Source organism: Chionomys nivalis, chromosome 14 (genome assembly GCF_950005125.1).
Source record: "Chionomys nivalis chromosome 14, mChiNiv1.1, whole genome shotgun sequence".
Lineage (NCBI taxonomy): Eukaryota > Metazoa > Chordata > Mammalia > Rodentia > Cricetidae > Chionomys > Chionomys nivalis.
The window spans coordinates 69,402,209-69,546,387 of NC_080099.1; the positions used below are offsets into that span (position 1 = coordinate 69,402,209).

Here is a 144,179-nt window from a genome sequence, read left to right on the forward strand (position 1 = left end):
GATGGAGTCAGGGAGAAGCCATGGAGCTGCCAGAGACATGCTGAAACTTTGCTGGTAAGCCACAGCCATGTGGCAATACACAGATTAATGGAGATGGGTTAGTTTAGGATATAAGAGTTAGCCAGAAATATGCTTAAGCTATTGGCCAAACAGTATTGCAAATAATATAGTTTCTGAGTGGCTATTTCAGAGCTGAGCAGCCAGGAACAAATAAGTGGGCTCCTACTACAAATTGGTGCTCCAACATGTGCCAGTAAATCCACATAAAATCTGAGGGGGGCTTGGAAAGGAATTCTAGACACAGAAAAACAAAGTTTAGCCACATTATTTTTTTCAGATGGCAGCAATGAGGCAGCTCCCTTAAGAGAGGCCTTCCTGATTTGGTGGTAGGAAAAAAAAAGTGCTGTTTCAAAACGGCAGCTTCCTGGTTTGTGCTGCCAGCAATAATTCTGGCTCTTTCCAGAGGCTGAGCACTTAAATGGGGTTTGTGAGCAGCATGCTGCAAGTTACTTGGTGGCAGTGGCAGTATGGGCTGATACCAGAGTTGAGTTGACAAGCGTGGCTCCCACCCAGCAGTCTCAGAGGCAGTGAACAGACTTCTGCCATGTTGGGCTGGGTGGAGCAAGTATGCAGGGCCGTATTTGTCCCAGCAATGCTATCGCTTAGGTTTTTAAGAAGCACTTAGCATTTTAAGAAGCTATCCTGGTCAGAAAAGGATTACAGATACATAATAAGGACAGATTCAGACATAAAAAACCTCTAAATGAGACACAGTGTGTTTAAAAAATGTACACAGGCTTGGGAGAGTGAAAAAAAAGAAAAAAGAGACATCAAATGTAATCTAAGAGTACAGTCATAAATTAAAGGAGTAAAGGTAATAAATATTAAACTTGTAAAAAAGTAATAGAGTAAGAAAAGTAAGCCATGTAAGATGGAATACATAAAGAATCTGGATTATGTATATTATTATTTTTTGAAATGGAAAATAATACAATTTTATTGTTAAGAGCCCTCTTCTCCCTCCCCTGCAATTTAATTAGTGCTCATTAAGGAGAGGGAGCTGTCAGATTAGAATTCAACTTTTGAGTTTTCTATTGTCTTCTGATAGAGTGGCAATCCAAATCTTTTTATTTAGGTATGTTATTTTTTCTTTTTTTTTTTAAATTTATTAACGATTTCTGCCTCCCCCACCCCGCCACCACCTCCCATTTCCCTCTCCCTCCCCCAATCAAGTCCCCCTCCCTCGTCAGCCCTAAGAGCAATCAGGGTTCCCTGCCCTGTGGGAAGTCCAAGGACCACCCTCCTCCATCCATGTCTAGTAAGGTGAGCATCCAAACTGCCTAGGCTCCCACAAAGCCAGTACATAGCAGCATTGTTTGTAATAGCCAGAACCTGGAAACAACCTAGATGCCCTTCAATGGAAGAATGGATGAAGAAAGTATGGAATATATACATATTAGAGTACTACTCAGCAGTAAAAAAACAATGGATTATGTATATTGTGTTTTCTTTAAATTATTTGACTGTGAAGAAGCTAAGTAGAGAAAAACATTTCATTGTATAGCCTGCTAACCTAAACCAGCATAGATTTTCTTTTAAAGGTATCTTGACTTCAGAATGTGGGTCTAAGGATTTGCTATGGAAAGAGCTTCTTCTTTTGTTTAGAAGATGAGAACCTATGGATTTCCTCCAGACTAATGTGGTTTGATAGAACAAGACCTCCCAAAAGGTCACCATGAACACCCCAAAAAATTACTTTGCCCAACAAAAAGCAGGAAGCAGTTGGAGAGAAATACACCCAAATTCCCAAATACTGTTTATAAATATTTGTTTACATTTAAAGGGGAATATGCTATAGATACAAATACTTTGCTTGGTCTATTGATACAAATTTAAGGTCAATTTTGTTATACTGTGTATATCTATTTCTACTTTAATGTATTGTGTTTGTACAGCTCATTTAAAAAGTAATGTGTAATTAAGAAATATAGGTTAATAGATAATTATCTATAATAGTCAAGTTTGTAGTCATGTTAGGATTTCTAGATATATTTCAGTTAGATAGGTATTTCAAAGACCTTCAGAATGTCATTTAAAATGTTTTACAAGCTTAAGACTTCTCATGACAATGAGACACATCTGCTCCTGGCAGCACCAATTACTTTAAGAGATGATGGACATTGAAGAGGCTCCTTATGGAGTTTGTCAGCCATTTAGGCAAGAAACTACTTTTGTCCAGACTGCTTGATGCTATGCTGTATGAACTGGACGTGCAGCGTGCAGAATCCATGGAGAGATGACTGCTGAAGCTGCCTAAAGAAGGTGAGATGGTCCTTTGGGGTTACTGCTTCATGAAAGAGTCTGCTGGACATTCTGCAGGACATAGAAAAAAGTGACTGACAAACTGTCAATATAGGCAGAACTGTCTTTGAAATTTCCTGCTTCGGGGAAAAATTTGCTGGATACTATGGACTGAAGATGGGCTATTCCAACAATACAGAACTTTGGGTGACTGTCCAGGCAATGAGATGTTTCTGTCAATTCTAGAGTTTTGGAAGTAGCTTACACTGCACTTCCTGTTTACTTAGGTAATATTATATCCTTCTGAAGTCTTTGGTGGAGTTGAAGAATAAAAATAGTTTCCTTACAATAAAATATATATAAATATGTAGCTATAATTCTTGCTTGATACCTGTCCCATTATATGTAATTTTACTATGTTAAAGTTAAAACCTTCCTTTTCATTTAAAGAGAAGAGAGGAAGTGATGTGGGATCCCCTCTGTATGGTATTCACTTAACAGTAATGTTAATCTCTGACAAGTAGATCCCCCAGACCACAGTCTAATAAACAAATGACTGGTTTTCCCCTCACCTTAAATGGTTAATAAAGAAACTTCTTTGAGCCTATAGCAAAGCAGGACAGAACAGAGCTAGGCCTGCTGCCAGAGATAGATACACTAAACTCTACCGGTAAGCCACAGTCAGACACAGATTAATGGAGATGGGATAGTTTAGGATATAAGAGTTAGCCAGAAATATGCTTAAACTATTGGTCAAACAGTATTGCAAACAATATAGTTTCTGAGTGGTTATTTAGGGGCTGAGCAGCCGGGAAGAAACAAGCGGTCTCCTATGACAAAGTACTCTTGTGGTAATCTCCATGGGTTCTCAGTTTGTCCATTAACCTTCTACATAGGTCACATCAGTTTTGACATTCAGTGTTTTTGAAAGGAATGAAAGTTCTTTCAGTAGTCCTTCTCACTGTCCAACATCTTCTCTTCTGTTGAAGTGAGGGGACACTCTCTAGTAAATTTCAATATTACCACAAATATCAATAGACGAAGTTAAGCATATTCTCCAACCTAATCGTAATATTCCAATTCATTTCACCAATTTTTTTCTAGTAGTTTTCAAGCTGTTTGGTTTTTTTTTTGTTTGTTTTGTTTTTTTTTTTGGTTTTTGGTTTTTCGAGACAGGGTTTCTCTGTGGTTTTGGAGCCTGTCCTGGAACTAGCTCTTGTAGACCGGGCTGGTCTCGAACTCACAGAGATCCGCCTGCCTCTGCCTTCCGAGTGCTGGGATTAAAGGCGTGCGCCACCACCGCCCGGCTCAAGCTGAGTTTGTTGTATGCATCTTTGCCTGTGTATTCAAATCATTGTCTGATTGTGCTGGACTGACTCGCCTTCATGAGGATCCAGGGTCCAGATCTACTCTATCACTGATACACTGTTTGGCTCTCAAGCTTTTACGTCACTATGGTAGCTTCTGTTCATCACTTTCTTTCTTCATTAGTTAGCTTGTGTCTGGTGGGTTTTGTTTTTTTGCTAACCATCTTTTTGGTTGCACATAGGATTTTCTCTTTTAATTCTTGAATAACCTGTTCACTTAATAGTGATGTTAATCTGTGACAAGTAGCTCCCCCAGACAACCATTTAATAAACAAATGACTGGTTTTCCCTTCACCTTAGAAAAAAAAGTCACCAGTCAGAGACTGCTTATAGTTCTGTAAACCCCCCACCACACCCCAGTGACCCAGATCTCCTGACTTTCTGCTCTTCCAAACTCTGTGTTACATTTATCTTTGTGGCTGTAAGAAAGCTATGCAGTATCTAGAATCATTTTTATGTTCTATGAGAAAAGAAAAAAGAACAGGCTGTTTTATCCCCTTTAAGATGGTTTACAGAGCTGGGTGTGGTTATCCACACCTTTAATCCCAGAAGGGAGCTAGAAGCAGGAGGAGGCAGGCCAGCCTGATCTACAACACAGTGAGTTCCAGAACAGCCAGGACTACACAGGGAGACCCTGTCCCAAAGAACCGCAAATAAATCAAAAATGTTTTACAGAAATAGTCACATGTACGTGAGGGCCCATGGCTGCTTCCTTCCAGAAGCAGAGCTCATATCCACAACCTAGGAGTCAGATCTCTGCGCATGAGTGTGGTGTCCACCTCCAGTTGAGTTTGCCTTTTATAAAGCAGCCTAAGCATAGGAAGGTTGCCTGTGTAGTGAGAGTGTGACAGTCGTCTAATTAGTAATTAAGTTATTTAAATTTTATCTTGTCACCCTGTGTAAGACTGAACTGTTGTATGAGGCTGCTTGTTTGTTCCTGGCTGCTCAGCCCCAAAATAACCACTCATAAACCATATTATTTGCAATACTGTTTGGCCAATGATGTGGGAGTCTTCTGTTTTGTGTTGATTTCATTGGTTAAATAAAGAAACTGCCTTGGCCCTTTAATAGGACAGAAAATTAGGTAGGCGGAGTAGACAGAACAGAATGCTGGGAGGAAGAAGCCGAGTCAGTCAGTCGCCATGATTCTCCCACTCCAGACAGACGGAGGTTAAGATCTTTCCTGGTAAGCCACACCTTGTGGGGCTACACACATTATTAAAAATGGGTTAATTGATATGTAAGAGCTAGCCAATAAGAGGTTATAACTAATGGGCCAGGCAGTGTTTAAAAGAATACAGTTTCTGTGTAATTATTTCGGGTAAAGCTAGCCGTGCGGGAGCCGGGCGGCCTGCCGCTTCGTATTACAACAGGCCAATAGTGTAAGCGTATTTCTGGCTCTTATATGTTAAATTAACCCATCTCCATTAATCTGTGTATGGCCATGTGGCTGTGGCTTACCAGCAAAGTTTCAGCATGTCTGTCTCTGGCAGCTCCACGGCTTCTCCCTGACTCCACTTTTTTTCTCCCAGCATTCAGTTCCGTTTTCCCCACCTAGCTCTGTTCTGCCCTGCTCTGCTCTAGGCTCACAGCAGTTTATCAATCAAGGTATGCACAGCATACAGAGGGGAATCCCACATCAGTACTTCTACATGTACACACCAGAGGAAACGGCATAAGAAGACCTGTAAGGAGAAAATTATAGGCTACAACAATCATATTTCAATAGCTATAATTACCAAATAAAGTTATGGTGGTTTGAAAGAAAATGGCCACCATTAGGGTGTTGCACCATTAGGACATGTGACCTTGTTGGAAAAAGTGTGTCACTGGGGGGCAGCCTTTGAGGTCTCAAATGCTCAAGCCAAGTCTAGTGTGGCATTCTTTTCCTGCTGCCTGCTGATCAGGATACAGAATTCTCATCTTCTCCAGCATCATGTCGGCTTACACACCACGCATCCCACCATGATAATGGACTAGACCTCTGAACTAAGCAGCTCCAGTGAAATGTTTTCCTTTATAAGAGTTGCCATGACCATGCTGTCTCTTCACAGTAATAGAAACCCTAAAACAAAAGTTAGACTGAAAAATGAAATGCCTTATTGTTTAAAGGCACAAAAGACAAAAAACAACAACAACAAAAAACAGCAACAAATAAACACACCCACATTTTTAAATAGCTATTTGTATAGTAGGTAAATGTTGCTTAAACATTTTTAATAGAAGACTCATTTATAAATCAATTTATAGAAGATCAAAAAATCAAAGATCAATGTTTATTACAACTTTAACTATAAATAACTAAAAAAAAAACCAAAAAACCAAAAAACCAAAGGTCATCTGCTCTGCTTTGACTCAAACATCTAGGTCCTCTGTTCCTTGCCCTTTGGAGAAAACACTGCGTTGTAAGGCTGCCGTCTTTTGGGACGAGGGCAAAGATCAAGATCTTCCTTGATGTAACCTGAAAAACAAATGATGAATTTAGAACAGTGCATTATTAACATGCATTTCTTTTAGCACAGATGAGCATGGTGGCTGTTTGTAATCCCAGCACTGAGTTCAAAGCCAGTCTGGGCTTCATGGGACCCTATCTTAAAACACAAAACTAATCCAAACAACGAAAATAATAGCATTCTTCAATATATATTCACTATACATCATTAATGCCTGAGTACTTCTGAGTTTTAGCTTTGTGATGGTGGTGAATGATTTTATCAAGTCTACTCATTCATCCAAACGTTTATAAAATGCTTCCTGTTTACCACCTCAGAGTTCTCATGTTCCTTAAAGTACTTCTACTACACTGACTTTCCAGGTGAAGGTGGAGACCTGCGGAAAACACATCACTTACTAAAGTTGACAAAACCAGAAGAGTATGAGAACCACGCCCTCGTTCTGCCCAGCTATCTGCGTTCTCGGGAGTTTCTCTAAATTGCCCCTATAGGTTTGTATATGGGGCCACAATGCTAAACCCAAACTCTGCTATTATTACAAATTCCAGGTGATTCTCCTCAAAGTTTTTTGTGGTAGTTATTCCATTCAGTGAGACACCTCTATGTTCTCCATACCATTCAGATTCTCCCCAGGAATTGCCAATCATGTAATTTTCAATGGAGGACGGTGCTCTGGGCCAGGCTAACAGGGCAAACAACCAATGTAGCCACCTTATCTGATTCTATGCAATGACCAGGAGAAACAATGTCAATGACCTTGTGTATTTCTTTCTTACAGTTAAATATACAAAGTTTCTCTGAAATTACATCCTTTTTCATGAAAACTCAGTATACCCAAATTTTCTTAGCACCGTGCTATCAGTGACAGTAAGGAACAAAAATTACTATTTAAAAATTTAAAATCTAGCTTTGATGATGCATATTAAATATAACTGTCAAATTTGAAGGAACTGGGGGCATGCCAACATTCTAACCTTTGTAAGATTTATTTACTTAAAATTCATCTCGACAGGATGAATCTGAATGACAAAGCTCATAATACACAGTCCCATTAAGGACATTATAAGCAATGTCTAATCCCAAATAAATTAACACAGCAGTGGAAAATCTTTCCAACTCAGAAATTCACTTGCATGTTGCAGGATCAGCACCTAATGTGCAGCACAAGACAGAGTTAGAGAGAAAAGGGTTAATATTCAGACTTAAAAAAAATCTAAAATACTAAAATCTATAACCCTACCCCTTTCCAGACATGTCTGAGTAGAAGGAAAACCAACTTCCCAGAAATTCTCTGGTGTGCTGGGTGGAATGTAGCGAAATCGGTGTCGGGAGCAGGAAGCCAACTTCTTTTCTCTTTCTTCCGCTGGCATATCTGCATAGTACTAACAACAACAGGGAATAATAAACAGTGCTATGTTTACTGATCACAAACTAGAAACTAAAAAGCTATTTGTTTTAAACATTCTAAGGAAATAATACTGATATTGTAATAATGATATTAAGATAGTGCTTGATTCACAAACGAGGAAAGGAGCTTGTATCACAGCGTCAATCAACACAGCCTTCCTTTATCAGTAAATGTTTGTGCTAACAGTCGCCAACCCTGGCACACTGACACTGAGCTACCCCTGGACCTGCAGTAAGCTGAGAAGATGCTGAAAGGTACTGGCATGATTTAACTTCTATTCTAAAAGATCATTAGGAAAAAAATCACAAAAGACTAGTATGGGAAGTCCTATGTGTTGTTTTTATTGGTTAATAAAGAAGCTGCTTTTGGCCCAATGGCTTAACAGAATATAGCCAGGCTGGAAATATGTATGTATGTATGTATGTATGTATGTATGTATGTATGTATGTATCTATCTATCTATCTATCTATCTATCTATCTATCTATCTATCTATCTATCTATAGAGAGAGATATAGAAAGTAGGTGGAATGGGTGAGAAGCCATGTAGTCCTGCCAGAGACAGGCAGGATAGAATTTTACCCAGTAAGCCACAACCATGTGGCAATACACAGATTAATAGAAATGGGTTAATGCAAGACATGACAGCTAGCTAGCAATACAGTTAAGTAGACTGGCCAAATAGTATTGCAAATAATATAGTTTCTGTGTGATTATTTCAAGTCTGGGCAGCGGGGAACAAATGAATGGCCTCCAACTACAAAAGACCATCGTGTTTAATAAGAGGTAAGAACATAAAGGAAGACTACAGAGGTGAGCAGTATGAGGACTGTCTTTTTGCTTATGTTCGAAAAGGTGAAGTGTATTAAGAAAGGCAGAGTACTTAACAGTCCAGGGTAAGACAGTGCCTCGGTATGTTCCAGGTGTTGGTAGTAGAGAGAGTAAGTAAAGGGGAATTTTATGAAGGTAGAATCTGTGGGACTTAACGAAAGATAAGTTATTCATATATGCAAGAAGTATAGTAACTAGAATCTTCTCCTCGAAACCAAAATTAGAAAACAAAATCAAACCAGACATATAAGAGACTGAGTCCTAAAGTATAGGAATCAAATGTAGAAAACACATTTGTTTTTACAAGGTGAGATTTGTGGTTACTACCATACTCTTTTACCATACATTTGGAATAGACATTGGGATAGACTTCCAAATAGTAAGCTACAACTTACATTTAAGTACATGGGAGTTGTACCTTTATTTATTCTTCCTATTTAAAAAACTCTCAGTAAACAGCTAGCAGGAATATATAAAATTTCTGATAATTAGCAGCAAAGGAACTGAATACTGAGGAGGAAAACAGATCAACACTGTGCTATGAAAACTAGCAAATGGTTTTATTTGTACTGATGTGCTGCTTAATTTTATCAACTTGACACAGGTAGTTGATAAGCGTTCTCCTGGGAAGAGGAACCTCAACTGTGGAAATGTCTCCATCAGACACCTGTAGGCAAATCTGTGGAGCATTTTCATGATTAATTGCTGATGTGTGAGGGCACAGCACATTGTGTCTCTCTTCGAAAAGACTGGGACTTTTAAAGTTATTTATATTTTATTATGTTATTATGTTTAATGTGCCATCTTGGCTATGGTTGTGGCTTAGCAGTCATGTGTTTGTGTGTCAAACTGACATAGTATGGTCAGTTATACTGTTGGTTTGTGTGTCAACCAGAAACAAGCTGGAGTAATCAGAGAGGAACAAGTCTCAGTTGAGGAAGTGCCCCATGAGATCCAGCTTGCACTTATGACCTATAAAATCAAATTCAAAAGAAGTGTTTACATCAGTACTTACAATTTCACACTCTTTACATGTGTGCCCAAGCAATTTCCTTCTCTCTTCTTTTTTCCGAACTACCTCAATATGAGGGAAATTCTGTATGTTACTTTCTCTGGAGGGAAAAGGAATTTAAAGTTAACCTATTTGTTACTAGAAGATTTCTGGTTTAAAATCTGAATTAAAAAAAAAAAAGAAGAACTCAGAAGAGAAAAACCCCCAAACACTCATTCTATTTTAAATGTTCTGTGTATTATGAAAACAAAAGATTCTTTTCAAGTATTTATTAAAGGCCTACTATTGGTAAGTATTTTAGACTAATCTTAAGTCAGCACACAAAGTATGTTTCACTGTGTCATTTCATGCATGATTTCTTACTTGTTCCCGTCCTCTACTGCTCTCGTCCATCCCTTCTTTTCTCTATGCTCACTGGCCCGTTCTCTGTCAAGTGCCCCCTTCTGCTATCCTGCCACAGGTGGTCCACCCTCTCTTTCCCCTACCCCTTAAGACTCTCCTCTTAATGGTTCCCTTCTGAGTTTAATGACTTGCATAAAGACATACAAATTTATATCTTTATGAAGCCAACTACTGAAAGAGTTATCAAATTATATATATAATTATAAATATCAAATTACATGCATATATATATAAAATTATATATATATATATATGTTGTTTCTAATAGAAACACTCTCAGTGAATTTAAATACTCTGAAACATAAAAGGTGATTTTTAAAATGATTTCTTGGGGACACACCTACTCTTCTTGATTGGAATCTCATGTCCCTTTAACTGGAAAGAATTTTTCTTCAAAACAAATTTTAGCTATTCTGTTTCCAACTACACTGAGTAAGAGGTCCCTTCTGTACTCTAACTTTAAACCCTCAACTCTGTAGTAATCCATGAATTAAAAGAGGGAGAGCAAGAAGGGTAGATAAAATTTTGCTACACAATATTTTTGTCAAAGAATTTATGAAATCTAGGCATATGTAGAATCTATTTTTGCCATATCCTGCCCTCTGAGCATAATACATGTAGCAGGTACTCACTAGATGACTGGCCAAGGCAGATTCAAGGAGAGCATCACTTAAAAGGCTGTAAGCTTTGTGTCCCTGACCAGACCTGATGTATAATACTGCCAACTTGACAGAATCTAGAGTCACTTAGGAGACAGTCTCTAGGCACACCTATGAAGGACTATCTACATTAGGTTGCCTCTGGGCATGCCCAGGAGTGCTGATTAGCTGAGATAAAGACCCATCTTAGCTGTGGGGGATACCATTCCATGGACTGGAGGAAGAGAGCTGAGCACCAGCATTCATGGCTCTCTGCTTCCCAACTGGGGATACAGGAAGACAAGCTGCCTCAAGTCCTGCTGCTGTGACCTCCCAACCGTGACGCAAGAGATCTTACAACTGTGAGCCAAAAGAAACTCTTCCTTCCTCATGTTGCTTTTGCTAGGTATTTATCAGAGCAATGAGACAAGTACACCAGGGTCTTCTAGACTTCTCAGCAGGAGAAGCACAAGACCCCGATACCTTTACCATCCCTCCACCTTTATCCACTTCCTGTTTCCTTAGCTACCCAACAGCTTCAGAAATAAAGCTACTCTTACTTCAGGAAACACTGAGACCACACCCTGTAATATCGTATTAATCTAGGACTGTCTCGAAGACACAGAACAAATCTCTTCATTCACTGCATGAATGAAGGTGCACTAGCCTCGCAGTGAATGAAACAAGGGTTTACTGCTAGAGCACAAGCCACGACAGTCACATGACAGCTAAAAAAAGACAGTCATTATTACAATTTTCAGGATATACAACTAAAGGAAAACTAATAAAGCAGAAAAACGCTATATTAACATCACTTGCTTACGTGTACCCAAATACACATGACACGTGTGCAAGCATTCACGCTTCCCATAGGGCTGGGTCTCCTGGAGCTGAAGCTGCAGGCAATTGTGAGCCACCTGACATGGCTGCTGGGAACCAAACTGACCTTGTGGAAGAGTGGTCAAGTGCTCTAAACTGCCCCAGCTAAGAACATCTTCCACCAGACATTTTACAGCTTCTATCATGGAAGCTATAAAAGGGGGTCTAGGCAACTGTTTGACCCAGGAGGCTTCTAACAGGTGAAAATGGGACAGTCTGTCTGTAGTAGTTCCTCATTTGCCTTCGCCTCCATGTGTGAAGTTCTCTGTATGAAGTACAATGGAATCCTGCACCACCATGCTCCATCTTGCCCTCGGGTGAACGGCCCCTTAATACAGTGTATCTGATCTGTGTATACCACCCACCACAGTCGTTTCCGGTATCAGACTGGCCACAGCGCTACTGTTTATTTGATAATGCCTCTCAAGCACAAAGACAGTGATGCTGACAATTTGGATATGTGAGGAAAATGCTTCTTTTTAATGGGGTGAAAGCGTTCACAGGCACAGGATACAATCTTGTGCATACAGGAGTCAGCACCGTCTTTTAGGACTGGAGGTCGTAAATGCAGTGTGTGATAAGAGGGACTGTTACTACAAACATGTCAAATACAATGGGTGCAAACACATCAGATGCTTAAATTTATGAACCTATGGTTACTGCCTTCTTACATTTTTTTTTGGGAATTCTAGGGTTCCATTTCTTTGGGGAAGTGGCACATAAAGGAAAATAATTAAACATTTAATGACAAAATGTCAAGTTAGTGCTTTTGGACTCATAGGAATCAATAAAAACTCATTTTAGGCCGGGTGTGGTGGTTGGGCCTTTGATCCCAACACTAGAGACAAAGGCGGACAGATCTCTGTGAGTGTAAGAATAGTCTAGTCTACCAAAGTGAGTTTCAGGTGTTGGGGCTGTGAACCCCCGGGCCCTGAATTTCCTGTAGACAACTTGTTATGCTTGTAGCTGCTCTGAGCAAAACAACTTGTTTTCCTGTGTTTGCAGCTGCTCTGAGCAGAGACCCTCAGGAATCTATATAAGCTGTCCCTGAACACAATAAAGGGGGTATTCTTGTTTCAAGGATGACCCGTGTCCCCATGTCTCTGTCTCTCTGTGTGTGTGTGTGTATGTTTAAAATCTCCAGCCCTTTTCCCAGCTAGCGTCCAGTCCTGTCCAGTAGTGCAGGTGGTAGGCTACAGGCGTAGTACCATAGTACACGTAGTACAGGCACTACAGGACCGTAGTACCATAGTACACGTAGTACAGGCACTACAGGACCGTAGTACATGTAGTACAGGCACTACAGGCATAGTACCATAGTACATTTAGTACAGGCACTACAGGACCATAGTACACGTAGTACAGGCACTACAGGACCGTAGTACCATAGTACACGTAGTACAGGCACTACAGGACCGTAGTACATGTAGTAGCACGAATGCTACATCAGGCCAGCCAGTATTATACACTTAAATCATACCATGAAATCCTGCCCTTAAAAAACAATTAATTAAAAATTTTGGCTTTTAGATTACTAAAGTACTCAACAGAAATGAAAGTTGAAGAGTGACTTTATTTTGGGCTGAAGAGAAGGCCTAACAGGTGAGGGCACTTGCTACCAAACCTGACCTGAGTCTGATCTCTGTGACCTGTATGGCAGGAGGGGAACCCCTCCTCCTCCAAGATGTCCTCTCATTCCCATACATCAGCTGTGGCATGTTCATGCCCTGCCCTAGCAATACATAAATAAGTGTAATTAAAAAGAATAACTTTCGAAGTGTTTGAGAATTACATAAAAAAAGCATAGTTTTTTACAATAAGTATTAAGTCCTAAATTTACTTAATAATTTATTTTTATTTTATGTGCATTGATGTTTTGCCCACATGTATATCAGATCCCCTGGAGCTGGAGTTACTGACAGTTGTGAGCTGCCATGTAGGTGCTGGGAATTGAACCCGGGTCCTCTTGAAGAGCAGTCAGTGTTCTTAACTGCCGAGCTTTCTCTCCTGCCCTCCTAAATTTACTTAAAAAAAAAAAAAGCCAAATAGACCATTAACTGAAAGTCACAGAATTTACAATCTTTGTGAAAAAGGCAGAAAGTAGCAAAGTTCAAAATTAAGAAGCTGAAATTTTTGTTCCAAAGGTTCAAAAATCCTCAAAAATGAAGCATGGCAGCCACAGCTCGTGACCTAAAGTCTTAAACATGTGAAAGAGAACATAGTTCAACAGTTTCCAAAGTTCAAAATGAAATAGACTAAAAATAAGGTATTTGTTACAATAAAAGAAACTATTTCTACTGTTGAAAATGAGTGGTAGTGGTAAAAATTTCCTTCTGTGTACAATTTGTATTTTTATCTTCCAGTCTCTTTGTTTACAAGTATAAAGTAAATGGCACTGTGTGTGTTGTGTAGGTGTGGGTATATGCATGTTGCCCATGAGGGCACATGTAGAAATCAAAGGCGGACATCAGGATGCCTTCAATCGCTCCCCCCATTTTTTATTACTTCTCTGAGAATTTCATTCAATATATTTTGATCAAATCTGAGTGGCCCTCTTACCCCCTCAGCCTCCCTCATTTTTTGAGACAGGGTCTCCAACTGAACCTTAGCTATTTTTGTTAGACAGGCTAGCCAAAAGCCCCTGGACCCACCTGTCTCTACTGGCCAGTGCTGGGGTAAATGATGGGCATGAGGTACCCGGCTTTTATCATCTTAGGTCCTTGTGCCTGTCAGGCAGAGACTGTACCACTGGGCCATATTCCCACACTCCCTGACCCGTAGTGATTTATTTATTTATTTATTTGTTTGTTTGTTTGTTTGTTTATTTTTGAGACAATGTCTCACTGTGTAGGCCATATTGGTTGCAAATGTGAATTGTTCTGCCTGTCTCCCAGTGCTGGTTTTAGAGATGTGAGCCTGGTTCTAAATGATTCTTTTATCTTCTTCTTCTTTTTAAACTATGTAGCTTTGAATGGCCTCAGTATCCTTGTAAATTATTTTATTTTAATCAAAGTAATCATTAAATATCTTACAGACTTGTAAAGTCAGCTCTACTGCACCTCTAAACACATGGGTGACACTGAGACCAACTTACCTCTCTTTATCTTTAAAATATGGTTCCACAAATGCTTTCTGCTTGACTCCATCTTGTTTATCACCATGTACTGTAAACAAAACAAGAATGTCACCAGATGTAGAACTTGATGAGAAATAATCAGCTTGCCTAGGGAAAGAAAACAACTATAGCATGCACCAAACTTCCCTTTATATTGATTTTCACATTTGAGTCCTGGGAGGCAATTCACTAATTTTTTTTTTTTAATCTACATTAAAGGTGATGATTATCTTGTCTCAGAGACACTAAACTAAAAATTGCAATTCAGGAAGTATTTAATTGATTGATTAATTTGGGTCCAGGCAGCCTCAAACTCAAGATATCCACCTATGTCTGCTTCCCAGTGCTGGGATTAAAGGTGCACACCACCACTTCTGGCACATGAAGTATTTAACTATCTAGATGTCTGCTGTTATTTGGCAGGAGATAGAAATAATATTTTAGTGTATCTCACTTACTTGACCTATTAATTTGTATAATGCATCTTTAAGACAGGTTATGATTCAAAAAGATAGAGATTAAAGATTTCATCAGAAAATTGATGATAAAACTGAAAAATATCCATCACTTGCAACTTTGCTGTTATTACTTTGTTTCTCATGTGCAGGGATGTTCTCATTTCTCTTCAACTCCCTCTCCCAACACCAATTTGAGGTTTTTCACCAAATAGCTTGTTTTAGAACTACATACTAAAAAATTTTACAATTTACTTTATCACTTTTATTTTTCCAGCTTAGCAAACTGGAGGTTTATCTATGTTGTTTTGATGTATTTACTTATTGGTGGACATGTAGACTGTCTTCATTTTTAAGTGATTGCAGATGGCACTATTCTAAGTATACTTTTCGGTGCTACAATCATAACCCTATAAAAAATAAGCACAACTCTTTTGCATTTTTACTTTTCTTAGGGCATACATTCATAACTGAGTCAAACGGTGTGATAGGTATATATTTAATTCTGTACAAAACTGATGATGAAATTTATGAAAATGGTCTCTTTTCCTTACTTGTGTTAACTCCTGTCACCAACACACATGACTCCCGGCACTCCGCCCCCTTTCTAATATTTGGTTGTCAGTGTTTTTAATCACCCCAGGGAATGTGAATTCAACATTGATGCCCAAGAACACTGGATACTTGTTTCACGTGCTTACTAGTTATTCAATTAACTTTTCATTCAAGAACTTCTAGCTGAAAACATAATGTAATCAATCTAATTTGTTTTTAAAATAAGGCCATCCTGGTGTTCTATAGAAAATACAGGAGGCATACACTCAACAGGTGAAACAGCAATGCTTTAGAGCAGGACAGAGAGAAACAGTAAAGTATGCCCTGGACAGTACCTCCAAGGCTTCAGACGAGGCACAAAAGTGAGGTGAGAAATAAAGTCAAATATGACCCCCACTGCCCACTCCAACCTCTTGTTCCTAGGTTAAATCTCATCCTAGAACCAGCTTTGTGTGTCGTTCTAGATAAGGGAGACTCTACAGACAGCATCCACATGGTAGGCAAGCCATTATCACTACAGCAAATAATTCTTATCTACTTTTCATTAAGATTTTAATTTTTATTCTTCTATAATTTATTCTGACATTGTTAGAAGTTGACTCTCATAGAGTTTTGTTGGCATGACCTGTGTCTGTCACAAAACAATAATGCTTACAAATTATGTGACGTTTAATTTTGATGGTAATAAAAACAAAGTATGTGGGGCTGGAGAGATGACTCAGAGGTTAAGAGCACTGATTGCTCTTCTAAACGTCCTGAGTTCAATTCCCAGCAACCACATGGTGGCTCACAACATATATCTGGTGCCTTCTTCTAGCATGCAGGCATGCATACAGAACACTGTATACATATTAAATAAATCTTTAAAAAAGTGAACTATGTAAAAACTGATTTCCCACATTTCTACTTTTAGCTACTGGGTAGATGGATACTGAAATAATAATTATAAATTATTATAATTATAATAAAATAATGAAGCCTGGAGTGGCAGGGGAACACAAAAACTGGGGTAGAAAAAAGTTTTTTACTGGGCAGTTGGTATGTGCACCTTTAATCCTAGAACTTGGGAGGCAGAGGCAGGTGGATGTCTGAGTTTGAAGCTACACTGGTCTACAGAGCAAGTTCCAGGACAGCTAGGGCTACACAGAGGAACTGTCATGAGAAACCAAAAAACAAAACAAAAGAAAAACAAAACTTTCTGAGTTGACTGTACCTGGGTCTCAATACTTATAAAGATGCCATAGAGGACTCTAGGGAAAGGAGTACAGGAGTACACAAAACATTCTCCCTTTTCAGAGCAGAAGAAGCTCCTTCCCTCTCTCTCATGTCCAGAGCACCATGTCAGTCTCCTTTGCTACTTCTGTTCATCTGTGCTTGGTCTCCTTCTCCCCATCCTGGATTTTTTAAATTGTACTTACTCATTTAATGTGCATAAATGTTTGTGGTGCCATAATGTCTATGGAGGTTACAGAACAAATCCTGGGACTTGGTTCTCTCTTCTACCATGTAGATCCCAAGGATGCAACTCAGTAGTCAGGGGTGACAAATAGGTGCCTTTACTCACTGAGCCATTTAACGTGGTCCCCTTTGCTCTCTAAGTTGCTCTATCCCTTGGGCTGGAGGGATGACACAGCCTAAGGGATATAGCAACTTAGAGAGCAGGACCACAACCAAAACCGTTAGCTGTTATATACCAGAGGTTAGAAACCCGAAATGCTTTTCTGCTTTACTTATTTTCAACACCTCGGTGATCTTACTCAGTGTTACACTTTATGGAGTACCTACTTTCTGTTAATTTCCTGTCCTCAAATTATCTTTGTACTCTGGATTTCTTGCTTAAAGTCTACACACACTAACTGACTACTAACAGACCCATTAGAATGTCTAGTAAATATAAATCTGTCAGAATGAACTTTTGATATTGTTCCTCAAACTCAGTTTTACCTATGAAGAAAATCAGCTAGAACTTTGGTATGGGAGTTGTGAAAATGAAAAGCTAAACTCTAAAAGTTATGCCTGCGGTTGAAAAAATAAGAATTTAGTTGACAGGAAAGACATGGAACTTGGGTTAGACATGATGGTTTAAATTGCTGATATACAAATGTATATAACAACTATTCACAAATGCAGGACTGGGAATCATTAGAAGTCAAACCTAGAAATACAGCTTGGGACTAGTTTTAAGTAATGACTAAAAAAGCTGTAGGCAAAAATGCTATCTATGTGAGGGGGAAAGTCTTAGGGAAACTCTGGGAATGGAAGCTCTAGAAACCAAACAATCCAAAGAGTAAAGAGAAGAAATTGTGAGATGGCCAGTGTTTAAATGTCAACTTAGCAATAATTTTAAGTTGAAATTGCCATTATCTTCTTAAGAATTTCAAGAAGATGGAGTATTCTTTACTATCACACTATCTAAAGAACACAAAGAATATTAAGTATTTTCTCTGAATAGAGAGTGCTCACAGCAGAAAACAGGTCTAAATTCTCTGTGAATCTTTTTCCTACTGCATTACAATTATTTATAAAATCAACAATTATAAAATTAAATTCTCACATTTTAATATATGTAAACTTTTTAATATATTTATAAATATGTATAAAATATTAAAAAATATATAAATATACACCAGGCAGTGGTGGCACAGGCCTTCAATTTCAGCACTTGGGAGTCAGAGACAGGTGGATCTCTGTGAGGTCAAGGCTAGCCTGGTCTACAAAGCGAGTTCCAGGACAAGCTCCAAAGCTACAGAGAAATCCTGTCTCAAAAAACCAATATACATACATACATACATACATACGTTTATGGATGCAAAAAACTTTATACTACTGAACCGAGACTAACCAGCAGTGGCCTCCAGAAATTATCTGACCACCAGAGCCTCAGTCTCAGCCCCACCAACACCAGGAGGAACGACTATATAAGCCTTGGGTCTGTAGGCACCTGGAGGAATGATCACCTAAGGCTCTCGTCTGCCTACACAAGAAGGAGCATTCAACGGAGCCACAGTCCCCAACTTGTGGAGGAAAAGGGACCCCACCTGAAACACAGGCTCCACCTGTCCGACTGGAGGAAGAGATGGGTAGACAAAAGGGTAAGAATACAGTCAACAACATAAAGAGCAAAACAGTACCGCCAGAAACTAGTGGTTCCACAACAGTAAGACCTGAACATCCCAACACAGATGAATCAGAAGAAAATGACCTTAAAAATAACTTTATGAAGATGACTAAGGCCCTTAAAAAGTAAATAAAAAATTCCCTTAAAGACAACCAAAAAATTTGAAAAAAAAAATCAACAAATTCCTTAAAGAAAACCAAGAAAAAGCAATCAAACAGATGAAAGATATGCTTCAAAACTGAAAAGTGAAATAGAGGCAATTAAAAAAAAAAATAACAACCCACAAACTGAGGGAAATCTGGAAATGGAAAATCTTGGTAAACAATCAGGAACTACAGATGCAAGCATAATCAACAGAATCCATGAGATGGAAGAGAGAATCTAAGGCATTGAAGATATGATAGAGGAAATAGATTCATTGGTCAAAGAAAATGTTAAATATAACAAATTCTTAACACAAAATATCCAGGAAATCTGGGACACTCGAAAAGGCCGAACCTAAGACTAATAGAAATTGAAGAAGTCCAGCTCAAAGGCACAGAAAATATACTCAAGAAAATCATAGAAGAAAACTTTCCCGACCTGAAAAAGGACATGCCTATGAAAATACATGAAGCTTACAAGAACACCAAACAGAGTGTATCAAAAAAGAAAGTCCCTTCACCACATAATAATCAAAACATTAAACATACAGAATAAAGAAAGAATATTATGAGCTAGAAAGGAAAAGGGCCAGGAAACATATAATGGCTACCTATCAGAATTATACTCAACTTCTCAATAGAAACAAGGAAAGCCAGAAGATCCTGGTTAAGTGTTATGCAAACATTAAGAGATCACGGATGCCAGCCTAGACTACTATATTCAGCAAAGCTTTCAATCAACATAGATAGAGAAAACAAAATATTCCATGACAAAACCAGATTTAATCAATACCTATCCACAAATCTAGCCCTATAAAATGTACTAGAAGGAAAACTTCAACCCAAGAAAGTTAGCTATACCACAAAAACACAGGCAATAGATAATCTCACACCAGCAAATCCCAAAGAAGAGAAACACACATCACCATCACCACCACCAAAAGAAAAAAAAAAAGGAAATAACAATCACTGGTCATGAATATCCTTTAATATCAATGGACTCAATTCATCTATAAAGAGACACAGGCTAACAGACTGGATACAAAAACAAAATCCATCCTTCTGCTGCATATAAGAAACACACCTCAACTACAAAGACAGACATCACCTCAAGAGTAAAAGGCTGGGAAAGATTACACAATCAAATGGACCTAAGAAACAAGCTAGTGTAGGTATTCCACTACCTAACAAAATAGAGTTCAAACTAAAATTAGTCAAAAGAGATTACAGGAAAAATCCATTAAGATGAAGTCTAAATTCTGAAGTCTCAAATACAAGGACACCCACATTTGGAGGAGGAACATTACTAAAGCTTAAATCACACATCAACATCCACATACTAATAGTGGGAGACTTCAACACCCCACTTGCACCATTGGACAGGTCTGCCAGACAGACTTAACAGAGAAATAGAGAATCTAATAGATGTTATGACTCAAACGGGCTTAACAGACATCTACAGAACATTTCACCCAAACACAGAAGAATATACCTTCTTAGCACATTATAGATCCTTCTCCAAAACTGATCATATACTCGGTAACAAAGTCTATCTCAATAAGTACAAAATAAATTGGAATAAATCCCTGTGTCATATTGGACCATCACGGCTTAAAGTCAGAATTCAACAACAATACTAACTACAGAAAGTCTACAAACTCATGGAAACTGAACAATGCTTAGCTGAATCACCCCTGGGTCAAGGAAGAAATAAATTAAAGACTTCCTAGAATTCAATGAAAATGAAGGCACAACATATCTAAACCTATGGGACCCTATGAAAGTAGTGCTAAGAGGAAAGTTCATACCACTAAGTGTCTACATAAAGAAGCTGGAAAAGTCTCACACTAGTAACTTATCAGCACATCTGAAAGCTCTAGATCAAAAAGAAGCAAACTCACCCAGGAGGACTAGATGGCAGGAAATAATTCAATTGAGGATTGTAATCAATAAAATAGAAACAAAGAAAATAATACAAAGAATCAAAGAAACAAAGAGTTGGTTCTTCCAGAAAATCAACAAGATAGACAAACCCTATCCAAACTAAGCAAAAGGCAGAGAGAGAATATCCAAAATCAGAAATGAAAACGGGGACATAACTACAGACACTGAGGAAACCCAAAGAATCATTAGGTCATACTTTGAAAACCTGTATTCCACAAAATTGGAAAATCTAAAAGAAATGGACAATTTTCTGGATAGGTTCCATATATCAAAACTAAATCAGGACCAGAAAAACAATTTAAATAGACCTAAGGAAACAGAAGCAGTCATAAAAAGTCTCCCAACCAAAAAAGCCCGGGGCTTTCAGCTCAGACTTCTACCAGAACTTCAAAGAAAAGCTAATACCTATATCCTTCAAACTGTTCCACACAACAGAAACAGAAGGAACACTACCACTTTTTACAAGGTTACAGTTACCCTGATACTCAAACCATACAAAGACACAACTAAGAAAGAGAATTACAGAGCAATGTCCCTCATGAACATTGATGCAAAAATATTAAATAAAATACTTGCGAACCAAATCCAGGAACACATCAACCATAACCAAGTAGGCTTCATCCCAGAGATGCAGGGATGGTTCAACATACGAAAATCTTTCAATGAAATCCACCATATAAACAAACTGAAAGAAAAAAACCCAACATGATCATCTGAAAAAGTCTTCAACAAAATTCATGCTAAAGGTCTTGGAAAGAGCAGGGATACAAGGAACATACCTAAACATAATAAAGGCAATATACAGCAAACCAACAGCCAGCATCAAACTAAATGGAGAGAAACTCAATCCTACTGAAATCAAGAACAAGACAATGCTTCTACTCTCTCCATCTCTATTCAATATAATAGTTTAAGTTCTAGCGAGCTAGAGCAATAAGACAACAAAAGGAGATCAAGAGGCTACAAATCGGAAAGATTCACTTTCACTATTTGCTCATAATATGATAGTATACATAAGTGACTCCAAAAATTCCACCAGGAAACTCCTACAACTGTAAACACCTTCAGTAATGTAGCAAGATACAAGATTAACTTAAAAACAAAGAGTAGCTCTCCTATATACAGATGATAAACGGGCTGAAAAAGAAATCAGAGAAACATCACCCTTTAAAATAGCCACAAATAACATAAAATATCACGGGGTAACTTTAACCAAACAAACAAGTGAAATATCTGTATAACAAGAACGTTAAATCTTTGAAAAAAGAAATCGAAGAAGACACCAGACAATGGAAAGATCTCCCATGCTCTTGACTAGGTAGAATTAACATAGCAAAAATGGCTATCTTTAAAAAAAAAAATCTACAGATTTAATGTAATGCCCATCAAAAATACCAGAAAAATTCTTCACAGACTCCAAAAGAATACTCAACATCATATGGAACAACAACAACAACAAAACAGGATAGCCAAAACAATCCTGTACAATAAAGGAACTTCTGGAGATATCATTTTACACCTGTAAGAATGGCCAAGATCAAAAACACTGATGACAGCTTATGCTGCAGAGGATGTGGAATAAGGGGAACACTCCTCCATTGCTTGTGGGAGTGCAAACTTATGCAGGCACTTTGGAAATCAGTATGGTGGTTTCTCAGAAAATTAGGAGAATCAATCTACCACAAGACCCAGCAATACTGCTCAATCATACCACAAGCACAAGCACTCAATGTTCACAGCAGCATTACTCATAATAACCAGAACTAGAAACAACCTAGATGCCCCTCAACTGAAGATCGAATAAGGAAAATGTGGTACATTTACACAATGGAGTACTACACAGAGGTAAAAAAGAATGACATCTTGAAATTTGCAGGAAAATGGATGGAACTACAAAAAACCATACTGAGTGAGGCAACCCAGACCCAGAAAGACAAATATACTATGTACTCACTCCTAAGTGGCTTTTAGACATAAAGCAAAGAATAAACCAGTCGACAACCCCAGAAATCCTAGACAACAAAGAAGACCTTAAGAGAGACATACATGGATCTGCCTAGGAAGGAGAAAAAGACAAGATCTTCTGAGTAAACTGGAAGCATGGGAGGCAGAGGGAGGGTGGAAGGGGAGAGGGGAGGAAGGAAAGGGAGTGGGAAAAATGTAAAGCTCAATTAAAAACAAATTTAAAAAAGGTGCTCAGCAGAAGGTATAGTTAAACATTCTCAACTTCTTTTTTGGAATATTTCCTTAGTTTGAAATTATTTCAAGCAAAAAAGTAACTGGGAGAGACAGCTCAAGTCTTTAAGAACACTGGCTACTCTTCCAGAGGACCCAGTTTTGAGTCCTAGCACCAACTTGGTGGTCCACAACCTTTTGTAATTCTAGTTCCAAGAGATCCACTACTATAACCTGACATCAGAGGGCACAAAATGCATACGTGGTACACAAACACACACACAGACAAAGCACCCATACACATAAAATTTTAAAAAATATCTGAAAAAAATTTATGTAAGAAACATGAAACTTTTGTTAATATTTCTAATCAATCCTCTATTAGCTTGATGAGTTAAGTGAACTCAGTATAATGGTAAAGATATAATTAAAGAGAAAGCATATTTACTATTTGGTTTCTTTGTGGCAGCAGACAATTCTTCCTCATCTGGTACCTGGGGAAAGTTATCTGTCAAACAGGATTCATATTCTTCATGTGCTGTCTGATCAAACATTTCTTCCATGCTATCATTCATTTTTATGTCTCCATCTATAAAAAAGGTATTGACTTAGCAGCTTTGGCCTTCTGTGAAGCCCAATGTGAATAGTAACAAAGATAAAGTAATGTAATACGGTCTATTCTGAACCAAGACGATTCTTACATGTGGACTGGAGGTTTCATCTTCAAGTGTTCTTGTAATAAATGAGCACAGTGAAGTGCTTATAGACATGTGTGTAAAATGTGACTCTAAGACTGTTAGCTTATGACACCTTGTCAATAGAGAATGTCAATACATGTAGTGGGAAGTTTAGAGATACTTAAAAAAATACACAGCTATAATACAGACTTCAGATCCAGTTGTAAAGAGTGTTTTACTGAATACAGAGTGAGGTGGAGGCATCTATGGACATGCTAAAAAGATGATAGAATATTAGTTGTAAACTCTAATGTTAAAAGAGCAGAATTTTGTTATTCAAAGTGAGTAACATACTACAATATATGTAATTAAGAATTTAGAGATCTTTAAGTCGAGATTCTTTCCATGTAGCTTAATTCTTACAAGGGGCACAAGTGGTAATAAACTAAGTGTTTATTTATAGAGGCCTTTGCGGTGACTTCAAGTGTTATCCTATGGCGATGAAGCCAGCTTCTGTTACTGTCACAAAACTGGATCGCTTACACATGATGGAAGACTTTCCCCTTCTATCAACTCACACATAAGTCACAAAAATCAAAAGAATTCTTATCAAGGAAACTTTGAGAACTAGAAAATATACCATAATATATAATAAAAATGCTAAATATAAAGAAATGTATAAACAGCAGATATTAAGCTCTGTATAAAATTTTACTTGATTTTTTATTTTTCTAACAAAGTAGCAAAAAGTTATTCTTTTTTAAAAATCACTATTAGCACTTGGTAATTTAAAATGAACTCACAGCCCATCTACTACATCACAGTGCTGAATTCATCTTCACAAATTCCCTAAATGATTGTTTATAAATGTTTGTTATATTTAAAGGGGAATATGCTATAGATATAAATACTTTGCTTGGTATGGATCTTGGTCTATTGATAAAAATTTAAGGTCAATTTTGTTATACTGTGTATATGTATTTCTGCTCTTGATTAAGGTATTGTGTTTGTACAGCTCATTTAAAAATGTAATGTATAATTAAGAAATATAGGTTAATAGATAATCACCTATAATAGTCAAGCTTATAGTAATGTTAGTTAGGTTTCTAGATATATAGAGATATAATATACCTATCTATCAGTTTTCTCTAATGGAACCTCATTGGTTATATTACCCACATTCTGGGGCAGCCCCCATGCCTGGCTATAGTCAGCCAACATAAATGAACATAATGGTATTTTTAAGACTTTCTGTCTCACACAACTTTGGGAAATTTTTGTCTTATTGGTCTTTTGCTTGTATATTTTATGTTTTGTGTTTTTTTTTTCCTTTTGATTTTTCTAGAGAAAGAAAGAAGGTATGGAGTTGAGTGGGTAGAGAAGATCTGAAATGAGTTGGGGGAGGAGGAAATGTGACTAGAATATATTGTATGAAAATTTGTTTTCAATAAGAAAAAGTCCCAAAATACAGATCACAAACTTACTGCACTTATCAGTACGATACAACTATACATTTCATTTCACATCTGATTAAAGTAAACGAAATCAAAGTAAGTCTTACTTGGACTTTTTTCTTTTGGCTCTTGTTTCTTCATTTTTAAAAGCACGGTTTCACTGACCAATGTACAGTCCATGTCCACTGTTTCTCCTAATCGTGAATGACTGCTATCCTAAATAAATATATTAAAAACACAAAAATTTAACAATTATTCCTTCATAGTCTTATATCTACGCTTCTGACCACAAAAAAGGTTAAAAACTCTCAACAAACTTTACAATTTTAAAGCATTAAGTTATTTACTTTTGTATATCAGGAATAGATACAGATTTTCTTGCTTCTAGAATACTTTAGCTTCAATATATAAGCTCTTCATGCCAATCTGAGGAAAAGGAAAACTGACCACGGAAAGACAGATTTATTTACCACTGATCCTTTGTGCTTTACTTACCATCTCCAATCTGCCTTGCAGTAATAAACTTCAGTGAACATGAAAAGCAACTAATAGTCAAATTTGATTTCTTCATAGCTACATGTTACTTTAATAAACTACCTAATTTCTTAATGTGCCACCAAGTAGGAGAATTTCACTAACTATATGGAACTTGAACACGAAGCAAAATCCTATTTACAGTACGAATTAAACAAAATAAAACAAAACACCATAGCGGGGTATAGTGACACGTGCCTTTAATCCTAGCACTCAGGAGGCAGAGGGAAGTGGATCTCTGAGTGTTCAAGGTCAGCCTGGTCTACATAGTTCCAGGACAGTCAGAGCTACATAGTGAGATCCTCTCTCGAACATTCATATGTAAACACAAAAATGTTACTTTTAAAAAGAGTAAACTGGGGAAAAAAAATGTCTTGACAGCATTCCTTCTTTTTTTAAAGCTAATTAAGGTGGCCAGAGAGATGATGGCCTGGTGGTTAACTCGCTGTTTTTGTAGAGAACCCAGATTCAGTTTCTAGCACTCATATGGCGACTCCCAACCAACTGTAACTCCAATTCCAGGGGATCTGACACCATCTTCTGACCTCTGAAGGTAATTTCAGGCAGATGGGGCACACAAACATACATGTAGGCAAAACTCATATGCATAATAAACATAAAAAATAAAAACATTAAAGCTAATCAAGACACATGATGGAATTATTAGCAGGGTGATACACATCTATGATCCGAGCATGTGTAGGACTGAGGCAAGAGAGTAAATTTGAGACCAACCTGGGTAGTATAAGATCCTATCTAAACAACTAAGAACATATGATAAAGGTAAAATCACTTGAAATATGTAACTATAATTCTTTGCTAATTAATAAATACAGCTACTGTCTCAGGAGATAAACATACAAGTCTGATAACCTGGGTTTGATCCCCAGGACTCACATGGTAGATGAAGAGGACCAAATCCTGAGGGCTGTCCTCTGACCTCTACATATATGATGTAAAATTCACATGGTGTGCAGTACTGTACATATGCACACATACACAATAAAGGAAATGTGTAAAACAGTATTCCAAGGAGAGGAGACTGCTAACTCACTAGAGTAAGACACAAATGGGCTTTAGTTCATTTTCTAACGTACCTTTGTATCTATTACAGTAACATCCATTTTATACTGAGAAAGGTCTGCTCCGGGATCAACACTCCACTGGATATTTTCAAAGGACATATCTTAGAAAAAGAAGACAGGCACAAATTAAAAACCCAATTTGAAAATTTGTTTCATTTTAAAATGTTAGGAATGCACAGAACAGAAATATTAAGGTTCCTGCAGCACTTACTCAGAAACGAATGTCCCAGGGAGCTGAAGAAATAAATACTTCAGTAGGTGAAAGCACTAACTGCTATAGCAGAGGACTTGGGTTTGGTTCTTGGCATCTACATGGCGGCTCATAACTGTCCATAACTCCAGTTCTAGGGACCTGATACCCCTTCTGACCTTGGCAGGCATGAGGCACATACATGGTACAAATATACACACCGGAAAAACATTCATATACATAAAAATTTTAAAATCTTGGGGGGCTGGAGAGATGGTTCAGAGGTTAAGAGCACTGATTGCTCTTACAGAGGTCATGAGTTCAATTCCCAGGAACCACATGGTGACTCACAACCATCTGTAATGAGATCTGGTGCCCTCTTCTGGCCTGCAGCATACATGCAAGCAAAACACTATATACATAATAAATTATCTTTTAAAAAATTTAAATCTTAAAAAAAAAATCCCAATTCAAAGTGGCCAAAGAATTTCACAAGACAGTTCAAATGGCCAATAAACATTATGAAAAAGTTATCAATATAATGAACAATCAGAAAAATGAAAAGACAAAAATGAGATCATTCACAGACTAAGATGGCTAGACTCAAACTGTGTGCATGTGTATATATACTTTTGGAAAACCTAAAACTGTTACACAATCACAGTGTTAATGGGAAATGGCATAGCTGCTTTGGGAAACAGAAAGTCCCTTAAAAGGCTAATAGCTGATACGAGGTCCAGCAATTTTAGTTCCAGGTAAATTGAGAAAAAGAAACACCCGTTTACAGAAAAATCTGTACACAAATGTTCATAAAGGTAACAATGACAGCAAATTTGTATTGACTGATAAAAACATGACTGTATATAATGAAATCTGACTCAGCAGTAGATAGTGATGGAATGCTGACACATACACAAAGCTGGAACTGAAAACACCAAGTCAGTGTAGGGAGATGGCTCAGCAGGTAAAGGTGCTTGCCATGCAAGCATGATGACCTGAGTTTGAACTTTGGAACCCATGTGAAAGTTCAAAGAGAGAACCGACTGCACGAAGTTGTCCTCTGACCTACACATGTTGTGACACGTTCACATTCACATTCAGAAACACATCACACATGCAACAATAATAGTAAAATAAAGTCAAAAGAAAACATTATGCCAAGGGAAAGAAGTTACAAGATTTCATACTAAATAGGTCTCTATTCACATAAAACATCTACAATATTTCAACCTACAGAGATAAAAACTAAAGAGCATTGATAACTAGAATTGGGAAGGATGGAAAGGCTTAGGAGATGATACATTTAGATTGTACAGACAGCTGTACAACTCTTTAAGTATACCAAAACCACTGGACTGGATACAATGGACATGATAAGTGATTTGTATTTCACTAAAGTAATTGTTTAAAAGGTAGAATTGTAAAATTGTTTGAATTTTGAGTGTATTATATGTAGATATAACATATGACAACTACAAACTGTAGTTTAAGAACATGAAACAACAGTTGGGTGGTGGTGTATGTCTTTAATCTCAGCACTAGGGAGGCAGAGGCAGGTGGATCAGTGAGTTCAAGGTCAGCCTGGTCTACAAAATGAGTTCCAGGACAGCCAGGGCTACACAGAGAAATCCTGTCTCGACATCCCCCCCCCCAAAAATAAACATGGAGCAAAATACTAACTGCAAACAGACTGTGGAAAGTTAATAGGTATAGTGTGATTCCTAGAGGAATAATGAAACAAAAAATAAACATAAAAAGCTAAAAATCAGAAATGACAGAAAAAACAAAAAACTAAAACCAAACTTTTTTCCACTTAGGGACTGAAACCTGTGTAAGAAGAACAACTAAATCATGTGTTTCAGGGGAAAATGGAAATAGGTCAATTATAAAAGAATAAAAACGACTGATGAAAACAAGAAAAACTGCATATGCAGCACAGCAGCGATGAGGGGCTGAAAACAAAAGGACACTTAGACAGATGAGGGCACTGGGCTTGGGAGACATTTCAGAAGTGAAAGTGCTAGCTGAGCAAGGACAAGCCTTTAAATGTACGTAAAAAGATGGGTACGGTGAAGACAAAGGGCTGATAAATCCCTGGGGCTTGCTGGCAGGCCCAGGCATTGTTCCAGGCCAACGAGAGGCCACCTAAAAATAAGGTGGACAGCATCTAAGTAGCAATATACCAGGCATATATCCACCTACATGTGTACCTATACAGATGTGCACATGCATGTATATACACACACAAGCAAGTACAAGATTTAAACAAGAAGCTAAAAATCTATTAAATTTGCATATGTATGAGCTTACAAACATTTCAATGCAAAACAAAAAAAGACAGTAGCTAAGTATCGAAGGGGTGAAAAACAAGTTTTGAATGATTAAGTATTTATTCATACCATTAATATTACTACTTCTATTACTACTACTATTACTGCTGCTACTGATGTTGCTGCTGCTGTTTTTTAAGACAGGATTTCGTTGTGCAACAGCTCTGGCTATCCTGGAACTCACAGAGATCTACCTGCTTCTGCCTTCTGAGTGTGTGCACCATCACAGCCCAGTGATGAATTATTTTTAAATATTCTGGACAGTTTAGGACTATGGATGGAGCTTAGTAGTAGGTTGCTTATCTAACATGTTTAAGGCCCTGTGTTCAATCTCTAGTATTGTGTTCCTCTAAAACACTAAAAACCAAAACCAACTAATAAAACAACCAAACAAACAAATAAAAAAAACCCCAATGGAATAGTTAAAACACTTTTTAAAACCTTTTGAAAAGGAAGTAAGAAATAACTGCATTAAGTAAATCCACAAAGCCATCTAAAAATACTTATAAAGTATTTAAAATAAATTTTAAAAAGTATAACAGCAGAAAATCAAAGGCAAAATGAAAGCAGTGAGAATGATGCTATATGCAGAAAAAAATAAGATCTCTTTTTCCCCAAATTTGTATCTAAAGAATGTAAATGTCACGCAGTTAGAAAGAGGAAGAGCCTGTTTATAATGCACATACCTTGGTTGTTTGGCAGAGACTTTGTTTTACCAACTCTACAGGGATTTAACTGAAGAACTGATGCAAGTTCACATCCTCCATGGACCGATCTGCTTTTTACTTTTGTTGGCACAAGAGAACCAGTACCCTAAACAAAAATGATTATTAGCACCTAAATGAAATCACAAACAATTTTAATCAAAATGGATAAACATAGAACACAAACCTTCACATCACTAAAAAGATTCTCTGTCTCCAAACTTTCTTGTGAACACAGAGGGGTTTTGAAGACAGGCTTTTCCTCTTTTATCTGCAGGGGTGTTTTATGGTCCGGAGAGCCTTTACTAGAGGCCTGGAGGATACACCGCTGCTGTAAACAGGATGCCTCTGAGGACTCTTTGGCTAATATGCAGGCCCCACTCAAGGCTTTACGACCTGAAGAAGAACCCTTTGGAATGGGCTTCAAAGCCTCATAAATAGTCACTTGTTTAAACTTGTTTTTACAAGTCTCATTTCCATGGCTCTTCTCTTGACGTTGGGTAGCTGCAAACCGATCTGACAAGTCCAGGGGTTTATCCATCACATGTTCTCCATTCATGAAGAACTGATTCTCCATTGGAAAAGGAAGAGTATTTTCCTTATCAAAACAGTTCGGGGGACAGTTTACTACATGTTCACTCTCTTCTTCAGTCTTCTTCCTTTTGGATGCTTTGCCGCCCAGTGATTTCAAAGGCACCAAATATTTATCAGTAATAACATCTTTAATATGATCTGTACTGCTCTGCTCATCTACAGATTCACTTACATTTTTATTCATAAGTATCTGCTTATTATTAGGAAATGATTGGCTAATGACCTTATTCACTTCAGACCCAAGACTATGATGTGTGAGAAGAGCACTGTCCTCAGATTTTGATCTAGCTTTCTCTGATTTAGAGGCAGAAATGTTACTAAAGGGAGCCGTCTTCAGAAGGTTTCTTTTCCCAATGTCTAAAAGTGAAGGGGAAAAACTTGTATTCAAACCCAAATGAGTTTTCACAGTAGAGGTAGCTCCAAATACAGGAGATGAGACCCGAGTAGTAAATTCTTGGGGAGGTGTCTTTGAAGTAGAGTCTGAAAATCTAAATAAAGAATGATATAAGATTTTTTTAAAAACTGAAAAGCAGGATAAAAATTAAAAGACCACTATACTAAGAAAACATTTCCTAAAACAGAACAGTAAAGCACTCGCTACCTACTAGAGGGAGATGATTAAAACAAAGTTAAGATACAATGTTGGTTTCACCTCATTTGACAGAATGAAATCCTCTGAGGACTCAAAAGTCTTTTGCTATTATTAAATCGTATGAGTAATTCCAGGGAGAGAAAAATTCTTAAACTACAGAACTGAATACAGAGCTTGGTAAGTGTTCTCATCAGCTATATGATCTTAAATAAGATAGTTAACCTTATAGAACCATATTTTTGTTATCTGTTTAAAGAAAATAGAAATGGGTAATAAAACTACTTGAGAAGTTATTATCATGATAAACTCAAAGTAACTGAGGTAGCTTTAAAAAAAAAAAAATCAAGCAAAGGCCAGATGGTGGTGGCACATGCCAGTAATCCCAGCACTCAGAGGCAGGCGGACCTGTTATTTGTTAGTTCAAGGTCAGCCTTCTCTACAGATCAAATTCCAGAAAAGCCAGGGCTGCATAGAAATCCTGTCTTGAAAAACCAACCAAACAAACAAAACAAAAAAATCAAAACCAAAACACTCTAAAAAAACAAGCAAAATGCTTTATCAGCATAGGTATTGTTATTTAAATATTACAAAATTAGAGACAAACAAAAACAAAAAAATGGGCTAGAAATATGGCTCAGTGGGTTAAAAGCACCAAAAACTCTTGCAGAGGGTTCAGGTTGAGTTCACAACCACCTATAACTCCAGTTCTAGGGGATCCGACACTCTCTTCTGATCACTGTTACCTCCAGGGAATATGTGGCACACACACATACAAAAACGTTTACACAAACATAAAATGCATCTTTCATACCATCTAGTGTTTGGAGACACAAAGTAATTTCTATGACTTTAATAGGATAAAGCAAGATTGGGAGCTCTTAATGCTGCTTGGTGATTCAGGAAAAGGATCTAAAAATAATATCTGAAGCCACTTTGGGGGGGCGGGTGCATGGAGTATTGCTGAAATTCAGCCTTAAAGGGTTTATGAAGCTACATTAAAAACAAAACAAAACAAACACTATATGCTCCAAATTACCTTAAACTATCTTCACTACTTCCTGCAGATTCTCCTGAAGGCTGTTTTTTGTGATCTTCTTCAAGACAGTGGTAGAGCTCACCCCCAAGAGGGCTTGCAGGACCTTGGTGTTCCTTCAATAGAAAATATGCTTAAAGTTGATAAATGCTTCAATGGAATAAATCTCAAAAGTACACGAAGTAAAAGAAACCGGAATAAAGAGGTAATTAAACAGAGAAGGGAGTTGTATTGTAAATGTATAAAAATATCCTTATACTGCAGACTTTATTTTTAATAAATCTTTTTTTTTTCAAGAGTCATTCATTTACTACATATACAGTGTTCTGCCTGCATGTATCCCTGCAGGACAGAAGGGCACCAGACCTCATTGTGAGTCACCATGTAGTTGCTGGAAACTGAGCTCAGGTCCTCTGGAAGAGCCTGTGCTCTTGACCGCTGAGCCATCATCTCTCTCCAGTCCTATACTGTAGGCTTCAACTAATTTCATTATCTAAATTTTTATAACAATAAAAAAAATAAAGATACTACCATTATTTTAATACTTTACATTAGTATAATTTACAACTGCACAGAAATATTTCAATATCAAAATACATTAAGATGAAGGGTAGAAAACACAGGTAAATTTAAAAGAATCCTTTAAAGGGAATTCTTAAGATTTATGTGCATACAAGTCAATCAGGAATTATTAAAACACAAGGTCAGTAGATCTGAGATTCTGTGACACATTCAAGAATAATAAAGATGTTGCTGACTTGTGAATCAGACTATATGAAAAGTCCTTGGATATCTTCTACTTTAATATATAGTTGATACTTGAACTTGGTAGATTTATGGAGGATAGTAAGAACTAGAAACTATTAAATACATTTAAATGTTCAGAGGCGAAGTTACCACTGTCACTTTAGGATAAATTGGAAAAGGTTAAAACAAATGTAAAGAAAAAAATCAACTAGAGTTTTGGAAATTCAAGAGTGAGACAATTTTCTAAGAGCACTCACACTCACTGGCAAGAGCAAAGGAGGCTGCTCTAAACTGTCATTGGCTTGTTTGTGTAGGACTAGCAATCAGACTTGGGGCCCTGACAAGTGCTCTGCCACTGAGCTAAATTAAATCCTCAGTCCTTAAAATTGTATCAAAATGGAACTTAACCTAGTATTTGTGAAGCCCTGGGTTCTAATACCCAGTACTACAAACAAAGAAACTAAAACTCTACAGTTTTGGGCTAGAGAAACGGCTTAGTGGTTAAGAACATTCTCTTAGAGGACTAGAATTTGATTCTCAGCACTCATAACAGGCAGCTCACAACAGAAGAGGAGTGGATGGGGAGGTGGGGGTGGGGGTGAGGTGGGTAGGGAACAGGAAGAGATAATGGAGGGGAAACTGTAGTCTTTATGTAAAAAAATGAAAAAAAGTTAATTAAATAAAATTAAAAATGTTTTGTACTCCTGCTCATTCTCATCGTCCCTCTGTTTCTGCCTCTTCAGCATATTCTACTAGCCTGTTTAATTCTTAAAGATAGATCCAAGTAGACATATCAGTTATTAATAATTTATATAATCAAACTAAGTGATTACTTACAGACTCTTCTTGAGCATTAAGTCCAAGTGTTTCAGCGACAACAGTGTCTAGATTGAAAGCTGACTTATCAGTGAGATAACTGCTCCTTCCACACATTCCTAAAATAAGAACAAAGAATGCTCACTACACAATTTTAGAGATGAGATATACTGGAAAAAAAAAAGCCAGAAAGATTAGAAGAATCAAGGTATTAACAACAACAACAACAACAAAAGATTAGCAAAAAGCAAACAAGCAATCAAACAAAGAAACCAAGGTACCATTTTTAAGATGGCAGTGAACAAATTTTAAACTCTGTTCAAAAGGTCCAAAATATTTTCTATAAATAGCAATGGGTTACAGGTATTTTAGCATCCAACTTGTTAAACTTTTTTTAGCCATCTACTTTTTCCATAAACCGAGTATAACAAGCATGTTATATGTTTTCTTCTCAAGGAGCTTAGTGATTACACTTGAAAGGTGAAAACAGAATTTCTGTTTTCTAAGAGGAAAAAAAAGAATTTGCAAAAGAATGTAAAAAAATATAACAAAGTTTTAAACGCAGGCCCCTAAATCTCCCTTGGGAAGTTAAGACAAACTATACAAACTGATGCCTAAAGTGGCCCCTAAGGTAAAAGAGAAGTTTGGCCACTTAACAAGATTGGGAAAACAGAAATAAAGTTTTAGGTATCTTTAAGGATACAGATATATGAAAAAGAAAAAACAAAAACAAAACAAAAAAAACCCTGCTGTTCAGAGGACTACATGTGATTTAATAGCCAGGAACTGAACTGTAGCCAGGAAGATGAAAGTAGGACATGAGCCCAAACCTGTGAATTAGGGGTCAAATTATGTTTAAGAACTCAAAATTTCCCTTTAATCCCAGCACTTGGGAGGCAGAGGCAGGCGGATCTCTATGAGTTCGAGACCAGCCTGGTCTACAGAGCTAGTTCCAGGACAGGCTCCAAAACCACAGAGAAACCCTGTCTTGAAAAACCACAAAAAAAAAAAAAAAAAAAAAAAAAAAAACCCTCAAAATTTCAGCTGGGCGGTGGTGGCACACTGCCTTTAATCCCAGCACTTGGGAGGCAGAGGCAGGCGGATCTCTCTGAGTTCGAGGCCAGCCTGGTCTAGAAGAGCTAGTTCCAGGACAGGCTCCAAAGCAACAGAGAAATCCTGTCTCGAAAAACCAAAAAAGAATTCAGAATTTCTCTTGTGAACAAGGAAAAGATCCATATTTTGGCAGGCCAGATGCAAATACTCAGGTAAAAAAGGTAATTCTGACTATGACAGACTCATGGCCAAGAAGCAAACTCTGACAGGAGAATGAAGCAATGTCCTTAAAACAGCTCCGATGATGCTGGTGGCTAAAATCAGTACAGAGATCCCATAGACACAAATGGAGACCATACAAATCAGTACAGAGATCCCATAAACACACACGGAGACGGCACAAATCAGTAAAATTTGGAGGATGTTTAGAAATGAGGAAGCAGAAACCTAAGATGACTCAAAGCTCTTTGTGTTAGTATCCAGGAACACTTTGGTCCTGCCCCTTGGGAACCTGGCACCCCATGGCAAGTAGCTCCCTGACTGTACACTGGGGCAAAGGTCCCTTTAAGAGGCAAGTTCTGCGCACTTCCAATCTTCTATTCCTGCAGAAGCAAGTAGCTCTCCACCTCTCTTCTGCCTCCTCTTTGCCTGTTTCTCTCTCTGTCTTTGTGACTCTCCCTTCCCTCCTTTCTCTCCACGCTCCCTATAGCCTCTTCTCAATAAACTCCACACTCAAGCTCTCTCTGCATAGTGTTCTGTCACCCATCGTGATCCTCACCCAACTGCCAAGGTCCCAACTCACACCATATCTTAACTCTTAACAACGGTGCTGAAAACTCAGCAGGCTCTCCCTTAAACTGAGGAGTGCTAGGGATCCTGGAACCCTTCTATCTGTCACTTTTTCCATTCAGGATCACTGGAATTGTAGACCTAACAGGGGCAAAATCAGCAGTAACAATACAACCTTGACCTTGCCTATCATAATTTTGTTTTCTTTCTCCCATCCCCAGACTGAAAGCTCTAAAACAGCAAAGGTTTTGTTTAGTACCTGACACAGAATATTCTTAAATACTTAATGAATGAAGGAATGAATAAATCAAAATAAAGTCTTTTTACTTAAATTGTTAGAACTTTGTATTAGATTCGATAGTAACATGAATACTAGCATAACATTACTTTTTCAAACAAAGCTTTAAAGTCGGACGGTGGTGGCACACGCCTTAAATCCCAGCACCTAGGAGGAAGAGGCAGATGGATCTCTGAGTTTGAGGCCAACCTGGTCTACATAGCAGGTTCAGGACAACCAAGAGTACACAGAGAAACCCTGTCTCAAAAAAACAAACAAAACCAAAACAACAACAACAACAACAACAACAACCCTCCCATACCTTTAAAATACTGCCTAATTCTGATTGTTGGTCATTTCTGCCTACCAACAACCACAGTCTTAAACTTAGAACCTCAGTAGTATCTACTTACTAGACAGGGGTGAGTGACTTTGATTGCAAGTGTCAGCTACTAGAATTTCATGTTCCTCAGAGTTATGTGGTGCAGGAGCTAAAGTCTTGGAAATTTTTCTTAATTCTGAGAAAAAAAAAAAAAGAAAGTTACATAATAAACAATGAAAAAGGTGCTATCAAGTTTTATTCTGATAAGTCAATATAAATTTGCCTTTAATGCATTACAACCATTATTTTATTAACACAATTCTTATAAGTCTTACGTTTCACTGAGAAACACAGTGCAGGCGAGGATAGTGGGAGAGAGGGGACTGGAACTAGTTAGCTTCTTCTGACCGAAGTTACCTAGGTAGTGACAGTTCAGACACTTTCCTTCTATGGGATAAAGTACTATGTTTACTGAAAATGTTATTGGGTCATCTTTCTTTACAATCTGTCCTGAAAGGAAACTCTAAGATGTGCTTTGTTGGAAATACTTTTACTGCTTAAGGACTTAGTTCAAAGACAAAAGGACAAGGTAAAGGAATGGAGCTGTACTTTAATTATAACTTGAACACTAAAAAGTGTTAGAAACTGTTAAAATAAGTAAATATGATAAAGAGAATAACACTAATTAAGTCATTAAATTATTTCTTATTATTCTTATTTTCTAAGTTAAAAAAAGACATAGAGTAAGCATTTTAAAGTATTTATATGCCTGTTTTCTACAGAAGACTTACAGATACAAATGACTACTAATAAAATCACTGCAGCCGTTTTCTATACCTTCAAATGAGTAGATCTCTATATATTCAAATGAATAGATCACAGTTCATATTCTGCCCAAACTGAAAAATCAATAAATGCTCGCTTAAGACACAGGGTCCTATATTTTAACTTAACTACAATTAGATGAAAGATTTAAAAACATTTCTTTTGTTTTCCACTAGATGGTGATGAAAACTCACAATTGGAAGAAACTGCCAAGTCTTATATTTTTCAAATAAAGATGTAACTAATTTTTTTAGAATTTTAATTTCTATTAAAAATTTTCATACAATATATTTTGATCATAGACTCTCTCCACCCAAATCTTCCCTACCAATTCAACTTCATATTCTTGCTCTCAAAAACAAAACCAGGAAAAAAATTTCTAAAACCCCATCAAAACGAAGTAAATTTAAAAAATTGCAAGCATGCACACACACACACACACACACACACACGAAACAAAACAAAACAAAACAACCCATGTAATGAGTTTGTTTTGTGTCGGCTAACTAACTACTCCTGGGCATGAGGCCCGCCTGGAATGTGGTTGGTAAACCTAGTGGCACTTCCTCTCCCAGTAAGTTATCGTCTGCAAGGAGCTTCTTGGCCTTTGTGCCCACTTCCCATTCTCAGTGCTGGAAGCTGGTCTGTTTTAAACCTCTGCAGGTCTTGTGTACACTGTCACACGTCACAGTCTCTGTGAGTTCATGTGTGTCAGCCCTGTTGTGTCTTGAAGAAGCTGTTTCCTAGAGTCATCTACCACCTCTGACTCTTTCCAATCTTTCCGCCTCTTCTTTTGCACACATCCCTGAGCCTCCACGATACAGACTGGATAAAGACAACCCATTTAGGGTCAAGTGCTTCAAACTCTTTCACTCTCTGTATGTTTTCAGTTGTGCATCTTTGTTAATTGCCGTCTATTGCAAGAAGCTTCTCTGATAGGGTCTGAAGAATGTTCTGCTCTATAGGTATGGCAGTATCAGCAGGAGTAATTTTATTGCTATATGCCTTTGGCAGAATAACAGTAGTACCTTTTCCCCTTAAGTCCATAACCTATCTAGTTCCAGGTTCTTGTCCACATTAGTAGCATCAGGTAGGGGCTCCATCTCATTAAGTGGGTCCTAAATCCAATCAAAAAGTGGCTGATTACTTCCATAACATTTGTGCCACTATTGTGCCAGTATTGTTTTGTAGGCAGATAGATGTCTGCTGTAGACTGCAGGCTTTGTACTTGGGTGAAACTGATTGTTTTTCTCTTCTTCTAGTGCATAAACCTTCCAGAGCCGGGCGGTGGTGGCGCACGCCTTTAATCCCAGCACTTGGGAGGCAGAGGCAGGCGGATCTCTGTGAGTTCAAGACCAGCCTGGTCTACAAGAGCTAGTTCAGGACAGGCTCCAAAAACCACAGAGAAACCCTGTCTCAAAAAAACTAAAAATAAATAAATAAATAAATAAATAAATAAATAAATAAATAAATAAATAAGCAAGCAAAACCTTCCAGAACCATGAATGCTAGCTAGTCAAGAGGGGTAAAGTTTCTAGCTGGGCACCAACTCAATTTCCTGTTCAATAACATAAAAAAGTTATGTCTTCAGCAAGAGAGCCTTACCATCAGGTTACGGAGAGTAGCTAATAGCCTTGGAAATAGCCTGTGATGTTTGTGAGGTGGTGGTCTAGGAGACCCCTTTGGCCAACAATTCAACTAGATGTAACCCATTTCTGGCACTGGAAGTTTTACTTGGTGGCTTAAGATGTCTAGTTGGGACATTCTCTCCCCCGATATATGGTGACTTTATTTAAATTCCTTCCACATACGTATATATTTTAGGAAACTTCTACAGTAGCAGGTTTCCATGTGGTTTTTCAAAGGGCCTTTGGTGTTGTCCTGTACCCTGCCTCTCATCACCCTCTCCACTTATTTCTATCTAGTTTTCTGGGTCTCTTTATAGGACCGGTACACTTTTACTTTCAGTGCAAGTGTAGTAAGACTTATTCACACTTTCAAAGAATAAAGATCTAATTAATTTTTAAGATTTATCTATTTTACACATTTATATGTAAGTATGTCTTACCTGTATATACCACATGCCCACAGATGTCAGAATCAGATCCCTGGCACTTGAGTTATGAATGGGTGTAAGCCACCATGCAGGTGCTGGGAAATAACCCAGATCCATGTAAGCACAAGTTACAAGTACTCTTAACCACTAAGCCATCTCTCCAGAATCCTAGATTCATTTATTTATTTATTTTTTTACTTTATGTATATGGGTGTTTTGTCTGCATGTATATCTGTGTATCACATATGTGCCTGGTGTCTGCGGAAACAAGGTAAGGGAAATGGGTCTCATGGAACTAGAATTAAAGATGGCTGTGTTATACTATGTATCTTTTTTTTTTTTGGTAACTGAATCTGAGTTCTCTGAAAGAGCAGCCATTGCTCTTATCTGCTAAGCCACCTCTCCAGGCACATAGATCTACTTACTTTTTAAAGCATAAAGTATTCACTTTATACAAATATCTCTACAACTTAACAGACCTCCTTTTTCAAAACATTTAAAATATTCTGGATTGAGAATTGGTCTTTGTCCTTAAGTTTAAATGGGCAATTAAAAAACAGTCATAATGTCATGTCACATAAGCTACAAATATAAGACCACTTGAGAAAGTAATTCTTGAAGCATTTAGCCGAAATAGTAAACTGGGATGGAACTAGAAATAGTTTCCACAAGCCAAGGCAGGGTAGAGCACACCTTTAATCCCCAGCCCTTGGGAGACAGACATGGGGGATCTGAATTGGAGACCAGCCTGGTCTACAGTGCAAGTTCCAAGACAACCAAGGTTACAAAGAGAAATCCTGTCTCAAAAAAACAAAAACAAAACAAACAAAAGGGATACATTAAGCCAGGCATAGTGGCACACGCCTTCAATCCCAGCACTCTGGAGGCAGAGTCAGACCGATCTCTGTGAGTTTGAAGCCAACCTGATCTACAGAGTGAGTTGCAGGACTGTCAGGGTACAGAGAGACTCTGTCTCAAAAAGAAAAAAGAAAGAAGTTCAATGAAGTATATATATTTAAAAAAAATCTATGCAGAAGGCTGGAGAGATGGATCAGCAGTTAAGAACATTTGCTGCTTTTGCAGTTTCTGGGCTTGGTTCCCAGCATCCACAAGGCATGTAGCACACAATCTCCTGTAATTCCAGTTCCAAGGAATCCAACACTCTATTGTGACCTCATGGATGAACTCCAGGCACAAATATATTTATTCAGACACAAACACACACATAAAATTATGCACATATTCAGATGGACATACAGCTCATGTTTGTATATAATGCCAGCAGAAAAATACCTTATTAGTCATTTTACTAAAGGAAGTTAAAGTCACAGTGATATCCTTGATTATCTGGACAATGTTCATCTTCCTTCCACCAAACCAGATTACATAAAAACAGTAAGTGAAGATTGTACAAAAGCAGCTAAAACACAACTCTGACCCTTACCATTTGTACATACAGAGTGCTCCAATTTAGGATGCGTTTGTTCTATGTATCGGACATGGAGATTCTCCTTTTTTCGTAGTCGGTTAATGCCAGAAAATGAAAAGGATGTTATTGGTGAATCTGGGATAATGTTTTCCTCACATTCAAGCTCAGCTACTTGATCCTGTTGATCATTTCTAGAGCAAAATGACAAATTAAAAGAGAATAAATCTGTAAATATAAAATATCTACTAAATATGTTAACTATGGTAGAATATACATGCAAAGATAAAAGAGATGCTAAACCTTGCATTTAATATTTCAAAGTCAGAGACCAGAGAAGTATGCAAACAAGTCAGTACAAAGTGAGGAATATCACTAGAATTCTTAATCTATAAACTATTTGAAACATTTGGAATTGAAGTAGAAAGTACAGATCGCAGTGTTCTGAGGCAAAAATAAAGGTATTTTGAATGGCAAAGAAGCCACACAGCGTGAGGAAAGGTATGCAAAAGTGTATACTTGTGTTGCCTAAGGGAAAGCTGGAATTACAGGACACCCTGAGTGATGTGTCCATAACCGAAGAGACAAAGAATTAAGGTTTCAGAGCATAAAAGGATGTGATAATTTAACAAGAGTGTACAAGACTGATTGGAACAGGAAGAAAGAAAGGAAGTCAATTAGACAGGAGTGTAAAAGAGCAGGCAAGATTCTGTGGTCTGCACTGCGATGCTCACACACGTATGGAAAGGAAACGACTAATGTGGCAGTGGAAACAAATGGTACACAGGACGGTAATGCTGACATGCAAACTACCAACTGTTGTTGTGGGTTTACATTTCCAGGACATGTCCAAAGTGCTTTATTATGACTTTAATTATTACTATGACTGTGTAAAATATTATTTTACTCTTATTTTGCAATTAGGAGATAAAGAAATAAAAATACAGTCACTTATTCCAATAGTAAAAGAGCTAGGACTGAAATTTAGCGTAGACTCTGGAGGTAAATTACTCTTAGTACAGATCCTGAGTCTAAAGACCAACCACAGTCGGCGTCTAGCCCTGCTTCTACCGAGCTCTGCTTACCCCATCTCTCAACACAGCAGTCACAACAGTCCTAGTAAAATTCAAGTCTTATCAATTAAATATGATCACAACCCTGCACATCTCTCCACTTCACTGAGAATACATGTCTGAGGTTCCCCAAACATGCTAAATATACTTCTGTCTTAGGCTCAGTGCTTTAGTCATTCTGTTTGGAGTGCCCTTACCCACATGGATACTCATATCTTCTATGTCTTTGCTGTAATTTCATTCCTTACTACCATATTAATGAAGTAGGACCTAACTATGCAGGCCAAGCTGGTCTCAAATTTTTCCTTCTGCCTCAGCCTCCTGAGTGCTTGGATTATAGGCATACTTCACTGTGCTTGGCCTGTGCTTGAGTTTTAATGTTAAAATTGCAAGTCCTTACCTTAAAGTAGTCTCCTTCTGGTTCTTCTGTTTATCATAAAAATGCTACCTAACAAAGTATGTAACTTATGTTTTTTATTGATTACCACGATGAATCACAAGTCTAAAGAACAAGTATGTAATGGGTAGTATACAGATTTGTTGAATGACTGACATTTTCAGGCTTCACTAAAGAAATAAATCTGTGATGATCTTAGCAACTGTTCTTGCCTAACTCGATTCAGGACCAATGACACCTAGAAAAACTGGGTTTGGATTGAGTTTTATTACTTAATGACCTATGCCAAACCACTGTTGACCTTATTAACTAAACAATAGTACTATTCTGTCAACCATTTAATTTTTAAAGACCAAACTAGTTATACTATTTGAAAATTAATTTGTGACATGACTTCAAAGAACTACTTAAGAATTTTATAAACTACAATCACCAGAGATTGATAGAAGGCTGGCGAGATGAGTCGGTAGGTAAAGGTGCGTGTTATGTGAACTGGCAACCTTAACACATGTAATGATGGGAGAACAGAAATGACTATACAAAGCTGTCCTCTGACCTCCACAGGTGTACCACGATGCACACATACACACAAAAAATAAAAATAAATCTACAACAAAGGCAAATGTTTCCCTAATAAATATTTATACTTTAATTTCCTGAATAAAATCAGCATTATTTGTAATCTATAATTCTATAACATTATAAAAGACAACCTTAGAACTAGTATCTAATTTTTTCTCATTGATAAAAATCATTGTGTATATACACACAGGCACTAATGTGTATATCATGTTTTGATATGTTGATACTGTGGAATGATTAAATCAAGCTGACTAGTAAATTCATTTTTTAACCCATTTTATAAAGTAAAACATTTAAAACCTATATTTGTACTAAACTTTAAATATACAATGTGTTATATTTTAGTTACCATTCTGTGCAATATATTTAACATGTAATTTTTAATAATTTAATAGTAGTATAAAAACAAAAGTTAAATCCTTGCAAGCTAATGGAGTGTAAAACTATGGTGACCTAGCTTCTGCTTGACTTCACTTTTGATACCTCAAAACAGCTGGCTGGCTCACCTTACTCTTTAATTTGTTGACTGTCCTTCATGAAGGCTCTTCAGAGTGCCATTTAAGTTTTTGCTCAGTGATCCAGGTAGGATCTAAACACAGAGCAAGGCTGCAAGCGCCTCATCTTTGTTTCTTTTTACTAATGCATGTATAGCCAATATCAAGTAAAACCAAACATACATATTAATTTATCTTTTCTCTGCCCTCTACTTGCAAATTTGTTATTTTAAATATAAATGCAGGACTTTAGAGACATGGCTCTAATAATAAAGAAATGCTCTAATAATAAGGAAATAATAAAGGTTTCTTTTCTTTTAAGATTTATTTATTTATTAGGTATACAGTGTTCTAGCCTACAGGCTAGAAGAGGGCACCAGATCTCATTATGGATGGTTGTGAGCCACCATGTGGTTGCTGGGAGTTGAACTCAGGACCTCTGGAAGAGCAGCCAGTGCTCTTAACCTCTGTGCCATCTCTCCAGTCCAATGAAGGAACCTTTTATTATCTATTACACACACACACACACATACACTTTTCTTTTGCTTCTGGTCCCAGGAGGTGAAGCTGGGATCAACACTGTAATTCTAAACAAGCTTAAAAAACACGTCAAAAATTTCATCTTGCTAAAAGATACTCTTGAGAAACAATGAATTAGCACCAAAACTGTTCAAACAATGGTTGAAGACAGCATACAACAAATTTACTTTTAGAGGCAATAAAACAAATCCTCTGAAATTCTGTGTAGACTCCTTTGATCAAAGAAAGCCCCTCCTACACTGTTTTGACTAAGCATGTCCTAAATAAAACACTTGTGACAAGTCTTTATTGTAGTACTTTTTTTTTAAAAAAAAAATCAAGATCAAGATTAGAATTAATATTTCTTTTTTTAAAAAATATTTATTTAGCCGGGCGATGGTGGCGCACTCGGGAGGCAGAGGCAGGCGGATCTCTGTGAGTTCGAGACCAGCCTAGTCTACAGAGCTAGTTCCAGGACAGGTTCCAAAGCCACAGAGAAACCCTGTCTCGAAAAACCAAAAAAAAAAAAAAAAAAAAATTATTTAGCGTATATACGTGTGTGTCAAAGTGTCTGCATGTGTATCACATGCACGCAGGAACCTGTGGCGGTCAGAAAAGAGCACTGGATCTCCTGGAAGTGGAGTTACAGGCAATTGTGAGCAGCTATAACAGTGCTGCAAGAGCAGTAAGCAGTCCTAACCCAAGCCCTCTCTCCAGACCAAAACTAATATTTCTATCAAGCAAATGACAAATTAGTTTCAATATACTTAACACACTATAGGCTTTTAGACAAACACCCACTTAATTCTGCATACTCTCTAAACACTTAAAAATGCAAACACTTTAAAGATGCAAATAACAAGGCTGGTACTTTCAAAGTTAATGTATCATATGCTACATGTGCTATATCATGTTGTAAATAAAAATATGTCAAAAATAACCTATCTGAAATCCTTGGAAGCAAGAAATATTCAGATTTATTTTTAATGAAAATACACAGCACACAGACTATAACACATGCAGTAGAGTCTGAGGCATCATTAGCAATAAATACCTTGATACAGTCACTGCAAAACATGTGACTATTCACATAGAGTAAGATAAACAGTCTACACACAGCACTCTGGCAGTTGAAATAAACACAAGTTGTCAACACATGAAATAAACACAAACAACTTTGGGGCTCAGACTTCTTTTCATAACAGAAGATGAGTGCTTGCATTTTCACACTCATTATAGACTTAGTCTTTTCTAGTCTTGAGTTTTTGGAGGTGCCTATTTATTTATTTGTTTGTTTGATTCTTGGTTTTTCAAGGTAGGGTTTCTCTGTGTTGCCCTGGCTATCCTGGAACTCACTCTGTAGACCAGGCTGGCCTCGAACTCAGAGATTTACCTACTTCTGCCTCCTAGGATCAAAGCTGTACGCTGCCACTGCCTGGGTTAGATACCTATTTAAATGTAACAGGATATTAAGAATTCTGTAACATGATGCTAGAGAAATGGTTCAGTGATTAAGAGCACTGACTACTCTTCCAAAGGACCCAAGTTCAATTCCCGTCACCCACATGGCAGCTCACAACTGTCTGTAATTCCAGATTCAGGGAACTTGATATCCTCACAGACATACATGTAGGCAAAACACTAATGTTCATTAAAAAAAAAATTCTGTAACACCACACACTGCAGGGATTACCCGATGTAACAGTTTAAAAAAAGAAACACACACACAGAAGGCAGTCATCTTAGAATGCTTGCTGTGTCAGTTACCTTGTGGTTCTTGAGACCACAATATCAAAGGCACCTGATTAACAAATGTAGTGAGACCCAAGACTCCATTTCAAAACTTAAATACAAAGCCAAAACAACATAAACTCTAAAACAATATAATTTTACATAAGTATCTAAGGGTTTCCATTGCTGTGATAAAACACCATGATAAAACACAGGTGGAGGTGGAACATGCCTTTAATCCAAGCACTCAGGAGACAAAGGCAGGTGGACTTCTGTGAGCTCCAGGCCATCCTGATCTACAGAGGTAGTTCCAAGACAGCTAAAGCTACACAGAGAAACCCTGTCTTGAAAAACCCAAACCAAACAAACCAAAAAACAAACCAAAACCCAAACGAATACCTATCATGATCAAAAGCAACTTGGGAGGAAAGGGTCTATTTCAGGTTACATGTCCTGATCACCGTGCACCATGAAGGGAAATCAAAACAGGAACTAAAGGCATGAAAATGGAGGCAGGAACTGAAGCAGAGACGGAAGAACACTGCTTACTGGCTTGCTCTTCATGGCCTGCTCAGCCTGCTTTCTTTTACCACCCAGGACCACCTGCCTAAGTGTAGCACCAAATACAAGAGGCTGAGATCTCCCACAACAATCAATCAAGAAAATGCCCCATAGGCTTGTATACAGACCAATCTGGTAGGGAAACTATCTCAACAAAAGTTTCTTCTTCCCAAATAACTCCATGTGTGTCAAGCTGACATGAAACCAGCCAGTACAGTGGGAACTAAAAGTAAGCCATATCACTACTCTGAATTTTGTCAGACCACATTAGAGAAAAAGTATGTTTCTACATTTAGAGATAGTGCTGCACAGTAGAAAAAAACCAAGGCTTTTAATTCTGAAGAAATAGGTTTGGTTTGTGTTCGTACTACTCACTAGTGATGAACTATAGTTAAGTCATTTGACTTTGTGAGCTTTACTTCTCTCATCTGTAAAATATGGATAATAAACTACTCTGTAGAATCACAGTATAGATTAGGAATGATACAAAACAGAACAGCAGGGGAAAATGGGAGAATAAAAAGTTATTTTCATTCCTACAGAGAAAGGAAGAGGGAACAGAAATAGAAGAGGGAAGTTGTTTTATATGCCTCAGAATTCTGCAAGAGGAAGTACTTATGAAGCTTCTACAACACTGGAAAAAGAAGTAAATAACTTTAAATATTTATTTGAAATATTAGGTAATTAAATAATTTTTCTACTATTTATGTTATTTGATGCTCTAAATGTTTTAAGATGTTGATAGATACTCCTCTAAAACATAAACAAAATGCAGCGATTTTCTCTGAAGTTCTTATTGTACAGCACTTCATAATTTTAAAAAATGAGATTTGTGACTATACTTTTAGTTTGTACAACTAAATATGATAAAAGCAAGAAAAGTAGGCGAATGCTCTCGCTGCAGCGGAGAAAATACTCACTCAGTTTTCTGCTGCAGTTGCTCAGAAAGCTTTTTGTTTTCTTCCTGAAGAGTATTCTTTTCATTCACTGATCAACATGGAAGAGAAAGCAGATTGATGTCCACATCAGTTCTTAAAACGGCAACATTTATGAAGAAACTAGGACTCTATTCCTTTGCTTTTTGAGACAAGGTTTTACTCTGTAGCCCAGGCTGTTTTGAAACTCAGTATATGGGCCAGGATAGCCTCAAAAAACAAAACAAAACAAAACAAAAAAAAAACCCAAAACAACAATAAAAACAAAAACACAGAAATTCTCCTGCCTCAACTTCTTAAAAAGGATTGCTGACACCTGGCCAGAAATGATGATTTCAAATCCTAAATCATAATGTTATGCAAGGTCAGTACTACTGTGCAAAACTAGCTTGCTCCTGGGTAGTGATTACTGCATTTCATATCATGCCAATTCTATGTAACTGATTAACTGATAATTTTATATAATGCTTATGAGTAAAAGAATACTAAGGAGTAAAGTCTAATTAGTCACACTAAAGACAAGAAAAAATTCCATCTGAGTTATTCAGTCCTATTTTCAAATATTATTTTAGATACCTTGAAATAAATTTAATTACAAAAATAGTATTTCCTAGTGTTCCCAAGGTCTTGGTTTGATATTGAGTATTACAAATAATAATGCTCAATATTAGTAAAATACTTATAGACACATTTGTAAAATTAATCTTTCTTTATACCTTTTTGTGACTAATTTAAACATGTCCTACTATAAGTTGTACCTGATGGAATCTATCTCTATTCTATCTTTCTGTCCTTGTTTAATTTATAAGGCAGAAAAATAATTACAGGATGTAACTTCCACTGGAGACAGTCCCAGGTTCCTATCAGGACCTGCATGCGTCTGCATGAGACAGAATATTAGAGCTGAAAGAAGCAGACACAAGCCCCCACTCCTAACTCAGAAGCAATTTCAACTTATAAACACTTGCAAATAAAAATTTAGTTTCCTCCAAGGGAGTCTCATGGGGAAACAAGCTTTAAGAGTAAGCTGCATGCCCAGCAGCAGACAAATGGCATCTTTGGGGGTTCCTTGTCTCACAATGTCATGTTAGGGCTCTTCCTTTTTTCCTTAATAAATTTTTTTTTTTCCTTAATAAATTTTTTAACTGATTTTATTTATCTGGTCTTTTCCTCTCTCATTTTACCCTACATATAGATTCTTTGCATCTACACAATGGCTTCCAGGTTAGTGTTTTCAAGGGATTCGAGAGTGTGCTCTTGGGCTCTTTTCCCTCTGCTTGTTTTGTCCTGCTCCAATGTTAGTTCTGTTTCATGTTATTACACTTTATTATCACAGAAGTCTGTTTTCTAATGAGAGAAGAAAGGGGGTGGATCAGGATCGAAGGAGGTGAGGAGGATCTGGGGAAGTGTAATCAGGATATATTATGTTAGAAAAATTTGTTTTCAATGAAAGGAAGAACAAAATCTCATTTTACCTAAAGCAAAACTTAGCACAATCCAAGTGAAGTCGCTCTATAGCACATTTTTTTTCTTCACATATACTAACAATATACAAAGGGAAGTCATGGGACAATATGTATAAAATTCAGCCTTTCAATTCTTAACTGTGCAGTAGGTCTTTTAATTTTTGGTTTTTTGAGACAGGGTTTCTCTGTGTTGCTTTGGAGCCTGTTCTGCAACTAGCTCTTGCAGACCAGGTTGGCCTCAAAATCATATAGATCCACCTGCCTCTGCCTCCTGAGTGCTGGGATTAAAGGCGTGCACCACCACCCAGCCTGCAGTAGGTCTTAAATATTATGCCAGATGTCAATTTTACCATTCCCATCACTATTGCTGTTGCTTTTATTTAGAAATAGACTGGACTAACTGGCCCTTTCATACAATGGGCTAACAATTTCTTCAAGAATTCTTGGAGAATTTGTCCAGTAAATTTTACTTTTTAATATTAAAGAGTGAATTAATAAATGGTCGCTGGGGAGATGGCCCCAAGTTAAAATGCTTGCTGTACAAACACGAGAATCTGAGATCACATCTCCAGCATCCACATAAAACCGTGGTATGGTAGCACATGCCTGTAACCTTAGTACTAGGAATGTGGAGCAAGGAGGGCAAAGACAGGAAGATTTCCCAGGGATTGCTGGCCAGCCAGTCTAGCCAAGACTGTGAACTCCAGGCTCAGAGAGAGGGTTCTCACTGAACTCAAAAACTAAAGTGAGGGCTGGAGAGATGGCTCAGAGGTTAAGAACATTGCCTGTTCTTCCAAAGGTCCTGAGTTCAATTCCCAGCAACCACATGTTGGCTCACAACCATCTGTAATAAGGTCTGGTGCCCTCTTCTGGCCTGCAGATATACATGCAGATAGATTATTGTATACATAATAAATAAATACATATTCAAAAAAAACTAAAGTGAAAAGCAGAAGAGGATACGCAACACTGACCTCTGTCCTCCACATGTGCGCTTAGGCACATGAACCTGCATTCCTATATGCAAGCATAAACCACATTTATTCACAGAAATATAAATGAACTGAACAAATGATTATCTCATATAGAGTATTACTGTGCAAAAAGAAAGACTGAGCATAATTAGTGATGAATGTCTTTTAAAACTAGACTAAAAAAAATCAGGGTTTCTGGTTAGTGTTAACTGTCAACTTGATAAAATCTAAAATTGCCTCTATGCGTGCCTATGAGGGAGTAGACTGATTAAATTGAGGTGAGTGGGACCTTTCCCCAAGCAGAGAATCTTGAACTGTGTAAGTGGAGAAAGACCTGAGTACGAGCATGCATGACTATGGGTGCAATATGATTAGTTAAGGGAAGCTCTTGCCACTGTGACTTCCCTGCTGTGATGGACTAGAATTGTAAGCCAAGATAAGATAAGCCCTTTCCTTTAAACTTCTTTTGTTATAGAGTAATAAGAACAGAAACACATCACAGTAATAAGAACAGAAACTAAGATAGGATTATGTTTTAGAATTACCAGAAAACTGCGTATGGTAGCTCAAATCTATTAACTTCAGAACTTGAGAGATCGAGGCAGGAAGATTGCCACGACTTGAAGATCAGCCTAGGCTGCAGAATGAGAACCTATCTCAGAAAACCAATCCAAATAAAACTAAGAAAATCAACTAGCATTTTTCATAGACAAATAATAGAAAGACCAAAATGTTGATATGTAGTACAGCATATAGCAAAATGAAAACAAAGCACAGACAAGATAAATTCTGAAGATAATTAAAAGAAATGAGTACCTTGAGCCAGGCAAGTTAAAATATTATCTATAATTCCAATATTGAAGAAGCTGAGATAGGATTATAAACTCAAGCACAGAAGGCTAGTGTGGGCTACAATGGAAGACCCTATCTTGAAAAGAGAGGAGAGAGGGGAAGAAGGGGAGGGGAAGGGAGGGAAAAGGAAAAGATTATCTGAACTAATGGAGGAGGTATAGAGACAAACAGCTCATCACGTAAAAACAGGAGGATGTGGCACCTCTGTTTTTCTTTAGGGGTGACCAAAGTAAAAAAAAAAAAAAAAATGACTTTAATAGACAAGAGCTAAGAATTTAACAAAACACTACAATGAATGGGTAGAAAGAGGAAACTGAAAATAATATACTCAATAACATATATACATGAAAATCAAGATAGTACTCACCTTTGTGAGCATACTACATTGTTGTATTTAACTCTACTATGCATCTAACTGCATTCAATCAAGATAAAAGAAACAAATATAGACATGCCCAGAAATATGTTTCTTGTAAAACTTGGTGAGATTTTAAAGGACAATGTAAACAGTACATATATAACTCATCGTGTATATAAAAAAAAATCTATATTTCTTACCAAAACAATAAGATTACATTTATAAAAGACACCAAAAGTTTTAATATGTAAGCAATTAATATAATTATAACCAACTCCCTAGTAAGTTTTAACAACAGGACAGTATACTTAAAGTATGTAGTAAAAAATGAGAGGGAACTCACTAAGCTCTGTAATAAGTTTAAGATTCTGCTGTCGGATATTTTCAAACTCCTGCTGCTTTTTGTGCATATGTTCTTCAGTTACTGCACAGCGATCACACAATCCTGCTCTTAACCTGTGAACAGAAACAACAGTATTTTTCAGCTACTAACACATATTTCCTTATACAGAACGAGTATCCTTTTTCACGGATTTGGGACTCTGGTGTTTCAGATTTTAGTTTCTTGGCTTTGTAGTATTTGCAGTCTAAAAACCATTTCTTTTAAAAAGTCCAAAATTTGAAGTGTCACTTCATGTAAAAATTTTGGAATATTGGCATGACATCGAAAAGTTCTGGGATTTCAAAGCATTCTGAATTCTGGAATTTTAAAAAATTTATTTTTGTTTCCTAATTATATGTACAGATGTGTGCCTGTGTGAACGTGCACATGAGTACAGGTGCTCCAGGAGGCTGAGGTGTTAGGTCCCCCAGGAGCGAGAGCTGCAGGGGGTTGTGAGTGGTCGGACATGAATGTTAGGAATCAAATTCAGGTGCCAACCCGGCTCTCTAGCTACAGATGTGGGATTAAGGATGACCAAACTAGAAAATCATTTGAAGAGTTTTGTACTTTATAAAGATCTAAAGAATTGACTTGGTGATTACAGAGACAACCAACTATTTAATACTAACCCTTTAATACACTTGTATCTAATCTGAAACCATATTATAGTATTATTGGCAGAATAAATTCCCATAACACTAACAAAGAAATACCGTATCATTGCCTATACACTGCAGTTCTGGATGAAATTATCATTTTAATTATTACCCAAAGTCTTTTTTTTCTTTTTTTTCCTTTGTACCCTTAAAAAACTTTTTATTTATTTATTTTAAGATGGTTTTACCATGTAGACCTGGCTGGTGACCAGGCTGATCTCACACTCAAAGACACTGCAGCCTCCCCAGTGCTGGAATTAAAGGCTATTCTACCACACCTGGCTAAAACTTATTCGTATTTGGATTTTGAGATAGGGTTCATCCTATTATGCTGTCTAGGCTGATCTTACTGTGTAACCCAAACTGGTCTTGAATTGATGTGGGAGTCCCCTCTGTGTGCTGTGATTACCATTAATGAATAAAGAAACCGCCTTGGCCTGTTGATAGGGCACATCTTAGGTAGGCGGAGAAGACAGAACTGAATGCTGGGAGGAAGAAGGCAGAGTCAGAGAGACACCATGGAGCTGCCAGAGATAGACATGCTGACACTTTGCTGGTATGCCAAGACCTTGTGGAGATACACAGATTAATGGAGATGTTAAGGTTAAATTAAGATGTAAGAGTTAGCCAATAAGAAGCCAGAGCTAATGGACCAAGCAGTGATTTAATTAATACAGTTTCTGTGTGGTTATTTCAGGGCTAAGCTTGCTGGGAGGCCAGGATGAACAAGTGGGCCCTCCTCCAACAATGAATTTCTAATCCTCTTCCTGTAGCCTCCAAAATTGAGGGAACCCTTCTCTTTGCTTGGGTAGGGGTGGAAATGTCTGTGTCTGCTATGTGTGCATGTGTATCCATGTACTGATACTGGTGCACTCTTCCACTGCTCTCCATCCTACATATTGACAGAGTTTCTCACTGAACCTGGAGCTCACGGGTCTGGCTAGCCAGCTTGCTCCGGGATTACAGGAAGACCATTACGAATGTTGAGTTCTGGGGACCCACATTCCAGGCCAAATGCTTTAGGCACTGGGCCATTTCACCAGCCACAAGAAACTTTTTTCTTAAGAAAGCTAACCTTGATTTTATCTACTGAAGGAAAAAGTAAGCCCTGCTCAAGTACTAAGTAGTCAAACGATATTTTTACCAACCCTGCATCTATCTGCTTTGCTCAGTGTGGCACAAGACAGATCTAAGGAATGTTTGACATTTATTTTATGTTCTGTAAATATGAAAGATCAGTTAATACAAAGGGAAAAGTCACCTTACATTTCCTTTCAACATTCAAAGAAATCAGTATTAGAAAACAGTGGCAATATATTGTTATATAAAAAGATCACAAAATATCTTCTAGTAAACTCGTAAGTACTGAAGAGAAAAGTACATATACAAAAACAAGTGTGTGGGGGGGATAGAAATATATTCTAAAATGTAAAAATGTTAGCTTGTAGGCAATGATATGAGAATTCTTTCTTAGTGTTTATACACACACAAAATCAAAGTTTCTCCAAATCTTACCACTTATATAATTGGAAAAATGTAGTTAAAAATGAAATATCCTACAGATCAATACTTAAGGAATATATTTTAAAAGAACTTCACCTCCATAACTTAAACAGAAGGAGCATCCAGATATCTATAGAAGTCACAGCACAGTAGTATACGCCATAATTTTAAAGTAAGTGAAGAAAGAAAAACTAAAATTATAGAACTTAAACAAAAACCTAGGCATTTTTATATGAAAGTGATGGTCTTATCAACAATATTGATTTGAGTAGAGAATCTCACATGACTCATTAACAGAATTATAATTTACACATTGAAGAACAGAGTTGGTCTCCTACCTTAGATGAAATATATTCTGTAGATAGCCCTCAGGGTGACCAGGAGCTTTTAAGTTATATAATATATATATGATATCATACAGGATGATAAAGTAAACATCTACATCTATCTACCTTTTTTTCCTTCCAGAATCCCACAAGTACAGTAAACATACATGTATATATTTTACCCCACATAGACAGGGAGATGGAAAAAAAACCAGATAAGCAGAGTGAAAGCAAGGCAGCTGGTAGACAAAGAGGGAGGAGTGTGAACAATCACTAAACAAAGGATGGGAAAGCCTAGAATTGCATTATAAATAAGATACCAAAAGCTACATGTAGTCATTTCAATTTGCTTGTTATATTCAGAAATTAAAACTGAGTTCCTTGGGTAGGTGAGCATACTTGCTGTCAAGCCTGACAACCTGAATTCTATTCTTGGGCCTATATGGTGAAGGGAGGAAGCCTATTTTCTCAGGTTGCCCTCTGACCTCCATACAGGTACCCACACATACACACATACTAAAAAGAAATGTAATAGTCTTTTAAATTGAGCTCCTCAGTCATACCCAAGTACTCCACAACCACAAGAATCTAATGCTGCAATATGGGATGGTACAGATAACACAGGCCCATCACCACCACCACAAATTCTTTAGACAATACTGTCTCAGACCCAACCTTTACACTGTAAAATTCCCCAAAAGTTCCAAAAATGTGCCAACACTGGATTGATTTAAAGCCTGTTTTAAGAGATTACCATACCAGGCATCATGGTGCAAGTCTTTAGTCCCAGCACTTGGGAAGCAAAGGCAGAAGAATTACTGTAAGTTTGAGACCAGCATGGTCTCTACATAATGAGTTCCAGGACAGTCAGGGCTATGTAGAGAGATCCTGCCTAAAAATAAATACATAAATAAAATAAAATAAATTATTACACTCTAACACATTCTTAACTATATTCTGTGTTGTCAAGTGATTCACTCAATGTATCCCTAGAAGCAAAGTGGAGATCTATACAGTATAAGACTATCTAGCTTGGGTATTCATTTTATTCAATAAAGTTTCAATAAACACTACTGTAATTTATTCAGTGACCAATATAATGTTATTTCTTTTGCATAACTCAGTTTACTAGGAAATAGCAGACAATAAAAAGTATACAGCAAAGTGATTTGATTCACATTGTGACAGAAGCAGTATAGAAGGGCATAAAGGCAACCTCGTTTCAGGAGTTAGAGAAAGTATTCTGAAGAACATGATGCTTGAACTAAGAATCAGCAAGACAAACTGGGATTTGTCTCAAACACTTGGTCCAGTATTTGAGCAAGTTAAAAATCCTAACTTTTCTAGTTATGAGTTACTTTTCCTTTTAACTACAACTGAAATGTTTGTTTCCTATCACTACCAAAAGGATTTTTTTTTTTTTTTTTTGGTGGTTTTTCGAGACAGGGTTTCTCTGTAGCTTTGGAGTCTGTCCTGGAACTAGCTCTTGTAGACCAGGCTGGCCTCCAACTCACAGAAATACGCCTGCCTCAGCCTCCCGAGCGATGAGATTAAAGGTGTGCCCCACCACCATCTGGCTCCAAAAGGATTTTTAAAATAACATAGACTAGTGGGGAGGACAGCAATTTAGTCTAGCCTGGACATCAAAACCAAGATTCTGTCTCAAACCAATCAATCAAATAACAACAACCAACTCTGAAACCGCCACTAAACTGTAAGCTCTCCATTTTGGCTAAGCTGGCTAATCATGGAGTTCTCAGGACACAAACACACTCAGCAATATGCGCTATACCTGACATTTTAGTGGCACAGTGTTAGTGTCCAGGCACACCTTTGCCCTACCCCTTAGGAATGTGACAAAATCACCTCTCTGAGCATGGCAAGGTCCCTAGGCTGTGGGCAAGTGCAAAGATCCCTTTAAAAGACAAGCTCCGCCCACTCTCAATCTCTCTTTCCCTGTTCTTCTGAAGAGGCAGACAGGTCTCTGCCTCCCCCTTCCTCCCCTACTCTCTCATTCTCTCTTTCCTTCCCACTCTCTTTATCTCAATAAACTCCGCAGTCAAGTTCTGTCTGCATGGCGTATTCTGTTACCCACCATCCCACTCACGCCAAGATCATCACACACACCCACACACACACACACACACACACACACACACACACACGCTGACATTTTAGTGACACATACCACACACAAGCCCAGCAATATGCAGTATACCTGTCTTTTAATGAGCATTAGAGAGCAAACTCAGATCCTCATGCTTACAGAGGAAGTGCTCTTAGCTTCCAACCCAATCCCCAGTCTCATCTGTGTTCTTCAAAGTGCATTCTAAGGTTGACAAGACAGCAGTGGGTAAAACAGAGCAACCCTGCAAACCTGACGGCCTGAGCTGGATCCCTGGAATTCACAGTGAAACAGCACTGACTCCTAAAAAGTTCTCCTCTGATCTCTACTTGTGAATCACCAAGCACACAAGTCACGCATATGTGTGTGTGTGTGTGTGTGTGTGTGTGTATATATATATATACACACACACACACAACAATAAAAAATGTTTAATGTATTCTATTTGCTTTTCTGCCACAATGGCTGTTAGATTTCATGAAATACTATGGATCTGTGGTGGTATTTTATTTGCATTTTCATAAATAAAGCCTGAGGATCAGAATGCAAAGCTTAGCCTAGAGGCCAGGCAGTGGTGGCACACCCCTTTAATCCCGGGACTCAGGAGACAAAGGCAAGCGAGTCTGTGAGTTCAAGGCTACCCTGGGCTCATCCAGAAACAGATCCAGGAGACACACATCTTTATTTTATTTAATTTTATTTTGGTTTTTTGAGACAGGGCTTCTCTGTGTCATTTTGGAGCCTGTCCTGGAACTAGCTCTTATAGGCCAGGCTGTCCTCGAACTCACAGAGATTCACCTGTCTCTGCCACCAGCGTGCTGGAATTAAAGGTGTACGCCACTCCATCTGGCTGAAACAAACCTTTAATCCCAGCACTAGAGAGGTGGGGACAGGAACTGTATAGCTAAGCTAGTCGAATATAAAGGGGAAGAGACAGGAACTCACCGGAATGTGGAATCTAAGGATTTGTGGAGATAGGATCTCACCCTTTCATTCTGAAGATTTGGTAGAGGTAAAAGGTGTCTCTAGTGGTTGGCTGCTTTGCGTTTTTTGAGACAGGGTTTCTCTGTAACTTTAGAGCCTGCCCTGGAACTAGCTCTTGTAGACCAAGCTGTCTCAAACTCACAGAGATCCGCCTGCCTCTGCCTCCCGAGTGCTGGGATTAAAGGCGTGCACGCCACCACTGCCTGGCTTTGATTGTATTTCTCTGATGGCTAAAAATACTGAATACTCTTTTCTTCTAATTCTGTATTGAAAATGTGTATCCATTCACTTCACATCTGTTTAGTGATTATTTGTTCTCTTGGCATCTGAGTACTCCGTATAGTACGGATATTAATCCCATGTCTCTTCACTCTACTAATTATTTCTTTTGCTGTGTAGAAACTTTCTAATTTCATGTAATCCCTTTTGTCAATTCTTATTATATCTTAAGTTACTCTAAAGAAAGTTGGGCTCATTTATTTTTTCTAAATTTCCTCAGTGGTGCAGCTTCTGCAAACCACCTCCAATACTGACTACTAAAGGGACCGAGTTCAAGCCAGAGTCAAGTCCACCTTTAGGATGAGAGACGGGGAAGAGAAAAGGGAGCCTGAAGCACTAAGGAGAAGAAACGGGGATGAGGCTGGAGGCTTAGGTACATAAAAGGAGGAGCAGCAGGACTTGTTTGTAGCCCAGATGGCCAGTGCTTTAAAAATTAGAACTCCTCATCATCTCATTTGTTTTTATGTATTGGGCAATTTTTAAAATGCAAACACTGTTTTGAAGAGATGGCTTTGAGGTTAAGAGCACTGGATGTTCTTCTAGAGGTCCTGAGTTCAATTCCCACCAACCACATGGTGGCTCACAAGCATCCAGAACGAGATATGGTGCCTTCTTCTGGCGTGAAGGCACACATGCAGGCAGAACACTGTATACATAATAAATCTTAAAAAGATATAAACTTAAGGAATGAGCTTGGTAGTGATGGCACACACCTTTAATCCCAGCACTTGGGAGGCTGAGTCAGGTAGATTTCTGTGAGTTTGAGGCCAGTTTGGTTTACAAAGTGAGTTTAAGGACAGCCCACCAACCAACCAACCAACAAAATATAAATAAATAAGGAAGGAAGGAAGGAAGGAGGGAGGGAGGGAGGGAGGGAGGGAGGGGGGAGGGAGGGAGGGGGGGAGAGGGAGGGAGGGAGGGAGGGAGGGAGGGAGGGAGGGAGGGAGGGAGGAAGGAAGGAAGGAAGGAAGGAAGGAAGGAAGGAAGGAAGGAAGGAAGGAAGGATCAGATGCTCATTTTCCAGCAGCCTTTGTGCTGCCTTGGCTCTGTGGTCACCAGGACTGCAAGATGGCATCATTTATGCCTCTGAAGAAAAACTCATGGAAATTAAACTTGGATAATGATGCTGGATTTCACTCCCCACAGGTTCTATTGGAGCCTTCCAGAGATTATGAATGTATAAAAATACATTACGCATGGAAAGACAGCATTGTAGATCTTAACATGGTATTGGCAACCTGTTTTTCAGTTACTACATTTCTTACAAAGAATTCAAATATGGGCAGTAATGCAAGTACCACTGAAGAGGGGTCAGTATGGAAGGCACCGCACACCTAATGAACTGGTAACAACTGGCACATGTAATTTTAAAAAAGGAATGGAAATCATTCCATCTTAAGAACCTTAACACTAATCCTACTAGCAAGCATCAAAACTAATGCTTAGAAATGTTCACAAAGCTCAGTTGGTGGAACATCCCCAGAAAGCCTGGACCAGTCAAAAATACCACATAAACTGGGTGCGGTGGTACACACCTGTAATATCAGCACGTGGGAGGTAGAAATAGGAGGTTCAGAAGTTCAAAGCCATCCTGAGCTATATAACAAGTTTCAAGGCAGCATGTAATATGTGACTTTGTCTTGAAGAAGGGGGAGGGGACACATTTTCATAAAATAAATGTTACTTTTAACACCCTCAACAACATATCGATTTTTATACTTTAAGGCTTGTACTAGGAAGCTGAAAAGATAGCTGTGATCTAAAACATCTGCTGTTCTTGCAGAGAACTGGAGTTTAGTTCCCTGGACACCAGGCATCTCACAACTGCCTATCTCCCTCTCCAGTGGATCTGACAACCTCCTGGTCTACCATGTGCACATACAAACATGAAGACATACATATACACATAAATGAAAGGTTAAAAAGAAAAATTAATAACTTGCTCTACATATCATTCTTATATGTGACATAGAAATAAAGAGAAATTTAAAGACAAAACCACTAAAAGTACATTTAAAGATAGTATTCAGTAGCAATTAAAAAAAGAACCTTCTAAAAAGAATAGGCTACAAGAATAGGCTATATAATAAGCAATGTTGAAGATTGCACATTTCAGATCAGTTTTGGCAATGTGAGTCAAGCATAAATACTCTTGAGATGTAATTAATTTACACTGACATTCATAAAACCAAAGCCCACGAAGTATCATAAAACCAAGTTGAAAAAAAGTTTCAGATTTGATCTATTTACGTATTAACTATGAAATACTGGAAAAGCTTCTCTCTTCTTTGCCAGCTATTTTCTTTTATGGAAAATAGACCTACCATGTGTCTTATGGTGTTAATTTGGAAACCAACTGCCAGATGCCTGAGTATAAAGTTAATCCAAGATGCATACAGACTCTCACTGAAAATGAACCATGACCTGGGCACAAAAAACACTGAAGACTGTAATCCAAACATTGAGAAGGTTGAGGCAGAAGGAATGAGTTAAAAGACAGCCTAAAAATATCTGTCTCAAAGATAAAACAGCAGGCAGGCAGGCAACATTTTAGGTGAAAAACAGCAATGAAGCATGCATGATTCAAATGAAATCAATGACCAGAATGGTCAGAGGTTAGACATCTTACAATAAAGTAGACTAGTTCTAAAGAATTTACAGAATTAACAACTAAACATCTTAATTGAATAATTTATAAAATACTTCCAAACGAAACAGATGTACTGACACTTCTCACAAAGACTGTAGGGTAGGAAAGCTCACATAAACTATAAGCCAGGTATAGTGGGCACACACCCTTAATACCAAAATATGGGAGGCAGAGGTAGGCATGGTATACATAGTTAGCTTCAAGACAGTCAGAGTTTACATAGTGGAACACTGTTTCAAAAACACCAATGAGTAAACAAATAAATAAAAAGAAGTAAAAGTTACAAAAGCTAACTAAACTGGAAGACCAATTAAATACAAAGTGAAATATGTTTGAAGACACTGTGCAGTGATGAGGAGCAGGTTAGCTTTACCTGAAATAATTACACGGAAACCGTATTCTTTTGAACACTGCCTGGCCCATTAGTTATAACCTCTTATTGGCTAGCTCTTACATATTGATCTAACCCATTTCTAATATTCTGTGTAGCACCACGAGCTGGCTTACCAGGAAAGATCTTAACCTGCGTCTGTCTGGAGTGGGAGAATCATGGCGACTCCCTGACTCAGCTTCTTTCTCCCAGCATTCTGTTCTGTTTACTCCGCCTATCTAAATTCTACCCTATCAGAGGTCAAGCAGTTTCTTTATTAATTAACCAATGAAAGCAACAGATAAATACAAAACCCACCTCTATCAACACTGGAAAGGGAGGATCTTCAAAAGGGCTTAGATAAAGAACGTGAGGAAGAAATAGAGTCAATTGTACAGAGCCAGTTCGAGCAAAACAAAATCATATTCTAAAATTGTTTTCTCCACGCCCATTTCATTCAAGTTTTATCTCAATATCACTGCCTCAGAAAGGCTACCCATTGAAAATCCTAAATATCCTTCCTATTGTCACTCAAATATACCATGTAACTACATTTTCTTCCTAGCACTATATCTATGAAATCCCCTTTAAAGATACACTGACGTTGGAATTAAGATTCAGATATGTGATTCCCAAAGCATGAAGATCTTTCCCACATACTACTGCCTATTCAAGTAAGTGGATATCCTTACGACTAGAGATGACACTTAGTTCTGGTCTGCATTGTGCAGAATTCTACATTATTTTGGAATGATAAGACGGTCCTGCAGGTAAAGGCTTTTGCTGCCAAGTATGATAACATAAATTTGATTCCTGGGATCCTACATGCACATCAAGGCACGTGCACACATACATACAAAATATATAAATTAAGAAATCACTCCACCACTTTAAAAAAAAAAGATGCAAGTTCAAATCAGTTAGGCCTTTTTGTAACATATGTGAACATGGAAAGCACTCGATTCTGGAAGAGTTTTTATTCCTGGGTATTGATTTAATCTCAGTGGAAAAAAAAAGTCTATGTATGAAAGTTGAGAATGTTAACTCAAGAATATTCAGAAAGAAGAATCTCTATATTGGTGAAAGGTGAAAAATTATAAAAGAAAAATCAGAGTAGAAAAGATAGAAATAGAATTTATTAGTTTCAATATACTTGGAAATAAAAGAAAATGTAAGCATTGAGTGATTAGAACATTGATACCCTTAAGTTCCCTTTATATCTAACATTAAAGACACCATTTATAGATTAAGCTATGACTGATAAAAATAATGAGAAAAAATACACAAAATCTGGGAGTACATCCTCAGTGTCAGAAAGGACTTATTCAACGATGACATAAAACTAAGGGTGGGGGGAGTCACTTTCAGTTCCAGAATGGACTCCCACTGAGAGGAAAATAAATCTTATTCAAGTACCAAACTTACCTATCTTCTAAAATTTTAATGGTTTCCTGAAGGACTTTCTGTTGATCTCTCAGCTGTTGATTTTTGGTGAAGAATTCTTCCAGTCTTTGTGCATCTCTAAATTTAAGAAATAAATAAAGATTCCACAGAAAATTAAAAGGGTAGTTCTGACACTATAATTCCGAAGTTTGTGTTATGCTGTGCTGAGGAAGACAGTTCAGACAGTAAAGTGCTTGCTCCTATCCCTAGCAACCCGGGAGGCAGAGACAGGAGAACCTCTGGGGCTTGGTGGCCAGACAGCCTAGCAAAATAAGTGAGATCCTGTCTAAAAACTTAAGGAAAAAAGCAAATGAAACACCCAACATTGGTCTCTGGTCTCCATACACATTACCTTGTCTTAAAAGAAAAAAAAAAAAGCTAAATGGCTGATTAGGATAGAAGTACGTTATTGTTTTTTTTTTCCTTAGTAAAATAAAGTTTTTTTCCATTAAGCAATGACAGATTTCAGATTATCAGATTGACTAATTGACCATTATGAAAATTATTTGTTATGAAATAGATATAAAGTAGATAAACACAAAATCCTTGTTCCACTATGCAAAGACCTAGCTTACTTTGGAGAAGGCAAAATACAAACAAAACTACCCTTTACTTTCCTAGTTACTAGGAAATTGAATACTCGTTTTTGCTCCCCCCCCACACACACACAGGGTTCCTCTATAGCTCTTGAGCCTGTTGTGAAAACTAGCTTTTGTGACCAGACTGGCCTTGAACTCACAAAGATCTGCCTGTCTCTGCCTCCCACGTGCTGGGATTAAAGGTGTGCACCACTGCCCGGCCTCATTTTTGCTTCTAAACTGGCGAGCCCCAATTTACCTGAAATCCACAGACATTAAAGAAGGTGCTAAAAAGACCAAATGACTGGGAGCTACAAATTAAAGTAAAACATTGCTATTACCCACTGACTAGCCATGTTCCCATTCTTTAGATTCAGGAGTATTATAAGTAATTTTAAGAAACTCATTGTCAACACTAATGTACACATCCAATAAGCATCTTTATGTGGCTGTTTAGCTATGGGTGAAAAATAATACTCATAAAAAGTACATTTATGCCGGGTGGTGGTGGCGCACACCTTTAATCCCAGCACTCAAAGGCAGAGGCAGGCGGATCTCTGTGAGTTTGAGGCCAGCCTGGTCTACAGAGCTAGTTCCAGGACAGGGAAAACCCTGTCTCAAAAAACAAAAACAACAAAAAAAAGGACAAAAACAAAAAACCAAAAAAACCCCAAAAAACCAAATCTATGTTTACAATAAGCAAATCTAGAACAATTCTAAGACTGTGTAATTCAATTTGCTGGGTAATTACTTTGATTCAAGAGAAAATAAAATGCTACTTTATAACTTAATCATTTAAAATAGTAATATTTTAGAAAATAAAATTAACAGGTTTATTGGAAGGATCCACATTAAAAAAAATTAAGTTCTTTCAAAAACATGTAGTGAAAGTAATGTAAAATTCATAATCAAGGAGTAAGCACAATAATTTCTGGGTTTTGGTACTGCTTCTTAAAAATGATCAATATTTGACTCTTAAAGTCATTTGAATCAGCAGTTGTTAATTTAGAATTTACATTAGTAACTAACACTGACCCATGAAGCAACAAAAAAAGATTTCAACCTATCAGAAAAAGCCAAACATTGAAGCTGAAGAGATGGCTCAGTGGTTAAGAGCACTGGCTGCTCTTCTAGGACTCAGGATCGATTCCTAGCAGCATGACTGCTCACAACCATCTGTAACTCTAGTTTCAAGATCTAAGACTGTCTTCTGAACATGTGCACCAAGCACATACATGGCCCATAGGCATACATGAAGGCAAAATATCCAAACATATAAATAATGATAATAACAATAAAATTCTTTTTTAAGGACTAGAGAAATGGCTCAGTGGTTAAGAGCTTTGTCTGCTCTTCCAAAGGTCCTGAGTTCAATTCCCAGCAACCAATGTGCTCACAACCATCTGTAATGAGATTTGGAATCCTCTTCTGGCCTGCAGGGATACATGAACACTGAATACATAATAAATAAATAAATCTTTTTAAAAAAATCTATTTTAAAAAGTAAAAGTGAACAAGAACTCCCAGAGTGTTGAGAGTATTGTACAAGGGTGATGTGGGGATTCCCCTGTATGCTGTGATTACCATTAATGAATAAAGAAAGCTGGCTTGAGCCTCTAGCAGAGCAGAGCTAGGCAGGGAAAACTAAACAATGCTGGGAGAAAGAAGGTGGAGGTAAGCCACAGCTACGTGGCGATACCCAGATTAATGGAGATGGGTTAGTTTAGGATATGAGTTAGCCAGAAATACGCTTAAGCTATTCGCCAAACAGTATTGCAAATAATATAGTTTCTGTGTGATTATTTCGGGGCTAAGCAGTAGGGAACAAGCAGCCTCCTACAATACAAGGGGAACTGTGGAATGATGCCAGTACACAGTCATCTAGATACTTTATTTGGTTTTCATTAATTCACTGTATGATATTACTGACATATTTATAATCTGTTGACAATGTTTACATCAACACAAATACTAAAACTCAAGTAACTCAAAGCAATTGTAGCATCAAAGAAAAGTATATTCTTAAATAAAAGATATTTCCATTATATTTCAAGTGGATATAAAAATAAATTTTACCTATTAAGGAAATAACTGTATTTTGGTCTCATCCAATAAAATCTAATTTTATCATTTCACTTTGAAATAAAATTTTTGAGGTAACAAACACAATTCTTTATATACATATAAACACATAATGAGTAAATATAAGGCCATATTATCGGTACTAAAGCAAACTTAAAAGCTAGACAGTTTATGAAGCTCTATAACCCACAGAAATAAAACTGTGCCACAGAAGGAATATCATGCTCCAGGAACTACTGTAGAGTTGGTGACAAACTAGCAACATTTTCAGTTGCCTACTCAACAGCCATTTTCTTAGTTTATTTCTTGCTAAGATTAGTCTTAGTTTCTTCAATATTTAATAGTTTGGGGAAGAGAAGTTGATCTTTTCTAATGTTTCATTTTGAAAGCAACATCAGATTTACAAATAATTTATAAATATAGAAAATCACAACCAATCGTCAAAATAAAATTAACACTAATAAAAACAATGGTTGGTGGTAAATAATTAACAAACCCCATTTAAATTTTACCAAATGCTCCTTTAACATAATTTCTCTGGTCCAGGACCCTACAGTATATTCCTCACATCTCTTCCAATCTGGAAGTCTCTGTCGTGCCAACATCATTGTAAAGTACTATCAAGTTATTCTGTTGACTATGCTTCTGCAGCATAAAACTGTTTTGCTAAGAATATGAGAAATAATATTGCTTATCAAGAGACCCTTAAAACAAAGGAGGAGCAGAAGGAGAGTGAGCAAGAGCAAGGAACTCAGGACTGCGAGGGGTGCACCCACACACTGAGGCAATGGGGATGTTCTATCGGGAACTCACCAAGGCCAGCTGGCCGGGGTCTGAAAAAGCATGGGACAAAACCGGTCTCGCTGAACATAATGGACAATGAGGACTACTGAGAACTGAAGAACAATGGCAATGGGTTCTTGATCCTATTGCACGTAATGGCTTTGTGGGAGCCCAGGTAGTATGGATGCTCACCTTAATAAACCTGGATGGAGGTGGGTGGCCCTTGGACCTCCCACAGGGCAGAGAAACCTGCTTGCTCTTTGGGCTGAGGAGGAAGGAAGACTTGATTGGGGGAGGGGGAGGGAATGGGAGGTGGTGGCGGGGAAGAGGCAGAAATCTTTAATAATTAAATAAATTAATTAATAAAAAAAACACCACAATAAAGACTGTTAAAAATAAGAAAAAAAAAAGATGAATGATAAGTTCACATGGTGTCCGTTCTGCTATATTTACAATGAGCAGATGTAGACTTCTTCGTTTCTGTTGGAGTCATTGCATTTTATGGATCCACGGGCCTGACCCTCTTTGGGTACGTTACTTAATTTATATACCATTTAACTTATGATTTGACACAATAAAGAGACTTTGCTTTAAAACAAAAAACAAAAAAAAACAAATACATCTCATTATTATTGATGTTAACTCTAATCATTTGATTTGTTAAGTTTGCTGAGTTTCTCAGTTGTAATGAACCCCCGCCTTTGAATTTGGTATCTTATAGGAAGACACTTTGAAGAATTTATGAAATTTGCAAATACAGTTTCTATTTTAAACTCACATATTCTATTTTATAGGTGAGTGTTTTGCCTATATAAATGTTATGTGTACCATGTGTGTGCCTGATCCCCAGAAAAGTTAGAAGAGGCTGTCAGATCCCTTGGAACTGGAGTTACAGGCTATTGTGGGCAGTGATGCTGGGACTTGAGTCCTATGGAAGAGCAGTGAGTGCTCTTAATCATTAAGCCGTATTTCTACCTACAAATACTTTTTCTTATATTTTTTAAGGCTCAATTGGTGGTTATTGCCTTTTACAATTAGTGCTGTAAAGCTTCCTAAATAACAACTTTTTTGTCTACTATTCTTTCTACATTTACTAACTGGAATTCCACTAATAAAGAGTTATTCCTTTGGGCTGGAGAGATGGCTCAGTGGTTGAGAGCACTGGCTGGTCTTCCAGAGGACCTGAGTTCAGTTCCTAGCACCCATATAGCAGCTCATAAGGATGATCTAGCATCCTTACACAGACATATATGTAAGCAGAGAACCAATGTATACAAAATAAATCAATTAAAAAAAGACTTGCAATCAAAACCAAACTTAAAAAGTTACCCTTTATTTTATGAGAAATATAATTTGTGGTGGTTTGAATGTAACTGGTCTCCATAAGCTCAAAGCGAGTGGCATTATTAGGAGGTATGACCTTGTTGGAGTAGGTGTGGTATTGTTGGAGGAAGTGTGTCTCAGTTCACTTCCTGCTGTCTGAGGATTAATATGTAGAATTCTCAGCACCTTCTCCAGCTCATCTCTGTCTGTATGCTGCCATGTTCCACCACCATGATGATGATGGACTAAACCTATGAAACTGTAAGCTATGCTTTCCTTTATAAGACTTGCCATGGTCATGGTGTCTCTTCCTAGCAACAGAAACTGTAACTAAGACAAATTTATCATTATTTATTTGTACAAGTTGTCTTAGATTTACTCTTGTGAGTTTTTTCACTTTGCCTCTTTAATTTTTTTGTGACAAGGTTTGATGTAGCCCAGGCTGTCCTCACACTTACTATGAGGTCAAGATTAACAACTGCCTCCATCTCCAAGTGCTGATATTATATATATCACCATGCCTGGTTTTTATTTGGTACTAGGAATCAACCTCAGGGCTCTGACCATGGTATATAGTCTATCATGTGAGTTACATGACCATTCTTTTATTATCTTTTAATGCGCTACAATTTTCACTACGTCCTTCTTTTCTGGTATATATATATATATATTATGTGTTTATATACACATATAAATCCGGGCGGTGGTGGCACACGCCTTTAATCCCAGCACTCAGGAGGCAGAGGCAGGTGGATCTCTGTGAGTTCGAGACCAGCCTGGTCTACAAGAGCTAGTTCCAGGACAGGCTCCAAAACCACAGAGAAACCCTGTCTTGAAAAAACCAAAAAAAAAAAAAAAAAAAAAAAAAAAGCGTATATACACATATATATGTGTGTGTGTACACATACACACAAAATACACGCACACATACAAGAGTGAATCATTTGCCAGTATGTTTGCATGTGCACCAATATAGTATCTGGTAACTGTGGAAGTCAGAAGAGGACATAGATCTCCTGCATATGGAGGTAAGGTTGTATACCACCACATGTTTGTTAGGAATTGAATCCTGGGTCCTCTACAAGAACAAGTACTCTTTTTTTTTGTTTTGTTTTGTTTTTTTTTTTTTTGGTTTTTCGAGACAGGGTTTCTCTGTGGCTTTGGAGCCTGTCCTGGAACTAGCTCTATAGACCAGGCTGGTCTCGAACTCACAGAGATCAAGAACAAGTACTCTTGACTGTTGCAGGAATCTATTCAGCTAATTAGCTTTTGGGGGACCAGCCCCGTGGCCCTTTGGGGGAGGTGCTAAGTGTCCACTGAGAAGCTGTACAGGTCATTGTCCTCATGCTGCACATCTGCTTAAAGACTGTTTATGTTCTTACAATGAAGCCCTAGTCTTTCAGATATACAGGTTATTTAAAAATTATAGATTAATAGTCACCCATGTTTGTCATACTTTTAGTTATGTTAATCAGGTTCTCTAGATGCACAGAGAAGTACTCTGCACAGATAGATAATCTCCAAACACTTCAAAGAACTGTAAAATATGGTATTTAAATAACTCAGGATTCTGTTGATATGAGACACAATTGCTCCTGGCAGCACAGATCTATTCCAGAGAGAACGTTGGACACCAAAGACACTCCACTTGGAGCTTGTTTTCTTCTTGGCAAAACTAGCCTTTGAACAAAGAACTGCCCTTGCAGTATGTACGCTGTCCAAACTGGACAAGCAGGATACAAGCAAAAACAACTGCTGAACCTTGCCAAGACAGGGTAGGACAGTCTTTCAAAATCTCCTGATTCTGAAAATGGTCCATCAGATACTCTAGGCCTTAGCCAAAGCTGGTTGCCCTAATGTTAAAAATGAGCCTTTGGGTGACTGTCCAGGTAGCCAGCTGTTTGTCATTTATGGTACCTTCTGAAAGTTGCTTGCTTGCACTTCCTGCTTACTCAGGTAATATTTTTCTTCTCAGGTTTTTGATGGGGTTGAAGCCTAGACAGCCACAGCTACTTTCCTCTCAAAATTTAACTAAGACATTTTGGGTAAAAGACTCCTTAGGATATGATAACTATTGAAATAATCTACTATTTGCTAATTACCTTAGACTGGACATCTAGCCTGTGTTTCTTGCTTGATGTTGTTCATGTTGGTTGTAGTTCTATTTTTGTACATGGTTTTTGCCTTTTATTTCTCCTGGGTAATACTTGATTATTCTTATTGTATATAGTTTTGTTTAGAACCCTCTTAGACAAAAGAAGAAATTGTAGGAATCCATTCAGTCAATTAGCTTTTAAGGAAATGGCCTTTCGAATGTGGCCTGAGGTGCTATGTGTCCACTGATAAGCTGCAAGAGAAGCTGTTCATTCTCTTGCTCTGACTCTTGCTTAGTGTGAGGGGAGACCCAGGACAGTGGAGAGACAATGAGGGATCAGCAACGCCGTCTGCCTTTTTTCTGTATTTGTGAGTTCATCCCTTTCCAATACAAACCCTTAATAAATCAGTTTTATTTACCTCAGTGTGATTACACAAAACTTAACCATTAAGGCTTAGTGACTAAGCCATCTCTCCAGTCCAATGTTTAAAGTTTTTGTATTTTTCCCATTTCTGAATCTATCTCTGCTATCAAATATTATTTTCTAGGGGTGAAGGAAAAGTTCTTTTTTTAAATAAATATAAATGGTGAGCAATAGTCTGGAAATATTAGAAACAGGAGATAAGGAATATATAGGTATAGTCCACCAAGATATAAACTCAGATCACTGGATTCAGAGTCCAGAGCATTAAACATTACACCATGGGAGCTGATGCATATAGGTATATACTGTAAAGCCCTTGTCATAATGACATTGTTTTTTGTGATATTTACTGACATTCTATTCTGCTATTTACTTCAAATTCTCAAACGTGAAAACTCTAAATAGCCATGGTAAAACTTGAAAATCATGCATGATGAAGTTTAATAATCAAAGTAATTCAGGGGGCCTTCTGGTTATTCTAAACTTCTTAGAAGTAGTATCAGAATACCCATTTCAGCCGGGCGGTGGTGGCGCACGCCTTTAATCCCAGCACTTGGGAGGCAGAGGCAGGCGGATCTCTGTGAGTTCGAGACCAGCCTGGTCTACAGAGCTAGTTCCAGGACAGGCTCCAAAATCACAGAGAAACCCTGTCTCAAAAAACCAAAAAAAAAAAAAAAAAGAATACCCATTTCACTAGCATTCACTCATTGTGTTAAGTGTTCATTCACATTTATACACATGCTGTGTGTGCACGTGCGTGCGTGGGGGGGTCTTTAAAAATAAAATCTCATGTAGTTCACATGTACTTCTAACTTCTGCTCTTCCTGCCTCCACCTCCCAAGTACTAAGATTCTAGGTGCAGCTTCAGGCTCAAGACCTCTATTGTCTTTAAGACAAGTTCTCATGTAGCTCAGGCTATCTAAATGAGATTGGTCTAGAACTCCTGATTCTCCTACATCATCTCCCAAGTGCTGAGACTACAGAAATACTCCTCTCTGGTTAAGACTGGATTTTTATGTAATTTAGGTTGGTCTCAAACTTACTATGTAGCAGAAGCTATTTTTGAATTCATAATCTGCCTACCTCTACTCTCAAGTGCTAAGATTATAGATGTCTGTCACCATATCTGGCTTCCATTTTTTACAAGTTTAGAAATTTCAGAATTATTTTTCTCCCCTCCTTGTAATACTTTGAATTCTAGGAATTAATATGCCAGAGAAAAGAATGATAAACAATTCTCATTTCACTAACTATTCTATGAAAAGATGATTTTATATTATAGAATATAGTAAAATATAATATGCATATTTACTAAGCCTGTACTTAGTAACAAGTTTTTTTTACTTTAAACATAAAAAATAAAAATATAATCACAATTAATTAGCCCAAAGTTAATTCCTTTATAAGACATGAAGTTTTTCAAATAACAAAACTGACAATTAATATCAACTACTAATTAAAAAATAAGACATAGGCATTACACACTGATACTTACAAAATTCGTTCCTTTTTCAGTTTGGTTACTTTTATTTGTAAACCTGCAAGGTAACAAAGAAAAAAAAGCATAGTATTTTGTTACACATTGCACCAATTCTAAAGCAGTTATCTAAGTTCCTACACTATTAATCCCATTTAAACCGGCTTCTGAATAATGATCCAGGACTCATTTGATGTACAGTGTATTCTCCTTACTTGTACCCTCGGGCTACAAAAATAAATCTGCAACATTATTGCCTTTAGTCTATTAAATGACAGCCAAGTAGATAAAAAGTGAGTTATTTCCTTTTTAATAGTGAGGGCAAACATATAATTAGCATTTCACTATAAATGCAGGTCTGTGCCCTGACACAGCATATGCTAACAGAAATAGTGCTTATGAAGGCTCAAGTCTCTGGGGAATTAAACTAGATTGTGGCAGGAAGTCCTGGATTACAAACAAAATTGCTTACAGAAGGTATTTAAAGAATGGCACTAGAATTTTTAACTCTAGACACACTCTTTTCAATTTTACTTAAGTCTGATATAAAACAAAACGGCAAGAGAAAATATTCATAAAGTAATACGGTATTTCTAATTTTCATGGCAGTAACCAATAAAAGAAAATCACCAGATAAGCACAAAACATTGTCTACAATACTACTAGTAACTTAATATAAATGCAAAACAAAAGAATTACTAATTATAAAAATGATAGTGTTGAGCATTGATAAAGGGTTGTAAAACTATACCCCAGACTTTTCTGAGATACTGGAAACCAGTACAGTTCTGGAAAACAATTTAGCAGTATGTCCAAAGCTATTCACATCAGTATCTAGATTCTTGGGTTCTAATCTATATAGAAACTCATAATAACAAAAGTATTCAATTAAAAATATTTAGAAATGTCTTTACAAAATATATATAAAATACCACTTGCTGGAATAATAGCCTGTTAACAAACCACACTATCTCAATTATAATAGACCGATGTGGGAGTCTCCTCTGTGTGTTGCTTTTCATGGTTAATGAATAAAGAAACTGCCTTGACCTGCTGATAGGGCAGAACTTAGTTAGGTAGGTGGGGAAGACAGAACTGAATGCTGGGAGAAGAAAAGAGTCAGAGAGATGCCATGGATCCTCCGCCTGAGACAAAGCTAGAGCTAATGGGCCAAGCAGTGATTTAATTAATACAGTTTCTAAACAGACTAGGTTCCCACAAAGCCAGTAAATGGAGTAGAATCAAAACCCAGTGCCTTTGTCCTTGGCTTCTCAGTTAGCCCTCCACGTCAGCCACATTCAGAGAGTCCAGTTTGATCACATGCTCCATCAGTCAGTCCCAGTCCAGCTGGCCTGACTGCTCTTTGGACTGGAGGGGGAAAGGGAGGGAAATGGAAGGAGGGGAGGAGGTGAAAATTTGTAGTAATAATAATAATAACAAAAAGAAAAAAAAATAAAACAGGAGGAAACAGCTCTCAAAAAAAATTAATACAGTTTCTGTGTGGTTATTTTGGGGCTAAACTAGCTGAGCAGTCAGGACAAACAAGCGGCCTGGCTCTCCTTGCAACAACAGACAACCTTCACAATCCTCAAAGGCTCTTCGAACACACACTAAACTGGGCCCTGTGGTGTGTAACTGTAATATTGGCACTTAGGCTGGAGCAGCATGATCACAAGCTATATCTGTCTTTAAAAAAAAAAAGTCAAATTAGCTGGATTTTTCTACTTTAATACAGCCTTTCTCTTTATCCTCTACAAATTTGATTAACGTAAGAGAGTAAAAGGACTATTTACTTTGATTTCTAATTAAGTTCTTACTATTCTGTAATTTCTTCAGTTAGAAATATTATACTTTAAAAATAAATTGCCTAGAAATTGCTATATTCTCTAAGAATTTCATTTCCTTTCTCTTTTTAAAAGTTGGGTCTCCCAGACTGGAGAAATGGCTCAGGCGGTTAAGAAACCAACTGCTCTTCAGAACCAGGGTTTGATTCCCAGTACCCACATGGTGGCTTACAACCACTGCAACTCCAGTTCCAGGGAATCTGAAGATATCTTCTGACCACATGGACATCAGGTATGCATATGATACACACGCAGGCAAAACACTAATACATGTAAAATATATCTTGGAAAAAATTAAAATCTTGGGGGCTGGAGGGGTTGCTCTTCCAGAGAATGAAGGTTCCAATCCCAGCACCACTAGGCTGTTCCTAACCACCTATAATGCACTTAAGGGGAGTGACATGCTCTTCTAGCTCTGAAGGGCAGCAGCACAGACATACATAAAGGTAAAACAATCATATACATAAAAATATACTTAAAAATTTAAAACAAATCAGCATCTCTCTATATGACTCAGGCTGGCCTCAAACTCACTATGTAGCCCAGGCTGGGTCTCAAACTCACAATCCTCCTGTCTCAGCCTGCTAAACGCTGAGAATTTAGGTGTGTGCCACTACGTTCAACTAAGATTATCTTGTATGGGACAGAATTAGTCCTGAAGAAATAGTTATTAGTTGAATGATTTCTGAATAATAAAAGATTATTTATTTACTAGCTGCCTTTCGTAGTTCATGGACAATAGTAAATTACACACTTACACCAATATGATGTGTCTAGAAACACTAATGCACTTAATTCTAAGAACAATTACTTCGCCGGGCGATGGTGGCGCACGCCTTTAATCCCAGCACTCGGGAGGCAGAGGCAGGCGGATCTCTGTGAGTTCGAGACCAGCCTGGTCTACAGAGCTAGTTCCAGGACAGGCTCCAAAGCCACAGAGAAACCCTGTCTCGAAGTATCTGTAATTACTACAATCTTGGATAACATAACTTAGGGAGAATTTTTCAAGTGTTCCTGTTAATCCTTGTCAAGACAGACACCAATGGGGAAGCCTGTCCCACTCTCCGTATTGCCACTAGTGCTGCCAGGAAACCCAAATAAGCAAATGGAAGGCTCTGGAGAATTTGGGGGCTAGAATTACAGTTTTTCTCTCTCTTGAGTTTGGCCTCTAGGAAGTGTTTAATGAATATGACACATTACCCTTGGTTCTACAACCTATCGTTCAACTAAATAAAATATTAATAAGGAAGTGTAAAAAGTCATAGGCATTACAGTACCTTTGGTAGGGCAGCTATACATTAGAAACAATCAAATGTTCTTCAACTTAAGTAACATCTAACAATAAAACCTACTTCAGAGACAGACAGAGAATGGCAAGTTTGAGGCCACCTTGTGCTACACACCAAGACTCTCTCTGTAGCAATTAACTATTGATACCTGAACAATTTGGCCAGATCTCAAAGGGGATTGTGATGAGTAAAACTTATCAATTTCAAAAGGTTATTTTTTTTATGACTCCACTTATGCAACATTCTTGAAATGAAAAAATTAGAGATGAAAATGACAATATTAATGGAATAAACTGGAGAGGAAGGATAGAAGGAAGGAGGTAACTGGCATAGTGGTACACACAATCTACACATCACTAAACTGTACAGAACTAAACACACAAGTCTACATACACAAGTGTACAGAACTAAATACACAAGTGTACATACAGAGTTTGTGTGATCTGAATAAGGCTAGTAAATTATACCAATAAAAATTTCTTAGTTGTGATAATATATAATATATAAAAGTGTAATCAGTATGGTGACTCACATCAATAATCCCAACATTAGAAGGTTGAGGTTAGAGGACTTCATGAGTTTAAGGCCAACCTGGGTTATAGAGTGACTTTCAAAGGAAGCAAATAAAACTATTACAACACACTACCAGTGCGAAAACCTAGGTAAAGGGTATGCGGGATCTCTGCACTCTTTCTTAAAAATTACATGTGACTTAAAATAGTAAGAAAAAAACAATTTGATTTTAAAAGATTTGCAAAACAATAAAAAGGGAAAGCTTATATTATAACTGGTAAACGTAAACTGGTGTGCTTTTATTTAAAATAATAACAATCCTTCACAGCTGCTGAATCCTAACTCTGAATTTCCTTCTCTTTGGGTAATGACGACAAAGTCAAGAGCCGTGGAAGCACTCCGCACAGCATCGCTCTTGCAGAATGAAGAACTTACGCCCCATAAGATAAAGACTGGAGTCAGCAGTTTTTGTCTCTTCTTCTCAAAATGTGGGGATTTTTATTTGCTGACAAATTTTCTTGTTTTTAATTTTGGCTGACTTTTAAAACTCAGGTCTGCTTATGCAAGTGAAAAAGAGCCAAAGATGAAGTGGATACTTGCCATGAAATAAAGATTCTTTATTTTTTAAACAAGAAACAATGAAGTGTAAAATCCATATAAACTTCAAAAGAAAATTCTTGGGAAATACGGAAAGACCTCTCTTTTATCTTACAAGCATTCAACACCTGTGCGGCATTTGTTCTGTCATGTGGATCAGCTCTGAAACACGTTGATGTGTACGTGTTTTTAAATTTTAGCATTTGCTATTCATCAAGTCAATTAGGTATCTACAATTAGAACCCCTATAAAGTGAGCTTTAATCCTGCTCCACACCCATCGGAAGGAATGAGGCTATACAACAATGCAGCTCCTGTATGAACAGGTAGTCTGTTCAACAAAGTATTTGGAATTCTAACACTAGCAACCTGAGAACCTACTGAGGAAACAGTGCTCAAAAGACTAAATACATAGGACATCAATTAATCATATACCTATTCATTCTATGAATTTTGAAGGAAACCAAACAATCAAGGGCAAGTATATGTTGTTATATTACACTAAACAAGTTTAAGAGGTCATAAATGAGACGAGTTCAATTTGTAATGTATAATCAAAAATCAATGCTAATTCCTGTTTTAGTTTTTTATCCAGATAAAAATCACATGTAATGACTACTGTCACTTCAGTTATTTATGTTATTTAAATAGAAATGATTAAACTAGTACCACTTTTTTAAATAAGTAACAGCTTACTAGATCAAATAATTTGATTTTACCAAAATCCTATTTCTCTAACTATATAATCAATTATTTCTATTCTAAAATGAAAACATAATTTTTTTGTTTTTTCAAGACAGGGTTTCTCTGTGTAGCTTTGGAGCCTGTCCTAGAACTTGCTCTGCAGACCATGGCTGGCCTCGAACTCACAGAGACCCACTTGTCTCTGCTTCCTGAGTGCTGGGATTAAAGGCATGCGCCACTACTGCCTGGCTTTGAAAACTTATATTTATGAAAGCAGCTGTACTTAATGTATATGTACTTTAATATTTAATTATCTCAAAATAAACTAATTGCTGTGAATTTCACTGACTTTATATAGCAGGTATGAATGCGAGTTATAAAATGTGAGAGTTACTTAGAGAGCTCTTAATGAAAAGGCCCTGGTTCTATGAACCAAAACTGTTGATTCTGTAGTCATAACGTAATTTTTTGACGAAACACTTTCAAGTAAGCAGAACAATGAACAACCAAAATCAGACTCAAGGTATCATGGTAGAGCCTCCAACCTGTTCCATTTTCTTTAATCAGTTGCAATTATGTTCCCTAAACCACCCAGTTTTCTATGAAAATGACTTATGAGACACAGAAATTATATTAACTGAGATGTGATAGCAGAAGCTACTGTGAACAGAGAACACTATAAAATGATATGAAACACAAATATTCTAAATTCTACTTTATTACCTGTGCTTTTAATAAACCTGATACTGAGATTAAAAAAAAAAAAAAAACCCTACCCAAATATACTCTTAGGACTTTTAAAATTTAAAGAATTCTGAAACTTTTATTAAAATATGAAAATTCTATTAGAACCCGTTATTCTGAATTCAAAGCATAAAGTTGTCTATTCTCAATAACAACTTAGACACTAGACTGAACAATGAAGGATACAATTATGCTAAAAAGAATAAAAACTTAGTGGCAAGTATCGCTAGGATAACCCCTGTAAAGAATGCAGCTTGCAAATTGCTGATTTTCAGCAAAAGAGACCACTTATTCTTTCTTAGTTTTAAAAGAAATGCAAGTAGCTTATTATATCATGATCAGTGAGCAGAGTTTTGTATATGGCATATCATCGATATTGTTTTATTATGTTTTGGTCAAACGAATCAAACAAGAAATCCCAAATGCTATATACAGCAGGGTATACAGATGCATGTAATTTCTTATGGGTATATTTCCTTTCCTGTCTATGTAAAAATTATGCATCTTAAGTACTGTATACTTTTCCTATTATTTCTCCTTTGTCTTTTACTGACATGAAGCTTTAAAACGTAGTGAGTCAATTCTGATTCCTATATATACTTCAAAACCTGCAATGTCCAGACACGTCTGTATTTGATGTCTTGCAAACAGCTTCTTGTATTGGTTTTTCTAAGTAGATCCCCCACCTTTTTTTTTTTTTAAGTAAGCATCCCCTAGGCAGGTCTTTGATGTTATTACATAGTCCAATTTTATATGGAACTATACCATGTTGACAAATGAGTAATAATAAAAAAGTCCTCTTTTGTTTGGGAAATATCTAGTAACCCAAACTAAAATTTTAAATAACATCAATTTTCTACAAATAGTGTTTACCATGCTAAGCATGGTGGCACATGCCTGTGATCCCAAGTCTAGGAGGCTGAGGCAGGAAGAAATTGAGTCTGAGGCCTACCTGGGTTACATAGCAATTTCTAGACCAGCTGGGCTGGTTTCAAATAGAAACTCTGTACTATATGAACAAACCTACACCTCCAAGCATCCAGGGATAAGCCTGCTTCTTATCCCCTGGCCTCTTAATGTTTCTGTAGCACACACATTCCTGGGACTACGAAGTCTATTAAAGAACAGCAACAAGGACTGCACAACATAAAAGAATGATCTACTGTAAAACAAAGGTCAGCTATCTACTGTGTAGTATTTGTCAGATTTAATAACAATTATGCTGCTTTGCTCAACAAATATATCATTTATTTTCTTAATGCTGCTTCATAAAATAGAGGTCTCCTGAAGACCCTGATTATGGAAGAACAAAAAGTAGAAACCTGTCAAAATATATTTCCCTATTAAATTAAGACAGAAAATAAAACTTTAAATGGTATGTTAGTCAGATTTCTAGCACTATAACAAGATACTTGGCTAGGCAGTGGTGGCTCACGCCTTTAATCACAGCACTCAGGAGGCAGAGGTGGGCGGATCTGAGTTTGAGGCCAGCCTGATCCACAGAAGAGTGTCAGAACAGCCAAGGTGATACAGAGAAACCTTGTCTCAAAACAAACAAACAAACTTCAAATTAGAAAGAGCAAAGATTAGACTGGCAAGATGGACCGACAAGATGCTTGCTGTCAAGTTTCATGACCTGAGTTCAATCCCTTGAATTCATATGGTGGAAGGAGAAAACCATCTCCCAAACATGTCCTCTGACCTCAGCTCATCTGTCTGCCTTATATGTAAATATCTCCAAGACAGGGATAGGAAAAAGGCTAACCACTGCAGGGCATGACTGTAACACCTTTAATGCTAGCACTTCAGGAAGTAGGGGCAGGAGGAGCAGGAATTCAAAGTCACCCCAACCATACAGCAAGGTCAAGGTCGACTTGAGCTTAGTGACTCCTGCTCTAACTGCCCAGCCCCCCACAAACCAACAACCTCAGAAAATAACAAGGTATATAAATAAACCACAGGCAAAGAAATACAAACTAAACTTAAACAGCCCTTGGGAGAGAGAGGCAGGAGGATCTATCTGTTCATGCCTAGGATACATCATCATATACTATCTCAAAATTTTTATAAAGGAAAAATTCTATTTGATACAACATGGAAATAAAATGCTTAGGCAACAAAGGACTCATAACACTAAAAATCATATAATCTTCCTGGAAAAAGAAAACATTCTAGAAGGCACAAATACATGCCAAAATGTTTCATGTTCATGGTCAGCCGAGGTTACATAGGGAATTTGGGCTAGGGCTAGATCCTATGAAAGAAAAGAATAGGGTTTGGCATTGATGGTGCACGCCTTTAATTCCAGCACTTAGGAAGCAATGGCAGGCAGATCTCTGAGTTCAAGGCCAGTCTGGTCTATAAAGCGAGTTCCAGGACAGCAAAACTGTCTTGAGGCTTGCTGTTGGGCAGGACAGCCTGAGTTTGATGTCCATGGGACAGACACTCCTCCCTATAAATTAATAAATAAATAAGTGTTTTATAAATAAAATAATCAATATTTGAGATTTTTTGCTAAAAGTTTTTTTCCAGTATCCCAGGCCAGTCTGGTCTATAAAGCGAGTTCCAGGACAGCAAAACTGTCTTGAGGCTTGCTGTTGGGCAGGACAGCCTGAGTTTGATGTCCATGGGACAGACACTCCTCCCTATAAATTAATAAATAAATAAGTGTTTTATAAATAAAATAATCAATATTTGAGATTTTTTGCTAAAAGTTTTTTCCAGTATCCCACTGGCAGGTGTCTGCAACAGACATTCACTGAACATGAAATCCGTTCACAATCAACAGAAGTAGAGTACTCAAGTGCAAGTCCTAGCCGGGCGGTGGTGGCGCACGCCTTTAATCCCAGCACTCAGGAGGCAGAGGCAGGCAGATCTCTGTGAGTTCGAGACCAGCCTGGTCTACAAGAGCTAGTTCCAGGACAGGCTCCAAAAAAACCACAGAGAAACCCTGTCTCGAAAAACCAAAAAAAAAAAAAAAAAAAAAAAAAAAGAGCCAGTCCTAGCTGGTGTGTCGGTCCACACCTTTAAGCCTACCACTTGGGAGGCAGAGGTAGGATGATGCCCAAATTCAAGGCTAATATGGTCTACAGAATGAGTTCTGTAGACAGCCAGGGCTACACAGAGAAACCCTGTCTTGAACCATTTCCCAAAAGAGTTATCCTGAGAATAAAGTTGGTGAGACTCTCCTCAGCATGAACATACTGCTAACCTGAACATATCTGCTTTTTACCTACATGCTGAACAGACCCCCATCATCACATTACCACTTAGAAATAAACCAGCTGTCTATAATTCTTTGGGGGGGGGGAATCAAGGTCTCATTTTCAATTTTTCTAAAGTCTTCTCAGGAAACTCTGTCTTTCTCATCCTCCCATCACCTTTTTTACCTGGATGTACCCAACTGTAAAGCCTGATCTGAAAGAAAACCATAAGCACATACTGGTTTTTCCCTTATCTTCCAAACACAATACACTACATTAAAATTCTATCACACAGCAAATACTCAAAATACATTCTGAGATGAATATCCCTATGTACACTGGGACTTACAGGTTCCTTTAATAGTTCAGAATCTACGGAGGCTGTTATCATAAGGTTAAATTACACTCAGAACTGATGGGGACCCACACTTCAGTATCACTGCAGGGCTGCAGGGGACAATCGGGAAAGACTCACGGGGTTGGCGTTAAGACTGGGAGGGCACTCACTCGGCACATGTGAGGCCTTGGCTTCCCTCCTCAGCATCCCCACAAAAAAAACACCTAATTTGTAATAGGGAACCTTTCTCACATATAAGGAAATTCTATCATACATTAAAGATCTGAGAAAAACCTTAAACTTCTGATCCTCTTGCCTCTCCCTCTGAAGGACTTGGATTATAGGTGTGTGCCATAGCATCTGGTTTGTGTGTACTGAGAGATCTACCTGAGTATACAAGCCAGGCAAGCACTCCACCAACAGAGCTACATCCCTCGGCCCCAAGGTATCTTCAATACAGATATTTATATGCTCATTCTAACTACATCTACTTAATCTTCTGTACATTCCTGCGCTCCATGAGTCTCCTGAGCTCTTACTTCACTGCACTGTACATGACTGCTTCCATGACCATCTGGCAGCCTACAGCAGCTGCGAAAGGAGGCTGCCATTCACGTTTGTAGGAGAGTTCAGTAGCAAACAGCTCCTGAAAGGTTTGTCATTACTTAAATGGCACTTTTATGTCTAGAGATAATCTTGCAAATAACAGTAGAAAAAAAAGATAAAAGATTATATAACAGTTACAATCTCAATGAAATCAGAATTCAAATCTAAGTCTTCAGTTAATAAATTCTATTGTTTTTTTTTAGTATATTTCCACAAGTAACAAATGACAAGTCTATAAAAACTATGGTCAAATCCTAAAGCATTACAATAGTAAATGCCCTTTAAAGGTGGAACATTTGCTCCTAAATAAAGTTATTTCTATGTAAAATATGTAAAATGATCAAAGCTAGTTTCTATTACTATAGCCTCAAGCACTTGAGGGAAGACTTTACCTTGTACTTCCTTATCATGAGATTCTTTTAGTTTTGTCCAGAGCTCCTTGAAGTCACTGGACACATCTGCAGAGTTAGGGCTTCCACAGTTGCTTCCCGAAATGCTCATCTTCTTACCCGGCTTCACACTTCTGTTTGTGGATGTTTCCCCTGACCTTTCTCGTTACCTTACATCGGTGTGAGGTTGTCTCTGATGTGTTCAAATACCTGAAATGACAAATTACAATGTGTCATCTTTTGCACATCTGCTTATGTAATTTGAAATCAGGATGAAAGTCGAAGTACAGCTATTTTTAAGTTTTCTTTATCTATTTACAAGCAATCATTTGGAGAATTTGGGAAGAGAAAAGAAGATAATAGTGAGAGCAGGCTGTGGTTGAGAGGCAACGGCAGGCGGAGATCTGAGTTTAAAGCCAGCCTGGTCTATGCAGTGCTAGGGCTACATAGTGTTACATAGTGTGAGACCCTGTGCCGTTGAGAGAGAGAGAGAGAGAGAGAGAGAGAGGGAGGGAGGGAGGGAGGGAGGGAGGGAGAGAGAGAGAGGGAGAGAGAGAGAGAGAGGAAGAAGAAGAAGAGGAGGAGGAAAAAGATAGCAATGAGAAAACTATGGTTTCAGTTGTTGGCTTTCACACAGGATAAATCTCGGCTGGTTTCCAGTTTTCCATCTAAGAAGGAATAATTACTCGTATTATGTTGAAGTTAAAGGGCTCTAATAATATTGAAATGTTTACAATCGTTCACAGTCAGTACTCAATCATCCTTATAAAATGTACTGGCCAGCTTTACTGGCTTATGCTTACAATTGGAATACTCTGGAGGTGGGGGAGGATCCCAAATTCAAGGTCAGCCTGGGCTATATAACAAGACCCTATCTTTAAAAGAAGAAAAGAGAAAAGGGAATGGGGGCCTGCAAGATGAATCAGCAGGCCTGACAACTCGAGTTTGATCCCTGGAAGATGAAAGAAAGAATTGACTCCAACAAGGTAGCTTCTGGCAGCCACGTGTCCCGTGGCATGGGCACATACGTCCACCACATAGTAAATAAATAAATGTAGAATTATAAGTATGCAAGGAATGAGAATGTAGGTAAGAAGTGCTTGCTGAGCACAGAGAAGGCCCTGGGTTCAATCCCTAGCACTGAAAAAAATTACCGCTTTAACTTTTGGAGAGATGTGCAGTGCAACACTTACAGTTATAATGAACCAGGTAAGAAAACACCCTGAAATATTCCTGATTTTATAATCTCTTACATACATGCATGTTATAACACCAGGAAGATGGCTGACATATTAAGGCATGGGAGGATCTATGAATATTTCTAGGAATAAGTCGATATGATACACATACAGCAAAGCTCTAAGAATGCTCTATTTAGAGGTACAAAACTATTAGGGTAATGGTACTTTGTGACTCTTACGTAGTGCCAACTAACGATTAACTTTACAATTGATGCAGCCCCTAAAAAGAAGTAACAGACTATTCAGGAACTCAAGTGGTTTAATAAATATTTTAAACTGTGCTCTTACCTGAAACAATTAATTAGCTATCATTACAAAAGTAACCTATTGGGATGGTGACTCACGCCTGAATCTCAGCACTGGGAAGGCTGAGGGGAGAAGTTCCAGGCTGTCCTTCTCAAGAAAAACAATGAAAGAAAGCAGGGGAGATAGGAGGAAGGGAGCACAACACAGAAGGCCCTGGAGATGTAGCTCAGTGGGTAAGTGTGCATCTAGCACTCACAAGGCTCTGGGCTCCATTCTCGGCACTAGACAGAGGCAGGAAGATCTGTAATTCAAGGCCATCCTCTGCTCTCCAGCTACAGAGAGTTTGAGGCCGGCGGGATGCATAGTCTCCGTACAAAAACAACTCCCGGATAGAGAACCGGCTGTTTAAAGAGCACTGGCTGCTTTTTCAGAGAACCCAAGTTCAAGTTCTAGCACCCAACAACAGCTCACAACCTTTCGCAACTACAGTCCCAGGGAATCTGACACCCTCTTCTGTCTCCAGGGACACCAGGCATGCATGACACCCATGCACATAAAATAATCCCAGCACTTGGGAGGCAGAGGCAGGCGGATCTCTGAGTTAGAGGCCAGCCTGGTCTACAAAAACAAGTTCCAGGGCAGCCAGGGCTACTCAGGGAAACACCTGTCAAAACGAAGGAAGGAGGGAAGAAAGGAAGAAGGAAAGAAAAAATAAAGAAAAGTTTAAAGGTTTAATAACTTTAATGGGAAGCTTAAAAGTGAGTTAACAGTTTAAACTAAGTATCCTTTAGGAAATGCTTCAATGACGAGGTAGTTAAAATAATGCAGTGCTTTTGTTGTTTTGAACAGGGTGGAGACCTGTTCGCATCTGCGTGCGCTGCCACCACAGCCGCTCAGCTACATAAAACACCATTAATACCAAGTTTGCAAATTTCGGTTCACGACTTCCTTCCCGTCTACCCGCTCGCCCAGCACTTTGGAGCCCATCTTTTGGCTCTGAACCGTTATTCGCAGCGCACCGCGCCCTTGTCCCCTCCACACTCCGGTCTCGCGCTCTCTGCGGACACAAAGGCTAGGTGTGCCCTCGGCATCGCGAGCCTGCACACCGAAGATGCTCGGCAAGGCCAGGCGGTCACGCCACACAAGGGAAACGCACGGGCCGGTCGGCGCCCCTCTCACGAGCAAAGCGCAGGCTCGCCAAGCCCTCTACAACCCCGTCTCCAGCCGCCGCCCGGCAGACGCCCCTCAGCAGGTCACACCGAGGGCGCTCCCGAGGGTGCCCGAAAAGCGCGCGCTGCGCAGGCGGCGCATGCGCGGGGCGGGCTCAGTGCTGAGGGGCGCGCCGTCGCGGGAGCCCGAGACTCAGCGTGGACCAGGAGCGCGGCGCGTCCTCCGGGCCGGCCCGGGCCCAGCCTCCCTCGCCGGGTACCTCACGCCTCGCCGCCGCGGCGGCCTCTCCTAGAGCGCGGCTCCCGGCCGGAAGTGGCCGCTCCGACTCCGCTCACCCGGTATGGGGAAGGAGAGCCTGTACTCACCGCTCCGAGCCTCCCTGGAAGCCCTCGGGAGCGCAAGGCCGACAGTGGTGTCTTCCGAGCCGGGAAGGCCCCACCGCTCGCTCCTACCCTCCTTCCGCCGCGTTCCCTCCCTCGCCAGGCGGCCGGACCCACGGCGGGGACGGCCACAGCCTCCCGGAGGAAGGCCGGAGGGCGCCCGGCCCCGCCCGGCCCGAGCCCTGCGGCGTCACGTGACGTCAGCGGCAGTTCCCGCGGCCGGCGGGCGTCACGCCCCTCTCCCCCAGCTGCTGAGCGGCGGAGGAGGGGCTGCTGGTGCGGACCCGGATGGAGGATGCTCCGGAGATGAGCCGCCCCGGGGGCCCGGAGGCTTGGCGAGTCCCGGTTCGTGGAATTCCCTGGCACATTTTCCAGCTGACCTGTTGGGAACTTGATCGCGAGCCCTGGGTCGGACGAAAGTTAGTTGGCCAGACCGTGTGAGCCCAGCACGATTCAAGGCCGGTGTGCTGTTCCACACGGAGAGTTAAGATGGACAGATGTTTCAGCCTTAATTGCCTACAGTTTAGTGATGGGATCCGACAGTACTGAATTTGAACGCCACATTTCAAAACGATTGCCGAAGTTAAATGATGAGTTTCTTTCAAGTGCCGAGTAAGAAATTAGAAGTCTAGAATCATTAACAGGCTGTTAAAACTTTTTTGTGGCCGGGCGGTGGTGGCGCACGCCTTTAATCCCAGCACTTGGGAGGCAGAGGCAGGCGGATCTCTGTGAGTTCGAGACCAGCCTGGTACAAGAGCTAGTTCCAGGACAGGCTCCAAAACCACAGAGAAACCCTGTCTCGAAAAAAAAAAAAAAAAAAAAAACTTTTTTGTGCTTTTGTTGAAACGAGTGTTGAGTGCCCCATGCAAGCTTCAAACTCAGTATGCATGATTTTTTTTTTTTTTTTTTTTTTGGTTTTTCGAGACAGGGTTTCTCTCTGGTTTTGGAGCCTGTCCTGGAACTAACTCTTGTAGACCAGGCTGGTCTCGAACTCACAGAGATCCGCCTGCCTCTGCCTCCCAAGTGCTGGGATTAAAGGCGTGCGCCACCACTGCCCGGCTCAGTATCCATGATCTTGAACTCTTGATTCTCCTGTTGCTATCTTCTGAATGATGGTATTATACTATTACAATAGGCATATGACAGCCACCTCGCCAAGTCAGTTTATTTTACTTTTAGACAGTGCTGGGCATCCAACCCAGGGCTTTGCGCATGTTAGGTAAGCACTCTACCAACGGAGCCACATTCCTGGCTCTTTGCTAATTCTTTTAAAATCAGGATTTCCTGTGGGTTGTTTTAAGGTTCAAAGTATGGGGGGAGGGCCAATTTGAATACAAACAGCAGATTCTACAGTGAAACAAATAGATGGAATTACAATATCTTTTTAAACCAACCCAATAGTTTTCTGTGATGCTTAGGTGTCCCAGGAGACCTAGGAATACTACAGGCTTTGAAAGTTGAATAGTGCAGGACAAGGTGACCAAGCCTGTAATCCCAGCGGTGAGACTGGGGAGTTTGAGGCCAGCCTAGAAGGCAGATTACCACTCATCTCCAATCTCTGGAACGGGACACTCCAGAGCATTTTTGTCCTGTTTTCCCACTGCCATGCAGCCATCTGTAAGGAGCTCCCAGCATTCATTACTGTTACCGTACCTTCCCAGTTATAGTTTAAGATTTTATGTGCATGCATGTTTGCCTACATTTATGTCTGTGTACCATGTGCATGCTTGGTACCTGCAGAGGCCAGAAGAGGGCTTTGGATGCCCTGGACCTGGAGTTGTGGGTGCTCCTGAGCCACCATGTAGAAACTGGGAACAGAACCTGGGCCTCTGCAGAAACTGCTGAGTCATCTCTCCAGCTCCCTGCTTCCTCATCTTGAAAGACTTAATCAAAGAATGAAAACTATTAGATTTATTTTCCAGCAAACACTCTACCATGAAGTTATGCACCCAGTCCTATTGCTAGCACAACATATAGTCTCTAATTGTCAGAGTGAAACTTGTATAGTTTCTAATAGAAATAGGGAGTGTAGATGGATAGTCTCTAATTGTCAGAGTGAAACTTGTATAGTTTCTAATAGAAATAGGGAGTGTAGATGGTACGCTCCATGATCCCAGCCTTTGGGGAGGCTGAATAGGACAATTGCTATGAGCCTCATACCAGCCTATACTACATAGCCAGGCCTTTCCTTAACCAAAAACAAAACACCTCTCTGTATGTAATCCATTTATATAAATCAGAATCCATGTAAACATCTTTAAACATCCTATGAAATCCATCACCAAACCCTGTCGGTCATACCTAGGAAATCATCTCCTAAATCCATTCCTTTACTTTCATCACTTACCACACAATCTTCCGCAATCCTACTTTTATTTGTTTCTGAGACAGGTCACGTGCAATCTAGGCTGGCCTCGGATTTACTAGGTAAATAATGTTGGCCTTGAGCTCTGACAGTCCTACCCGTGACGTCCAAATGAAACTCCTAATTCACCAAACTCCAAAGGGCAGTCCATATATCCATAAATGAGCTCAGCCTAACATATAGGAGGGTTTCTGTCAGGTAAAAGAGCCAGCATCCCTCAGGGACTTGTGAAGCTGGTTCCCCTCTGCCAAAGGAGGCATTTCCTTACCTCTGGCCTAAGAGACCCTTGGCTACCTGTGGCACCTATTAGCATATCAAAGCTCATGCTGGCCTCCTCCAGGCTCGCTCAGTGTCAGTAACCTGGTATACATTTCCAAGTTCATGCTAGAATATTAGTCCTTATTATCCCTCCCCTTTCCTAAAGCCCCACAAGCTACCAATTCTCTAAACGGTTTTTTTTTTCTATTGTCTGTTCACTGCTATTCTCTCGCTGATGCAGAGGGCCATGGCCTATCTGCTGACTGTGCTCAGTCTACTATTTGTCTCAGCTCTGGATGCCCCTGCAGATGCCTGTGGCTTTTCTCTCTCTCATCTACAATAAAAGAAAAAAAAAAAAAAAGCCTTTCCCTTGGCCATTGCACGAAGCAGGCAAGTCAGTTTCCACACTACCTCCACCTACAAAGTAGTGGAATTGCAGGCATGCACTACCATGATCTCTTACCTAAACTACTACCAATTGATTTTCTACTCCACCCACTCAGACACCTATCTAGACTTTTCTCTTCTCTGATATTTGGAAAAATTGAGCATCTTTTCCCATGGTGCATATATTTTGTTTATGTGCATTGTACTAAACAATTTTTTAAGATCCAGTCTAATTAGTAAGATGCAGAATTTGGGGACAGAACTGAGTTTGAACCCTGCTCTCACTATGATCTCTGCCACATTTTCCCTGCCTGTAAAATTAGTTGTGCAGACTTCACAGGGTATGAGGATTAATGAATATATGAATACCAGTTAAGATAGTATTCAAATATATTCAAATATATGCTCAATTTAAAAAAGCTAGCTATTAGTATTTCTGAGCTAAGAGACAAATACCGTAATATATTTAAAAGTAATTTGAAATAATTGAAGAATGGAATTAAAGGCCTAATCTCTGGAAACAAATATTTTAAATTTAAATTTAAACTGGGCATTGTGGTACTTGTGTTTAATCCCAGCACTCAGGAGGCCGGGACAGATCTCTGAGTTTCAGGCCAGTGGGGTCTACATAGTGAGTTAAGTTTAAATTTAAGAACCTAGTTTAAAAAGGGTAATTACCTCCCTCTCCTTTAAGCTGGCTACTTCCAGATCCTTTTTGCACAGCAGCTGTGAATTTAAATCTGATAATGTCACTTTGCAGTTTAAATGCCTTCAGGGACTTCCTGTTAACTCTTTCAAAAAAAGCCCATTTGTACATTTGCATGTTCTGATCTCTACCCTGTAGCCCTCTGTTATAGGTTATAGGTGCTCCTAGAACCCACTGTGTCTCTTCCTGGATTCTCACTAAACTCCTTTCCTCTTAACCAGTCATCTTTTTACCACAGTAGACAGTTCCTATTCTAGCACCATGTTTCTCCATGGTGAAACATATATTTATAAATTTTTCATATTTAGGGTTTTTTGTTTGTTTGTTTTTCACCTTTGAGGCTTGTAAGTTTCTTCTTTTTTTTTTTTTCTGGGTTGTTCTGTTTTTCAAAATGGTCCTGGAATTTACTCAGTGGACCAGGCTGGCCTTGAACTCACAGAGATTTGACTGCCTGTCTCCCCAGTGCTGGGATTAATGGAGTGTGCCACCACACTGGCTTTCTTGTTCATTTTTAATATCCCCACTATAGCCTAAGTAGGACTCTGACTGACAATGAGTTGGGCATCCCTTGACAGATTTCCCATTTTTCTTGTATTTTGGATACACAGAAAAATTTTAGATCAGGTGTAGTGGCACAGGCTTAACATCCTAGCATTCAGGGAATGAAGGCAGGAGGGTCAAGAGTTCAAAAACAGTTCAGCTACACCTGAATTCCCAAACCTTCCTAGGCTACTTGAGACCTTGTCACAAAACAAACAAAAACCAAGAACAAAACAAAACTTAGATTTTCTTTCCTTTTGTTTTTTCCCCGTTTGTTTTTCAAACAGGGTTTACTGTAGCCCAGGTCTGGAGCTCACATTGTTGCACAGACTGACCTGTAATTCCCTCTGTAGTGCAGGAGAACCATAAGCTCTTGTCACCTGGCTCCCACCTCCCAGGGTTACAAGAGTGGGCCACCACATTTTACGAGCTTATATAGTGTTCACTTCAGTCGTGGAAATGGTGATCATAATTGTAGATACTTACCCAAAAGAATTCTAAAAACTGCCATGGGAATAAATTATGAAGTTCCAAATATTTCCTGAGAAAGCATACTTAAAGAAGCAGTTACTTTGAACTCTTCATAATACTGTTTTTTTCATAACTTATGGTATATATGTGTGTGTGTGTGTGTGTGTGTGTGTGTGTGTATTTGAGTCCTGATCTTTCCCTAGGCTAGTGATAACTCAACATGATTCTGTTGTAATTCTGGGCATCCTTAGTGAACTGCAAGTCCCAGACAGTTGCTTGGTCATAGAGGAAACAAAGCTGCACAAAGTACCGTGTTGCTAAGCTCAGATATTCTCTTAAGTTTTTCTTGTTTTGTTTTTTGTTTTTTGTTTTTTGGTGTGTGTGTGTGTGTGAGGAGGGGTGTGTGTAGCCTTATGCATGCTCAGCAAGTGTTCTACCACTGGTCTACATTCCCAGCCCTGTTAAGTGTGTTTTGACTTAAAATATTTTATATTTTTCTTGGGTGTATGGGAGCATGGCCCTATTGTAAGACAAGGAACATCTGTACCTGTATATTGTATTGTGATGACAGAATAAGGCTATTTCTTTTTTTTTTTTTTTTTTGGTTTTTTTTTTTTTTTTTTTTTTTTTTGGTTTTTTCGAGACAGGGTTTCTCTGTGGCTTTGGAGCCTGTCCTGGAACTAGCTCTGCAGACCAGGCTGGTCTCGAACTCACAGAGATCCGCCTGCCTCTGCCTCCCGAGTGCTGGGATTAAAGGCGTGCGCCACCATCGCCCGGCTAGAATAAGGCTATTTCTATCAAAAGCTTGGGACTCTAGCACCCTCAGAGTTGCCCCAGTTAGGGCTGCAAACGCAGTGTCTACCCATGAGATTCCCTAATTGGGATGCTCAGTTTAAAAGTTGTATGATGAAATGGTCAAAGTGTTAAATTCTGTGCCGTGTGTATTTAATTGTTCAAATTTCTTGTGTTTTATAGGATTTTTTTTTTAGAATTTAGAGCCTAGTGTAGCTTTCTAAAATCATTTAACTCTCACCATTTTAAAAATAAAATTCTTGATTCTACAGTAAATGCTTAAGTCCCACAGTTGGATAACTGAGGTGTGTGAAGGGAAACTCAATGTCAGGTAGACTCACGGCACCAAAATGTCAGGTAGAGGGGCTGGAGAGATGGCTCAGAGGTTAAGAGCACTGACTGTTCTTTCAGAGGTCCTGAGTTCAATTCCCAGCAACCACATGGTGGCTCATAGCCATTTGTAATGAGATCTGGTGCCCTCTTCTGGCCTGCAGGCATATGCACAGACAGAAATATTGTATACATAATAAATAAATAAATATTTAAAAAAAAAGTCAGGTAGACTCACGGTACCAAAATTACATGGTTTAAGTCTCATGGGAGGCATTGGGTAATCCTTAAAATAGCCCTTGTTAGCTTCCTTCTGTTTCCTTTGCTCTCTTCCAAACCTTCAGAGTATTCTTCAAGCTTTTCTGTACAGTATTTTCATTTTCAACTGAAAAACCAGTCCAGGTTAAATAAGACAATTGAGCTAAGAGGGTGTGAAATGCCGATATTTCTTTCTCAATTCTGTGATTTGGACAATGCCATAAGGCAGTTTTTTTTTTTGTTTTTTTGTTTTTTTTTAATCCAATTGCGTCTCACTACCTGTTTTTTGTTTGTTTGTTTGCTTTTTGTTTTGTTTTGTTTTGTTTTTCCAGGGGTGCAGAGTCGTATACTACAGCTCAGGCTGTTCTGGAATGCACTGAAGTCCAGGTAGGCCTAAAACACATGGCGGTCCTCCACCTACTCTCCCCAGGGCTGGGATGAGAGGAGTGAGTTCCTCCGGACCTTCTTTGCATCCACCTTGCTCTAGGTCACCAGTGAGTCCTTGTGCGGCAACAGCTAGTTTTTAGTACCAGATATCCTTTTGTCCCTCCTTACAGTGGGAGACAGTCCTTTAAAATCACCCGACTGCCTCCTCATAACAGGCTGGGCTCTTGCTGCCACTTTAGAAAAGATCAGACAAGTCACCTACATGTCTGTTGATGTCACCTCCTAAATATAGTTTGTTTAGTGTTTTCTTCTATTCATACCCCCCCCCCCCATTTCAGGTCATTTCTTACCTCTGCAGTCTTGCCCACTATAATGGAGTCTCTGGCACTTGCCTAAGATCTAAGCCATTAGTGTTTAGTTTACTACTCTGCTTAAAACCCTGCATTGACTGTTCCATGCCTACAGGCTAGAATGCGATCCTTACAATGTCACAGAAACTTCAGTCCTCCCTCCCCACTCTGCCTTACACCTTGACCTTCTCCTTTATCAACACGAAAGAACTTTTGTTCTTTTCTCCTTTTTTGACATGGTTTATCCAATCCTTTGCTCCCATTTCTACTTATCCGTTAAGATTCAGTTTAGGCAGTGCTGCTTCCAGTTGACCTAATACTTCTTTTCATCCCTTCTTCCTGTCTTGTTCAACAAAGACTGCCTCATTCACCCATACGGCAACACTCATCTTTATCAGTACGCTAATGCTATTATGTTTTAATTCTTTTCATAAAGCTTTTATCTTTTGCAGCGATGTCAGCTTCTGAACACCAGGGATGCTTTCTCCAGTTGTCTGTTACCCTAGTTCTTTCCAGAATCTTAGCATTATGCTAGCTGATAGCACCACAGATATAAATTAAAATTTTCTTTCTTTTTTTTTTTTTTTTGGTTTTTCGAGACAGGGTTTCTCTGTGGTTTTGGAGCCTGTCCTGGAACTAGCTCTTGTAGACCAGGCTGGTCTCGAACTCACAGAGATCCACCTGCCTCTGCCTCCCGAGTGCTGGGATTAAAGGCGTGTGCCACCACCGCTGCACTTCATATCTTACATACACACATACACATGCACATGTGCTCGTGCCATATGCACAAACAAAGACACACAAAAACACTGAGATTTATACTAAGGGTTTTTCATTTTGAAGCAGCATCTCGTACTAACTCAGGCCAGCCCCCCAAATCATATAATTCTCCTGCCTCAGTCTCTCACACTTTGGGATTATAGTCCAGTGTCACTACTTCGTGCTTTCATACTAAGTTTTTGAGGACTAATATCTCTCTTACCTAAATGGCACATCTCGGTTCATGTGCTCAAGGCCATGTGGTTGGTTAGTGACTACTGTTTTGAGTACTACTATACATAATGACCAAATCAGTGTTACAGGAACAGATGAGATTTTGTGATTCATATAAAGAACCAAGATGGAACTAGGAGTGGAGTGCAGTATTTGAATCTCATTGTGCCCTGTTTGTGTCTGGAATTCCCTATCTTTCTTTAACCCCCTTCTTCTTATATTTTCCTCCTCTTCCATACCATTAACTGAGAACCTGTATCTTCCGGCTCAAAACTTAAGCCAGCCATTAAATCTATTAAAGTAATTTATAAAAAGCCAGTACCTGTAGCATAAACATGATCCTGGAAAATTGGAGTGAGCTGTCATACTTGTAGTCAGCGTTATTTTCAGCACAGCCCAAGAGTTTGAGAAAAAAAAGGGAATAGGGTTTTTAAGACAGAAGTATGTTAATTGAAAATATTGGACCAAGTTAAATGAATACTTGATAGAATTTTTAAAGAATTGTTTATAGTTATTGGTAAGTGGTATTTATGTGTGGGCATATATATCATTAGTGATCCTGCTCCAAGTGCCAAAATACTGGCTTCACGGTTTGAGTTGAAAGTGCCGAAGTTCATTATGCTGCGTAAAAATATCTGCCTTTCCCACACTGGAGCACCGGTCTGAGCTCCCAAGGTCCTAATGAGGAGCAGAAGGAGGGAGAACATGAACAAGGAAGTCAGGACCACGAGGGGTGCACCCACCCACTGAGACAGTGGGGCCGATCTATTGGGAGCTCACCAAGGCCAGCTGGACTGTGACTGAAAAAGCATGGGATAAAACCGGACTCTCTGAACATGGCGGACAATGAGAACTGACGAGAGGCCAAGGACAATGGCACGGGGTTTTGATCCTACTTCATGTTCTGGCTTTGTGGGAGCCTAGACAGATTGGATGTTCACCTTCCTAGACCTGGATGGAGGGGGGGAGGACCTTGGACTTTCTACAGGGCAGGGAACGCTGACTGCTCTTGGGACTGGAGAGGGAGGAGAAGAGGAGTGGGGGGAGGGGGAGAGAGGCGGGAGGAGGGGGAGGGAAATGGGAGGCGGGGAGGAAGCGGAAAAATTTTTTTTTTTTTCAATTAAAAAAAATTTTTTTGGAGATAAAAAGTGTAGTTCTAGCTGTCTGGGGATACATGTTGTTCACCAGGCTGGTCTTGAACTCACAAAGATCCATGTACTTCTGCTTTTCAATGTAGGGAATAATGATATATATCACTATTTCCATACCAAAACTGTTCATATTTTTGAAACTCAGAAAAACTAGTTAAAATTAAATGGTTAATTCTAAAAAAAAAAAAAAAAAAAATCTGCCTTTGCTGGGCCTGGTGGTGCACTCAGGAGGCAGCCGTATGTGGATCTCTGTGAGTTCAAGGCGAGCCTATTCTACACCGTGAGTTCTAGGACATAGTGAGACCCTGTCTTGAAAAAAAGCAAAAAATAAATCAAAACAACAACAAAAAAGTGCTAAAGTTCCAGTCAGGTTTAGAAATTTTATAGTTATTTTTTAAAAAAAAAAGATATATTTAGAATACATGAGTCATGTCAGCATCAAAGTGGTTTTTTTTTTTTTTTTTTTGGTGTGGATTTTTTTTTTTTAAATCGAGCTCTACATTTTTCTCTGCTCCCCTCCCTGTCTCTCCCCTCCCAAGGTCCCCATGCTCCCAATTTACTCAGGAGATCTTGTCTTTTTCTACTTCCCAGCATCAAAGTTTTTATGTTGATGGCACCTTAGATATTTATGGAAGTACTTACAGCAGGCGCTGAAGATGATCAGGGAATGGTGGTTTACACTTGTAAATCTGTAATCAAAGTACTTAGGAGGCTGAGGCATGGTTGCTGCAAGTTGGGACCAGTCTGGCTATACAGGAAGTTCTAGCTAGCCTCAGCTACATAATGAAACATTTCTCAAAAGCATTTTTTTTTTTTTTCTGAGACAGGGTTTCCCTGTGTAACAGTCCTGGCTGTTCTGGAACTAACTCTTGTAGACCAGGCTGGCCTCAAACTCACAGGGATTCACCTGCCTCTGCCTCTCAAGTGCTGGGATTAAAGGTGTGCGCCACCACCGCCTGGCTTCAAAAGCATTTTTTTTACCCCATAGCTGAGGAATATAATTCACGATAGAGTGCTAAATTAGCATGCACAGTGTCCTGGGTTTGGTCCGTTATACCAACAGTACACACACAAACACAGAAGATTGCATATTACTTTCAGTGTGAAAGAATACCTCATTCAGTCTGGCCCGTTTTCAACCTAGATCAGCAAGTTTTAGAATTTATTTATAGACTTGTACTTTGTGTAACCCAGGCTAGCCTTTAATTTTCCTGTCTCAGCAGGGATTACAGATGTGTGCCATCATACCTGGCTAGAAACTTTATTTAGTTTGGTTAAATAAGTAGCCAAAGCTATAGTGGAGTAAATTCCCTTCTTCTTCTCTAGAAACTGACTGTGTTAAGACAGGATCTTACTCTTTACCTTAGGCTGACCTCATGGCAGTCTTCCTGCTTTAGACTTAGGAGCTACCATACCTGCTGCATATTTGTTTTTATTTTAATTTGGCCTAATGTATTTTAATTTGGTGTGTATATTGTTGCGTTGCGATATATGTCCATGTTGGTGTGGATATGCACATGTATGCATATGCACGTGGAGGCCAGGTCAACATCATGTATCTTCCTTACCTGTGCTTCCTATTAGTCAGTCAGTGAGTCACTTTGGACTCAGAAATCTCCCTGCCTCTGCCTCCCAACTGCTGGAATTAAAGGCTGCCATAATGCCTGGCCTCCATCTTACTTTTTGAGACAGGTTCTCTCACTGGGCCTGGAGCTTACTGACTGAGTTAGGCTGGCTACATAACTTGTCTCTACCCCCTGGGGTTCTTAAGGTGGTGAGGAGCTGAATTTAGTACCTGTGCTTGGAGAGCAAGTACGTTATGGACTTAGCCATGTTGTTACTGTTTGCTGTTTTGCATATATTTGTTTATTTTAGTGGGCTTAGGGACATAGCATCCATGTGGGAATCAGAAGACAACTTGCAGGAGTAAGTTCTTTCCTTCGACCATGCAGGTCCTGGGGACTGAACGCAGGTCATCAGTGTTGGCAACATGCACCTTTACCAACTCAATCATTTGTTTTTAAAGATTCATTGAGTTTCATTTCAATTTAGTAATGGGCAATGTTTTACTGGATATATGATTTTTCTCAATAAAGAAACTATATGCTTGATAAAGAAGGTGCTTACACAATTTATTCTTAATTGGAGATGTGGTAATGATTTAAGAATGTTAGTCTCTTATTTTCAAAATGATGTGTCATGGACAGGGACATATGTTTATAATGTAGTATGTAGGCAATATTTTATCTCTATGACTACTTTATAGGTTTATGAAGTCCAAGAACCTTAAGTAGTTATCCCTTACACCTCCTTTCTAACACGGACACTTAGGAGAACCTTGGGACTTAACTGCCAAAGAGATGCCAGAAGAACATAAAAAACCATCACCAAGACTAGAAAACTGAAAAAGTTTATTTTGAGAATCTTGAAAAGTGAGTCCTTATACTTTTATCTAGTCAATATACTGTATTGTCATGTGTGTGTTGCAACCGTGCCAATAGTACTTATTTACAGTTACATAAATAGAAGATACTCTGAAGGGCTGACTGCAAGAAGAGCAAGTCGCCAACACTTAGAGTCTATTTATAAAGCATTCCTCGATAGACTTATAAAAATAAACACATTATCATGTCTGTTCTAGTTTGTTTTCTGTCTCTGTGATAAAAACACTAATAAAAGCAAGAGTTTATTTGATTTATAATTATCAATCACAGTCCATTATTGAGGGAAGCCAAGGTAGGAACTCAAGCAGGAACCATGGAAGAAGCTGCTGTTGGCTTGCTCCTGGCCTGCTCAGCCACCTTACCAAACACAGGGGTGGAACTGCACATGCGGGGCTGGGTCCATCAATAGCAATCAAGAAAATGCCCTCCTGGCGTTCCCCCAGGCCAGTTAGCAAAGACTTTCAGTTTTAGCTACTACTTTTCCAGTTTTTCCTGAGTTATAATCAAGAATACAAAAATTCATAGTGAAATCATGCTTTAACATATGATGCCCTCAGTGAGCTTTTAGGAGACTGATAGGCTGTGTCAGGTCACCATGTGGCTTGGCAAACCAGTCATAGTCCTGGTTAATAACTGTTGTTCTAGTTTAATTATTAATGGGACTTCCTTTTACAAAAAAATGTCTTGGTTTGGGTCTTAAATCATAGACCAGAGGTTTTAAAGAATTTTAAATGTAAATAAAAAGAGAAGACAGATGCTTTTTTTGTGATCAGGAATATTTCCTTCTCAATCATACACAGTTCTACAGTCATATCTAAACTATTGGTAGGTCATTGTATGTATTATAGAAGCAATGGAGCATTGTATTTTTTGATGTATTAATATGATACTGAGTCTGGTGTATATGTCTTATGATCTCAGTACATGGGAGGTGGGGGTCTCTGAAGTTCAGGTATATCTTCTGCTGCATGGAGTTTGAGACCAATATGAGCTATATGAGACCCTGACTCAGATAAAAATCCCAGATAAAAAATAAATAATGGCCGGGCGGTGGTGGCACATGCCTTTAATCCCAGCACTCGGGAGGCAGAGGCAGGCGGATCTCTGTGAGTTCGAGACCAGCCTGGTCTACAAAAGCTAGTTCCAGGACAGGCACCAAAACCACAGAGAACCCTGTCTCGAAAAACCAAAAATAAATAAATAAATAAATAAATAAATAAATAAATAAATAAATAAATAAAAATACACAGAATTTTTATGAGTTGAGAAGTGGTTTGATATTTGTAGGAAATTAATTCAAGAACAGTGTTAAAATACAATTGTACTTGTGTGTGTGCCCGTGTGTGTGTGCCCGTGTGTGTGAGCATGCGCATGTGCACCAGGACCCACAGATTTGAGTCCTGTTCCACCTTGACTGGAGGTCAGAGAGTTTGAACTTATTTTTGCTCTCTCAAAGTTGTTGACAGCAGATGTGGCTACAAACAAGAGATCCTGACCTAGAGTGTGGTTAATTAGTATTTTGAGGATAGAGGTGAATCTGCTCCACCTTGACCAAAGGTCAGAGAATTCAAGTCCAGACAACAGAGTGCTTGACTGAGGATGCTCTGTCTATTCCTTATATCATGTTAGTGAAGTCTGCTGCCTCCCCCTCCTTCCTGGAGTGAAGTATATAAGCGTGTGGAAAATAAACATAGGCAGTTTCAGTATTCATTGAATTTCCCTCCTGGTGCTGTTCTGTGTTTCTGTTTTCTATTTCTCTCATATCTCTGTTCCTTTTGCTTAATAATTCTAATCCTCAAGCTCCTGCCCTGGAACATGCAAATTCCATCAAGGCTGGACCCCGACAGATGTCACCACAATGTGTGGCTTATGACAGTGTGTGTGTATGTGTGTGTACATATAATTGTTTGGCTTGGCTTTCTGAGATTGGGACTTGTTTTCTAGCCCCAGCTGGCCTGATCCTTGTTAGATGCTTAATCTTTTCTCAGACTTGTTCAGTCTTTCTGTATCAGTCGAAATGCAGTGTATAAAGACAGGATGTCTCTCCCTGTGTAAGAGCCCTAGCTGTCCTGGGCCTAGCTCTGTAGACCAAGTTGGCCTATATCTTCTTTTTTGAACCTAAAAGTACAGAAAGGTAGAGCAGGTACAATTTTCATTATTTTCACAGAGGCTCACGCTAACTACTGCTGTTAGTGTCAGCTGTAGCTCTGCCTATAAATGTCCTGTTTGTAGAGGTAGTCTTCGCATACGCCGTGCAGTTTTTGATATGAAAGTTTTACATTTTATAAAACTACTTAATTGTGTTTATTTTTTCTGTTTTGTAATTTATTTTTGTTCTAGGCTAACCTTAAACTTCAGTTCTGTCTCAGCCTCTTGAGTGCTGGAGTACAGGCATTCACCTACTCGGCTCAATTTTTAATTTTGTGTTTTGCTTTTTTTTTTTTTTTTTTTTTTTTTTTTTGGTTTTTCGAGACAAGGTTTCTCTGTGGTTTTGGAGCCTGTCCTGGAACTAGCTCTTGTAGACCAGGCTGGTCTCGAACTCACAGAGATCCGCCTGCCTCTGCCTCCCGAGTGCTGGGATTAAAGGCGTGCAAGCCACCACCGCCCGGCTGTTTTTTGCTTTTTTTAAGACAGTGTTTTTCTGTCTGTCCTGGATCTCGCTCAGTAGACCAGACTGGCCTTGAACTCACAGAGATCTAACTGCCTTTGCTTCCCAAGTGCTGGCATTAAAGGTGTGCACTGCCATTGCCTGCCTAGAAAATATTTTGAAAAAATAATAAAGTTTGTGAATTTTAGTCAAAAAATTATTACTTAAGTTAATTTATAACCCCAATATATCTTTCTATTTACTCCAGAAGCTTTAAACTGTAAGATATCATACTCTTCAGTTAGTTTATTTAATTTTATTTCACAGTTTTATAGAGATGTGAAATGTACTTTGATAAAGTTACCCAGTTTGTTGTATTTAAACTTTTCAAATATATTTTTATTCTATGAGAATTTAATAATTCATACAATATATTTTGGTGATAGTCATCCCCAACTTCTTCCCCTAACTCCTAAATACAAGGTCTTATTTGGCCCAGATTGGCCTGGAACTGTGTAGCTGATAATGACCATAAACTCCTAATCCTCCAGCCTCCATCTCCCTACTGTTGGGACTGCAGGTGTATACTGGGTTCTATTTTTTAAACCTTTTTTTGCATTAATAATTTATTTCTTAGGAATTTTGTTCTACATAGACTTTTATTTGCCTCACATATGTGTGTGTGTGTGTGTGTGTTCTGGAACTCATTTTGTGACCAGGCTGACCTCAAACTCACAGAGATCCACCTGCCTCTGCCTCCTGAGTGCTGGGATTAAAGGCGCGTGTCACCATCGCTTGGCGGCAGTGTATGTCTTATTACGGGTTTGTTCAGCAGTGTGTATCCTCACCTCTTATTTGCTGTGCATTACGGTCAATTTTCCTGATTTCTCCTAATTCAGTTCATTAGCTACTCTAATACTCAAAAGTTTCTTTCTTAATCTCAGGCATAATTATTCTAATATAATTCAAGAAATGAAAAATACACTCATTGTTAGATTTCTAGAATTCTTTCTTATCTGCACTGTGTCTCCTTTCCTTACTTCCTGATGTTTACAGAGGCCCTGTCTCCTGCTGTAGCTCAGGTGGCCGCCAGCTTGCAGCAGTCCCTCCCCATCACCTCCCGAGGGTGTGGACTATAGGTGTGAACTACCATGCCAAACATCTTCCATGTTCTCACAACCACGTCTATGCACTGCACAAATGCATGTGGCATGTGTGTGACTGAAGCACACGACGGCTTTTCATACATAGTCTTCAGAGTCAAGCTCTTGCATCGTGTCAGAGGTTATATTTGATTACTTCTGGTAACCAGGCCCTCTTGGAAACACTCCCAATAAACTCGCACTGTTCAAAATCCTGTTTTTCACTTGAATGAAAGTGTTACTTAAAGATCCAATGTGGTTGGGCTAGAGAGATGGCTCAGAGTTCAATCCCCAGCACCCACATGGTGACTCACAATATGTAATGAGACCTGGTGCCCTCTTCTGGCCTGCAGGCATACAGGCAGGCAGAACATTGTATACATAATAATTTTTTAAAAAAAGATCCAATGTAGTCAATTTGTTTTTATTATAATTTTACCAATGTAAACATAATAAAGTCTTTGGATCAATACTGGGAACAGAGTATATACTAACTGGTTATTTATCTGCTCTTTGGCCCTTTAAGATTGGCAGCCAAATTCAGGAAATGAGTTGTAGTTTATTAGAAAATGCCTTTCTCACAGCAGGTCAAGTTTCAGTGCAGCTCAGGTTTTGTGGGAATGAATTGAATACATGAAACAAAAATAGGCTAAAGTTCTTTACTTCCCATTTGAAATTGCTATAAAAAATCCATTTTAGGTATAAAGTACATCAGAATTTATTGATAAACTAAAGAAAAAGCAGTTTGATAATGTTTTCCTATAATATAATATATTGGACAATTGTCTGGTCTTGCTGTCTGAGTCACTTCAGTAACAACCAGATTTAGGCAGATGAAACTCGAAAGCTCCTCACCCGACCTTTTGGCCTGTGGCCTTCTTTGAAACCAGTGGAAACTCTACACAACTTGAAACTGGGGGAAATTAACAGCCTGCACAGCCCCTTGGCTGGAAGTCAGAGCTGGTACATGTGTGCTCTTTGCTTCTGACCTCTGACAGAAAAACCTGGGGTTATTTCATAGCTCCTAAGAATATATTGGCTTTGGGGCAACTGATTGAAGTTGAGGATGGATTTAAAAATGTAATCTTGGGGCTGGAAAAATGGTTCAATGGTTAAGAGCACATGTTCAGTCCCCAGTCTCCACTAATGACTCCAGTTCTTAGCCTCCATGGGCGCCCAAACACATGTGGCACCCACCCAAACACCTTTTAAAAATTAGAAAAACAAGTGTGGTTTGCATTGGCTGTTTCCTTTCTCCTTTTCTTGTTCTCTCATTCTTGATTGGGATGCCTTCTGGAATACAGAATTGCACATTGACCAGAAGACCAGATTCTTCTCCCCATGAAGGACATTAATGGATAAGAGGGACACACAAGATTTCTATTCCATTATTTTTTGTAATGAATGGACTGGGTTTTGATCCTACTTCATGTTCTGGCTTTGTGGGAGCCTAGCCAGTTTGGATGCTCACCTTCCTAGACCTAGATGGAGGGGGGAGGACCTTGGACTTTCCACAGTGCAGGGAACCCTGACTGCTCTTGGGACTGGAGAGGGAGGGGGAAAGGAGTGGGGGGAGGGGGGAGGAGTGGGAGGAGGGGGAGGGAAATGGGAGGCTGGGAGGAGGCAGAAAATTTTTTTTCAATAAAAAATAAAAAAAAAAGAAGTTTATGTTAGCCTTGGTGGCATACACCTTTAATCCTAGTACTTGGGAGGCAGGGGCAGGAGGATTTTGGTGAATTTGAGACTAGCCTGGTCTATATAGCAAGTGCCATCACAGTCAGGGCTATGTAGAGAGACACTGTCTCAAACCTGACCCCCCTGCTTTAAAATTTTAGAGGTTTGCGTACATAGATGGGAGTCAGACTAATGATGCATCGTTGTTGGCTATGATGGAAATGCTGAGCTAAGATTTTGAACATGTGCATTTGAGGTTTTCTTCTGGTAGCATTCATACCTTTGCTGTGAAGGACTCATTTATCAGTAATACATATGGTCTAAAATTCATTTTCCCTGGTTACTTTTAAGGCTATCTTTAATACAGTGAACTGTAAAGTTCTTACTATTCTAGTTCATTTTTTATTCATAGCAAGTTTGTCAGTCTTGAATTATCCAAAAAAGCTAATTGGGGGAAAGTTTAATTAAATGAAAATTACAGAATCCCATTCCAAAATATAAAGTTGAGTTTGAAATATTAACCATAGTTTTTTTTTTTGCACAAAACGCATTTGGTTTCACAACTTTTTCTTCAAAACCATAAACATAAAAAAGTGTTCAGAGTCTCAGGTTTGTCTCTGAGCAGTAAGCCCTGAATTTTAAACAGCATAGTTCACAGTTTTTAATGACAGTATGCCACAGAGTAGCAGAAACATCATGATGTACTCTGAATGTATATTGTACCTAAACATTAAAAGAAAAGAGAAAGTTCAACTAAATAAAAGTTTTGACTCATAGTTCCTCAAATTTGGAAAATACAATTTATGTTGAATAAAATGAGGGATGGTTTGCTGAGTCAGCACATTCCACTGCCGCTGCCCTGCAGAGCCCTTCAGAAGATGTTTTATGCAGAACTGCCTAGAAGCAGGACCAAGAGGCATCAAAGGTTTTCTCTATAAAAGTGGAAATCTCTGAACAACCCCTGCCCCCGCTTTACTAGCACACTAAAAGTGTTATACTCTTATGTTTGAACGTAACATAAGCTGGGGTCACTGGGGACAACGGAAAGGTCCACTCAGCCCTGTCCAGATACCCGAAAGGAAAGTACTCTGTATAAATCTGCTGGGCTTTCAAAAGTTCCTTGATAAATTCAGTGTCAGCTGTTGAGTTAAACTCCCCAGGGGTGGGTGCACTCAGTTGTTCTCCAGATGACTAACAGGATATATGTGGTGCTAAAGTCAGTCTAAAGGCTGCTTGCCTTCTAGGTGACGAACTACCACAAACATTAACTGACTCCATGAAAGAGATATGAAGGGGCTGTTTTAGAATGTAAGTGGAAGGAAGATCCAAGTATTCTGTAACATAAAAAGGTTTCAGACCCAATAGGCATGACACAACCTGTCTTCATTCCTTTCTGTTCAGCTCAGCCAGTGCTTTGGAGCCCAATAGTTAATCAGTTACCACATCCCACAGTCTCTGCTTTTCACACTCCTCAAATCTTGCTGGGAATTGTTCCTCCCAAGTACTTAGGCTCACCAAGCAGGACAATACCTTTTTTCCTTTTGCCTTAAAGAAACAATTATTATTTTATTAACAATTAGATTTGCTATATGAACTTTTACCATATAGCAACAGCCTGTAAAACATAATAGTATATATTATCAAAAAAAATAGCTGGCTGAAGATGATTAATTAATATGTGAGATATACTTAACAGAATATTCAACTCAACTTTTTAAATGCTAATAGTTATAACTAACTTACAAAAAAGTACAGCAAAGTATGTAGTGTACCAAATAACTTTATCTCAACAAATACATGAACATAGATGCAAGTTCACAAAACAATATTTAACCGGCTTTACAGAAAAGAATAATAATGCAGATACTTTAATGCTGCTGTATTAAAATATCTATCTTAAACATTCTACTCTTTCAAAGATGCATTTAAAATTGGAAAATATAAAAAAATATGAACTTACCCTTCAGTTTATTTAGATTCTGTCTGCCCCTGGTCAAAAGCAGGTGGTATTTCTCTGCTCACTTCCCCTGAAATTAGGAACTTAGATGTTAGGTCAGTGAACACCACCTCTCTGGACCACGTCAGAGTCTGCTAGACACTACTGCGATGTGGAAGCGGCCTGCTGCATCTAAGCTATATACGGAGCGCAATGGATAACCGAACATGCCTTTCATTGAACTCGCCGGGCAGGTTTTCGGCCGTCTGTGGAACACGGAATCAAACCAGAATATGTTGGCATAACAGGCCAGTCAAACTGGTTCTTCTGTAGATCCAGAACCTGTTGGACCAGTCTGCATCAAAGGCTAGCTCAACATGCTGCAGCGGCTCAGCTCTGCTAAGCTTGTATTGGGTGAGTTATCCCCACCTCCAGTCAACTCCCAACAAACTACTCAGAATATTGTAGCCTCCAGCAAAATAATTCAGAGTTCTAGTGGGAGGAGTAGCTATGCGCCAGCTACATTGTTGGGAGCTTCTCCTGGTGGATAGAGTAGCAGGCAGGCTGTTATCCTCAGAGGTGGGTAATCTGTTTCAAAATGTATCCTGGGGCCCTGTGCCAACCAAAGCCTCTAGATACTGATTATCTGTAGTGGAGAAGAATCCCACAATGCCTGACCTTTCCCACATGTCCATCTGGGTTCATTTTCTAGTTTAGCCTTGAAGAGTGGAGATTAGTATTGCACACAAGGGTAGTTGCCCTGGGGGCTAGAAGGAAGCATTACTGGAGAGAGAGAAACAGGTGGAGGTTGACCAAACATTTGCCTGGGTGTGTAGTCTGCCTTGTTTTCAACTGAGCCTCACAGCATTCCAAAGTCTAGAATCTGAAGGCCTGCTTCCATACGGGAGAGAACTTAGAGAAGATTTTACTTTAGATATTCCACAGTTTAGCCCAGGAACGGTGCCGATTTCAGGCTAATGTGGGAAAACGCACATTGAGAAGAGTTGAGAATGATGTTGGTGTCTCCAGTAAGCTATCTAATAAGCTTTTGGAAGAAGGAAGCGAGCAACATAGGATTGATTTTGGTAGAAATTATTTGATTTTCTAGGGAGATGAAGTGGAGCTCTTCCTCTCCTAACACTTTTGTGTTTAGAAACAGCTTTTTCTACCCAGGCGCTGATTCTCAAACCTCTGTGCTTCAGACTCATCCAGCTGCAGTACTGCTAAACCACTTGCTGGACCGTGCCTAGGCGCTCTACCTGCACAGGCCGGGGTTGCCCAAGCACTGCTGTGCAGGCCAGGACTCTGCTCTGCCCCACCCCCTTCTCTCATGACTAGCTTCATTCTTGTTTTATAGTGGAGGATGACCAAGTTCCTGTCCCTCCTGCCTCTACTTCCCAAGTGTGGAGATTACAGCTGTGTTCTGCTCTTTTGGACAAGAAGAATTATAAAAGAATTTTTTTTAAAAAAAAGTTAAGTTTCTGGGATGAAAATTCCACTGAAATAACCCAGTCTATCCCGATACCCACTATCCAGCCCGCACTGGCCACGACCCCAGATTTCAGGCTTGAACCACCATACCCAACTTCAAGTTCTTTTTCTGTACCTGATTAGTAAAGTTACAAAGTTACCATATTCATTTTTGAATCTCCAGTGTCTGGAACACTGACTGACATTTTAAAAGTGCTTAATAAATGCTTGCTAAGTGACTGTTCAGAAGCAGCATTACTAGATTCCAGGGAAACCACAGCAAGTAACCATTATGTGAATCAAACTGTAGAAGTGCTATAATTATAACAGGAGGTGGAATCCCAGAAAAGAGAGCAGTGTGATTGAGAGGATAGTGACAATGTCACAAAAGACCATTTAGAGCAGGGCTTCTTTTAAAAATTATTTAAATTTTTTATTTATGTGTGAGTGTGTGTGTAGACCAAAGGAGGATGTCATGTGTCTTGCCCAGTGTGTGAGTGAGTATGTGTGTGTGTGTGAATGTGTGGTGTGTAGGCCAGAGGAAGATTTCATGTGTCTTGCCCAGTGTGTGAGTGTGTGTGTGTGTGTGTGTGGTGTGTGTGATGTGTAGGCCAGAGAATAATGTCATGTGTCTTGTCCAGTGTGTGAGTGAGTATGTGTGTGTGTGTGTGTGTGGTGTATAGGCCAGAGGAAGATTTCATGTGTCTTGCCCAGTGTGTGAGTGTGTGTGTGTGTGGGAGGGGGGTGGGGGGTGTAGGCCAGAGAATAATGTCATATGTCTTGCCCGTTTATCATTCTATCTTCTCCCTTTGAGACAGGGTCTCTCACTGAACTCGGAGCTGGACTGGAAGCCAGCAAGCCCAGGTGATGATCTTCCTGTCTCTGTCCTGACCAGTGCTTGGGTTATAGACGCATGTGTGGTGTGCCTGGGCTCTGATGTGGGCACTGAGATCTGCATCATGGTCCTTGCGCATAGCAAGTGCTCGTACCAGCTTCAAGTTGGATTTCATAAACGTCGTTCACGCACAACCACCTTTAACTGAGAAATATTTTCATAAGCTCGGGTACCTAGAAATATTTACTAGCACTAGATCACAAACAAATTCACTTTAAAACAATTTTTGGTATATATAATTATATCATTTATTAAAGAAAGAAAATTTGTATTCTAAGGGAGTAGATGTGCTTGTTTGTTTTTACATGAAGAGTTAATCTTGGCTGAATATTTAATCTTGCAAGATGTAGAACATTAGAAACATTTTTCATGGTTGAACCACATTTTGATTTTATAATGGTTGATGAGAACACTGCTTCACATACATACACTGTAAAGGAAAACAACAGACATACGTAGTATAGAATGACTGAAGCCAGTTTAGGCCGTCGCATACTACACTTCATAATATACAGTGGTCTCTGCTCTGAGCCCAGGATGTGGTATGACAGAAAGTATTCAGGAAAGCTGTGTGTGCTGTATGTTCAGAGACAAAGCTGCATGGCAAAATGCCTGCCAGAAATACCTCAGACTCATCACACATTTGGTTCTGAATTGATTTTAATCACCAGTTTCAGAGACCTTTCACTGTTAGCAGGGTTTTATTTTGTTTTGCTTTGTCTTTTTTTTTTCTTGTGACTGGACATATTTACTTATGTAACCCCATCTGGGATTAGGACTCAACAATTTAAGAAGCTGGACTTAGATTTTCTCTCTCTCCCTATCTATCCTTCCATCTGTCTGTCTGTGACTAAACATGGCTATCTGTAGGACAGCATAGAAGTGGAGGTACACTGTAAAGAATTCCTTTGACTTGGTACCATGAAAAAGTGTTAATCGTCTGAAGAAACCCTTACAGGTGTTAAGGTTATTTCCTAGAGGAAGAGTCAGAGGCTATTTTAGAGTCTGTAGGCTACATTGTCTTTGTTGCAACTATTGGAAGCAGATTTAGCCAGGCCGATTTTATAATTCCAGCAACTAGGAGGCCCAGGCATGAGGATGGCAAATTCAAGGCTGGCCTGGACTGTATGGTATGATCCTTCCACAAAAACAAACAACAAAAACAAAACAAACAAGCAAACAAACAAACTCAAACCAAAAACAGATGTAGTAGGTGATGGGGATTGTCCTCCACCTTAATTCACTTACGCGTCAGAGGTGTGCCTGAGGCTTGTCTCCTGTTAACTCTAGAGCTTGTCTTGATCTCAGAGCCCACCCACTTTAAAAGAAAGGGGTGTGCTCTCAACATTTGCAATAGAGATTGTTTGCACGTGGTCAAGTGTCTCCTGTATTATTTGTGTTGTAAGCCTGGTCCCCGCAGTGAAGGGTGAGTGTGACCTATGAGTAGTGGGGATTAGTGGGTTCTACCATTAGAAGGGAAAACTAGTTGCTTTCTCTGGCTTCTGTCATGCCACTTGGTGACTCTCTCCCGTGTGCTCTTGACATCACAGTGACATGCCCAGCAGAGCCCTAGTTAACGTTGGAGCCGTGCTCCTGGACCTCCAGAGCTTTGAGCTAAATAAACATCTCAGATTTATCGTGCATCTAGTTCAGGGATTTTATTACAGTGACAGAAAATTAATACAGAGACCAAGATCAAGATCTTTTTTTTTGGGGGGGGGGTTTCACTAAACATGGCGGCTGTTGTTTAAGTGCCATTTCATAAATGCAACAATGTGATTGATAAGTAGATTTATTAACCTATGGTGGCATTGGAATTCTAACTAGTAGTTTGTTACTCAGTTAATCTTAATAGGTGGAATTTGAGACATAGAAATGTTTTTTTTTTTTCATTTTCTTTCCTGTTTCTCACCTAGAAATATCTTTCATATTAAAACACGGCCACTCAATGTCTATTTCTTTCTTCTGTATACAATACAGAATACCTATCAAAGCTCGGTTTTCAGAAGAACAGAGTATAGTTTGGAATATTCACTAAGTTTTTAAACTACTGACATATCTTTTGTACCAAAATTTGATTTACCAAATCCACAGCGTAATTATAATAATTAACATTGAATTTTATTTTGAAAGCTTTTTAATTCAGATGTTTACTTTTTATTCTAACCTGGCTGTCCCGAGGGAAAGTTCTCTATCTGGCAATTTCATGCTACATATTGTTTACCATAATAACAAAATATAACCAAAATACATTTCTACTTTGCAAATCAAACCAAAAGAACTAGCTTAATTACTTTCTACAATGTAGTAAAGCTAAGCTACTGCATATATCTGCCAATCTTTTAAACTGATGCAAAGTTAATAGAAAATGGGGTTAATGTTCATGGATCATAAAACGAGGAAGGCAATCAAACGATACAAGTACTAACTTGCACGCACAGGAAAAGTATGCACAAACATTTGTACCTGCCAATTTTCCCAAGTAGACATTTGCAACATACTGCTCAATAGTTAGTTGAACTTGATCACCATAAAATTAAGTGCATGCCTTACCTGAACAAGCTCCAATCAAGAGCTTGCCTTAACTACTCTTAGGTTATAAACGGGTTAGTTGGGTATTCATCATCATACGGAGAATTTAACAGACCCATTCCAATATCTATTCGGTACATGATGCTGTTGTAAATCTTCTGAGTAACTGAACAATTAAAATGTGTGAGGGCAAAAGCAGATGAGGCTATAAGGAAGTATTTTACAGGTGAATTTTTTTTTTTTTTTTTTTTTTTTTTAAAGCAAGTGAATTTAGTGCCGGGTTCTCCAAAAACTGCTGCTGAGATGTGGGTGCAGGGATCAGTGATTCGTGAGAAATGTGTTTCTTCTGCAGCAATATGGCACCTGGGGAGGCAGGACGGGGGAACAGGTGGTAGAGATCTCCACATCAGCACCGGAACTCCAGGGCTCTGCAGCATACATCACAGTGACTTTATTCTACCCAGAGCAAAGGATTTTCATATTCCACAACCTGCCTTGGTTAACTGAAAGATTGAAAACATCCAGGCATTTTCAGCACTCACACCCGAAGTGACCTTAGCAACCCAAGGGTAATTTTTTGAAGCAGGTTGCAGGTCCAGGAACATTAAGAGTAATGCCAAGACAGAGTTACAAGAACAGATTTACCCTACCACCTGAAGCAATGGCAGATGAAAAATATATGAAACCGTGCTTCTATTACACATTGGTCAGTAAAGAACAGGGGTTAACAAACAAGTCCAACAATTACCCAGCTTATATCTGGAGAGCTTTCAAGCCGCATCAAGGATGTGTAGTATAGGCTGAGCTTAGTGCTCTACAGAGAATGACATTTTGGATAAAAATATGCCCCCCCCAACTCATTTTAGCTAAATAAAGCCAAGTGGGCCAGAGATTAAAAAAAATAAAAGAAAAGAAAAGAAAACCTGTGCTAACACTAATCTGGACTGGCCCTCCTACCATCAGGCAAAATAGGTTTTTTATCTGCTAGTTTTGAGGTAACCTGTTAATCTACTCAATTTATCTTTAATATAAATTATTTAATATAAATGATATATGTGAAGCAGAAGTTGATAGGATTGGAAGGAGATTAGTACAAATCTATAACTGTCCCATCTCTCAATGATTGATAGACCTACTCCGAGTATGAACAGGGGACACAAAGCTTATCATTGTCAACTACCAGATATGGTTGAACTTGTAGGTCATTCTGCTTTACAACAACAAGAAGTACATTCTTTTATAAAGTTACACTCTCTTCTGGATCATAAGTAAAAATATCTATGTGCATGCGTGTGTGCGTGCGTGCATGTGTGCCAGAACAGATATCACATGTATAGTTGAATAAAACATGATCTTTTGAAGAATTTGTGATCGCAATAATATTGTTTCAAATTTTTGAACTATCTAAAATATTTAACAGATATTCTGAGTTTTACTTAGGAAATACAAAAGTTAAGCAGCAGAACTCTGTATGATAGTGCACACCTACAATCAAAGGACTCATGAAACAGTGGCTATGCTCTGGGCTAGCCTTGGCTATATGGTGAGCTCAGAGACTGTCAGGGACACATAACAATACTCTTATTTCAATCAAGAGAAACACCTGCCTAGCTGTTTTTCTGTATAGAATTCTAAAAAGTTCTCAGGTCTGTGAAGACTTATTTTGTTAGTACTAGTTCATAATGTCTCAGTTCTAGAAATGACAACCTAACTAGGAGAAAAATCTTTCACACACGACTCAAGTGATTTCATTCTAAATGAGGAATCGGTCTCTGCTGACACAAATTTGGAGATGTGACAGTCACCCCAGTGTAAGTGGCTGCCCCTGGAGCAGTGTCCTTAATACTAGGTAAATAGTATATGAATCAAAACTTAATAAAGTAGCTTCATATAAAAATAACAATATTAGCTAGTAGTGGTGGCACACAGCTTTAGTCTCAGCACTTGGGAGGCAGAGACAGGAGGATCTCTGAGTTCCAGGCCGGCCTGATCTACATAGCAAGTTTCAGAACAGCGAAGCTACATGAGATCTTGTCTCAATAAACTCACTAACTAAAAACAGCAACACTGTAAAGCTGCGACGAAATTGTGGTTAAAGTTGTGACGGTTAAGCTTCGTTGTAAACAAGACTAGGTCGAGCATCACCCTGGAATAATCTCTGGGTATGTGCTTGTGTGGCGTCATCGCGTGGACCGGGCTCCTGCACCAGCGTACACTTTCAGTGCTTCCACCGTAAACACAGTGCGACCAGCTGCCTCAGCCTCTGCTGCCCAGCTTCTCTACATGGTGGGCATTTCTCTTAAACTTTGAGTCATAATAAAGCCTTCCTTCGGTCTGTCACAGCAAAAATCAAATAAGTAATGTGAGGCGTTAGCCCACACGCCATCCCCGTTCTCATCAGAGTCCAGCGTGGCTCCTGGCCAGCCGCTTGCCTGCCCTCTGCTCCATCTCGGTTAGTTTTGTGGATGGCTCGCTCTCTTCAGTTTGATCTGGTATGGGAAATTTGCAAAGTTCTTTATCTCTCTTGGAAGCTTTCAGATGTTTTTTACTTAAATTTTTTAATATAGGGTTTCACCGTGTAGTCCAGGCTGGCTTTATACTTTCAGTCTCCTGCCTCAGCTCCTGGATGCAGGGTTACTGGCATTTGCCACCATGCCAGCCCTTTATTAAATCTGTATATAGCAAATAATTTACACAAAACATTATCAAACTGGAATTATTACAGATGAGGAAATTGCTATGGAGGTTTGAGGGGATAGGAGGTGTGAGGGGATAGGAGGATTGGTCCTTGTTCTGGATTCATATTGAACCATTCCATCATACAACCCTAAAAACAAAGCCTGTATGATCTCCCTGCAGTGATGCCACATTCACTATTTTTGCTACTTTTGTTTTAAGCTAAAACATTTAATTATTATTATTATTATTGTTGTTGTTGTTTGGTTTTTCGAGACAGGATTTCTCTGTAGCTTTGGGGCCTGTCCTGGAACTAGCTCTTGTAGACCAGGCTGGCCTTGATCTCACAGAGATCCACTTGTTTAATTAACTTTTAAATGCTCTGTAAATGCCGGGCAGTGATGGTGAACGCCTTTAATCCCACTTGGGAGGCAGAGGCAGGAGGATCTCTGTGAGTTCAAGGCCAGTCTTGATGTGGGAGTCTTCTGTTTGTGTTGATTTCATTGGTTAATAAAGAAACTGCCTTGGCCCATTTGATAGGCCAGCCCTTAGGTGGGTGGAGTAGACAGAATAGAATGCTGGGAAGAAGGGAAGTGAGCCAGACGCCAAGCCACTCCTCTCCAGGGCAGACGCAATGAAGCTCCAGCCCAAGATGGATGTACACTAGAATCTTTCCCGGTAAGACACCACCTCGTGGTGCTACACAGATTACTAAATATGGGTTAACAAGATATGACAGTTAGCCAAGCAGAGGCTAGATATAATGGGCCAGGCAGTGTTTATATGAATACAGTTTGTGTGTTGTTATTTCGGGCCATAAGCTAGCCAGGCGGCCGGGAGCGGGGCGACGGGATGCAGCCCACGCCTCTTTCTACACAGTCTGGTTTACAAAGTGAGTTCCAGGACAACCAGAGCTACACAGAGGAACCCTGTCTTGGAAATAAAACAAAACAAAAACCAAAAATAACAACAACAAAAAAACCCTCTGTAATAATGTACTTTTCTTTTATACCATTTAATAGGAAGAATAGGATTTTATAATTATCCTGGCCCCATTGCAAAAATCTCGTGAACTTATCAGAAGTCATTTATTTTGAATTACTATTTCCTTAATGTATTTGATTTCAGAACACTCTTTAACATTTTAAAATTATATATGTACATATATGTCTATATAATTTATATGGGGGTAGATCCCTGTGGGAGTCAGTTGGACGGAGTTGGAGGGGTTCGTTCTCTCCTTCCATCATGTAGGCTCTAGGGACCAGATTCAGGTCACAGAGTGTGTGACAGACACCTTTACCCACTGCCCTGCCTTGGCAGCATCCCCTTTTAAAATAGCTGTATATTAGATACTTGTTGCTGTGACTAAATACCAGGCAAAAAGCAACCTGTGGGAGGAAGGGTTGATCTTACCAGGTTGTAGTCCATCACAGAGCAAAGACACGGTGGGAATCAGCTCTGTGGTGGCAGCAGCTGGGACAGCTCACCTTGGCAGAACGAGGAAACAGCCAGCAGGAATTGGGGCCACAAAACCCCCCTCCCAGTGGCTGGTTTCCTCCAGTGATACGCCACTATCTGAAAGTTCTACAGCCTTCAGGAGCAATGCTCTGGTAGAGACTAGGTGTCTAATCACATGAGCCCGTGAGGGCGTTTCGCCATTGGAACCACAGTAGTACATTTACTGATCCCTACCCGAAAGTGTGTGCAGCACTCTGCAGGATACGAGGTGGAGAAAGAGCAGCTCTGTCGTTAGTGTCCAGGAAACCTCTGTCATCCCAGGGAGTTAGCGCGTGTGACCAAAACACCCAAAGCTGTCTCTTATCACCACATAAAGTATCTTCCCCGGGTGAACGGCCGTGTATGTGTCTCCTTTCCGAGTGATATGCATTGTATGAACTTGAGATAAAATTTCTGTAGTCACAAATGAGCTAGCTTGGGCCACTTGGGGGAGGGGAGTTTATCCTGAGTTAAGAGGAGTGTAGGGATGAGGGTAATTCAGCCTGGCCAAATAGGAAATTAGAACCGGGAAGCAGGCAGCCCCGTTACAGCTCTCCAGGCATGCGGAACACTGCTCACTAACTTCTGCATAGGTGTGCAGTCCACTTCATTCTCTCCCTTTGCAGATGTCAGTTAAAATATCTTAGTCCTTGAAGATTTAGATAGGATCGTCATGAGTCATTCCCAGAGCAGTGCAGTTCTGCTGGTCTCAGTGAGGTAACTACAGACGCCCCAGTGAGGATGCAGTGGGGCAATGGGGTGGTGGAATGTCAGGGTGATGCTCTCATGCTCACCTCTAACTTTGAGTTCCTACTTCTATGCAGTAGACTTTGGTGACAGCTTGGGAGGTTGTATCGCAGTGTTGTAATTGATGCTGACTGCTGGATTACAGACAACCCTGAAAATTTACCTTTGTTCTTCATTTAAATAGTCCTCATGCTGGGCTAGGTAGTGCACACTTTTCATCCCAGCACTTAGGAGACAGAGAGCAGAAAGATCTTTGTGAGTTTGTGGTCAGCCTGGTCTACATAGTGACTACCAGGACAGCCAAGGCTAAATCCTTCCACTTGCAGACATGTCCTGTCCTCATGCGGGTAGCACTCTCAGTCCAGATGTTTTGAAAAGTGGCTCTATCACCTGGTTTGTTTCCTGGACTTTGGACAGTTGTTCCTTGGGTCTTACATTCTGTCTTGACTTAAATAGGAAAGTGTCCTATTCATAACAGCTGGGATGGCTAAATCAGAAATTGATTTTTCCATAGTTTTGGAAGCTAGAAAACGAGATTGAAGAATTGGCTGGGTTGTCTTCTGAGGGCCTTGAAAGAAGGTTATGTTCAGACCTCGGTGTTGCAAGCCTTCCTTGAAGGTGGCTGTGTTTGCCCTTCCCACATCCTCTGCCCTGTGTGTGCCTTGTCTAAATTTCCTCATCTTAAAACTCCAGTCATACTTGATTAGGGACCATTCTAATGTCTTTATTTAATCATTTTCTTCTTAAATTGCCTCTCTGTAAATATAGATTCATTCTGAAACACCAAGGATTAGAGCTCCAACCTAAGAATTTGTGGGAGGGACCCCATTAAGCCCACTGTGCTTTGCATTCTTGTTCATGTGATTTTATCCTTGTCTGCTTTTGGTTCCCGGTGTTTATGGTAGGGAAGTTCTCCCCGAGGCACTTAGTTTACAGAGGGGTCTAGATTTCACACACCTCTGGGAGGGAGAAGCAGCCTGATGGGTAGAGCAGGGAAATACCTGTGCTGCTGGAGTCATGACCAGTATTGTTAGTGCTGAGAAATCCTTGTTGACTAGAAACATGCAAAGGCCATTTCCAAGTAGTGGCAAGTCATTACTTCTGACTTGGAAGGCATTGGCATTATATATGTCTCCCTAGGTATGGGTGTAGAATTTCCAATTTAAGAAAGCCTAAGTTCATAGTACATAGTTTAACTGTGTACTAATTGTGCAGTATTGGGCAAGTTACAGGGCTTCTGAGCCTAGTTCCTTCATTTATGAAAAGAGATAAGATTACTATAAGAGCACCAGGTGGAGGTGTCTTTAATCTCAACACTTGGGAGGCAGAGGCGAGAAGATCTCTGAGTTCAAGGTCAGCCTGGTCTACAAAGTGAGTTCCAGGAAAGCCAGGGCTACACAGAGAAACCCTGTTTTTTTTTTGAGGGGGAGGACACAACTTAACATCTCCAGAAAAGTTTTGCAAGGTATATACCACTAACTGTTAAGTGTAGACATTCTTTACTTTATTCTTAGTTCTGTCCAGTATGAGGGAGGGCCAGGACTCCAGTCTCTGGAGTCTTGAAGAAAGAATTAGATGTGAGGTTCAAACTCAGGACAGATGCTCAGAAGTGAGGTAGAGAAAAGTGATTGGTCATCTAGTTAGTGTCCAAGGCCTCTACAGCTGGGTGGAGCAAACCTTGAGGAGCTCAAAAGCCTGTGTAAGCACTCAAACCAACAGCCTGCTCTTGACGAAAGAAGGCTTGTTGTAATAAGAGCGGCGGGCTGCGTCCCCGGCACCCAGCCGCCCGCATGGCTAGCTTATGCCCCGAAATAATTACACGGAAACTGCATTCTTTTAATCACTGCCTGGCCCATTAGTTCCAGTCTCTTATTGGCTAGCTCTTACATATTGATCTAACCCATTTCTAATATTCTGTGTAGTACCACGAGCTGGCTTACCAGGAAAGATCTTAACCTGCGTCTGTCTAGAGTGGGAGAATCATGGCGACTCCCTGACTCGGCTTCTTTCTCCCAGCATTCTGTTCTGTTTACTCCACCCACCTAAGGGCTGGCCTATAAATGGGCCAAGGCAGTTTCTTTATTACTTAACCAATGAAACAACAAATAGAAAGATGACCCACCTCCATCAAAGGCTGAGGACAGACGGAGGGAGGGAGGACTGCTGAGCCACCTGTGTCTAGGTCATTGCTCTCTCTTTGACTGTGGACCTTCATTTACCTATTTAGATTCCATCTCTACAGCTAGATAACATCTCAATGTATAGTCAAGTTTATTATTGAAATTACAGTTATCTCTAATACTTTTGAAAGTAGTTTCAAACCATTTTGTCTAGGTTATTTCATATTAATTGTATTGTTATTGGTTTTATTTACTTACTTTGTTTTTCTGAGTCAGGGTCTTGCTGACCTGGTTGTCCTGGAACTCACTCTGTAGACTAGGCTGACCTTGAACTCAGATCCTACTGCCTCTGTCTCCCAAGTGCTGGGATTAAAGGCATTGTTTCTATGATTTTCAATTTGTCTTTCTCTTTTAAAACCATCTCTGGAAATTCAGCAATCTATAAGTGCTCATAGTTTGACATGCAGGAATACAGTGCGATATGCTGAAACTCAGTGGCAAACAAAGGCATTCTCCTTAATCCTTCCATTGGAAAGCCCTGGCTTCTCCTCAGCTCACATATATGGAACATGGCCTTCCTGATTATTTCCAGGGTGAATAATCACAGTAGAGTCTCCCAGTGGAATGGGAAATGCCTTTCATTGCTAGTTGCCACCACAGACCCCTGCCAACCTTAAAACTCACCTCTTGCAGTAACTTTTAAAACTGGGAGCAACAGCCCTTCCCATGGTGCCTGCTTTGATTGCCAGGTCACCTTGGCACTTGGGCTTTCATTGAGATGTTTTAAAGTCCAGAAAACTGCCTGAAACCATGTTCACCCTCCCTAGCCATTAGTAAAATGCAAATTAATACCACAGTGAGCTATTAACTGACATTAGAACAGCTAAAACTAAAAAGTTAGGACACCACCATACCTGACAGTGATGCAGAGGAACTAGATCTCACACATTCCTGGCTGAAAGGTAGAATGGTCTAGCTGCTTCAGAAAACAGTTTGGCACTTTTTGTAAAAGCTAAACACAGGCTTACCATATATATATATATTTAACATCATATCTCTATCTATCTATCTATCTATCTATCTATCTATCTATCTATCTATCTATCTATCTATCTATCTATCTATCTATGTATCTATCATCTATCTATTATCTATCTATCTATCTATCTATCTATCTATCTATCATCTATCTTCTATCTATCTAATTAGTAGTTGTACTCTTGGGGATTTACCCATAGGAATACTTATATTCAGACGAAAACCTTTGTGCAAGTGTTCACAGTAGTTATTTATAATAGTTTCAAACTGTAAACCCCAAACTGTCTTACAGTGTTTTTATTTATTTATTTAGGATTTTCGAGACAGGATTTCTCTGTAGCTTTTTGGTTCCTGTCCTGGAACTAGCTCTTGTAGACCAGGCTGGCCTCAAACTCACAGAGATCCGCCTGCCTCTGCCTCCCGAGTGCTGGGATTAAAGGCGTGTGCCACCACCGCCCGGCTCTCTTACAGTGTTTTAATGCTAAGCAAACACTAATATATTTATAATAGGGAATACTATCTAGCAATAAAAAGGAATGTGCTATTGATGCATGAAGTAACTTGGATGTATGTCAAGGGCATTAGGCTGAGTAAAAAATACCTGTTTTTATTGGTCACACAGGCACACACTTTTAATTCCAGCACTCAGGAAGCAGAGGCAGGTGAATCTCTGAGTTTAAAACCAGCCTGGTCTGCATAGTGAATTCAAGAACAGTCAGACTATACAAAGAAACCTTGTCTCAAAAACAAAATAAAAAAAAAAGAAATCTTGTTTTAACCTTTTGTGTTACTATAATGAAATACCTGAAGCTAAGTAACTTTATAAGAAAAAAAAGTTTATTTAGTTCACAGCTCCAGAGATTCAGGGGTTCACATTTGGTGCCGGACAATTCTATATTCTGTCAATTATGTTTTAAATAAATACTGGTTGGCCAGTCTTCAGGCAGGAAGTATAGGCGGGACAACCAGACAGGAAGTAGAGGTAGGTCAATGAGAACAGGAGAATTCTGGGAAGGAGGAAACCCATTCCTTCACAGTCCTGTCCAGACACTGAAGAAGCAAGATGTTACCTACCCTGCCAAAAAAGGTACCGAGCCATGTGGCTAACATAGGTAAGAATAATGGGTTAATATAAGTTACAAGAGTTAATAAGAAGCCTGAACTAATGGGCCAATCAGTTTATCATTAATAAATCATTACCTCTGTGTAATTTCTTTGAGGCCAAATGGCTGTGGAACCTGGTAGGAAGACAGAAACCAGGCAGGAAAATTCAGGTAACACACATGTCTTTTTTTTTTTTTTTTTTTTTTTTTGCTGGCAGAGTCTGAGGTGGCACAAGGCCACACATGGTAAGAGTCAACAACTATACATGTCTGTTTCCTCTGGTCCCACTTCTTTTTATAAAATCACCAGTATTCAAAAAGGGAGTTTCTGCTTTGATGACTATCTACTCCTGACCTTTACCTGACATCCTAAGGAGGCCCAAAAATGTGAGCCTGTTTCCACTTTGTCTGAAGGTCAGAGAGTATGCAGTTGCTCAAAACTGTTGACAACAACCAGGGCTACACATCCTGACCCAGGATGTGGTGACTTGGTTCTTTTGACATGAAGATGGCTCATACAGGTAAATCCAATCTACCCTGACAGATGGTAAGGATATGCAAACATACTTCTGCTCCCTCTTTTGAAACTGGAGGTTTAATCTGGGGAGTGGCCGCCTTCAGGGTACTTGGTCTAGGATAACTTCACTGCCTGAACAACAGAATGCTAATGTCTTGATGTCTCAAAGTGTTGAAGCAATTAACTGTTGTAGTTGTCCTTTCTATCGTGTTAAAGAGTCTTTTGTTGCCTTTATCCCCCTTTTGTATTGGGTATAAAAGTATATGGAAAATTAAACAGGGATGTTTTCAGTATTTATGGGAATGCCCTCCCAGTACTATTCTATGTTTCTGTTTTATTATTTTTACTGGTGTCTTTGTATTCTTTCCTTACTTTCCTAATCCCCATGCCCCTACCCTGGCAAGTAGTATTTCTGTCAAAGCTGGTCACTGGCAACATTCATACCTCTAAACAATATAATTGGATTGTTTCTACCCTTTTATTATTTATCATTAATAAATCATTACCTCTGTGTAATTTCTTTGGGGCCAAATGGCTGTGGAACCTGGTAGGAGGACATTTATTTTCTTGTTTGTTTGGTTATCTGGTTGGTTTTGTGAGGCAGGGTCTCTCTGGGTAGCCTTGGCTGTCCTAGAATTCATTATGTAGAACAGATTGGCCTTGAACTCACAGATATCTGCTTGCCTGACTCCCTGGTTGCTGAAATTAAAGGTGTACAATTGGCTTGTTTCTACCCTTTTAATAATTCAGCTAATTAAAACTTCAGCCTGAACATTGTAAGAAGGAGCTGCTTGCTTGCCTGGCCACCCAGAACTGAAATAACAACACAGAAACCATATTAATTAAATCACTGCTTGGCCCATTAGCTTTAGCTTCTTATTGACTAACTCATATTAATTTAACCCATTTCTATTAATCTGTATATCTCCATGTGACAGTGGCTTACCGGCAAAGTTTCAGCGTGTCTGACTCTGACGGTGGCTCCATAGTGTCTCTCTGACTCTGCCTTCTTCCTCCCAGCATTCAGCTTAGTTTATTTCCACCTAGTTCTGTTCTGCCCTTGCCATAGGCTCAAAGCACTTTATTCATTAACCAATAAAAGCAACACATAGACAGAAGGACTTCCCACACCATTTCCCCCTTTCTGTTTAAACAAAAAGGAAGGCTTTAACTTCAACATAGTAAAACTATATTTAACAAAACAGCTATTAAACAAGAATTACACTTACAATATTTATATCTACTTTATCTTTTATCATAACTAAGGAAAACTATAACTATAAATTCTTCAATTCTATCAAAGACTCCAGAAGAATATAATATTACTTAAATAAACAGGAAGTTCATTGTAAGCAACTTCCAAAATTCTAGAATTGACAGAAGATCTTGCTACTTGGAAAGTCACCCAAAGTTCTTCTGTATCGTTGGGGCATCCATCTTCAGCCTACAGGCCCATAGTATCTAGAAGACTTTTCCATGAAGCAGGAAAATTTAAAGACAGTTCAGCCTATATTGGCAGTGTGTCCATCATTTTCTTCTGTGTCCTGGAGAATATCTCATGGACTCTTTCATGAAGCGGGAACCTCAAAGGATCATCTCACCTTTAGGCAAGTTCAGCAGTCATTTCTCTGCAGGTCCTACATGTCCAGTTCATGAAGCAGTCCAGGCAAGAGAAGTTTCTTGCCCAATGCTTAACCAACTCCAGAAGGAGCCTCTTCAAGGCCTTTCTTCCTCTTGAAGAATCTTGTGCTGCCAGGAGCAGATGTGTCTCATTGTCATGAAAAGTCCTAAGTTATTAAAGCGTTATAAATGCCATATTCTTAAGGTTGCTGAAAGATTTGAAGAATACCTAACTAACTGAAATATATCTCTATTCATCTAGAAAACATGACTACAATCTTGACTATTAAAGATGACCCTCTATTAAGTTATATTTCTTAATTATACATTACATTTTTATTTTTATTTTTTATTTTTTTTTGGTTTTTCGAGACAGGGTTTCTCTGTGGTTTTGGAGCCTGTCCTGGAACTAGCTCTTGTAGACCAGGCTGGTCTCGAACTCACAGAGATCCGCCTGCCTCTGCCTCCCGAGTACTGGGATTAAAGGCGTGTGCCACCACTGCCCGGCCTACATTACATTTTTAAAGGAGCTATATAAACATAATACCTTAATCAAGAGTACAATTATACATATACATATAACAAAATTGACCTTGAATTTGTATTTATAAACCAAGATCCATATCAATGCAAATTATTCATTCTATATCATATCCTCCTTTAAATGTAAATAAACATTTATAGACAATATTTGGGAATATGGGTGTAGTTTTGTCTATACGTCTTCCTGCTGATTGGGGGCTTTGTTATTCAGGTCTTTTATGGTATATCCTGTGTGCTAGGTTTATCTCAGTCAGCAGCTGGGCAAAGTAATTTTTGAGGGGTGTTCAAGGTGACCTTTCAGCAGTCTTATTCCATCAAACCACACCAGTCTGAAAGCAATCCACAGGTTCTCATCTTCTTTTTTTTTTTTTTTTTTTTTTTTGGTTTTTTTCGAGACAGGGTTTCTCTGTGGTTTTGGAGTCTGTCCTGGAACTAGCTCTTGTAGACCAGGCTGGTCTCGATCTCCCAGAGATCCGCCTGCCTCTGCCTCCCGAGTGCTGGGATTAAAGGCCTGCGCCACCACCGCCCGGCTAGGTTCTCATCTTCTATGAAAACAAAAGAACCTCTTTTCCAAAGCAACATATTCTTAGACTCAAATTTTGGAATCAAGATACCTTTATGTTGGTTTAACTTAGCAGTCCATACAATGAAATGTCTCTCTGTACTTAACTCCTTCACAGTCAAAAATTTCAAAGATAACACAATAATATACATAATCCAGACTCTCTGTGAATTTTCTATTTTTATGTGGCTTATTTTTTTTACTCCTTTTAATCTATGACTATCTGTACTCTGTCTCTTTAAAAACTTTACTCTTTTTTAAAGCATTAACTTTATTTTATGACTCTCTATACTCTTTTTTATGTACATTTATCCAACACTGCAACTCATCTGGATTTGTCTTTTTTGCATACCTGTAATTCTTTACTGTCCAGAAGCACTTTTTAAAATGCTAAGCGCTTCTTAAAATTTAAGCTGCACCATTATTATGGTATATATGATACTTCTTGCTTGCTTGCACAGTCCAACATGGCAGAGCTGTTTGTGCCTCTGAGCCATGCACACTGCCCCACTTCTAGGCACACAGCCAGTCCATGCTACCATTAAGCAAGCTGCAGGAGTCTGCTCACAAACCTCATTTAAATGCTCAATAGCCAAACCTCCCCAAAGAGCCAGAGCCATTCGTGTTGGCGAACCAGGAAGCTGCTGCTTTTTTAAAAAAAAAGCCATGCAATTTTTACTGTGCTCAGGTTGCCTTGCTCACTGCAAGCCCATCTAGAAAAAAAAAGTTGTGGCTACCAAGAAACTGTGCTAAATTCTGTTCTTTCGTGTCTAGAATTCCTTTTCAAGCTCTCTCAGGTTTTTAGTTGGCCATGTGGGCACCAATTGTTGTAAGAAGGAGCTGCTTGTTCGTTTCAGCCACCCAGAACCAAAATAACCACACAGAAACCATATTAATTAAATCACTGCTTGACCTATTAACTAACTCTAGCTTCTTATTAGCTAACTCTTATATTAGTTTAACCCATTTCTATTAATCTGTACCTGAGAACCCTTTAGAGATATACTTATATCTAATCCAAACTGCACCAACACCAATCTCAAAAAGTCACACACTGATTTCATTTCTGTAATACTTTGGAAATGACAAAGTGGTAGAGATAGAAACAAATGGGAGTTATCAGAGTTAGGGGAAGGAGATGTGGCCTGTGGCTACATCTGAGTGGTGTTTCTAGATTGGAACTCTGGAGTTAATTCTTTAAACATGGGTGTGATGAACCACTGGTTTAGGTACTGTAGTGATGAGCCATTGTCTCTCAGGTGAGGCTCATAAAGAATGCACAGGATTTTCAGTAGCATGTGTGCAACTTCATGTGATTCCACAGTTAGGGGAGTAAGCTTAGGTTAGACCCTCATGACCATCATGACCCTCATGACCCATTACCTCTCCACTGAGGTAATGAGCCATAGGAAATGTTGAATGAAGGGATAGACACATGGAAATGGTTCACCATTTCTGTAATTTCTCTTATGTTTATTTGACCCTAGTACAAAGTTGAATTCTGTTAATTTTCAGATATTTGTAGATTTTCTCGATATTATAACAAATTTTTTTTATAATTTATTTTAATTTTATGTGTATCGGTGTTTTGCCTGCATGTTTGTCTATGTAAGGTGTTAGATCCTAGAGTTACAGACAGTTGAGAGCCATCATGTGGGTGCTGGGAATTGAACCTGGGTCTCCTGGAAAAGCAATTCAGTGCTCTCAACCACTGAGCATCTCTTCAACCCCCACTAATTTTTAATTTAGTTCCAATTATTTAGAATATTAAATCTTTGAAATGTGTTGCTTTGCATATGTGCTAACTTCCTGAACTTGCATGTGTTTCTGAAGTTTGATACTTTACATGTTTTTCTCAACTCTGATGTTTTCTGTCTTCACATTCACCAGCTCTTTCAGATGTCTACTCCATTCCCTTGTTATGATTATTTACGGAGCTTTAGTTACTGCGCAGATTTCAGTTTGGATTTCTGTTTGTTTTCTCTCTCTCTTTCTTCACTTTTTTTTTCTTGTTTTTTTTTTTTTTTTTTTTTTGTTTTTTTTTTTGTTTTTTTTTTTGAGAGAGGGTTTCCTCTGTGTAGCCCTGATTGTCCTGGAACTTGATCTGTTGACCAGGGTGACCTTGAACTCATTGAAATCTGAGTCTGCCTCCCAAGTGCTCGGATAAAAGGTGTGCACAACCAGACCTGGCCTTTTGTTTGTTTATTTTCTTTAAAAATGGGACAGAGAGAGAAATACTTCTTTTAAAATACATAATTCAACGATAGTGTATGTCGTATAAAACAGACCTGTGCAACCACATTGCTAGAGCATGGTCACATGGGCTGGTGGCGGCGTGTTGGTGGTAGTGACCTGGCATGTGTGAGGCCATTTTATTCTCAGATAACATGTACCATTTAGTTACCAGCCTAGATTCCACACCAAACCCTGCGTAATCGCTGGTCTGCTGTACAGTCTTCTCTATTCTAGACATTTCATGCAAATGGAATCATCAACATGTGGCCATGTAGGTCTCACTTTTTAAAAGGATTTATTTATTCGTATACAGTGTTCTGTCTGCGTGTCTGCCTGCATGTCAAAGAGGGCACCAGATCTTATCACGGATGGTGGTGACCCACCATGTGGTTGCTGGAAATTGAACTCAGGAGCTCTGGGAAAGCAACCAGTGTTCTTAACCATTGAGTCATATCTCCAGCCCTTATGTCTCACTTTTAATTTTTGCTTAGGAAAATATTTTTTGTGGTTTATCTAGGTTATACTACTAACATATCATTATTTTATAGGTCAAACAATGTTCAGTTGTATACATATGCCACACTTTGTTTATCTGTTTTTCTGTCAATCACTGGGTGTTTTTAGTTTTAACATTATGAGCAGTGCTGCTGCCAGCACTTGTGTACACGCTTTTTGTGTGGCCATAATTTTCATTTTCCTGGGGAGGTGACTTGGGGGGCTGTTGCTGGGTCGTTTGGTAGCTTTGTGTTGAACTGGTTTAGGAATTGCCAAGCTCCTTTCCACAGCGGCTGCACATTCTTCATGTCCACCAGCCACGTGTGAGGGTTCTGGTCTTTCCACTTCCTCATCAGTTCTTGCCACTATGCTTTTGACTTTTCAAAAATGGAAGTAGCATCTCATTGTAGTTTTGATTTGCTTTCAGAAACCAAGCTCACAGACGCTTCTTGAGGGAATAACAAATACCGTGCTTCATGCAGAAGAGAACTCAACACAGCAGCAAAGGGCCGAGGTACAGAGACTGGCCACCTCACTGCTGCAGTTTTGTAAACATGAACTATGAGAAAATAATCCTGTGAGAGACTCAGTTTTACAGGAGATGGTGGGGGTGGAGAAGCAGCGACTCCTACAAGGGGGTCACACAGCTAGGATAATGTCCTGTTGTCCAGAAATGAGACTCAAGAAGCTAAACAAAAGCTTCATTCTATTAGCTCATTTTTCCCCCACAGTTCTTGTGTCTATGAGTTCTTGAATGTATAAGAAGAAAATCATCACTGTGTTCTGTCCTTGGAGAAAACAGGGCACCAGAAACTCTTCTGGAGATGAGTTGTGCCTGTCATCTTCCTTGGGACTGCAGTATGCGGAATGGCTGTCGTTCCTGGCATGGCATATGAGCCAGAGGAAATGTTAAGCAGCAAATGTCAGTGCGTCCGAACTAAGGAAACAAAGACAAAAAGAAAAATGATGTTGAGTTAACAAAATTGCTTAGTAGAGAGCAAAATGTTCTCTGTCTTTGGGGTTAATTCTAAACACGTGATTTTTCTGTGCCTGCGAAAGATCACCTGATCTGTTCTTTAAACGGCTTGTAAGCTACAGTGTAATCTTTGTAAATTATAGGTAATTACAAAAAAAGCACAACTAATCACAGTTGTTTCAAAAATATGTCCCTTCTCTTAACAAAGCAGTAACCTAGCCAAAGCTCGGATAAACTGGCATTTCCCTAGCTCCGGGTATCATTCCTCAGCACAAAGCCGCTGTGCTCCTCTCAGGTGTCTGTGCTCTCTGAAGAACAGAGCAGCTCTCTTCCCAAAGCTTGGGCTTTCCCGGCTCTTTGTCTGGAAATGAGTGCATTATTCATGCAAGGACCTCAGTGCTGGAGCCTCGCTCTTCCCCGCAGATCCTAGGCCGTTTGTGGAGCCAGTGCCCCCCCCTGACATCTCTCATTCATTGCTCTTTCCCTTTAAGGCCTCATTGCAGCTGCAGATGCAAGCAGATCAGCTTTCATCCCACTGTGTTGACACTTTTAATTAGTATTTCCTGAGATGTCAACATGCGGCTTCTTTCTCAAGGTCTTAAAGGGCAAAGTTTGGATCTAGAATTAGCAGTTGGTGTTGATTTCCTTTTTCCTGAACTCACTGCCATGTAAGGTACCCAGATTCACCCCCATCCCTGCAAAGCCCTAGCTGAAAGTTGTGTGAAATAAAACTCCCTGAAGTATAGGCAAACTGAGTAAACCTCAGAAGCTTATCAGAGCTTATCTTTCCCCAAGCGAGCATGCTAAGGCGACACTGGCTGGCATCCTGAAGGTGGCAAGGATTGGTGTTGGGCATCAGGTGACTGATGTTGTCTTCTCGGGTTTCAGCCCTTATTTTCTTACTCCCCAGAGGACAGAGAGGGTGTGGGCTCAGGGTCACTGAGCAAGCCTTAGCTGAGAGAAGAAGCAGGGCTGGGGAACAGAACTACTTCCAGACCTTGTTTTTCCTCATTGCAAGAGCTTGGAACTGATATTAGTCACCAAAATATTTTTTTCCTGGATGTGTAACATGAAATATACAAGAGTTTGCTGTTGTCATTTGTGTCTCAAAGATTTAAAAAAAGTCTCTTTGCTGTTATTTACTGTACTGATGTATACTTAGTAAAATATACTACGAATTTTAGGTATGCAATATTTTCATGGCTAAGAGATTTTAAATTTTCATTTTCCCATTATGAAATTAAAAAGAAGTGTGTATGAAAACAGTGACTGATCAGCAGAGAATACCTTATCTAGTTGTAATTATGTAATAATGTAATAATGTAATACCTTATCTAGTTGCAATTATGCTCAACAAAATTGTGCGCAGCACTCTGCTGATTAAGAGTAGGATGTAACATATTCATAACAAGGATTTTCCAAACAACAAAGGCACATCATTGCAAGGCATCTCCTGCAAGAGTTCTTGCACAGGACTGGGGTGTAACACAGTGGCAGAGCATTTGCCTGGTGTGCATGGGGCCCTGGATTCAATCCTCAGAACCACAAGGCAAACAATGACCAAAGCAAACACAGAAGCTGTGAAGTATTAAAGCTCCATTGTATCTTCTTCTCAGGGTCTTACTGTGCACTACTGCCTGGCCTGAAACTTTATTGATCACATTGGCTTCAGTCTCAGAGATCTGTTTGCCTCTGTCTCTAGAGTGGTGGGATTAAAAGCATGTGCCACTACACCTGACTGCAACTTCTTTTTTTTTAAAATATTTATTTATTATGTATACAATATTCTGTCTATGTGCAGGCCTGAAGAGGGCACCAGGGCTCATTACAGATGGTTGTGAGCTACCATGTGGTTGCTGGGAATTGAACTCAGGACCTTTGGAAGAGCAAGCAATGCTCTTAACCACTGAGCCATCTCTCCAGACCCTGACTGCAACTTCTTTTGGGGTCAGATGTAGTGGCCCATTCCTTTAACCCCGCAGTCAGGAGGCAGAAGCAGGAGGATCTCTGAGTTTGAGGCCAGCCTGTTTTACATAGTGAGATCCAGGACGGCGGGGACTATAGAGAGACACTGTCTCAAAAAATAAAACAAAACAACAAAATTTCAGCCGACCGGTGGTGACACAAGCATTTAATCCCAGTACTCGGGAGGCAGAGGCAGGAGGAGCTCTGAGTTCGAGGCCAGCCTGATATTTGCAGCTAGTTCCAGGAAAATCAGAGCTACACGGAGAAACCCTATCTCGGAAAACAAATTTCTTTGGATTGAACAACCTATGGGGAGCTCATCTCTGAAGAAAACTGATTCTCCTTCTCTCAACAGCCATTAACTGCCGGTAGCTTTTTATCTAGGGGCATTGTGAAATTTCCCATTTGCCAATGTTGGCATGTCAACTGGTCTTGTATAGGCAAAGGTATTGTTGAGGTTTCATGGATGTACCTTCCCTGTCAAATATTGCAAAACCGTGGTCCCTCTCGTGCTTACTCTGAACATGAACATACACACAGTAGGGTGTGTTCATGCAGTGCTGAATTGACAAAAAGAGGGCACGAGTTTCGGGGTTGAAACGGAGGAGTTGGAGCTATGAGTCTCAGAAACCCAGGACAAATGGCTGACATATCAAAGTGGATGCTCGCCAGCTCTCCCAGCACCCCTCAGAACTTCCGCCCCCTCCAGCAATTCTCACCCCGCCCCCTACTCCAAACATCTCCCTCCCAGGGGCAGAGCTTCCTCTTCCCTTTCTCCCAGCCTGATCCCTGTGTAATTCAGTCATTTTTACTACATCAGTGTCTGGTCCTCTTGGTTCCTCTCTTGCTCAGCCTACCCCTCTGTCCTCTCATGGTTCTGTTTAGTCTGCAGGCCACGTTCAGCCTGGACTCTTCCCTCTGCCCGCCGTCTCCCTTACAGCTACAGTAAACCTCCACACTTTAGGAGCTTTCACGTCCTCCTTCTGTTTTATGTTTTCAATCATGGATGAAGGAGAGAGAGAGGCGTGGACATGATGGAATGTGGTAGTCATGTATGAAATTCTCAAAAAAAAATGAAAGAATTAAAAACAAATCAATTACTTCTTTCGGCCTGTCACACAACAGCAGGTAAACGCACTTACTGAGAAACCTGAGTGCTTTAGTTAATTCTGGATCCTTATAACCCAGTAAAAGTAGATGGAGAGAGACAACTACACAGAGTTGCCCTCTGATCTCTACCTCTATATCATATTATGGCCTGTGTACCCCACCATTAGACACACACCTGCCCACCTACCTCCAACACCAGCAGCAATGAATAAAATGAATAAAAGCATGTCTTCGATCTAAAACTATTTGGTGGGAATTAGTAATTCATGTAAAGCTGATTTTACTGTCTATTTTAGAATTGATGGTTCTATAGGAAAATTTAAACTAGAGTTTGGTATTCATATTAGACACTAATTATTCTATATTATAGCTCGGTCTGTAGAGATGACCACATAGAGGTGAACGTAGCCATGCTCGACAGGTACAATAGCTTGCTGTCCGTTCCTCTGTATAGTCCTAGCAGCTTCAGATGACCACTGTCCTGGGCTAAAGAGATTCCACACCTTTCTGCTCATGGCCAAGTTACATGTGTATTCCATGGTGTCCTGAGTGGCATCTATGCTACTAAAACATGTGATCTGTAGTCTTCTCTCACAGGACCTGCTGTCTGAGCCTCTCACAGTAAACATGTGATCTGTAGCCTTCTCTCACAGGACCTGCTGTCTGAGCCACTCACAGTAAACATGTGATCTGTAGCCTTCTCTCACAGGACCTGCTGTCTGAGCCTCTCACAGTAAACATGTGATCTGTAGCCTTCTCTCACAGGACCTGCTGTCTGAGCCTCTCACAGTAAACATGTGATCTGTAGTCTTCTCTCACAGGACCTGCTGTCTGAGCCTCTCACAGTAAACATGTGATCTGTAGTCTTCTCTCACAGGACCTGCTGTCTGAGCCTCTCACAGTAAACATGTGATCTGTAGTCTTCTCTCACAGGACCTGCTGTCTGAGCCTCTCACAGTAAACATGTGATCTGTAGTCTTCTCTCACAGGACCTGCTGTCTGAGCCTCTCACAGTAAACATGTGATCTGTAGCCTTCTCTCACAGGACCTGCTGTCTGAGCCTCTCACAGTAAACATGTGATCTGTAGTCTTCTCTCACAGGACCTGCTGTCTGAGCCTCTCACAGTAAACATGTGATCTGTAGCCTTCTCTCACAGGACCTGCTGTCTGAGCCTCTCACAGTAAACATGTGATCTGTAGCCTTCTCTCACAGGACCTGCTGTCTGAGCCTCTCACAGTAAACATGTGATCTGTAGCCTTCTCTCACAGGACCTGCTGTCTGAGCCTCTCACAGTAAACATGTGATCTGTAGCCTTCTCTCACAGGACCTGCTGTCTGAGCCTCTCACAGTAAACATGTGATCTGTAGCCTTCTCTCACAGGACCTGCTGTCTGAGCCTCTCACAGTAAACATGTGATCTGTAGCCTTCTCTCACAGGACCTGCTGTCTGAGCCTCTCACAGTAAACATGTGATCTGTAGCCTTCTCTCACAGGACCTGCTGTCTGAGCCTCTCACAGTAAACATGTGATCTGTAGCCTTCTCTCACAGGACCTGCTGTCTGAGCCTCTCACAGTAAACATGTGATCTGTAGCCTTCTCTCACAGGACCTGCTGTCTGAGCCTCTCACAGTAAACATGTGATCTGTAGCCTTCTCTCACAGGACCTGCTGTCTGAGCCTCTCACAGTAAACATGTGATCTGTAGCCTTCTCTCACAGGACCTGCTGTCTGAGCCTCTCACAGTAAACATGTGATCTGTAGCCTTCTCTCACAGGACGTGCTGTCTGAGCCTCTCACAGTAAACATGTGATCTGTAGCCTTCTCTCACAGGACGTGCTGTCTGAGCCTCTCACAGTAAACATGTGATCTGTAGCCTTCTCTCACAGGACCTGCTGTCTGAGCCTCTCACAGTAAACATGTGATCTGTAGCCTTCTCTCACAGGACCTGCTGTCTGAGCCTCTCACAGTAAACATGTGATCTGTAGCCTTCTCTCACAGGACCTGCTGTCTGAGCCTCTCACAGTAAACATGTGATCTGTAGTCTTCTCTCACAGGACCTGCTGTCTGAGCCTCTCACAGTAAACATGTGATCTGTAGCCTTCTCTCACAGGACCTGCTGTCTGAGCCTCTCACAGTAAACATGTGATCTGTAGCCTTCTCTCACAGGACCTGCTGTCTGAGCCTCTCACAGTAAACATGTGATCTGTAGCCTTCTCTCACAGGACCTGCTGTCTGAGCCTCTCACAGTAAACATGTGATCTGTAGTCTTCTCTCACAGGACCTGCTGTCCGAGCCTCTCACAGTAAACATGTGATCTGTAGTCTTCTCTCACAGGACCTGCTGTCTGAGCCTCTCACAGTAAACATGTGATCTGTAGCCTTCTCTCACAGGACCTGCTGTCTGAGCCTCTCACAGTAAACATGTGATCTGTAGCCTTCTCTCACAGGACCTGCTGTCTGAGCCTCTCACAGTAAACATGTGATCTGTAGCCTTCTCTCACAGGACCTGCTGTCTGAGCCTCTCACAGTAAACATGTGATCTGTAGCCTTCTCTCACAGGACCTGCTGTCTGAGCCTCTCACAGTAAACATGTGATCTGTAGTCTTCTCTCACAGGACCTGCTGTCTGAGCCTCTCACAGTAAACATGTGATCTGTAGCCTTCTCTCACAGGACCTGCTGTCTGAGCCTCTCACAGTAAACATGTGATCTGTAGCCTTCTCTCACAGGACCTGCTGTCTGAGCCTCTCACAGTAAACATGTGATCTGTAGTCTTCTCTCACAGGACCTGCTGTCTGAGCCTCTCACAGTAAACATGTGATCTGTAGCCTTCTCTCACAGGACCTGCTGTCTGAGCCTCTCACAGTAAACATGTGATCTGTAGCCTTCTCTCACAGGACCTGCTGTCTGAGCCTCTCACAGTAAACATGTGATCTGTAGCCTTCTCTCACAGGACCTGCTGTCTGAGCCTCTCACAGTAAACATGTGATCTGTAGCCTTCTCTCACAGGACCTGCTGTCCGAGCCTCTCACAGTAAACATGTGATCTGTAGTCTTCTCTCACAGGACCTGCTGTCTGAGCCTCTCACAGTAAACATGTGATCTGTAGCTTTCTCTCACAGGACCTGCTGTCTGAGCCTCTCACAGTAAACATGTGATCTGTAGCCTTCTCTCACAGGACCTGCTGTCCGAGCCTCTCACAGTAAACATGTGATCTGTAGTCTTCTCTCACAGGACCTGCTGTCTGAGCCTCTCACAGTAAACATGTGATCTGTAGCCTTCTCTCACAGGACCTGCTGTCCGAGCCTCTCACAGTAAACATGTGATCTGTAGTCTTCTCTCACAGGACCTGCTGTCCGAGCCTCTCACAGTAAACATGTGATCTGTAGTCTTCTCTCACAGGACCTGCTGTCTGTCTGAGCCTCTCACAGTAAACATGTGATCTGTAGCCTTCTCTCACAGGACCTGCTGTCTGAGCCTCTCACAGTAAACATGTGATCTGTAGCCTTCTCTCACAGGACCTGCTGTCCGAGCCTCTCACAGTAAACATGTGATCTGTAGCCTTCTCTCACAGGACCTGCTGTCTGAGCCTCTCACAGTAAACATGTGATCTGTAGTCTTCTCTCACAGGACCTGCTGTCTGAGCCTCTCACAGTAAACATGTGATCTGTAGCCTTCTCTCACAGGACCTGCTGTCTGAGCCTCTCACAGTAAACATGTGATCTGTAGCCTTCTCTCACAGGACCTGCTGTCTGAGCCTCTCACAGTAAACATGTGATCTGTAGCCTTCTCTCACAGGACCTGCTGTCTGAGCCTCTCACAGGACCTGCTGCACTCATTAGAGCCATGAGTGCTTCAGAATTCTGTAGTCCCGTGTATTGAGGTGCAAGAGGGACACCACTTCATATCCACTTGGCAGGAAGGGTTGTCTCTGGTTTAGAGGTGATGGTGAGTTTGGTGATAGCCTGCACTTCCTTTATCTGCCTGACTTTGGTGCCTTCCAGTGCCAGTGGGACCAGGGCCTTGGCACCCTGCCAACCATGCCTTGAGAAACCACCGTGCCTCTTTGATTCTTTATCTACAGCAAAACCAGGAAGATCCTGGAGAAACAGCTCTCTCTCTACAGGAGTTTGTCAGCATAGGCTGTAGGTCTTCATTATGTGTGGTGGTTTCAATGAGAATGCCCCTCCCCCACACTTATATATTTGAATGTTTGGCCTGCAGTTGGTGGAACTGTTGGGAAGGATTAGGGAATGTGGCCTTGTTGGAGGTGTGTCACAGTGGGTGGACATTGAGGTTTCAAAAGGGCAAGCTATTCCCAGTCCTCTCTTTGCCTGCCCAAGCCATTCCCTGCTGTGGGACAATGGCCTGTACCCTGTCACTTGTATTTTAAATAAATGCTGATTAGCCAGTAGCCAGGCATAAGGTATAAGCAGGGTAACCAGGAAGGAAGTAGAGGCAGGGCAACAAGAATTTGGGGAAGAGGGAAGTTTCAGTCTGCAGTCATTACCCAGACATAGTGGAAGCCAGACACAGAGCAAGCAAGATGTGACTGACTCGCCAAAAAAATGTATCAAGCCACATGGCTGACACACACAAGAATAATGGGTTAATGCAAGATGTAAGAATTAATTAATAAGAAACCTGAGTTACTAGGCCAATCAGTTTATGATTAATGTAGACCTCTGTGTGTTTATTTGGGACTAAATGGCTGTGGGACCCGTTGGGACAGACCTCTGCCAACAATTCCCAGTTCTCACTCTGTCTTAACTGTGTCTATATGTAAGCTCTCAGCTACTGCTCTCAGGCCATGTTTGCCTGCCGCTCTGCTCACCACTGTGATGGCCATGGACTCTACCACCCTCAAAGAACTCCTTCTTTATTGGTTGTCTTGGCCCTGGTGTTTTGTTACAGCTAGCAATAGAAAAACAACTAAGACACTGTGCATGCCATGACTGACATTACATCTATCACAGGAGCTTCTTCATGAGCACAGTTTGTGCCCACAGCTACCAGGGCACCTGCTGCAATGCTTGGTCAGCTCCACCATCTCGGCACCCAGCTCATACAGATAATGGTTGCTGCACCTGGTCAGTGCTGAGGCCACCACAAACAGCACGGACCCCTCCTTGGACCTGCTAAGCTGGAGCACAACCTTTCAGAACAACTGATCCTCCACAAACTCTTCTTTCATGTTGGTATCCAAGGTAAGATAAGTCACTGGGCTCTCCACTGCCCAGTACTGAGTGCCCTTTGTTTATCTGGCCATGGCATAGCCATTTAGGGCACCACTTGGGAGTTTGAGAGTAAATCCTTCAGCAAACTGCTCCATGCTAAAATCAGTCCCTCTGATTGAGCTGAGTTTACAGAATCCCACCAAGGCCCCAGATGCGTACACTGTGCTGATACAGGTCCTTGAGCAGTGGAACACCGTAATGAATGACACCCAATCAACTTGGCTAACTACCTGCATCAGAGCCTCCACAGGACCTGAACGCTGGTCCTCATTCTTGCTGGTGAGTTCATTATCTATTGGTCCATCTTCAAGTCTCACTTATGTTAATTTTATTTCTACTTGGTGAGTCTCCTTGCTTTATTTTCAAAATGATACTGCTGTTCAGTTGCCTGGTGACCACATCTATTTGGAGGCTTTCCTCTTCTTTCAAACTTCAGCAGTGTACTGGAAAAAGATGAGAAGACAAAGCTCAGAGCTGGCACCTGTGTCTAAGGCACTGTGTCAGGTCAACTGCTAGCGCCCTCCTTTAAGATCTGCTTATTTTTATTTCTATGTATGAGAGTTTGCCTGCATGAATACATGTGCATGGCATGTATATGTGGTACCCACAGAGGCCAGAATAGGGCATTGGATCCCCAGGAACCAGAGTTACAGATGGTTGTGAGCCAGCATGTGGGTGCTGGGAATCAAACTCAGGTCCTGTGAAAGCACAGTCATTGCTCGACCACTGAGCCATCTCTCTAACCCTCAGCTACCAGTCACCCTACCTCCAAGGAGCATCAGCTCTTGCTGAGGCTTCTATCTGAAGCATGTCTAGGGCTTAGGGTTCCTCGCACAATGGCTGAGGTTTGCTGTTTGTACAGTGAAGGCAGAGCAGGTGCTTTTGGGGCAGTGAGAAAGCCTCGCAACTCTGAATTTTGAACTGATTATTTGGGCAAATAATCCATCTTAGTGTGTTTTCCTTCTATGTCAATATTTTTATTTATTTTCTATTTAATATACTTTATAAACCTCTATCATAAACTTTTATAAAAGTGTTAAATCTAATTTCACAGATGATCACTATGAACACTATAAAGGTTAATAGAATTTGACAGTCTTCTGGGTAGAATAATTATATGGTTTGGTTTCTTAATTGGGAATTAAAATACTAAGTTGATCAGAAATGTTTCCATAAATGAATAATTAGATGGAGAGTTTACAGACACATGCCTGTCACTTCCTTTCCCCTGGTTGTAATAGCTAAGGTTTTGATTTAAATAACTAACTTAAAGACAATCTACTGATGTCAGTTTTTCTCCCAGATAAAGAAGAAATTGGTGCCAGGCAGTGGTGGTACACACCTTTAATCCCAGCACTGGGAGGCAGAGGCAGGTGAATATTTGTGGGTTTGACACCAGCCTGGTCTACAAGAGCTAGTTCCAGGGCAGGTTCCAAAGCTACAGAGAAACCTTGTCTCAAAAAACAAAAACAAACAAACAAAATAAAAAACAGAAAAAGAAAAGAAAAAAAAAGAAAAAAGATATAGGCATACATCTTGAAAAAAATTAAATTACCAAAAGTTGTGCGCATTAAGTAGATTAAGCAGACAACTGAAAACTGACGCTAAGTGCAGGAGTGAATAGTGGACAGCCAGCCTTCTGTCTCTTAGCAATGTCTTATTCCGGGTAAGTTAGGTGTTTTGAGCTCTCTGCCAGGAAATGGAGACAGCCTTTCTACCAGCAAACTCAGTTAAACCCTTGATTCCAGGTTTTTCCAAATAGGTCATCCATTAATCTGACATGCTTGACTTTGTTTATATAGAAGAGAGAAAAGTTTTAGCTTTCGATTTACATTCTGTTTCTGTGTTGTAAGGAAGGATCCAGTTATCTTTAGCATAATCACATTGTTGGCCTTTAATGAAAACACAGAAAGAGCAAACTTGCATTATGACTGAGAAGCCATCCAGTTTGGCTCTATGTCTCAGTTATTACAAGTTCTGATGGGTGACCTCATCCATTAAAAACTTAGTTTTCTAAAGCTGGGATGTTTATAAGCATCCCTCATAAATTAGCATTGAAACTGTCAATTCTCTAGGTTTTTCTGTGAGTAGCACACTATAGGTAGGCTCATGAATGTAGAAGGAAGAGCCAAGGCTCTTCCCTACCGGGTCTGTCAACACCCTTGGTTGTGAAGAGGCAGTCTAGTGTAGAGACAGACTAAGGTGTAGGGGCTTTTCAAGGGGCTCTTTGGAAGGCATACTTCACCCTTCTCTCTGCTCTCACCAGGGCAATATAAAAAGCCTTTTTTCTTTTTCTTTTTTCTTTTTTTTTTTTTGCATTTACAGAGGAAGAAATAAAAAAAAAACCTCAAAACGCTAAAACAAAGCAAAAGGGACAAGCTTTAGAGACAGCTGTTTTGGTGATGAATGAGTCCATTGTTCTCACGCCAACTCGTATTGTTCCTGGGCTGGCTGTCTTCCAGCTGCACTTTTCACCTTTTTCTGCCCAGAGAGACTGAGATGTTTAGTTGATATGAATGGGTTTCTAAGCGTGGACTCCGGGCTAGCATTAGCTCTACCAGGCGACATGAAAACTAACTTTTCAGTTCCTACCCCACTCTGGGTGGCAGTGCTCAGTAGTTTGTTCTGTGAACCCTCCTAGTGACTCAGTTCTTGTCAACCTTGCAGAATCACTGCACTCTTTAATTAAATTCCATTGTGATCACTCCTTGGGTTTGGTCAGTAGAAAATCTAAGGGAGGCGCTAAAGAGATGACTTACCATTTAAGAACACTTCTAGAGGACCTGAATTTAGTTTCCAGCACCCACATGGTGACTACAACCATCTATAACTCCAGTTCCAGAGGATCTGATGCCTTCTTCCAGCCTCCAGTGTTATCAGGCATATCCATGGCACATACACTACATGTAGACAAAATAGTCACGTACATAAATACATCCTGAGAGGTCACTATCATGGCTATATTCTTTTAATGGAGGCTAAGTCTTCTGACTGGCGGCTGCTTACACTGTTGATATTTGCAGGCTACAGTAACTTGTGTTTTTACAGTTGTTGCTCTTGCTGGTCTCATAAGGGATCTCGCAAATAGTGACTTTGTTAAAGTTTTTGCACTTACTTCTTTGGAGTATATTTGAATTTTGACTGCTATAGTCCACAGTTCCTTTTTCTTTTCTTTTCTTTCTTTCTTTCTTTTTTTTTTTTTTTTTAGACAGGGTCTCTCTAGTAAATCCTGGAAGTCGATCTGTAGACCAGGCTGACTTCGAACTCACCAAGATCTTCCTGCCTTTGCTCCTGAGTTCTGAGATTAAAGGTGTGAGCCATTACGTCTGGCCTCCAGAGTCTGAGATTAAAGGTGTGCTCACCACATCTGGCCCCCAGAGTCTAAGATTAAAGGTGTGTTCACCATATCTGGTCTCCTGGGTCTGAGATTAAAAGTGTGCTCACAGCCGGGCGGTGGTGGCGCACGCCTTTAATCCCAGCACTTGGGAGGCAGAGGCAGGCGGATCTCTGTGAGTTCGAGACCAGCCTGGTCTACAAGAGCTAGTTCCAGGACAGGCTCCAAAACCACAGAGAAACCCTGTCTCAAAAAACCAAAAAAAAAAAAAAAAAAAAAAAAAAAAAAAAAAAAAAAAAGTGTGCTCACCACATCTGGCCTCCAGAGTCTGAAATTAAAGGTGTGCTCACCATGTCTGGCCTCCAGAGTCTGAGATTAAAGGTGTGCTCACCATGTCTCGCCTCCAGAGTCTGAGATTAAAGGTATGCTCACCATATCTGGCCTACAGCTCCAGTTTTAACTTTAATTTTATTTATTCTTTGACAAGATACATATACATACATGTATGTATCTTTCTCTGTCTCTGTCTCTGTCTGTCTGTCTGTCTGTCTCTTTCTCTCTCTCACACACACACAGAGAGGGAGGGAGAAGGAGAGAGAGAGACAGAGACAGAGAGAGAGAGAGAGAGATTTTGGCTATATCCACCCCAACTCTTTTCTCCCATTTACCCCAGGTTCCCAGCACATGTCCTTCTAAGTTCATGTCCTGTTCTTTGTTGTTGTTTTTATGCCCTATGGAGTCCAATTGAGGTTATATACATGAGTGTGGGCACGCCCCGAAGAAAGGTGCCTCCTTCCCCTGCAGCCCTTGGGGGTTGAGCCTCAGGAGCCCTTCTCCTGTCCACTGACTTGCTCTTGTGAACGCGCAGTCCCTGTGCTGTGCCCAGAGGCCAGCCTGTCACAGCGCTCCTCCGGGTCACCTGGCTCTTCTATTCTTCTGCCCCACCTTCTACAATGTCCCTTGAGCCTTGTGGAGGTTGAATAGCTGTCTCATAAGGCTGAACACTCAACTGTCACTTCTTCTCAGCACAGTTACATGTATCTGTAATGACAGCTGTCCCTGACAAAAGAGACAATTGCTTGACCAAGAACAGAGAACAATTGCTTGAGAACAGAACTAATCCATGGGTACAAGCACATATTTAAAAGTCAACTTGACAACCTTGTTCAGTAGCCTGTGCTCTCCCCAGTCATGGGATTCTGACCAGGTTTACAGCACCAGACATGAATTCTCTCCTGTGGAGCAGGACTCAAGTCCAGACAGCAGCTGGTCACTACGACAGTAGTCACAGCAGTCATGTTACTCAAGGGACCTTGCTTTTTGAACACTTTCTCTTTCCTTATATATGAAACAGGATTGTTAGGAAGACAGAATGAGTTCATAATCTCATCATAGTGTCTAGGTCATTCCTTTGCCCTACCAAGGTTAAAACTGATTTTCATATAGATTGCTGATTTCATATGGAGAGTCAACATAGTCATAAAAGATTCAGTTGTTTGAGGTTCACTAATTAGTTGTTAAACATTAAAACCTGCTTTAAATTATCTGATCCTGAGGGCCAATAAGTTAAGTAATTAAGTGATGATTGTTTTCTAATTAATGAAGTATATAGAAACGTTTGCACTTCCTTATCGTATGTGTTGCTCCTCTTCTGTAACAGTCTGTGGACAAATTAGTAACACTCATTGTGATGAGCCAGAAAGTGATCTGAATGGGAAGAAACTCTGAATGGGTCTCACTAGTCACCTGTGTCTGTTTGTTCTGTTCAAGGCCAGCTACACGGGGTGTAATCCATGCCCTTGTACAAGTTCCTGAACTCAAAAGGGATTAGGCTTTAATTAGTGATTGAATTTGGAATTTTTGACGATTTTTGAAAGGTAGATTTTATATTTGTTTTCATTTTCACTGGACTCTGTAAATCATGTGGATGGCTCTTGCTTTGTTTTATTTATGTTTGTTTAACGATCAAGAAAGTATAATCACTATTTAAAAACATCTGGTTCTGGAGGATAGAGCTATTAAGGATCACCTAATTCACACTGGTTTGCTGATGGGGTCAATAAATACATCTCCTACATCTCAAACATGTGACTCTCAAAGACTGGAAAACTGCCACTTAGATCACTATTTCTAATCATGTAACAGCTAAGGAAATGAAGAAGGTACATGATGGTTTTTATTGAAGACACAGGCTGGCTTTAGATACTAGTAGAAAGGCTGTTCTGGCTCAGCAGACAGCCAAACATGCCAGGCAACACATTAAAAAAAAAAAAAAGACAAAACTTTTTCCTCAAGAAAAGCTTCTTTAAGTGTAAAATAACGTTGTAAGTATCGTATGTCGTTCAGCAACAGGTAAATATTTTTTATCCAATAACAAGTTGGAGACCATTCCCTTTGTTTCCCACATATCCTAAAACTGTTAATGGACTCAGAAATGCCTTGAATTTGAGGAGAGCCTTGTTTACACAGGGTTGAGGGTTGAGACTTGGCTATGAAAGGGAGTAATTTTTTGTTATTTCCTGAAGGAGTAATGATTCAGCATCACTACTTCCATGTTTGGCAACCACTGCACTAATCTGAGGGAAGGCCACATGAACTAAGTCAGAGCATTTTTCTTACACAGTGAGGACATGGACTATTTAATTATGGTCATATTTAATATGAGCTCTACTCAGTGTCGCGACCATGACTAGTCTTTGTGGGACACAGCACAATCTACAACAGAATCCTTGGTCTATTCATACTGTATGGGATCCTGGCATGACAAATCAAGGAAGCTCACTCACTAATCAACGCAGCTGTGAGCTCAGGGAATTTCAGGACTTGTAGAGACAGATTTTGAAGGCTACTGTGTCTGGGTAATTGGGAGGCCTCTTAGACCGACGCTGAGTAAATCATGCTGCAGACTTTGGCTTTCAAATGCTTTCTTATCACCAAAACTGTTCTCCTTGTGCCTCTAAATCTGATCAGACATAACATTCATTTTCTCCTTGGGCAAAGCAATAGCAAGTCTTTGGATGGACCATTCCTTTCTCCTAAATCACCAAAGTGGACCTCTTGAGAGCGCACAAACTAAAGAAATAGGCTTAGAGCATCTCCTAAGCATCATTTGACTCAAAGGGAGTGACCAATGCACCTTACCAGAAATTCTTATTATTTTATAGCTGAATAGGATCCAGATGCCACAAAGTTCAGACATATGTTGAGAATCTAAACAAAGCAACTAATGAAGTCTTCTGAAAAGAAGCAAAGATAGAAAACACTTACCTACTTGACTCAATTTATCCCTTCTTTAAAAACCCTGAGAAGATGCATATATTGGATTCTATATGATAAAGAGAACGCTCCTTAGAACAAAGATTATATAAAAACAATCTATGTGTTATTTCTGTGTGTTTTTGTGTGAACATGCGTGCTGCACTGTGTATGCGTAGGTCAGAGGACAATCTGAGAAGAGAGATGATTTTTCTCCTTCCATCATGTCCTGGGGGCTGGGGAGATGGCTCAGAGGTTAAGAACACTGCCTGCTCTTTCAAAGGTCGTGGGTTCAATTCCCAGCAACCATCTGTAATTGTGGCTCACAACCATCTGTAATGAGATCTGGTGCCTTTTTGAGGAAGAGACCTGCTCAGTAGTCCTCATCAACTTAGACCATGAAACCCAATGTGGACAAGTAAAACAAAACCGCCATATATGGGCTACGCATGCATGCTTCAGCATTGCCAGGACATAAACTTCATTTTTTTTCATTCATCATGTCCTGGGGATGTAGCCCAGGTTGTCAAGTATGCTTGACCCACTGTGACATCTCAGCTGTCCTAAGAACATAGGATTGGATGTACACTTCCGTCAGCTCTGATGTCTGCAGCTTCAATCCTCAGCTCTTCAAAACAGAAGTAAGTCTATAGTCCAAATAATTTGTTATAATAAATAACAAGTAATAAATAGCTATGACTTTTTATTTAGTGATTTAGCTCATTGATCAAATTTCCAGCATATGAATGCTGGGGAACGAGATCAAACCTTGACACATGCAGAGCAGCCAGAAGGAAGGATGGTGAGTCACTTGGATAATTCCCCACAGAAGCGAAAAGCAGGGAAAGGATTATGTGGACCAAGTGCTCCAAAGAGAAACAAAACATAGCAGCTGTCAGAGGAAATTCCGACATAAACTCACATCAACTATGCATCGCCAAGACCTGAACGTATAAATCAGGTTAAAGGTTCCCGGGAGGGGGCACATGCTTTTAATCCTGGCACTTGGGAGGCAAAGGCAGGCAGATCTCTTGAGTTTGAGACCAGCCTGATCTCGGATGAGTTCCAAGACAGCCAGGGCTACACAGAGAAACCCTGTCTCAAAAAGCCAAATAAAGAAAGTTAAAAGTGAAAAATGGGGTAGCCACTGGTGAGTTGTCCATGCTTCACCCCAGCAAACAGGTCTATTGGAGATCACTCAGGAGGAAACATAACGCAGATATCTAGGCAAATATGAAGGGATTTCACTTTTTGGTCAAAGTATTTTTTTTTTTTTTTTTTTTTTTTTTTTTTTTTTTTTTTTTTTTTTTTTGGCGTCAAACTTGGTGTCGCATGGGAGGCCAAGGCAGGAGGATTACAAGTTCAAGGCCAGCCTGGGTTACATAAGGAGGCTTAAAATAAAAAGAGAAAATTTTGAAAATACTAGAGAAAACATTTTAAGATATTAGAACAGACAAAGCTTTCTTTAATAAGACTGGTAGCTCTGGAAATAAGAGCACAAGTTGGTAGTTTGTGTTATAACCAACTGAACAGCTTCTGAACAGAAGAAAATGGTCAGTAGAATGAAGAGACAAACTACAGAGTAGAAGGAAGTTTCTGCTGACCAATCAGCTGGCAGATGTGTACAATTTGCAGGGAAATAGATGGAATTGGAGATGTCACATTAAACGAAATAAGCCAAACACAGTAAGACGGTATTACAGAAGAACAACAGCACACATAACCCTATCAATGAATGGGTAAGTACTCTGAACGGATACATCTCAAAAAACAAAAGATCAGTCAATACACAAACAGTGCTCACCACCTGCAGTCATCAGAGAAATGCAAATTGAGACTACACTAAGAGTTAAATCAACACATCCAATACGCCATGTATGTGTGCTCATCTGCACACACACACACACACACACACACCACACACAGGCTGGGGATGTAACTCAGATCAGCAGAATGCTTGCCTATGAAGTACAAAGTCTTAGGTTTGATCCCCAGAACCACATAAAACCAGGCGTAAGGCACACACTTGTAACATCAGCACTTAGGAGGGAGGCTGAAGCAAGCAGATAAGAAGTTCAAGGTCATTCTTAGCTACCCAGTGAGTTCAAGGCCAGCCTGGGCTACTTGAGATTCTTTTACACACACACACACACACACACACACACACACACACACACACACACACTGCTATCACTATGTAAGAAACCAGGAATCCTTATATATGTTGGTGTGATGTAAATTAGTCCTGACATTATGGGAAACAGTGTAAAGGTTTCCTAAAAACTAAACATAGGCTCAGTATGCTGGCGCAAATTTAAAATTCTAGCACTTAGGAGTCTGAGATAGGAGGATCAAAAATTCTAGGTTATTCTTGTTACATAGATAGACCTTGTCACAAAAGCAAAAAAGGCAAATTAAACTAAAAATAGAATTAGCATATCATCCTTTTTAGGTTTTTACCTAAAGGAAATCAACTTATTCCAGGACAATTGACAATAGCTAAACTACTAAGTTAACCCAGGTACCTGTCAACAGATGAGTGAGGAAATATAAAGATATCTATCTATCTATCTATCTATCTATCTATCTATCTATCTATCTATCTATTATCTATCTATCTCTCATTTATCTTTCTATCTTCCAATCTACCTAACTACCTATCATCTATCTTCCTACCTATCTACCTACCTATTATCTACCTACCTATCTACCTACCTATTATCTATCTATCTACCTACCTATCATCTATCTATTATCTATCTCTCTCTCTCATTTATCTTTCTATCTTCCAATCTACCTAACTACCTATCATCTATCTTCCTACCTACCTATTATCTATCTATCTACCTACCTATCATCTATCTATCTATCTATCTATCTATCTATTATCTATCTATCTATCTATCTATCTATCTATCTATCTATCTATCTCTCATTTATCTTTCTATCTTCCAATCTACTTAACTACCTATCATCTATCTTCCTACCTATCTACCTACCTATTATCTACCTACCTACCTATTATCTATCTATCTATCTATCTATCTATCTATCTATCTATCTATCTACCTATCATCTATCTATCTATTATCTATCTATCTATCTATCTATCTATCTATCTATCTATCATCCATTCATCCACACATAGAGTATTCAGCATTGAGAAAAGAAAACATCATTTGCTTTCACTGGAAAATAGACGGAACTGGGGAAATCCTGTTAAGCCCTATGAGCCAAACACAGTATCACATGCTCTCTCTCATGCACAGAATCTAAGAGAACAATCTACAAGTAGGACCAATAGAGGAGGGGAAGAGAATGGAAGATGGGGGAAGAGTGGGGGAGTCCAATATAGGTCTATATGGAAATGATACAGAGACGTATATAAACTTGTACAATTAATAGGAATTAATAAAAGAACACTAAACAAAAGCGCTTTGGTTTCATGTGTTTATTGACAAAACATTATTATGTTCAGTTCAACTACAAGTTTACAAAAGTAATGTGACTTTCTTGATTTAAAATCCTTTCTCCTTCCTTTCTTTCCATGCCTCTTTTCTTTTCTCCCTCCGTTTCTTCTTTCCATTCCTGTCTGTTTTGAGACAGGGTCCTACTATGTACTGCAGGATGGTGTGGACCTTGAGAGCTTGTTTGGAGGTTCTAGCAGGGGAGCGCAGCTACGCGTATACCCTTGACCCAAGATGGGTCCTCCTCTATTCGGGGAAGGCCGTCCTCTTCCACCAAGCGACCAAGTGTGTAGCTTCGGAAGGGACCGGACGCATATGGAGCAGTGAGGGAGGAAGGGGACACTCGGCTAGCCAGCCAGATCAGCCGAATCAACTCTGGTGATCAATGGGGTGACAGATGTTGCAGCCAGATTGCCCTCACTTCCATACTACAGGATGGTACAGAAATCGCTAGCCCAGGTTGGCCTCAGATTTACAATCTTGCCTCTGTATTCAAAGTGCAATGCCAGGCTAAATTTAGTTTTGATGTCATAGAAATTCAAGTAAAAATGAAGTAAACAATTTTGTAAAAGACTGTGTTTAAAATATTTAAAAGTTGTAAAGCTGGGCACAGTGGCAGGTGGGGGTCTAAGCATGAGAACTATTGAACTTGGAATTCAAGGCCAGCCTGAGTGATAGAGGGAGGTTCCATTTCAAGAGAATTGATTCTGGAGCTGGAGAGATAGTTCAGTGAGTGCCCCAATTACACTCCCACACACAAAGACTTCAAAAATTAAAATAATTTAAGTTGTAGAATTAAAATATTTAGAAGTTAGTAAATTATCAAGAATACTATAGAGTCCCTGTCATCTGTCTGTGTGCTTGAATGCTTCTTCCCCCATCCCCGAGATAGGTTTTCTCTATGCACCATTCCTGGGTGTCCTGGAGCTCACTCTGTAGACTAGGCTGGCCCTGAACTCACAGAGATCCACCTGCCTCTGCCTCCCGAGTGCTGGGATTAAATTGTGCACCACTGTTGCCTGGCTGACACTTTCTTTTTAAAGGAGAGAAAATTGTGTTTTAAGAAATTGCAGCTAAGTTATGAGTGGTTCCATCTCGGCCATAACCTGTGCTGAATAGCCAAACTAATAGACATTATTTAAGAAGGGGTTTTTTATTATGTTTATTCTATATTTAATACCAAACTTTAACAGTAGGGGTATAGCATAATGAAAGCCCTTGCATCTGTCTTAAGCTTTCATAGTTATATATACATGAACAATCTGCATCTGTCTTAAGCTTTCATAGTTATATATACATGAACAATCTGGTTTTGTCTAGTATCCAACTTATCCCTGCCTTAGTTCATATTAAAGCTAATCCTGGCATTAGTTTATTTACAAGTACTACAGTATGAATGGCTCTAAGTTATTATTGCATTCCAACATGGATGTAAATCCTGCGTTGGGAGGGTGGCTCAGCGGGTAAATGTGCTTGCTGCCATGTTTGATGACGTGGATTTGAGCTGTGACCATTTGGTGGAAAGAGAGAAGTGACTCTTGGAAACTGTCATCCATACACCTGCTGTGACATCTGACCCAGTGCCCACACAATAAATAAACACAATAAAATAGAAATGCCTTAATATAGCCAAATACTTTATCTGTGTTTTTTAGATAGCTTGTTTTGAAGACCGTTGCTTTGTCTGGAATTGGGTCTGGGCGAGTGGTAGAGGACATACCTTAGCGTGCTCGGAGCCCTGGTGAAGCTCCCAGCATGAGGAAAACAGGAGGCACAGCTTCAAACAAGGCCCAACACTGTTCTTAGCTTATCTCCTTAGTCTACGGGTCCTGCTCTTCCTTCTGTTTTGTTTTAGTTTATATCTTTTCACAGAATTCCACTTGAAGGTGGTTAGAAACATGCTAAGTTATCTAATCATCCACTCTTTAAAAAAGAAGCTTAAAAAACATTATTGTGTGTGTGTGTGCACGCATGCGCACACATACTCATGCACACATGTTCCATGATACACATGTGGAAGTTAGAGGAACAACTAACAACCCAAAGGTATTGGCCTTCTCCTTCTGCCCTGTGGGTCCTGGGGATCACTCAGGTTGGCAGACTTGGCAGCAGGTGCATTCACTCCGTTAACTGAGCCTTCTTTAGCCCTTTTGGTTCATTTCTTCATCAAGTAAGATGACCCCTAAGTTATCCTGGGCAGAGAGTTGCTGTGTGCACTGAAATCTCTCCTCAGGTGTCATCTCTCTTGGGGTGTTTGAAGCTGTGGCAATACTTTGCATTAATTTAATGCACACAGTAGATTGTGCTGTGCAATCTTCTCCAACTCCATCAGTTGGGATTCACTTTCAGCACCGACCTGACAAGAGGTTTTCTTTGTTGAATGCAAGGGGTTGCTTTGAAAGTACAAAAAGCTCTTTTCAATGGAAGGAATTGTTCAGGGATGAACTGTCTGCTCTGTGGATCTCAGAAATTCAGTTAAATGGCATTTATGTGCTACTTTATATTATAAAAAGGTATTATAAAAAGGTAATTGGTATTTTCCTTAGAATCCTGGCCAAATTCCAGTTCTGATAAACACATTCCACTTCCATTAATTTCACTTCAATTTCAAATGGATTCAATGTCCTTAATTACCTGCCCCAACCTGTTCTTTGGTATTGAAGTTTACTTATTCAGCAGTTGCTGATTTGGGCCTCACAGTAAAGCAGACAACTTTGTCAAAAGAACACGAGTATGTGTGGGGAAGGGATGAGTTTGAAGGGGTTCTGCAACTTATGTTCACTCTGCAGTATACAAGTCTTGAGAAACAGAGTCCTCAAGAATGGGGAAGCAAAAGAGAGAAGGAGAATGGATGTTAGGATTGTTCCAGGATCAAGGGCCCTTTCATTTACTTAGTAAACCTTCATTAAGAAATTTGTGTGTGAGCATTGTTCTGGACACTCTGGGGAGAGGCGATACAAAAGGGGGTAATGCGCTGGCCTTAAAGAATGTGCGATCTGTTGGGACGGCTTTCATAGTGTTAGGGATCCGACTGCTCTCCCAACTGTTTCTTA

The 144,179-nt window shown here is 39.6% G+C and overlaps 1 protein-coding gene across 1 annotated transcript; it reads right to left on the minus strand.

Annotated features, from left to right (window-relative positions):
• Nucleotides 1-5,860: 5,860 nt before the first annotated feature.
• Nucleotides 5,861-83,162, minus strand: Rbbp8 (RB binding protein 8, endonuclease). The gene is made up of 19 exons (XM_057788694.1): nt 82,949-83,162; nt 79,930-80,136; nt 69,740-69,782; nt 60,942-61,037; nt 50,585-50,697; nt 46,577-46,643; nt 40,318-40,493; nt 36,084-36,188; nt 33,573-33,670; nt 31,992-32,104; nt 29,957-30,851; nt 29,752-29,878; nt 26,558-26,646; nt 25,034-25,142; nt 23,244-23,384; nt 14,385-14,454; nt 9,375-9,471; nt 7,362-7,503; nt 5,861-6,129 (listed from the first exon to the last, which is right to left on the minus strand). Exons 2-19 carry the CDS (start codon nt 80,036-80,038, stop codon nt 6,032-6,034), a joined length of 2,688 nt encoding a protein of 895 aa, XP_057644677.1. The 5' UTR covers nt 80,039-80,136; nt 82,949-83,162; the 3' UTR covers nt 5,861-6,031.
• Nucleotides 83,163-144,179: the final 61,017 nt, after the last annotated feature.

What these genes read in the sequence shown, in the direction of transcription:
- Rbbp8 (XM_057788694.1), bottom strand. Translation starts at nt 80,038, where the DNA reads ATGAGCATTTCGGGAAGCAACTGTGGAAGCCCTAACTCTGCAGATGTG. An exon ending in TTAATGCTCAAGAAGAGTCT is followed by an intron (nt 32,105 to 33,572) that starts GTAAGTAATCAC and finishes TTTCTATTGAAG; the next exon opens with GAACACCAAGGTCCTGCAAG. An exon ending in AGTAGTGAAGATAGTTTAAG is followed by an intron (nt 30,852 to 31,991) that starts GTAATTTGGAGC and finishes TTCTTTATTTAG; the next exon opens with ATTTTCAGACTCTACTTCAA.